This window comes from Bubalus bubalis, chromosome 17, assembly GCF_019923935.1.
Source record: "Bubalus bubalis isolate 160015118507 breed Murrah chromosome 17, NDDB_SH_1, whole genome shotgun sequence".
In the NCBI taxonomy this organism is placed as follows: Eukaryota; Metazoa; Chordata; class Mammalia; order Artiodactyla; family Bovidae; genus Bubalus; species Bubalus bubalis.
Window position 1 is genome coordinate 58,829,585 of NC_059173.1, and position 144,179 is coordinate 58,973,763.

General features: G+C 39.8%; 1 protein-coding gene across 1 annotated transcript; it reads left to right on the top strand.

Annotated features, from left to right (window-relative positions):
- Positions 1 to 4,170: 4,170 nt before the first annotated feature.
- LOC102407049 (hedgehog interacting protein) lies at positions 4,171 to 117,963 on the top strand. Its single transcript, XM_006063792.3, has 13 exons — positions 4,171 to 4,453; positions 10,410 to 10,602; positions 17,354 to 17,510; positions 18,178 to 18,379; positions 69,992 to 70,143; positions 70,522 to 70,695; positions 71,264 to 71,407; positions 79,683 to 79,804; positions 82,814 to 82,937; positions 84,118 to 84,248; positions 87,516 to 87,597; positions 107,206 to 107,354; positions 111,210 to 117,963. Exons 1-13 carry the CDS (start codon positions 4,172 to 4,174, stop codon positions 111,401 to 111,403), a joined length of 2,106 nt encoding a protein of 701 aa, XP_006063854.2. The 5' UTR covers position 4,171; the 3' UTR covers positions 111,404 to 117,963.
- Positions 117,964 to 144,179: the final 26,216 nt, after the last annotated feature.

The following is a 144,179-nucleotide window of genomic DNA, read 5'->3' on the forward strand; positions in this document are numbered from 1 at the left end:
AGTATGATAATCTCTAGATCCATTCAAGCTGCTGCAGATGGCAATGTTTCATTCTTTTTCCTGTACTTTAAATGGCATGGAGGACTCACTTCACACACTCCTTCCAATTCATCCTCGGGTCCCAGCTAAAATGTCGTTTTCACAGAAAGGCTCCTTCCAGCCACTTAATCTGAAATAAATGTGCCTTGTTATTCTCCATTTTAGCATTTCTTTCATAGCCTTTACTGTAATTATTTAATCACAAGTTTATTTGTGACCTTATCATTTCTCTTCCTTACTAGATTATTGGGGCTTCCGAGGTGGCGCGAGTAGAAAGGAACCCATCTGCCAATGCAGGAGACACAAGACATAGGTTCAATCTCTGGATCTAGATTATTAACTACTAGAAGCAGAATGTTTGTATTATTTTTCATTACTGGATACATATTGTTTAGTATAGTGCCTGGCACTTTATATTTGTTAAAATAGAATTAAATAGCACATATTTCTGTGAAGTCCAGAAATCCGTATATAAAACCGATTCAAATACCCCAAATAGTTTTATTTTAAACATTTACCCATTTAAACTGTGCTAACTTCTGATACATAGACAATGGTATCTACTTAACTGTATATACATACATGTATAAATATATACATAATTCCTATATATGGTAATATTTTGAGCTTCACCTATCAAATTAATTTCAATAAGGGTCAAACATTTCATCTTTCGCAAGACACCTAATTTGTTCATGAAAATCTTGAATCCATCTGAGGTAAGGAACAGAATCTCAGATAGGACTGGGGTATGGGATTGGGATGGTCAGACATGTCACTAGACCGTACAGGGTGCACTGGTGCAAATTAGAAAAAGAAGCCACATCATTTGGCCAGGCACCAATAAACTTGGCTTGGTGAATGGAGCAGGATTTCAGCTCCCAATCCCTGCCTCGGCGGGATGCCCTGCACTGGGTACAACCTACACGTAGGTGGCAGTCCTAGAGAGACAGCTCAGTGGTGGTGCAAGCAGATGGTGATCTGGCCACACTGTATAGCTCCATTCCTTGACAAACTGATTGAATTTGTCTGAAGCAGTTTGGTTGGGTAGGGGTCTTTTCTTCTCACCACTTCTGATGATTCAGCTGAAGAAGGAGATCACTCTGATGAAAAACAAGTCCATTTCTCAGGTTCAACTTCGCAGACGGTTGGGCAGCCTCCAGGAGGGCTTTAATGGTTTACTTTCAGAAAATAGCTCAATGTTGATGCTTGATTCTTAAAAAAAAAATATGCTGAAGATCTGGTTATAGATGAGTTTGCTATTTCCCTCTGCAAAAAATGAGTCAGAAGTTAGTTCACTTGTATAACACTGTTTGGTGACTATTTGGAAATTCTATCAGCGGCACTGAAAATAAATGCAACTAACTCATCAGTGACCCAAATTATGGATTGTCGTGACTAACAGCAGATGGGATCAATTCTAGCTCCCATGGATCAAGAAGGAACAACTGTGTCTCGTTTCAGTAATCATTTATAAACTATCTTTAACTTAGGGTCTCAGTTTATAATATCCGCACTATTTTCTTAAAACCTAAATTAATTTAACTTTAAATGTCCTTAGTCTTTAAACACAAACCGTAAGGCCTGTTCCAAAAATTCATCACTTGAGGTGGGAGCTCAAACCACTGAAACAGAATTTTTAAAGGATTTTTTATTTTGGAAAACCAACATAACACTGGTATTTGGGAATAAAACCTTAGATAGTGGAAAGCAACCTAGACTGGGTCTCTGGTTTTTAAACACCTAATTAGACGAGATTGTGCAAATGACTTAATCTCGACAGGATTCCTTTCCAGATTTATTAAATCAGAGTTTAAAGCCTTAAAGTCTTTATGGCTCTGTGATTTATTTTATATTAAAAAGTCTTCAACGGGGCAGGGAGAGTGTCAGATAAAGTAGTCTGTGGGATCACAAGGAGCATTTGGGATCACACGTATACAGAAGTCTTGTGTATACAACAGCCCCTGGGAGAAATGTTAAGTACGTCATAGGGGCACTTACAGTGAGCTCAGGACTGGATTCCACAACCCCACAGATTCTTCTCAGTTATTCTGTCACCTCTTTCGGGAAAAACCTAGTTCCACTAGCAAATCCAGGCCCTGGAAGAGAAAGGGGCAGAAGCCTTATCTAGCCTCTGCGACCACTTTAACAATATTTAATCAGTTATCCACACCCATTGTCACGGAACTTTCACATTAGCTCGACCAAGTCTGTGTTGGAAAAGGGAAGCAAACCCAAATATGGCGAACGTTCCTCCATTGCCAAAATGAGAAAACTGCCTCATCTCCTCCTCAGAACCCCTGTACCAGAAAATGAGCTCCCCTTGTTAAACACTCAAGTGGACAGAAAGCACATTTTGTGATGCAACTTCGTAGAGATTCCTTCCGATGCCGACTTGGGGGGGATCCAGTTAATGTCACATCACCGCGCTCGGATAAGGCACAGATCACTTTAGACTTTGTCTAGCTGGGGGGAGGGAAGAGGCTCCTCTATTTAGGTACACTGGAAAAGTAGCGCATCCAGCCCCTTGATGCGCGCAAACCTACTACTAATTCTTTCTCCAGGGCCTCTGTGTTTACACCCTTGCGGGAATCTCCCCCAGGATTTTGCGTTTTCTTTTCCATTTAAAACGAACGCTGATTCCAATGCCCGCTTCTCCTCCGCTCCTCCACCTGGGGTATTCCTCTGTTCTCCAGAAAGCGCCAGCGGGGCCCAGCTACGCTCCAGGGCACAGGTGGGGCCAGGGAAAGGGGCGTCCGGGCCCAGCCCGCCCAGGACCCAGGTGGGAGCAGTTCTCCCAAGAGGCGTCGACACCCCACCCCACGCACAGGCGCTTGTGCCACTTCAGGCGCGCGCAGGACTTAGGCATGGAGAGGTAAATCTTCTCGGCACAGTCTTCATCTGCACATTCTCAGCGACTTGCAGCATCTGGGCTGTATCCCCGCCTCTCAATGTGACCCCAGGAAGATTTGTACCGGCGTGAGCTTCACACTGGAAATCGCCAGGGGATGGAGGAGTCGCGCGGGCCAGGGTGGTGGGGACAGGGGCCGAAACGCTCCCCCACCACAACTCCAGCCCACTCGGCTCACCCTCCCTCCGGGGCAAGGGGCGGGTCGGAGCCGGGGTAGGGGAGGCCCTGGAAGGGTCCCCTCCCTTCTCACTTTCCGCAGCCTGCTCTTCCTCACTTTCTCTCGGCGCCTCCGCGCGGGGTCGTGCGGAGGGACTGCGTGAGGAGCGAGGAACGGACGCAGAGCCACCGGGCCGCGCGCCCCGGTCCGAAGGGGGACGGGCTGGAGGGACCAGAGCCGTGCACGGCCCCCACCCCGCTCGAGCCGGGCGGCGCGGCCAGGCGGCGGCCGGACACCCGCGCCCTCGAGGCTGGCTCCGAGGGCTCCGCCGGGCCCTCCCCCTCCGCCCGCCGCCGCGGCCCCTCCCTGCCGCACCCTAGAGGCCGCCGGGGCCGGGGGACGCGCTCGCGCCGGGGCCGCCCCCTCCCCTCCCCCAGCCCGGGCGGGGGCGCGCGAGCAGCGGTGACGTCAAGGGGCGCGCGGTGGCAGCACCTCCCCGCGCGCTAGTTAAAAAGAAGAAGAAAAGAGGGAACGAAACATGAGAGGCTGTGTGAGAAGCTGCAGCCGCCGGCAGAGGAGACCTCAGCATCCTCTAGAGCCCAGCGCTGGCCCTGCCTCCGCCTGCCCCGCCGCCGCCGCCGCCGCCGTGTCTGTTCCTGGTACTGTCTCACCTACACAACTCCCGTTACACGGACCAGTGAACATCTGTGGCCGTCTTCTCCTCCTCTTCTTCCTCCTCTTCCACCTCCTTCTCCTCCTCCCACTTCTCAGCCGCATCAGGAAGCCCCCCACCCGACTGACATTGGCACCACTGCAAACGGTGTCAACCTCACAACTTTATCTCGCTCCTCCGGCTCCCCTGAGGCATCGGGCCCATCGCCTTGTCTTTTATTTTTTGCAAAGTTGCATCGCTCTACACCCTCTCTCCCCCGCCACCTCTCTCTGCCTCCCGAGTGTCCTGCTGCCCCGCAGCCCCTTCCCGGAGCTGCGCCCGAGTGCCCTTGCTGGGCAGTGACCTTCCCCCCACTCCACCTCCCGCGCCCAGCCCCTGCCGCGCGGGGCAGATGATGCTGAAGATGCTGTCCTTTAAGCTGCTGCTGTTGGCCGTGGCTCTGGGCTTCTTTGAAGGAGATGCTAAGTTTGGGGAAAGAAGCGAAGGGAGCGGAGTGAGGAGGAGAAGGTGCCTGAATGGGAACCCCCCGAAGCGCCTGAAAAAGAAAGATAGGCGGATGATGTCCCAGCCGGAACTGCTGAGTGGGGGAGAGATGCTGTGTGGTGGCTTCTACCCTCGACTGTCCTGCTGCTTGCGGAGTGACAGCCCCGGGCTGGGGCGCCTGGACAGCAAGGTAGGCATGCACCCGCCTCGCAGCTGCGAGATTGGCATAGTGACTGGGTGGGGTTTCCTGAGGCTCCGGCGATGCTGGTGGCTGAAGAGGGGCCAGACTTGTCTGGGGGAGTCCTTCTTGATAACTTTCTAAAGCGCTAGCGTGATTCGTTTGTGTGTTCCTCTGGGGTGCGCAGGCACCTCTCCCGCCCCCAAGAGTCCGCGGGCGGGATGCTGTGCAAAACTGCTTGTCTCTGAAAAGAGAAGCCTCTGTGGTACCCGCATTCTGGGCTGGGTAAATATTTTAAAAGAATCGCGATGAACAGTGTGTTTTGGATCGAATCGGGCATTGGCTGCGGTGAAACTGTAAATGAAGGTGGCTGTGGTTTCCGGTTTTTCTAGGGTAAAAAGATTTGTGCAGTTTTCTCCACGTGCTCGGTTAGAGAGAGGATTGAATCGTAAAGGATGTTGAAGCATGGTTGGTGTAAGATCCCCAGCCCGGTCAGAAGGCGGGGGAGGTGTCCTGCGTTACAACAGTTAAACAGCTAAAAGGAACTCCTGGTAGTCCAGTTTAGAACCCCAGAATTGGAAAAAGATTTGGCTGGAGCGTGTTTATCGCAGAAAACCGTGGCGATTCTCCTCCTGTCATGTTTTGTAACGTTATAAAATCGGGCTTTCAGTGGTACTTGTGTAGGAACGTCTTCTCTAGGAACTTGTTTTGGGGGCAGTGGCATTTACAGTTTCCCAATGTTTATAAGTTTAAACAAATATGAATATAGTGTTGGCTGGGTGTTAAGACATGCTTATCTGAGTTTTGCCACTTCTTTCTTGCCCTGGGTTGCAGTAATGTGTGTTCTCTACTGTACTCCAAGGAAAGACTGAGGGGTTGGGTCATTAACAATCTCTGCCCGTGAAATAAACAATCAGGTGTCTTTGCTCCCCCTCCCTTTCCCCATTTTAGGTTTAATTAAGAATTCCTCAGTTAGAACACTGCAGTTGTCAAGGTCTGAGAGACTCTTGGAAAACTTGGGCTTCAGTCTTGCTGGCCCAGGCATTAAAAAAAAAAAAGTACCCAGGCTGAATCTAATTTTTATGCTCAGTTCACGGTAGATTTCACTCTATTCTCATGTAAACAGCTCCTACGAATCAACATATGTGTCTGGGTGGTATCTCTCACTTTGTTTTGTAACAAAAAGCCATATTGCATCATTTAATTTGCTCAAGTCATGCAAATGGGAAAAAATCAATAGGACAAAAAGGGGTCGACTTATCCTCCTCCCCACTAAAGTGCTGCCCACACACAGAGTCCTGTCGCTTATGGGGAAAGAATAACAACAACACCATTGTGTTTGTTAGTTGGTTCACTAATGGGTGAAACCAGAGAACATCATTCGCTTTCAGTCCCCAGCTCTGTCCAAATGTTCATGCCTTTTGAGGGAGCATTTGTCCAACTCCCTCTATTCCCAGCTGAGTGAGAACTGTCTTGCTGCAGGTTTTCAGCTCCAACTCTCTCTTTATTCTTACCATATGCAGCAGTAGTCTGAGATGCAGGGAACAGATATTGCAGCATTTTATTCAAAACAATGTCATTAAGCTCCTGGGTTTTAATTGAATTAAAGTACAAAAATCACTCCATTCACAGCCGCTCCAGGGTTTTTACCAGGAGCTGGACAGAACCAGGAGATTCAGATAAAGATTTAGAAATATTTGCCATGAAGCCTCCCCATGTGCGATATATGTATGAGTATACCAATGATCCGCAGACCCCTGCAATACTGAACTCAGCCAGGTACAGGAGGAATGACAACTTTTTCTTGGCTAAGTGTAATGGGGAGCTGGGGGAGGGATGGGGGGCTGGGCGTAGAGTTATAACCCTTAAGAGAAGTTATATAATTTTTTTTTTAAAGAAATCATTCTTTAGGAAGCAATCTGCCACGTTAGCGATCCACATTCCTTCTGTTTTACGTGCTTCCAATCTCCAACAAACCCCTACTCATGTGGAAAACGTGTCTGAATTAAAGTTGGTACACGAGACTTTGGCTGGTTCCATTACAAGTGGCTTATAAATCAACAATACTTAAATTGTTCAAATCAGAGATGTAACATGGTTCTGCATATGCATTCTCAAACCATGTTCGTTCTCAAGTTTTAATAGTTTTTAAAACATGTTATTTTATAATAAACTTCTGTGTTTCCCTTTTTTCCCCTAAGCCTTCCTGGCTTATAATGTATGTTAGGGTCTTATTTCATAATGTGTGTACAGGAGAGATGATGGCTATTTTAAAGGGTCCTTTTTTGTTTATAAAAAAAAAAAAAAATTCCCCAGAAAGATTTCTGCAAATTTTCATGAAACTACAGGAGTAGCATTTTTCTAAAGGAAGAAACTTCATAGACAGATAGTAGCAAATTAGGTAGAGAATATTGATCATGCTTAGCTGGGCAATTAAGTCCAGTTTCCAGGCTAACCCATTTTCTTTAATATGTAAGGAACTATTAAATGTAATTGAATTCAAGTCTTAGCCACAGTATTATTCTCATCAGTTATTTTGTATTTTCCTTTCTTTGTATATTTTAGTAGTTTTGTGAACTGTAACGAGATGGTTAACTACTGTTACAAATAAGTACTGCCAAAATCTAGAAAGTTATGTTGTCTTAGCAATATTTTTGCAGCTTCTAAATACAAGATGCTAAAAAGATCTAATTCCCATTAGCCAAATTGAATCTGCAACCAACTGAAATACCCCCATTTCTAAAACTTAACTTGTAGCCACAGAGGCATAGAAGCTCTCTCTACCTTGGGTGGTTTCACAGCCAAAGCTGTCAAGGAATGGGTGAAAAGTAATTGTTTTCAAGTGTGCCCTTTTACAATCATTTGTTTGCTCTGGCTCTTTCAGGGACAAAGGCTATTGTTGAACACATCCAACTAAACAAATAACTCATCCTGGGGTCCCTTTAACAGCTGCCTTAGTACAATGATCTATTTACATATTAGCCTAAAATTGAAACTGAACTCTTTAATGACATAATCCAGCACTACAGTCCAGAGACGCATGTGTTCTATCCAACAGCTGAACAACCTTGTAGGCATATGATTTTTAGAAATAACTTTTTGTGTTCCAAGTGATCTTCAGGCATCATCTTAATATACTGTCCTGTATTTTCCCCTTTTGTCCCCTCATCGAACCCATGTGCGTGCCTTTTTATCCTCTTTGTTCAGTTACTTGATAAATAAAGAGAAATACAGAAGGTCTCTGTCACCCGCTTTACTATTTGTTGATAAGCTGTAGTTGTAGGCCAGGCTTCACTGCGTATTCCAGGATTTATCTTACCTTCCTTCTATGGATTTTTACTTTCATGTGGCTAAAGATTCAAGGATGACCTGCCAGATGTTATAAATTAGTCAGCAACAGCCACAGTCGTTACTAGGCACACTGTAATAATGTTTCGAAGTTTTACGTGATTTCCAAAGTATATTTAGTTTAAACCACTATAATTTGATGGTTTCATATATGGCTTTTAAAAATTGAAACAGGAAATTAGCTTAAATTTCTTCTTAAGATTGATGACACTGTCAGACATAAAGTTAAGGCCCTGTATAGACACAGACACATAGGCAAAAAAAAAGAAGAAGAAAAAGAAAAAAAGTACCCTACACACACCAGCACTCATCTGTCTAAAACAGCATTGCAGCTTGGGCTGAGTCAGTTTAATTGACTTCAGTAGGACTATTGGTTCATTGAAACCAAAGCCAGAATGATGGCTCTATCTATCTTCAAATAGGTATTTACACTGCAGACCCCACACAGAGCAAAATGTTCCCATCCTGCTGGGCCGGGACAGCGTGAAACTTTACAAAGAATAATATTATACTTGATTTCAGATAATTTATTGAATCCTATTTCTGAAACTTTTGATGAGAGACCTTGTGGCCAGGACACATTCCAAAAATTGTAAAAGACAAAATTCTTTAGGCACTAAAATCAAGCTCTTCCTGGATAGCAGCTGGGAGTGTGTATGGGGATCATTTTGTTTCAACTATGAAAAGTCTAAGCTTGCATATTCTCCATAAAACCAAAGGTAATTACATTCCAGTTTGTCAGCCAGCAAAAGAGGTGGCCTCAGCATCCTGCAGTTGTTTTGTTCTTACTGGACGGCCATGTGATAAACAAACAGAACAAAGTTGAACAGTATTAATATTGAATAGATCTGGTGAGGTCTGACAGAGTATGGACAATAAAAGACATTTAAAACATTCTTGGAATGCAAATTCTAAGTGTCTGTTCTATGTTTCCTTTTAGAAACCTTTAACCATTTAAGCAATTGTCATTTAAATAAAATGATACAAATGTAAGCATAATTGTAATTATTAATAAAGGTTCTGAATATTGTAGATAGTTACAACTCATCATATACATATATGTACACACATGTTTTTTTTTTTTCTGAAACAGGGTAGCCTCTATTGGACTTTTAATTACTACATGCTAAAATTTCAGCATGCCTTGTGTGCAGCTTTTTTTTTCCTTCTAGTTGCTTTGCTCTTTCAGATCCAAATTTTGTGATCACCTAGAATATCTTTATCCTAAAAAAACAGAAGCCATATGAGTCACTCAGTTTACCCAAATTAGAACCTCAACTTGAGATGAAATACTTGCTTTAAGCAGTGATCTAGAGTTTAAAATGTTGATTTCAGTTCATAGTTCTAAAGAAATAAGTGTAAACGTAGTTATATAAACTGGGAAAACTTGGGAAGTTTTTGTATGAAATTCTACCTCATTATGGTGTTTTTAATATGAAAAATCAATGCTTAATTTGACAGTACTATATTTCATGAATCAAATATTGTGCTAATATTCTGCTTTTTAGAGGAGGTCCTGAAATCAGTTTTGGAGTTAGTTCTAAACACTGAGATCTATTTTACCTACAAATTGCTAACCTCAGTGAATCAGTAGCTGTCAAATTAGTCTTATTGATATAAAAGACATAATAATATGCCCCTTTTTCATTAAAACTCATTAAATACTATACAAAAGCACTTTTACTGAAGTCTTGTGTTTATTCGTACATATACCTGAGGAGCTAGTTAGAAAATTTTTCCTGGCTAAGATATAAAAAATAATAAAAGTTGGTCTTAAACCTGTTTTACTCAGCTTCAGGTATTATTTTTGTAGAACATGAAAAGAAGATATTTCCCACGCTTTAGAAAACTTTCCCTAGGCAATCTGTAGATTGTAAATTAATTCAAATGAGAACAATATTGTTTAAATAACATCTTTGAGAATCTCATTAGGCATTCCAGGAATGAAAGAGATTTTTACCCAAGATACAAAAAAGCCACGTGTTAAAAAGTTGCTTTACATAGAGTTGGATAAAGATATTTGGAGTCTTCAAATTAAATGTCAGTCAGTATATACTTTAAGGCAGGGTGAGAAAAAGAGTTAAGGAGTCTTAAATATAATTGACATTTAACTTTTCACACCTGAAGGACAAACAGACTGATTTACAAGAGTAAGAAGCCCATCTGTGCTTCCTTACCCTTCGCCCTCCCATCCCAACCCAAGAGACTGCCTAAGTCACTTCAGTCGTGTCCAACTCTTTGCAACCCTTTGGACTGTAGCCCGCCGGGCTCCTCTGTCCAGGGGATTTTCCAGACAAGAATACTGGAGTGGGTTGCCATGCCCTCCTTCAGAGAATCTTCCTGACCCAGGAATCAAACCCGTTTCTCTTACCCGCATCTCTTACCTGCATTGGCAAGCAGGTTCTTTGCCACCAGAGCCACCTGGGAAGCCAAGAGACTGTGCTTGCGTCCTTATAAAGGTGTTCTGTATTGTGACTTGGTGATTCTTTGCAGAGCACAGCATTGGCTTAAATGAACTTTTCTCTTTCTATGATGACCCCCCCCCCAAAAAAAAAAAAACATAACTAAACCTAACTTCGTAGAACTAAACAGAAGTCTTTTTCTAATTTCTGGCTTTCAGATATTTTCTGTTACCAACAACACAGAATGCGGGAAGTTACTGGAGGAAATCAAGTGTGCCGTTTGCTCTCCACATTCTCAGAGCCTGTTCTACTCACCTGAGAGAGAAGCCTTGGAAAGAGATCTGGTACTTCCCTTGCTCTGCAAAGACTATTGCAAAGAATTCTTTTATACTTGCCGAGGCCATATTCCAGGTAAAAAAAAAAAAATGATGAAGTGAAATCAACTACTGCAGAATAGCTTTCCAAGATAGTTGTTCCTAAACACTTGCTTTGTTGGCGTTGTTTAGTTGCTTAGTCGCATCCGACTCTTTGCGACCCCTGTACTATAGCCCGCCAGGTTTCTCTGTCCATGGGGTTTCCTAGGCAAGAATATTGAAGTGGGTTGCCATTTCCTTCTCCAGGGGATCTTCCTGACCCGGGAATCGAACCCAGCTCTCAAGATATTGGCAGGCAGGTTCTTTACCACTGAGCCACCAGGGAAGCCCAAACGCTTGCTTTACAAGGGTGTAAAATTTATCTTGCCTTTCCTTTCAAAATATCTATTTTTACCTCGTAATTAACTGTTAAAAACTTGTAACCTTGTATTGCTGCTAAAAGGATAACTGTCCTTTCACCCTACAAACAGTACATTGTTTTGTTGAAGTGTTTTACATTTCTTGTTAAACTGATAATACAGTTAGTAATCTTGACACATGCTGGATTATTGATACAGATTTCTCATTGGTGTCTTTACTCATCAGTGTCACTATCAAGACAACCTCTCCTTCCACACAGTTGATATGTAAGTGCAGTTTGTCCACTGACTTTAAAGGTATTTCCTTAAATAAAGTATAATTTGAAAGCCCCCCTTAACGTAACACCTTAGAAAGTACTTTTACATATAATGACTGATTGCCTCTCATAAAGCCTGTGAGGGAGATAGGAAAGTTCTAGTTGTGTCCCTTTGACAGATGAGGAAAATTGAGCCTCGTGTGTGTGTGTGTGTGTGTGTGTGTGTGTGTGTGCTCAGTCATGTCCGATTCTTTGCAACCCCGTGGACTGTGGCCCGCCAGGCTCTTCTGTCCATGGGATTTCTCAGGCAAGAATACTGGAGTGGATTGCCATTTCCTTCTCCAGGGGATCCTCCCGACCCAAAGGTCAAACTCAAGTCTCCTACATTAATAGGTGGCTTCTTTACCACTGAGCTACCTGGTAGCCTCAGAAGTTAAACGCCTTAATCCGGTTGTATACAATGAGAAACTTATAGACGAGATAAAGTTCAAGTTCTTAAGCTTATCATGTCCCAGATATACATGGTCATATTTTGGACCCTAATAAACGTATAAGTTCTTGGGCACTGATTAATTTTACCATGTGAGGCTTGTAAACCCTGGTGGTTGTTGCTTTAGTTGGAAGAATCAACACAGAGGTAGAAAAGAATTTAATAAGACAGATTCTGTTTAGTTAGTGTAACAAACAAATCTACTGATGCTAACAGTTTCTAAAACTCAATGGCATTGAAGTAAAAGACAAGCTTTTAAGAACTGTAGGATGCACTTGAACAATTTTTTTTAAACTGCTATGCACATTTTACTTTTTTCTCTGACCCAGAAACGTGTAGTTTTTGTATTTTTTTTTTTTATAGAGTGCTCTTAATAGCCTAAGAAAACATTTTGACTAGGGTTGCTTGCTTCCTTTGGTGTACCATAACATGTATCTAAACCCATTCAATGTGAAAATATTATTATTGACTTTATAAACTACAGACATGTTTCTAAGGTTTGCCTTAAACCAGCTGTTTCTTCCTCTTTATCACATTCCCCAAAGCAAAGTAGAATAGGTCACGGTTGCCTAGATGGCCTGCCGAGAAGTGATAACAGATTAGGTCCCATCAAGGTTTGCTGCAAACTTCCAGTCTGGAAGGCTTGCCTTTACCACTCTAAACTGAAAATGATACTGACACTCAGTGTTTTTATCTCCTCGAGATAAATACCACTAGGCTGAATTGAGAGACTCATCTGTGGGCTGCTTCCTTTATTTGAAGTTATTTTAGCTTCCAAAACAAACAACAAAAAGCAATATCCCCTGAAAGAGAGAGCCCAGCAAACAGCTCAGGAGCCAAACTGTAAGCACCTTGCTCCCCAGATCAACATATGTGGTGACGAACGACAAATTTATTTTTCTCCAAAGTTTGTATATATGTAAAACTGCTGAAGTGCATCAAGATGTCAAGTGCTTTTGGTGGCCACCCAGGCTGCCTTGAAAGATAACCAGATGAAAGCTGCACTCCAGTGGTGGGTGGAGCGGCCAGGGTGATTTTCAGGGCTGGGCCAGCAGGCATTAGCAGCGAAACAGAGGGGATTCCTCTGCATCCATCAAATGCTAATAATCGCTCTAAATACGTGTCCCCAAAGTAAGCTGTAACAACACACTGTTTGTGTCGATCAATTTGTTAGCCAGGCTGATCCTTGGCACACAGGTTACCATTTCCTAAAGTATGATAAATCAGATGACAACCTTCCCCTTGGCCCTGGCCCCCAACACAGAAGGCTCTTTAGAATTCTAGAGCACTCCTTTTTCAGAAATTGCTCAAAAAGCGACTTTGTAATATTTTCACCTTCTTAAGTCTATTTAATGTCATGGTTTGCTCTTCTCTGAAATTCAACATTGTGAAAAACAGCTGCTTTGTGATTCTGTTTGTTTTTTTTTAACCTGTCCTCATCAGCCTCATCTTTTTGCACATCAAAAACATGTAGAGGAAGGGACCTTAAGGACTGCTGAGAAGGGTTGAAAGAGAGAAAATAATTCCAGAGACATCTTCATTTCTTCTCCCATGGCACAATACATGAAGAATTAAACACATAAATGATCTATCCCTTTGCTTTACCCCCACAGCTTTAAGAAAGTGCCTTTCACTCTGCAATACACTTCTGCCCAAAAGACAGCAACTTTCTAGAAACTTTAATTCAGAAAAATTCATGGTCTGCTTATTTCCACAAAAAATAAAGAAGTTAAAAATCACTGCAGTAAAGATATACTGGAGCTTTATTGATCATATTCTCCAGCTGTGAATTTAGTGAGGGAGATAAATTCTTAAAGCTTCTAAAAAATCCCCAAATTTCATTAAAAAAAAAAAAACAACCCATAGGAACTCCTTTCTCAATACCATAGGTCTCTTCTTCTGCCTGAATTACGATGAACAGAAGAGATGCTCTGCTGTTCACTAAATGATGACCTAATAAGTACACTATGTGGAGAGGACATGAAAGGGTACCTCTGGGGTTTTGCTTCTTCCTTTACATTTATACTCATTACCATAATGATTTTTATCACTCTCGGACTATCATCTCTCAGCTGTAGATGAGGGTTGTGTGAACTGTTTGTACACAATTAGTTCAACTGGTTTAATCCCATTGCTAAAGAGGCCAAGGTCATGGATTTGATTCCACTGAGTTTCTCAAGTCCACAGCCACTCCTGACCCCTAGTCAGATATCTTACACTTGTGTCTCATTAGTGCCCCAGAGAGCAAGCCAGAATGGATGGATTAATACACCCAGATCTACCTCCTCTGCTCGAAAATGCTTTCCAGTCCAAGCCTTACAGATGGTGGGGTTTTTCCATTTTTTCCTCATCAATATAAACAGCAGAGAGAATGAGGAAAAGTAGCTTTTCTCTGGTGTACTTGCTTAGGGAAAAGCTAGAGCTTAGAAAACTGCATAGAGAATATTTATTTACACGTCCAGTATTTTACAGGGTGCTTTGTGGTATAGTAAGACAGGAGAAGAGTTATAGTTCCCAACATTTGATAAATTATCAGGAGTTATAAAACCATTACAGCTGCTGGAATCATCAGTGTACTCACATCACTGGTGGACCTGATACATGATGATAATCAGGGTGAGCTGCACGCCTTCAGTAAAATGCTCTTCAGGGTCTCCTTTTAAACAGAAGGGTACCATTTGCTAAGTTGTATCTTCCCAGGAAATAAATGTTAGCCCAGTGTCCCAAAACCAGATCCCCTTTTAGCTCTTCACAGAAAATATATCTTATTCATCACTGTCTATAAAATCAGATCATTTAAGATAAAGTACTAATAAAAGTATTAGATGTTTCCATTCATATTATCATAATGGTCAGAAAATGCCCATATTTTTATGTAAAAGTCCTCTAAGTTGGCTCCCTTCTTCCCACTTAGATTGTTCAGTTTGCCTTTAATACTGTAAAAATCTCAGAATAATTCATTGGTAGCATTCTGGTTTTGTTTAATTTGCTAAGAGAGCATAATATCTCTGGAGTGTCAGAGTTTATGAATCTGCACTCATTGATCTTCAGATGTTTCATTTGAAAACCATTTCTCATTTCCTCATATTTGTCCCCAGCTAATAATTCCTTACAAAATGCAATCAGCCACTGGGATTATTCTCTTATTTCCCCTTAAAATGGTATGGGTTTGCAGACTATAATGTTGAAAAACAGATTATTTTTAAAAAATGAACTCAAAATGTTCTCTGAGTCGTACTTTGAAATTTATGTGTGACCCCTACAGGTAAAACAAAATTTTTAAAATTTGTTTTAAATTGTAAATTTCTCCTTCACATATTCAGTTATAAATATATCCATAGTATAGCAGTCTTCCTGCATGCATCATATTGGCATAGAGAACTTCCTGCCTAAAGGTAAATATATATCTCTATCTACAGATCTATATCTGTATTTATATATAAAACATCTAGCTCCCCAAAACATCTGGGCCAAAACTGGAAAAAGTTTGATTTAGCAACTCAGTTTTCCTTCTCTTCTTTTTACCTCAGACAGAATTATTTAACACCACTGTGCAGTTTTCCTCGGATGCTTAGCCATTAAAGAATGGAAGAGAAAACTTAATTTCTTACAAACAGTAAATTGCTGAAGATAAGTAAATGCTGTTGCAGCCTTCATTGCTCTCCTCAATTTCTAATCCCTGGATTTTTCAAAGAAAGATAACCTCCTTCCAGCTGCCTTACCCCTCCCAGGGAGCACCCTTCCCAGCTGCCATGGCTCCTTATTCTGCCCATCCCCCACCACACACACACACACACACACACACACACACACACACACACTTCCAGGGAGCACCCTTCCCAGCTACCATGGCTCCTTATTCTGCCCATCCCCACAATATACACACACACACACACACACACCCCCAATGACATCTCTTACTCACCTGCTTCCCAAAGATAAGATGTCTCCCAATTCTGTGCTTCGTTGCTCAGTCATGTCCGACTCTTTGCGACCCCATGGACTACAACCTGCCAGGCTCCTCTGTCCATGGGATTCTCCAGGCAAGAATACTGGAGTGGGTGGCCATGCCCTCCTCCAGGGGATTTTCCCAACCTAGTGATCAAACCCAGGTCTCCCGCATTGCAGGCAGATTCCACTTCATCCACAAGTTAGATCAAAATATATATTATGTTTTAATCCTGTGGGACCCTCAGATTCCAAGGTTAGTTAGTTTTAGGTTGGAGGGGACTTGGGTTAAGCTTACAGAAAATCAACTTTTTAGTGTCTTTCATATTCCATTGATGGGCCTCACTTGGCTGTTCCCAAATTCCAAGTTCTTTTTCTTACAAATACTTGCAAACTTGCATCCATTATACAACTTCTAAACCTCAGCTACATTACCTGATTACCTGGGAGTAAAATAGTTTGATTTGTTAGATAAAAATCAAGGGACTGAGCATAATTGAAGGTATGAAATCAGAAGCAGGAATTTGGGACAGCAGTAGAGTTGACTCATTGGAAAAGACTCTGATGCTGGGAGGGATTGGGAGCAGGAAAAGGGGATGACAGAGGATGAGATGGCTGGATGGCATCACCAACTCAATGGATATGAGTTTGCGTGAACCCCGGGAGTTGGTGATGGACAGGGAGGCCTGGCATGCTGCAGTTCATGGGGTCGCAAAGAGTCGGACACGACTGAGCGACTGAACTGAACTGAGAGTCAATTCTGATAGCAATATCATATTTTAATAACAAAATTGTCAGATATGGAAGTGAATCTTAGCCATTACACCCTCCCTGCAAAACAAAAAACAAAACACAAAAAACCTACCTTATTAACTCAAATTGTAAAAGTAATGTCAAAATTCTTTTTTGTGATAAGATCTTCTTTCTTATTCAACTTTTTATTTGGTAAAAATTCTTACTATGTAAGAAATGAAAAAATGAGTCCTTTCATTCAGATCCCTTTAAGTCTGCATTTTTGTTTTGGCTCATATTAATTAATTTTTTTTCAGTGAGTAGTATGTCAGCTCTTCTGTTTGAGAAGATTGAAAGAATATTTTAAAGATTATTTTTGTGTTAAAAAATAATCTTCTGTGAGTGAGCAAGAAAAAGGCACCGACACATTTCAATACAGAGGCTCTGTTTCTGGCATCAATTCCTGCCTTGATCATTGCAGGGAGTCAGTCATTTACTGTGGCATATAATGTATGACCTTGGGATAGTAACTAGATTTATCATTTAATCATGTATGAGTGACAATAGAGACCCAAACTGGCTCTTGATGGTCTGTCTCTTTCTTGACTGCCATTTGTTCTTCTTAGGAACTTATTAATATGGTAGGGGAAAAAGTGCTGAATAGTCATCAGATGAATGTGAAAGTGTGACACTTGGAAACTGGGAAGGTTTGAAAATAGAGTCAGTGTAATTAATGCTGGGTTCATATTAGCTCTATTTCATATGAGCCTTTTAAGACATCTAATACAATATTGTTTCACTTGTACTGCAACTTTAAATGTTTGATTTAAAAAGAAATGGAAATCCCAAACCAAAATACAATGTTCTTTCCTTTTCTTTTTTTTGTCTATATATTTTCCTAGAATATTCCTTAAAATTCTTGACCTATATTTTGTCTTTCAAATGTGGTGTTTTTACCATAACATTAAATATTTCTAAGGCATCTTTTTACATTTTTTAAAGGTTTACTTCAAACTACTGCTGATGAGTTTTGCTTTTACTATGCAAGAAAAGATGGTGGCCTGTGCTTTCCTGATTTTCCAAGAAAACAAATCAGAGGACCAGCCTCTAACTACTTGGACCAGATGGAAGAATATGACAAAGTGGAAGAGATCAGCAGGTTCATAAAGATAAATGTTATTTAATCTTAAAAAACAAAAACCTGACAAGCCTTGTGGTTTTAACAATGAGTCATCTGTCTATGCTCATGTCTAGCAGTTATATCCTCCAGATGTTTTTTTTTTCTTTTTGGTAGTTTGCTTCTCTAAAATCATATTCGCTTAAATATCTTTAATGCTGAGACTACTAATCTTCTATTATGAGCTTGGCTTCTCTATGATTCATGGGAATTTTATGAGTATAGTTTTAAACTTGAATTGTATGAATGTTGTTAGCTTATGGCACTGTAGAAACATTCAGCACAATTATTATTAGCTAAACAGACTTTTATAAATAGATCTTAGAACTTTCAGTATCTTTCTGTAAGGTTTAATTACTGTGAGTAACACTGATTTTAATTGGAGTCACTGAAAGATGAGATAGTGAGCTTGTGAAAAATTTAAAATACGTATGTGTTTGGATTCTCTTCTTTGCTTTCTGATAGAAAGCTTTTTGAGTTTTGTTTTTTTTTTTCCCATTGAAAAGAATTTAAGAGAATCAGATTGGGACCTTGGGTCAGCAGCCCTTCATTGATTCCTAGAGGAAATATATCTTGAAAAGGATGCTACATACATTTCTCACCTCCTTCATCTCAGGAAAAGCTTACTGGTTTTCTTTAATTTGTTTAGAAAGCACAAACACAACTGCTTCTGTATCCAGGAGGTTGTGAGTGGGCTGCGCCAGCCTGTCAGCGCCCTTCAGAGTGGGGATGGCTCCCACCGCCTCTTCATTCTGGAAAAAGAAGGTTACGTGAAGATCCTTACCCCCGAAGGAGAAATTTTCAAGGAGCCTTATTTGGACATTCACAAACTTGTTCAGAGTGGAATAAAGGTTGGCTTTTTAAATTTTATTTATCTTTGCTCTGGCTATGTTAATTTTATTTTAGTGTTATCCTCACTAAAGGTGTTTCTTCGCAATAAAGGAAAGAATATAGGAGAAAATAAGGAGGCAACACAGGGAAACAATAATTATGACCACTAAATCAGGACAATGACATTACATTTTTCATGTTATTTGGTGATGATTAAGCAGTGCAATCAGATTGGTGTTTTGACTTGGTTTCCCTATGTAATTGACATACTTAAAAATGATTCTTGGTTTTATAAAATATTTGCTTAAATACTGTTTAACAGGCATTAGAATTGTATATCAGCATCTGCCAGCAGAAACAAAGAGGCCTTTGGGTTATTTTGGCAATTGCAAATCATTCTTTCACTACATCTTTGTTTGACTCTGTGTCATAAGATATGCTATTTATACTGTGATTTCCTTGTACAATATTTTTACAGGTAAGTCAAATATTTTTTATATAACTAGCCACCTTTATAACATGTAAGTGCATCTATTGCCTCCTTCCTTGCTTCTTCAATTTGAATTCTCATGTTCAATAATCTAATAGGTGTGTAAACAAATACCGTTACGTTTTCTTCACAAGAGAGTTCAGTTTAGTTCAGTCGCTCAGTCGTGTCTGACTCTTTGTGACCCCATGGACTGCAGCACGCCAGGCTTCCCTGTCCATCACCAACTCCTGGAACTTATTCAAACTCACATCCATTGAGTCAGTGACACCATCCAACCATCTCATCCTCTCTTCTCCTTCTCCTCCTACCCTCAATCTTTCCCAGCATCAGGGTCTTTTCCAGTGAGTCAATTCTACGCAACAGGTGGCCAAAGTATTGGAATCTCAGCTTCAGTATCAGTCCTTCCAATGAATATTCAGGACTGATTTCCTTTAGGATGGACTGGTTGGAACTCCTTGCAGTCCAAAGGACTCTCAAGAGTCTTCTCCAACACCACAGTCCAAAAGCATCAATTCTTTGGTGCTCAGCTTTCTTTATAGTCCAACTCTCTCATCCATACATGAGTACAGGAAAAACCATAGCTTTGACTAGATGGACCTTGGTTGGCAAGACCTTTGTTCACAAGAAAGTAAAATGATACAATATTAGTAGTACTAAGCTATAAGCAAATTATGGCATTCTAAAATTAAGACATCTAACAGTTCATGAATGTCTTAGAATGAAACAAATTAAGTATGATTTGAGGAGACCCGATTATCTTTCTCATTTTAAACTGGAAAAAAATCGAAGGAGGATATATACTCTTCTACTCATATGATATAAATAAGCTCCTTCTTATTTTCTTGAGCTCTATTCAAAGGTAAGAACATCAAAACCAGAAGAAGCCAATAAGAAAAAATATAAATATATTCCTGATACCTATCTATTCAGTATCTACCATGTGAAATAATTAGGATGACTCAGAGTACAGAGAATGCCTATTGTTGGGACCACTCAGCCTCAAGGTCACACTGTGGCAGCATCAGTTCAGTCGCTCAGTCGTGTCCGACTCTTTCTGACTCTTTGCGACCCCATGGACTGCAGCACGCCAGGCCTCCCTGTCCATCACCAACTCCCGAGTTTACCCAAACTCATGTCCATTGAGTCAGTGATGCCATCCAACCATCTCATCCTCTGTCATCCCCTTCTCCTCCCATCTTCAATCTTTCCCAGCATCAGGGTCTTTTCCAATGAGTCAGTTCTTCTCATCAGGTGGCCAAAGTATTGGAGTTTCAGCTTCAACATCAGTCCTTCCAATGAACACTCAGGACTGACCAGGACATAACTGCGCAAAAGAAGTACTTAATGGTACTTCTGGTCCTTTAAGGAAAAGAGCTTTGGCACCAAGACACAGATCATTTGGAAAAGTTGTTTACATCAGTAGTTTCAACTTTCTCCCAGTAAAATTTTTCATCATTTCATAGCACATAATCCAAAGTCTCTTAAAATGAACCATTACTGTTTTGCACATCAGAGTTCAATAAATACATTCTGAAATGTACTCTGATAACTCACTGCCAGTGATACCTCATGAGGAAGGAATAAAGATACTTCAGCAAATGCATTACTCACTACAAGTGAGTTTTTTTTTTCCTGACCTTGAAAGCTTTTTTCTGACTTTGAAAAGTTAAACATTCTCTCTATAAAATAAAGCATTGGGGAAAGTGTTCTAAAAACCATCACCTATAATCCTATCAATTAAAGAATATCACCATTTATATTTTGATATACTTCCAGTTTTTATATTAAATTAATTTTTCCTGATTGCAAAAGTAACACAAGTCCGTTTTAATAAGTGGAAACACAGAAGAATATGTTGTCTAATAGTTTTTTCCTAGGAAACTTTAAAATAAAAATAAGCTTTTATAAAAGCTTTTTAGCCTTCATTTTTTACCTAATTCTATGTCATGAGAATGTTACCAGATTTGGAAACTTTTCTCAAAAACTTAGTTTTTTTAATGTCTTTTGAGTATGGAATTTCCTTATTAAGAGATATTTAAGATTACCCCAGTATTTTCTTTTTATCATTGTAAATAATGTTTATCATTTCTGTATATATTATTTAACCTGATTATGGATAATTTCTTTAAAATTCACTGATAGAACACTACTGAGTTGAGGGACATACACCATGATACACATTGCCAATTAACTCTTAAATATATCTTCAGCTATTTGAGAGAATAGTTTTCAAATACCGTTTTACTTAAAATGTCGGTATTAAAAGTTTATGTATGATAAAATGTAGGTGAAAGAAATGGGCTCAGAATACTGGAAAATTTTGTTGCAGAAAGGAAAACACTGATGTTCTTGTTTCTACTTCAATTTAACTTGAATGCCCTTCTTCTGATTAGAGTCACTTAAGACTCTCTTTTCATTCACACCTATTCATTGGGATATGAATGAAAGTTTATCTTCTGTGATATTGAGACATCTCATCATGCAATAAAATAATACAAGCCAGATTGTGCCAGCGCCGTGATTCTGCAGTACGTATGTTCTGTAGGCCTCTGGGAGTTCTGCAGAACCCTGTTGGGCATTCTTTCCTAGGAGAGCTGCAGGGTTTCTCAGGCTTAAAATAAACTTCAAAATCCATTCTTCTACCCATTATGTAGAAATATGTAGAATACATGTGTAGAGTTACATAAAATGACATATTTCAAAGTGCATATTTTGGATTCCTTTAGTATTTGGCGCTACTGATATCAGTACGATAGGAACCTATCACAGGGATATTTGAATGTATGCTGTATAGTCAGTACTGAGACCACATCCTTGTCCTCAAGTAGACCCTCGAGTAGATCAGGCAACAGCATGCCTTTATCTCAGTCTCACAAGTCACAGATTGGAAGTCTTAGAAGTGACTACTGTTGGTTTAATGGAATAGATGCCAACACATTTATGAGTTGACTAGACTACTGATTTTTGTGGTATGCCCCTCAGAGACTTTTGAAATGAAAACGGTATCACAATCATTTCACTGTAATTTTCAGGCTTCTTGATGTGTGAAAATTAGTGTGTTCATAGCAGTCTTCTGAGTTTGTCAATGATTATTTTGTGTTAATAATCCAAATAGGAATCTTCATAAATTATTATGCATATCACTTCCCTATTCTTTCCGTTTTAAACGTCCTAAGAGAGGGAATAAAGCTGTTTTAACAGACCAAAGTATTGACTGAAATATTCTAATCACAGCATTACTAATAATTCTATATACTAAACCCAATCTTGGTAGGTTTGAAATAAATGCAGGACAAGCCACAGTGGTGATTCCCCCAATGGTATTAATTAATGACCAATATGAGTATATTAAATCAGACGTAAAGAGGAATTCTTGATTATAAGAGTTTCTAAAAGCTAGTGCTGGGTATAAGGGAATTTGGAATTCCTTTTCTGCTAATGGTCAATTCAGAATTGACAGGGATTTTTGTCACCTGGTTAAGGACTGGCCTTTTTGTGGCAAAGAGCTGGACTTGGTTGATGTCCTTAAATATCTACCAGCCCTGATTCTTATACCACCAACAAAGAACCCGTCATTTGGGGAACTTAGAGAACACCTCCCTAAATGGGTCTTGACTAAAGCTAAAAATATGGCGTCTGGTTTTTACTGGTTTGGCCAAAACATTCGTATAAATTTTTTGATAAGCCATTGTGGAAAAACACAAACGAACTTTTTGCCAACCTAGTATCTAACACCCAGATTGTGCTGCCCATATTATAGGAGATTGCAATTTCCTGAGAGCATAACCAAGTTTCACTGAGCAAAATTTATGTGCAAAACTGCAAAGCACCAACTAAAGCATTGACTTCTTTTTGCTCTAGGATATTGTGGAGTTGGATTAATAGAGTAAATTCTATGCCATTTGAATTTAAACTGCTATTTCATTTAGGAAGAGGTGATTCCATTCACAACATCTCAAATCCTAGAAGACTGAGCTTTGTAAAATTACCAAGAATAGGTAAAAAATAGTTTTAAAACTAAATAGCGGTTTGCTAGATTTTTTAGCATTAGTGCATTGTGCAAGCTGACCATTCATGTGGATGCCATGAGAAATGGCTCAAATGACCAATTGATGAGCAGACTTTAAAATCTTCATTTTGTATGTTGAGTGTGGGAGTGGGAAGGAGCATATACCTTGTTGCTGATGTTGTTTTATCCCAAAGAGGGAAATTCCAAGATCACAGTGATTTGAAATCTTTAATCTTATATCTGAATCCGTAGTCATAACTTCTGGGTGTACTAGACCCAACCTCATCTATTTGAAGTTCTTGGGGGTGATAGACCACTGGTTCTTAAGAATGGCTGCACAGTAGAGATGACTGGGAATGTTAGAACATTCTACTGCCCAAATTACATCAGAATATCTGGAGTGGGGACTCTGTTGGTACCCTTTTAAAGATTTTCCAGGTGATTTCAACATGGGGCCAATTTGAAAAGCACTGGTCTAGACTGAGCCAAATCCCTGGATCAGTTGAGTAAGGAATGAGACACTTTTTCTCTGCCCACCTATGGCCAAGTCATATTTCTGAAGTAACCACTGGGAGCAAATGGTTGTACACTAGTTGTCACTGTTGTGTGTGTGCGTGTACACGCCCAGTCACTTCATTCATGTCCGACTCTTTGTGACCCTGTGGACTGTAGCCTGCCAGGCTGCTCTGTCCATGGGATTCTTCATGCAGAAATACCAGAGTGGGTTGCCAGGCGCTCCTCCAGGGGATCTTCCCTAGCTAGGGATCGAATCCGTGTCTCCTGCTCCTCAGGCGACTCTTTACCGCTGAGCCCCTAGGGAAGCCCCCATTGTCCTGTACCTTCTGTCACTTATTTGAGCTTCACATAGTATTTGTCCACTTTGAGTGAGAAGATTAGTTAACTCTGGCAGCATGTGAGATTCTTGATAGAAAGTCTTAGAAAAGGACATTAATGTTTTTCAACAATTCATTTGAGTTGGACAGTCGCTTCACCTATTACATTTTCCTGTTTTTGTTCCACGGGGAATTTGGTATTCAGCTAGTTGGCAAAAATGTTCTCATTCCTTTTCATAAAATGTAATTTGCTATTTGTATCTGAAAACCCTTGTTAAAATAATGACAAGGACACCAGAAGTTACTCTGCTGCTGCTAAGTCGCTTCAGACGTGTCCAACTCTGCGACCCCATAGAAGGCAGCCCGCTAGGCTCCTCTGTCCCTGGGATTCTCCAGGCAAGAACACTGGAGTGGGTTTCCATTTCCTTCTCCAATGCATGAAAGTGAAAAGTCAAAGTGAAGTCGCTCAGTCGTGTCCAACTCCTAGCGACCTCATGGACTGCAGCCTACCAGGCTCCTCTGTGAATGGGATTTTCAAGGCAAGAGTACTGGAGGGAGGTTACTCTAGTCTAATCTAAACAAACTTGCCCTGACCACCAAGGATCAGCCTTAGCTCTGTGTGTATACGACAGTGAAGGCAAGCCTGCACCTGTTACCTATAGGGTGCCCCCCAACCCAGGGAGACTAACACACACCATTCTCTGCACCGAACCACCCCCCGCAGTTCTCAGGTGTGGTCAGAGTACCAAGAGGACTCACCCAAACATCATGCAACAGACAGAGCTAAAGACTTGTTGATCATTGGAACAAGTATGCCTGGGCTCCTGTCCCTCCCTATCTACTGGGATCCTCATTTCAAAAGATGCTTTTCGAAGCAGTCCTTTTACCAGGAGAGGAGAGGACATGCAGTTGAAAGCTGCTGATTGTCTGGGTGACCGAACCCATTGACATTGGGTCTCTTGAGAGACAGTGGCCCAGGTGCCTGGGAGCATTGTGGAAGAAGAGGTAGGGTGCGCCAGGGCAAGGCCCGGCCAGGCAGCCTCTGATCTCACATGCTTGTAAGTCCCATGCATGATCGTGAGCAGCGAAGGTCTAGTGAAATCCATTGCACATCAGCCCATTGGGATGGATGTCCTACTTCTCCGAAGTTGGTCAGAGACCCTTCCTTTCACATTTTCCTCTGTCTTTAACTGGCAGTCTTATAGGAGCGCATGCAATGCTAGTGTTTTTTTCCTGAGTGAAATGAGTCAGAGCATCAGTGAGAAGCAGTTTCCTGTTCAAAACTGGTTTCAGAAACAAGGCATGAACACCCATGCACGCTCATGCGACGCACACGTATACGGCGCTGGCTGGGTCCCCTATCGAGCACTTCCTCAGTAAAATTGTTAGAGCTCTGCTTTTAAGCATGTTTTAGGTTGAAAGAAAGTGTGTGTTTAGTTGAAATAAAGCAGGAAAATATATTTAATATATTTGATAAATATTGCAATAGAAGAGTTGCTATTCTGGAATTTTTTGTATATGTGATATTTTTTAAGTTTTTGACCTATCAAACTACTGGATTAGGCATTACTGAATTCCATCTAAAAGAGAATTAATGTAGTGGTAGAAATAAATTTATTCTAAAAGTGGTAGAAAGTTCATTGACAAGTCTTCCCTCAGATATAAATTTATAAATACTTTCTTTTGGGGGGTAATTTAAAATTCTGGTTCCAAACCATTAAAATGTAGATCTGCAAGTAAAAATTTTTACTACTATAAATTTTTTATATCAAGATAGTAATGATATGGTATTAAACCCAACTATCTTTATTTTACTGAGTGTTACTGATCCTGCATCAAAATGCCCTGCACTCTGTGATAAATGTTTTCAACTTTTAAATGTCTAATCTCATTTTAAGTCTATTATAAATGTCCAACAGAGAAATCATCTTTTTTTAATTCGCTGGTCATGTGAAATAATCTCAATGTAATTTTCTGTTTGGTTAAGTACATTTCATTTCTGGTATTCTTACTTTTTTATCTTGGCATTCGCAATTCTATTTAAAACATTTGAATAAATATAAATGGATATAGATATGGTGTGTGCCAGTGTTAACGGGTTTAATCTATAAAGTTCTCTCCAGCATGCATCATATTTTTTTACTGAAGTCGAAACTTTAGAGTACAGGATCCCTCCAGCTAAACAGAGACAGACCTGCCTTCTCCTACATTTTAGATCCCATGATTCACAGCTGAAGTGAGGAAAGCTTTTACATGAATGTCTTTATATTTATCTAAGACTTGAAGGGCAAAGGAAATAGAGCCCATCAATCTCAAAGGTCCTGTGGTAATCATTTAAAACAAGCGAGAAGCCAAGAAATCTGAACCCTTAAGAAGGTCACTGCTATCTTTCAAAAGTATCTATCTGTATGCGGCAGCCACCAGCTCTCTGTATCTGACTAGAAGAAAAAAGAGGACTGTCGGTAGTTATCAGTTGGCATGACTTTACAGTGGCTGTGTCATCTAATGAAAGCGAAATCACAAGCATCCCAAAACCTTCCCAGTATTATAGTCTTCAAGCTGACCATGTTTTTAGCAAGGATGTAGGATGTGTGTGCGTGTGCTAAGTCGCTTCAGTTGTGTCTGACTTTTTGCAACCCTATGAACTGTAGTCTGGCAGGCTCCTCTGTCCATGGGATTCTCCAGGCAAGGATACTAGAGTGGGTTGCCATGCATTCCTCCAGGGAATATTCCTGACCCAGGGATCAAACCCGCATCTCTTACATCTCCTGCATTGGCAAGCGGGCTCTCTACCACTAATGCCACCTGGGAAGCCCACTCTAGTCTTACGTTTTACTAATCATAACCACTCTTCTTTTAAGCACTTGCTCTGCTAAGCCATTATATAGAATACCTCTGTAATCCTGGTAACCCCTTGAGGCAGGGATGATTATTCCATTTCAGAGATGAGGTGATTGAGGCCCAGAAGTTAAACAAACTGCCTGTGAGAACACTGCTAGCCAGTAGCAGAACCGAATTTTCCAGGCAGTTGCTGGCCGCCATGCTCTCAACCATGGTACTCTGTTCCTCTGTGCTTTTGATCAGCAGCCAACTGCATAGAGGGAAAGATTGGGGAGCACATTTATGCAGAGATGGATTACAGTTGGTGTAGACATGCGTGGTGCTGCTTGTCCTGGCTGCATAACAGCAGGGAGGCTGAGGACCTAGATCTCACAGACTTGGGTGCCAGTCACTGCATTCATACCATATGCTGGTGGTTTGACTCTGGGCAGGTTGTTTAACCTCTAGGCTTGGTTTCTTTATCTGTAGAATAGGGATGCTAAAAGGTTGCACCTACCTCTTTACGTGCTCAATCTCACAGGACTCTGAAGTATCAATACCTTGTAAGCATTCACTGTTATTGGCATCCTCTAATATGAAACTATTATATTAACTATTATACTCACATGAAAAGAAGAGTAAGGAAAAGGTGCCTAGCCCTCAGAATGACTCAGAAGCTCCAGTGGCCACAGTTAACTATATTCTGTGGTATTTCACAGTCCCCCTTAGTGTGGGATTGGATGGTACTTCATGGAAATTCTATGATAGTGTTAGTGTTTGCAGTAAAATTATACAGCACTCCTATGGGAAGAGTTATATTGTTATGTGTTTTCTTCCATTCAAAAAGATAAACCCAGAATGTTATTGAAATGTATAACTAGAGAAAGAAAACGTCTTCATTTTTACATCATCACCTTCTGGCATTAGGTATAAGGCCTTGCTACCTACCTCATTATGCAAAAACTCCCAGGTCTGGGGTTCCTCAGAGCACATGCCTAATGATGATTAAGCACAAAGCAGCTGAGCCCTGAGTATGGCAGCAAGCTTTCATCAGCATTTCCCTGCTTTCAGAGTAGTTTTTCTCAACCTGGATATTACAGTAATATAGGTCTTTTTGTGTGTTTATTTTGGAACGTGGTTTGTGTCACTCTGCCATAGAGTTAATAAATTGTAGGATTTGCAAAGGAAATATACTGAGACTGAAAACTAAGAAGGCACATATTTTTGCCCACCAGATTTAGAATCTCAGGATTTGGTAGGGGAGTAGTTGGGCAAAGGTGCTCTGAAATTAACATGTAATGTCATGATACAAAGAGTGTATTACTCAACAAAATATTTTTCTAAGAGAGACAGGTGGGTAAAATATGAGGTCAGTGAAGAGGAAAGTTTAAAGGAAGTTTTCAAAATTGAACAATGCAACAAACATCTGTTAATTTATCACAAAATGTGCCGAAGGTCACGTGCAAGAATATATAAATGGAATGACCACAGCTTCCTCCTTGTCACATCCCAGGCTGAGGGAAGCGCTTGTCTTATCTCATCAACTCAGTATTTTATAGAAAGCTTCCTAAATCTGTAAGCATGTTTGCTCTTTGATTTGTGTCTTCCTACCTAAGACCAATTTGGGGAGTTTGTTTATGTAGCACTTGGCTTTTAACAGACTTCTTTCATCTTTACATTTATATACTAAATATATAGAGAGATCTATTTATATAATATGTAATATTTATGTACAGTAAATATTTTAATCAATGACTATAATTCATTTTAATGTATTTGTTTTTATTAATCACCAATTGAGATTTAGTTTAATGGTTTTTTTTTTTTTAATCTGAAAATCTGCAATTATATTGAATTATCATAATATCAAAGTGGCCAAAACTGAGGACATTTTGAAAACTGGGTCACTGCCTAGAAATTAAAATCATCTTTGGAGATACTATTTATTAAGCCCATTGTATAATGTGTTACAATGAGAAAAACTTGAGAGAATCTTTTTCTAAATCATGTCATTTTCTACCCCAGCTTGACTTTGTGATACTAGATGACAATACATATGGTCACAGTGGCTTGTGAGAATTATCATCCAAAAGGAGGTAAAATTTGACTCCTTTTTTTTGTGTGTGAATTTTCATTTTACTCTTTCTAGGCATGCTGTATACAACTAAGTTTAAACTCTCCCATTCACTCATTTAAAAATGTTGTGTAATTCCACAGGCCTAAACTGCAAATCACAGAAAATCTGTAAAAGATTGTTATTTGTTTAAGACAAAAAAATATGTGCTAGCTACCCTATCATACATATATGTGGTAGCACAAGAAGAGAAAAGGAGAACATAAATGAATTTGATCTAATTCCATGATTGCTTGTAGTTGAAATTATATTTAGCCTGCTTATAAAACAATCCAATAAATTTGAGGCTAATATAAAAAAAAACATGATGACAAAGGATCTTGAAGGTTTACATATGGCCACAGAATTCGTGAGGAAAAATGTTCCTTACAAATAATTCAAATATTGAATATTCTATCTCTTTAAGAGTAACTAAATTCTCTTCTTTTTAAAAAATTCTAATAAGCTGGTCCTAAACCAGTCTCTTATCCTAAAGTACCTTTGATCCAAATGGATCACATACTTGAATAAAATGACATCTGTCCTCAGGCTATTTCCCTTAGCCAACACTTTGAAACTGTTCTGAAGAATTCCTTAAAGATAAGACTGTGTACTGGGGTGAAGGGAAGTTGCTTAAGGTTTTAAAAAATGAGAAAAGTGCTAACCCTTAAGAGGATAAAAAGATAGCTGGATTTAATTCCCATTAAATTCTTAGCCTTTCTGTGAAAGATTTGGGAATGAGATTTTCACAGTGCAAACAGCTTTGTGGGTAGATATGAACACACCTGTTCAGGAAAAGGGAAACAAAACTTGAACCGACTCCTTCCACACACAGGTCACCAAACATCTGTCATAAGTTATCAATTACTAGCCAAGACTGGGCTCAAGCCTGTGACCTGAGGTTGCAAAAGCTCATTCTGTCTCTTACCCAGTCTGTGGTTTTACCCTGTACCACTCTTAAAGCTTCTGTTTAAATCTCCAGGGGTTTGGAAGATCAGGTTGACCCCATGACATTAATAATGTATTTACGCCCAGGGTTTCCACACACACCACCCTGGGGCTGATCTTCGTTAGGATTTTGTGACTTGCAGCAACGTATTAATAGCCAGCTCCAGAAAAGATTTACCCAATAGTTGGCATAGTTCCTTAATTGCTTAAGTTCCTTAATTGCAACCTAAAGACAGTGTCTCCTTGTCCAAGGAAGGTTGTGTGTGTGTGTATGTATTTTACGATTTTGACTTTGATTAAATGTCAGTACATATAAAACTTCTGCATAAAAGGAAAGAAACAGAAGAAAGAGAGAAAAACAACCAAAAAACGTATTATGGGCATAACTAACTAGGTACACTTCTTCTAAGTAATTATTAAAACTTTGGGTGACAGCATCAAATTGTCAGTGTCTTTGTTTCCTGCTTTGTCCCTTCCTGTAATATCCCGCCTCAGCTGGGTACGCGTGAGAACTGATCTCTGAGTGGCTACGGTGCTCTTGTCCACAGAGTTTGCCAGTGGTTGTGTGTGTCTGTGTGCTTAGTCACTGAGTCGTGCCTCACTCTTTTTGACTCCATGGACTGTAGCCTGCCAGGCTCCTCTGTCCATGGGGATTCTCCAGGCAAGAATACTGGAGTGGATTGCCCGTTCCTTCTCCATGGGATCTTCCCAACCCAGGGATCGAACCTGCATCTCTTCCATCTTCTTCATTGGCAGGCGGATTCTTTACCACTGAGTCACCTAGGAAGCCCCAGTGGGTGTATGACTGAGAGCAATCTGCTTAACCTTCTGGCATCTTTACATCCTCATCTTTGAGATAAGAGGACTAGGCTAAATAATACCATAGGTCTTTTCTAGCTCTAAAAGTCAGTGAAATAGAAAGCAGTGCAAGTCTCTAACACTTTCTAAGAAAATGACTGTAAAGAAGTGTTCAGCGTGACTCAGGAATTGGGAACTCCATCCTTGCCCAGGCTCAGAGAGCATGGGGTTTACTCTACTTTAGTCTGATTTTTCCCTTTGTACTGATACAGAAACACAAGTAGTGTCTCCCAAATTGCAGAGCCCGTTGGATACCCTACCATGCTGACAAATAGGTGCACTCACCTTCATACGGTCACCAGCACTCCAGTTAAATTTCAAAAAGCTGCATAACTCAGCATGAAGTGAGACTTTGGGTTTCAGTTAATGAAAGTATAATGTCTTTAATGTGTAGGGATAACAGGGGCTAAGTTTGCAAACCTGGGTTCGATGGTAAAGATAAACCATGACCTTGAAGTGGGCAGTTGGTGTGCTGGGGAGGACAGAGTGTGGAACTGAGTGATGAGAGTAATCAGATAACATCGCAGAGCATCTTATCTGATTACTGTGGTGTTGGTGGGGTAGAAGGTGTGCCTCAGATAACAGAGAGTCTTACATGTTCTCCTAAGGTCTTTGACTTTTACTGTGAATGAAAGGGGGGAATCACTGGAGGATTTTGAACAGGAGAATGACAAAGTCTGACCCAAGCTTTTGTAAACAAGAGTGATAGCAGCCATGTAGAGATAGCCGGCGAGGTGGGGCAGGAGTAGAAGGAGGTCACTCTTCACACAAAGGAAGAAGATTGACTCCTGGTACCAGGGCTGCTCTGAGCACTTTGTGCCCACGGCCAGGTCATTGACCACCTGAGCCTCAGATTTTCCTTTGTAACATAGAGGATCAATAATCACTGAGGTTCCTTTCATTTCCAACTTTCACTGCATCAATACTGGGAAGAATATTTAGAAATTTACCCTATTAAATGTAAGTATTTTTACACATGGTGTTTACTGAGTGTATACATTCTTTCTCATAGTTTTGAAGTGTAGATTTTTAAAACCTCAGTACATTAACAACATGGGGCATTTAATTGGTTCCAGTGAAAAGTTGTAAAGTACAGGAAACTATCAATTGTAGCAATATGAAGAGGGCTCATTCTATACCAGTTGTAAATGATAATTCACAAAAATGGTAACCACAGCTTGCTGCTGCTGCTGCTAAGTCACTTCAGTCATGTCCGACTCTTTGCAACCCCAGAGACGGCAGCCCACCAGGCTCCTCTGTCCCTGGGATTCTCCAGGCAAGAACACTGGAGTGGGTTGCCATTTCCTTCTCCAATGCATGTAAGTGAAAATGAAGTCGCTCAGTCATGTCTGACTCTTAGCGACCCCATGGACTGCAGCCCCCCAGGCTCTCCATCCATGGGATTTTCTAGGCAATAGTACTGGAGTGGGGTGCCATTGCCTTCTCCAAACCACAGCTTAGAGACTGTGTATTCACACACATGTTCCTCCTTGGGTAAGATGCATATTTAAATAGACTAAGGGAGTCAGGCGATTATTTTTTAAAAGGATAATTATAATTGGATTTTAGAATGTAACAGGCCAAATCAAGGTGTTCTTAAGTCAGAAAGTAAAAGTCGCTCAATCGTGTCTGACTCTTTGAGACCCCATGGACTATACAGTCCATGGAATTCTCTAGGCCAGAATACTGGAGTAGGAAGCCTTTCCCTTCTCCAGGGGATCTTCCCAACCCAGGCATCAAACCCAGGTCTTCTGCATTGCAGATTCTTTACAAGCTGAGCCACAAGGGAAGCCCAAGAATACTGGAGTGGATAGCCTGTCCCTTCTCCAGCAGATCTTCCCTACCCAGGAATCAAACTGGGGTCTCCTGCATTGCAGGTGGATTCTTTACCAACTGAGCTATCAGGGAAACCCATTCTTAAGTCAGAGAAGATTAAAATAATGATGGAATAACTATGTCCTTCTAATAGGGAAGATATGCCAATGTTGTAGGGAATTTCTAACTATTTAAATTGTAAAATAATGACTGAAAGCATAAAATAATGATCACCTTAGTTCTAAATTACCTGCAATTCACCCTCCAAAGTAGAATATTCACAGATATCTTCAGTGAGTTTCTTCTTTCTTTTTGCCAGTGGAACCTCATTTAACTAATCAGTCTTTGTTGCTGTAAATTAAAGTTGCAAAAACAAACAAATGAAACAAAAAACTGTCTCCTTTTCTACCTGCCTGTGAATCAACAAAAGTGAATTTGACAGTGCATAGAGGGCTTTCTCTGGTGGCTCAGAGTCTAAAGAATCTGCCTGCAAGGCAGGAAACCTGAGTTTGATCCCTGGGTTGGGAAGATCCCCTTGAGAAGGGAATGGCTACCCACTCCAGTATTCTTGCCTGGAGAATCCGGACAGAGGAGCCTGGCAGGCTATAGTCCACGGGGTCACAAAGAGTCTGAGCAGCTAGCACTTACTTAGTTCCTTAGAGTAGACTAGATGTGAAAAATTGAAAAGGGGAAGAGAGTAGGCTTGATCATTTTACTTGCTCATGTCAGGATTTCAGTGCTCTGTGTTTCTTTGAGAGAAATCCCACTGCGCCAATTAACCTAACATATTCCAAAACAATTCTCTGTTTGGAAAGAATAATTTTCATTGTGGGTGTTCCTTGAAATTGTATGCCTCATCCCCTGTTATTACTGAGATGTGTGCTGGGTGATTCAAAGTACCAGCTTCAATTCCACGCACTGTATAGATTAGAACTGTATCCCACACACAGAGTCAGATAATCTGTTTTAATTTTGTGCAAAGCACACATATTTTACCCTTTCGTAATTTTTTTTTTAATGTGGAAAAGCCTTCTCTACCTAATATTAAACCAAATATTTCATGTCAAAATTATCAAAAGCACTCAAAGCAGGAGATTTGTTTTAATCAGGAAATAGCTCTTTCTTGCAAAAATTTTCAAATAAGTCAACTTTCCTGGCTTGGTTTCCACAGCATCTTCATTTTTCTTTGAAACGATGTGAATTCATTTTTCCTCCAGTGTGAGACAAAACTGGACTAGAGGACATTGAAAAAGAGTTTAACTAAACCTGGTAAATGCATTCTCCATTTTATTAGGCTGTGTTGTCTATTTGGATTTCTGGAGTATTTGTTTTAAACCTCATAAATCAATTAACCATATTCATTCTAAGATTTAATTTGGTGAATAGAATATATGTGCTTTTCGTCAGGGCACACATCTTTTTTAAGTCTGAAACCACCACACACAAAGGATTTAATTCTGACAGACATTTGTTCTCAGCATAAATACTTTAGGGCCAGTAGTTGTCCCCACTTAATCATGCTTCTTAAAAGTGAATTCCAGAAGACTCGAGGCCCCAGATGACCCCTGGTAAGGTGAGTTGTCAGTAAATTACTTTTATGATGTGCCCTAGGGAAGCAAGTCTGCTAGGAACTTGGTAGGGAGCTGGCCCCCTCTTGACTGTAGGGGGATGACCTTTAACTTTATCTAACCTTTGCATTTCTAATTCAAAATTTCTGGGAGGCATTTAGTCATGTTGTTGAGTATCATAGTAAAAGAGAGACCTCTCCTGTACCCATAAGATAGTGTTAACCACACATTTGTTGCTTAACTCCCCAATGAAGCATGCCAGTAAGCTTTTTTATGTCTGTAATTTACTTTTAAATACCAAACATTTAATGAGTTGAGATATATATGCGTTCAAAATGGATTCATAGTTAAATTATGACTGTCCTGGGTGACATTGGGGGAACTCTAGAAAAGTTAATCCCTATAATTTTGCTAATTTGAATGTATTACGGCACTTGAAAATTTATACAAGCCATTAAAGATGAATGAACATATTGCATCAGAATACATTTTTTTTTCACAAAATATTTAGTTATTGCAAACAAGTCTTGTCAGTTTCTGTGTTGTTTTCATTATGAAAACGCTTTTATTGAGCTTTGAGGGGATAATTATATCAAAAATTATTGAATGAAGAAATTTAGACTCAGTTTTGGATTTTATATATATATATATCCTTATTTGGCTTTGTTAAACTGAAAACGTTGGAAAATAGTGCTGTTTTATAGGATATAAAATATAAAGTGATCATTAATTTCTTTTAATGATCAGGGCATAAGTTAGGTAGATGCAGATGTCTAGGTTATAGTTCTATGAATGTCTAATTTTTCTTTTCCCATTAGTTTTAGATGACCTTGAAGGGGCCAGTATTTTTAACTCTTTCCTAAAGAAAAATAATTTTATTGCTCAATTTTATTGTTTATAAGTGTATTATATATACATATAAGTGTGTATGTCTATATTAATATATACACCCATATATAATAGAATCCTGTGTGGCTGAATGAAATATTGCTAAAGATAAGCTTTCCCTCCAAAATTACACACCTAATTTTTAATCAGACAATGTTTAGGTATGTAAATTCATAGACTAAATGTAGAATATTTCTATAATCTCTCTGATTTATATGTCCGATTGTAACATAAGCAAAGCCAAGTGGTCTAAGCTTTGCCTGTGGTATCAGCCCTTTGAGGAGTCCAGCAGTATGCAGTTGTAGAAGCAATTAGAGTAACTTCAGTAGTTTTTTAGTGGGGAAGGAAGAGATCAGCAAATTCTTTCCTGTAAACCAAAGGTTCTGGCTCAAGAGCATATATAAACAAGATGTAAGTTTTAAATATAGTTTAATGCCACCCAGGAGAAAAACTCAGTGGTAAAGAAGTTGTCAACAGACAGAGAGCAGTCTTTAAATGCTGAAGGAAATACTAAATTGCTGACAATACGTTAGAAACACAGAGGCAATAGCTTCCAAAAACTTCAGTAGCGAAAGTCATCTTCCTCCCACCCCACCCGAGTGGTTTCTCTTTACAGGTGGGAGGCGTAGCCACAGCAAAGTAGCAATCAAGCAGGATGTGGATGTAACTTGTTGATAACCCTAAGAAGAGTTTATCAGAGAAAATGGCCATCAAACTTACGAATTTGGAAGCAATAGTTAGAATACAGTAAATGACACATTACCACACTGACTCGCACGATCTGAGACTGTTTTAATCCTACCAAAAGCATTTGTTTGTCATGATGTATGCTCCTACTGAGCTATGTCTAGGTGTTTTTTTCTTTGTGTGTGTGTGTTTGTTTTTTCCTTCTGTCAAAAATTCTGCATGCAAGTATCTGGATGGTTTCAACCATAACAGCCTGCTCTGCTTTATTATTGCTATTCAGTTACCATTGAACATAGACCAGGAGACACATTCATATGTGTTAGGTACTCAGCAGAGATGCCCATCTTGGGAGTCGTTTCTGGATCCCAACCCAAAACACAGGACCGAGAGCGTGGCAGGTAGTTCCCCAAAGGAAAATCAGAGTGTTCTGATCAACCCATCAGCGTGTTCTGATGGTGGGCAGGAAAAACAACAGAGATCTGAGAAACTCAAGGAGGGAAAGGAAACAGAATAAATAAGATAGTACATGCTACAACCTGAAATAGGAAGTGACAACCCACTCCCGTATTCTTGCCTGGAAAATTCCATGGACCAAGGAGGCACACACGTGTATAACCAAAGTCTGGGCCAAGTCTGGGAGATCCCAGGGGAAGGAACAGGGAACTCCATCCCTCTGAGGATGATGGCACCTCACATGGGGAATGACTCTTAGAGGGAATGGGAAGAAAAGAGGGATGCTCCTTTCATATAGGAAACATCATGAAAGGATTGAGATGGGGCTGGACATGTAAACTGAAGCCAGAGACAATCTCCGGACGCAGTTAGCGATTCTGAGTTTCTTCCTAGAGTAGACAGCAAAGACAGTTCCGGCCACTCCCCGGTGATAAAGCAGCCTCCCGTGTAGCCAGCTGCCTTCTCCCTGCTGTGACTGCCATCTTTCCCCTTGTAGGGCATCTTGGAGCTTCTCCTTAGCTAGGGGGCAAGGCAGCTTAAGATCTGAATCGAGGAAGAATTGAAAAATGAATCCAAAGGGAGAAAGAAGACCCTAGGGGAAACAAACTCAGTTCAAAGGGGCTGCATCAAATGGGCTTAATCAAAGCATAGCCACACCCTGACCCCTCACCTCACCCCACCCCATCCGCCCCTGGCTTTACTTTCCTCCATGCTGGGTTCATTCTTCGCCAGGTTTCTGCAGCAGTTACAGGCTCCCATCCTACCAGTTTAGCAAATCCAGGGGAACAAGAGCTGCTTGCCCATGAGTTCCAACAGAAGTGCCCTAAATGATGCTCCTGTCTCAGGCCCCCCATCCACCAGGGCCAGTCATGTGCTACCATGATTGGCCTGCCTTGGGTCATGTCCCTTTCCCTGGACCAGGGGCAGAGGTCAGCAAAGGCCAAAGCACTACCCTCTAAGCGTGGAAGAGGTGATACTCCAAAGGGAAATCAGAGTGTTGTTAGTAGAGGAAGCAGGAGTGGATTCCGGGCAGCCAGAACAACAGACCTATACTTCTCTTTGGGTGAAAAAGGCTACTCTTTTTTTTTTTTAACTTTATTTTATTTTTAAACTTTACATAATTGTAAAAGGCTACTCTTAAATCAGAGAGTCCAGGCTCTGAATATTCAATCCTGACTGCCTTCCTTCCCATGCTTCTGATTACTGGGTTTTCCTCTGGGTCATGTGGCAGGGTCGTTCAAAGGTTGTAAAGCAGCCCAACTGGAGCTTTCCATGGGTACAATGTGCCTAATTGGGGGGTATTTTCTTATTGCACACATAGTTCTAGTTTCTTACATATGCCTATATTTATTTTTAAGACATGGAAATCAAGATACCTTGATTTGATGTTTGATATACCAATAAATGATGCATCAGGAATCATTACTAAATCACTAGAAATAAAGGGGTCAAAAAGACTGACTTATTAGCTTAAATTGCAGATAATGTCCTGTCTCCAAAACAAGGTAGCTGAGGCCCCATAAGAAATACATCTACACAAGCCACAGTCCTGTCCTTATTTTGAAAGGCTTTCAAGAAATTTCTATTTCAGTCTCATCTGTTAATCATATTTATTAGTGAGTCACTATAGAGTTTGCCTCCAAGAATTCCAGAAATGTGTAGAAAACTGTCTTCAAAATGCTTGAATACCGAATATGAAACATGAGATGATAACATTTTGTATTTTTGCACTGTGTAATTTTGGAATATTTTTGCACCACGTGTCTCTAAAGTTCACATTTTCCCTCTAATGATGTTCAGCTCATTTTGTGCAATTGAATTAATTTTGGTAAACAAAGATGACATGTTTTAATTCGTTTTTTTAGTCATAATGATATGACTAATGTGCCAAATTCACTGCAGATGGTGATTGCAGCCATGAAATTAAAAGACGCTTACTCCTTGAAAGGAAAGTTATGACCAACCTAGATAGCATATTGAAAAGCAGAGACATTACTTTGCCAACAAAGGTCCATCTAGTCAAGCCTATGGTTTTTCCAGTGGTCATGTATGGATGTGAGAGTTGGACTGTGAAGAAAGCTGAGCGCCGAAGAACTGATGCTTTTGAACTGTGGTGTTGGAGAAGACTCTTGAGAGTCCCTTGGACTGCAGGGAGATCCAACCAGTCCATTCTAAAGGAGATCAGTCCTGGGATTTCTTTGGAAGGAATGATGCTAAAGCTGAAAGTCCAGTACTTTGGCCACCTCATGCAAAGAGTTGACTCATTGGAAAAGGCTCTGATGCTGGGAGGGATTGGGGGCAGGAGGAGAAGGGGCCGCCAGAGGATGAGATGGCTGGATGGCATCACTGACTCGATGGACGTGAGTCTGGGTGAACTCCTGGAGTTGGTGATGGACAGGGAGGCCTGGCGTGCTGCGATTCATGGGGTCGCAAAGAGTTGGACACGAATGAGCGACTGAACTGAACTGAATGTGCTGTAGACTACTAAATGAATAATATTGCCATTTTTTCATACTTTTTTGAATATTCTCATGACTCTGTTAGTATGCCTTTGCTAGGTATTTAATAAGCATATTAAAATCTGTTCTTGTTTACTCACTTAAATGAAAGCAAGAGAAAGTTTGAAAAGCACAAATTCTGACTACCTAAGAATGTGTGTACTTTTATCTCTAACATTAGGAAAACCTTTAGTTATTTGTGTTTTTATTGAAAGCCTTTATCACGTTTACACACGTTCTTCAAATTGATGCAAACTACATGCAATAAGCATTCAAAAATTAAAAGTTCATTTGTTTTTAATGAAAAAAAATAGTTCATGTCATGTATCTGAGTTTTAAATAGGAATAGTACAATATTACATATGTATATGACAGACTTTCTTTTTCATTCTTTCTGTCTAAAACCATGCCTGTGTGCTATCTCTCACCAAAATAGTTAACTTGTTTTCCTTAGTGTCTATTATACCATTGCCCGCAGTATCCATTTTTTCCAAAAGCAGGGTTTCACTTGCTCCTGGAGAAAGTTGCAATGACTCGACCCTCTGCTTTATTTCATCACCCTGACCCCCTGTCAGACTTTTTGTTCCGCCACTTGATAATGTCAAATGATGAGAAGGTGTTTTTCTTTGAAACTGACTTTTCATCCATGGAAGCTTCAAGTAGGATCCAGCTAGAGGACTCTTAACCAAAGGTGATAATAAAGCTACTTACTGTTTGATCCAGAAGGTGACCAGGTTGTGGAACTCCTCTGACCAGCTCAGAGGAATAATCTGTTTTCTGAAGTTCTCTGTGTGGGGACTTCCTGAATGTCTTCCCTGTGCTTTATGGAACTGCAAAAATAACAGGTCTCTGCTCCGCACAGGGGAGATGGCTGTGTGCCGTCCGCCCGTTCATTGGCCGACTCATTCATCAAGCTAATGGGTGCTGGGCTTTTTCTATTTGAGCCAGAGGACCCGGGGAAAGTTCAGAAGTTTCATCTCTGTATGTTGATAGCATATAATGAATTGACTGTAAACATGCAGATAGAGATTTATAATGTTAGAAGTAAGATGGAGTAAATGACGGTCTTTGGATTTGCATTTCAGGATGACTTTGAAGCAGGTTCAAATATCTCCCCATTTATTTGTTCACTTATTTCATATGAGAATGTCTCATTATTCCCAATATTGACCTGAAAAATACCAAAATGCATAAAATTTTTATCTGTAACACGAAATGAGGACTTATTATTTTATTGACGTATAGTTAATTTACAGTGTTATGTTAGTTTCTTAACTGAATATTTTGATTAATAATTTAAAGATACATGTTGAAAATTACCATGTTCAAAGAATGTACATAAACATAGCACAAAAAACATGTAAATACTGCCAAGCACCATTTATTCTTAGATGCAAAATTTGAAATATTACAGATTTCAGGTCATCATTAGAAATATATCAGGCTCATCATCCCTCATCACCCTCTACATAAAACCCTTGAAACTAGATAAGTTTCATAATTCAGAAATTTCCAGATTTATACTGTCAGTATTAGTCACATACTCAGTTCAGTCATTCAGTCGTGTCCGACTCTTTGCGACCCCATGGACTGCAGCATGCCAGGCCTCCCTGTCCATCACCAACTCCCGGAGTCCACGCAAACCCATGTCCATTGTGTCAGTGATGCCATCCAACCCTCGCATACTCTCTCGTCCCCTTCTCCTCCTGCCCTCGATCTTTCCCAGCATCTGGGTCTTTTCCAATGAGTCAGCTCTTCACATTAGGTGGCCAAAGTATTGGAGTTTCAGCTTCAACATCAGTCCTTCCAATGAATACCCAGGACTGATTTCCTTTAGGCTGGACTGGTTGGATCTCCTTGCAGTCCAAGGCACTCTCAAGAGTTTTCTCCAGCACCGCAGTTCAAAAGCATCCATTCTTCAGCGCTCAGCTTTCTTCACAGTCCAACTCTCACATCCATACATGACCACTGGAAAAACCATAGCCTTGACTAGATGGACGTTCGTTGACAAAGTGATGTCTCTGCTTTTCAATATGCCATCTAGGTTGGTTATAACTTTTCTTCCAAGGAGTTAGCGTCTTTTAATTTCCTGGCTGTAATCACCATCTGCACTGATTTTGGAGCCCCAAAAAATAAAATCTGACACTGTTTCCCCATCTATTTGCCATGAAGTGATGGGAGCAGATGCCATGATCTTAGTTTTCCTAATGTTGAGCTTTAAGCCAACTTTTTCACTCTCCTCTTGCACTTTCATCAAGAAACTTTTTAGTTCCTCTTCACTTTCTGCCATAAGGGTGGTGTCATCTGCATATCTGAGGTTATTGATATTTCTCCCGGCAATCTTGATTCCAGCTTGTGCTTCCTCCAGCCCAGCATTTCTCTTGATATACTCTGCATATAAGTTAAATAAGCAGGGTGACAATATACAGTGTTGACGTACTCCTTTTCCTATTTGGAACCAGTTTGTTGTAGCATGTCCAGTTCTATGTTGCTTCCTTACCTTCATACAGGTTTCTCAAGATGCAGGTTTTTTCCAGTTTATTGTGATCCATACAGTAAAAGGCATTGGCATAGTCAATAAAGCAGATATAGATGTTTTTCTGGAACTCGCTTGCTTTTTCAATGATCCAGTGGGTATTGGCAATTTGATATCTGGTTCCTCTGCCTTTTCTAAAACCTATCTAACATCCCTGGTGGGATGTGAGATAGCGCTGGTAAAAAATGCATTAACGTATATGCAGAAAAAATCTGAATATTCAAATGAGTGGAATAAAGAGAGAGTATAAATTTCTTCCCAGTAGTTCAGATCTAGTTTTGCTGGCAAATAAATTTTACACTAAACTTATAAATAAGCTCTTGCTTATCAAAGCTTTTTGGATTTCAGAATTGCCTAGGAGAGAAGAAATCCTGGACCCCTTAGATCACACCACTGTGTTTAGCATCTCGTTTGTCTGGTAGTGAGTTCAACAGAGCTGGGAAAGCAAAAATAAGCAGAACTGTCTTCTAAGGTTCCGAGAAAATAGCTGTCACTGAGTGCCATGTGCTGCAGTCATAAAATTATAAAACTTTTAGCAGTCGAAGAAGCTTTGGATTAATTCAATCCAGTTCTTCCGTTCCATGGTTGAGTAAACAAGAGACTGGAGAAACCAAATCATTTGTTTGAAATTGGTTAGCTACCCTGACATTGAATTATATATAAAGTTAATTTTCATTAGTTAATAGGGCTGATGTGTTGCTGTTAGTTCCCAGAATGTTCAAGTTTCTGAGTGACAGTGAACAGTGGATTAGAAATACAGAGGGCACACAGGGCATCCTAGAGGCTGCTTTACCAAGAAGTGGAGACTGAGAGCAGGCTAGGAGAGCAGCACATTTGCAGGGCAGAAAAGACTTTTGTTGCTGTTTAGCTGCTAAGTCACGTCAGACTCTTGCAACCCCATGGACTAGCCCACCAGGCTTCTCTGTGCATGGGATTTTCCAGGCAAGAATGCTGGAGTGGGTTGCCATTTCCTTTCCCAGAAATGACTTCATACACTCCATGAAGGCTGGACTTCTTGTCAGGGTGACGATACCTGTGTCTTGTTCCGGGGTTCTCTTACTGGAAACACCGTGTTCCTCTGTGAACACAAAGTGACATTCTACGTGGCACTCCTTGTTGTCAACCTATTCACCTGGGATTAGGTTTATCACTTTTGAGACATCCCTCAATATCAAAGTATAAAAAGAGAATTGTATTCTCTTCTCAGTGATATTGGCTTCATTGGTAGTCCTGTGGTTAAAACTCCATGCTTCCACTGCATGAGGTGCAGGTTCGATCCCTGGTCAGGGAAGTTCTGCATGCAGTGGAATTGTGGGGTGAAAAAAGAAAAAAGTCAATGATATTTGAGTTAAATGGAATTTCGTAAGGGAAGAGAGACATGGAAAGGCAACATTAGTGTTGTTGATAATTAGAGTTATCTTGAGGAAAACAATCTCAATATGCAAAACAAAATATAGAGATCCTTTTTTTAAAAGATAATACTAAGATAATATTACAATTTTATTTCTGAAAGTAAGCATGTGTGAAATATTTTTTAAAGGTTATCAGTCAAATTTTTACCAGCTTGATTTTTGTTAAAATTCTGATATCTCTGAGAAAGCTGACTCTTATCCTTACCATTCTTTTAGATTTAGTGGGAACAAATTTAAGCTCTTTAACTGCACATTTTGGTAGTGAGAAAACTTGAGAATATTTGGGTTCAGAGAAGAAGGGATAGATAGTTTTAGAGAGAGAAAACGAAAGGCAGAACCTGAGCGAGTTTAGACACTGAAAACAAATCTCTGGTCTTATAATATGGCCCACATTAGAGAAGTAACTTCCAGAATCCAGTGCCATTGTCAGATTGTAGGATTTTATGTTCCTGTCCAAGAATTTTGAAATTACTTGGACTATTGATATGCAATCCAATATTTCTCACTAACTTTTTAAAATAAAGAACCTCAGATCAGATGGGACAGAAATAAAGTATTTTCTCAATCTTGATCCTCACTGTAAGTGAGGAGAGCAAGTGCTATTTACCTTATTCTTCATTTTTGTAGAAGAAATAAATAAGGAATAAGAAGAAGAAGAAATAAATAAGGATAATAATGAGAAGAAATAAATAAGAGAATAAATAAGGATGATATAGTTACAAGACATTTGAGTACAAAAGTTGATCCATGATTCAAAAACAGGAGCTAATTACATCATTTTTTGGGCTCCAAAATCACTGCAGATGGTGACTGCAGCCATGAAATTAAAAGATGCTTACTCCTTGGAAGGAAAGTTATGTCCAACCTAGATGGCATATTCAAAAGCAGAGACATTACTTTGCCGACAAAGGTCCGTCTAGTCAAGGCTATGGTTTTTCCAGTGGTCATGTATGGATGTGAGAGTTGGACTGTGAAGAAAGCTGAGCGCCGAAGAATTGATGCTTTTGAACTGTGGTATTGGAGAAAACTCTCGACAGTCCCTTGAACTGCAAGAAGATGCAACCAGTCCATCCTAAAGGAGATCAGTCCTGGGTGTTCATTGGAAGGACTAATGCTGAAGCTGAAACTCTAATACTTTGGCCACCTCATGTGAGGAGTTGACTCATTGGAAAAGACCCTGATGCTGGGAGGGATTTGGGGGCAGGAGGAGAAGGGGAAGACAGAGGATGAGATGGCTGGATGGCATCACCGACTCGATGGACATGAGTTTGAGTGAACTCCGGGAGTTGGTGATGGACAGGGAGGCCTGGCGTGCTGTGATTCATGGGGTCGCAAAGAGTCGGGCACAACTGAGTGACTGAACTGAACTGAATTACATCATTTTCTTTTTGTTTTATTAATGTAAAAGAACTAACAAAAGACCACTGTGGTTATAATGATTTGTTCTTAGAAATTGAATTTTAAGCTTTAAGGGGATTTCTCTGGCAGCCCAGATGTTAAGACTCCACCTTCCAGTACAGGGGGCATAGGTTCAGTCCCTGATGGGGAAGGTCGCACATGCCTCTGGATGCAGCCAAAAATTAAAAAAAAAAAAAAAAAAAAAGGATTATACTTAAATAATTGAATTTAAAGTATGTAAAAAAATTATACCAACTACTTCTGCATATTTGGATGTTATATAGGTGGTGAGCCAGAGTAAAGTATTCGTAAGACACACTGTGTGGTAATAACTTAAATTAGAGGTTGGCAAACTACAGACCAAATCTGGCCCTCTGCCTGTTTTTATAAATAAAGTTTTATGGGACCATAGCCAAACCATTTCTTTACATATTATCCATGGCTACCTTTGTGCTACAACAACAGATGAATAATTGCCATAAAGAGACTATATAGCCCCCAGAGGTTTAAATATTTACTATCTGACCATTAAGAAAATGTTGGCTGACCCCAGATTTAGGTGGTCCATTAATTATTTTCAATATACTCCTCTGTTAGAACTCTAGTTGCTTTTAATCTTTGAAGGCACTAAACTCATTTACACAATGATGTTTTAACAAAACAAGGGATATCTTGAAAAAGTTAGCATGTTTCTCTAAATGCACTGTTTTTTTTTTTTTAATTTCACCATGCCTGTGGGAATTCCCCAACCAGGGATCAAACTTGTGGCCCCTGTATTGGAAGCATAGAGTCGTGACCACTGGGCCACCAAGGAAGTCCCTCTAAATGCACATTTTAGTCTTATCTCAAATTTTAATTTTTGAGACTTTTTTCTGATTTTAATTTAAAATTAATTTATAGTCAAATTTTATATACTATATGTGCAAATTTACGTAACTGGCACCAGAGTCATGATACAGAACAGTTCCATCAACCCCCAAAAAACCCTCCTCATTCTATCTCCCTGAATGCACAGCCTGCCCCCCTGCCCACCACCGCCCCTAGATCCTGTCACTCCCTGATCTGTTCCCAACAGTGTGACTTTGCTTTTTTGAAATGTTATAACATCCAATACATAACTTTTTGAGATTTCTTTCTTGAATCATCCAAGTTGTTGCAAAATTCAATACTCATAGAATCCTAATTTTTTTTTTTGTAGTTTATATTTCCAGGGTTTTCACTTTTTTTTTTTTAAGACATCATTACAACAAGCTACTTTTGACAGTTCTGTAGTTTAGAACTACTGGGAAAAAAAAGTAGCATAGGTGCTTTTGACTGCATTCTGTAACTTTTCTACTCTAAATGACTTAGGTAGGATTTGCATTAGTCTTTGGCACACCTCGGTCTGGTGTATATACCTCAAATCCCAACCCATGGTCTTGACTCCCTGGATATACTGCTTTCTACCGTTAACACTGTAACCTTGCCTATGCAGGCACACCTCATTTTATGCACTTCACTTTATTGTTTCACAGACACTGTGTGTTTTACATACTGAAGGTTTGTGGCACCCCTGCTTGGAACAGGTCTCTCAGCCCTATTTTCCCGACAGATTTGCTCACTTCCTCTTCTGTCACATTTGGTAATTCTCAAAATGTTTCCCACTTTTTCATTGTGATTATATCTGTTATAGTGATCTGTGATCGGTGATCTTTGATGTGACTACTACTGCTCGCTGAAGGTTCAGATGATGGTTAGAATTCTTTAGCAATAAAATATTTTAACATTAAGGTATGTACCTTTTTTTTTTAGACAGAATGCTATTTCATATTTATTAGACTCCAGTGGTTTAGATGGTAAAGAATCTGCCTGCAGTGTGGGAGACCCGGGTTCAGTCCCTGGGTCAGGAAGATCTCCTGGAGAAGGGAATGGCTACCCATTCCAGTATCCATGCCTGGAGAATTTCATGGATAGAGGAGCCTGGTGGGTTACAGTCCACAGGGTCACAAAGAGTCAGACACAACTGAGTGACTAACACTTTCACTTTTTTCATAGTGTAAACATACGTTTTATATGCACCGGGAAACCAAAAAATTTGTGTAACTGGCTTTCTTGCAATTTTTGCTTTATTGTGGTGGTCTGGAATCAAACCCGCAATTGCTCCAAGGTGTGCCTGGATATAACTGTGGCCTTCTGCGCTGTGCAGAATAGACCCAGAACACTTTTCATGAGTTACACCCTTTACTGCAGCGGTAACCATGTTACACTGACATGGTCTCTCCTGAGGGACAGGGACTATACTAACATCATTTTCCCACATGCCAGACGTTAGCACCATTTGTGGTAAAAAGCTGGTATTTCCTCTAAAAGTATACTTTGAAAATTTTCCTCCTTTGCACATGCTCCGTATTTGAAGTATGTATTAAATTAAGCATGACTATTTAATGTATCATTCAAGCTGAGATACCTTTGTGAGTGAAAGGAGAATTTTATTAGAACATAGACCAGAACTATGTCCAGGCTATATGGTTGCCCTACGTTTTATACATTTTAAAATTACCAAATCTCCTTAATTATACTGTGTCTGATCATTAGCCGACTCATTATCATAAAATAGACATTAAAATGACCTTGATGATAACAAAATAACTAAAAAAAATTTTTTTTAATTGAGGGAATTTCAGTTAACTTGAACTTGATACTTTGTACCTGATATAAGCAACACAACAACCAAGCCTTCTTCCTTTTCACTCCTGCTTTCATAGTAGCTTCTCTTCCTTTCAATCTTCAAGAAAAGCAGATAACTGTCTCTCATGGCACCCCACTCCAGTACTGTTGCCTGGAAAATCCCATGGACGGAGGAGCCTGGTAGGCTGCAGTCCATGGGGTCGCAAGAGTCGGACACGACTGAGCGACTTCACTTTCCCTTTTCACTTTCATGCATTGGAGGAGGAAATGGCGGCCCACTCCAGTGTTCTTGCCTGGAGAATCCCAGGGACGGCAGGGCCTGGTGGGCTGCCGTCTATGGGGTCGCACAGAGTCGGACACGACTGAAGCGACCTAGCAGCAGCAGCAGTCACTCTAGACAATGGCCAACAAAAGAAGGGGAAAAAAGAAGTAATCCATGGAGAAACAGACATAGAGAATAAACTTATGGACATGGGGAGAGGGGAGGAGAGGGTGAGCTGTATGGAGAGAGTAACATGGAAACTTACATTACCATATGTAAAATCGATAGCCAATGGGAATTTGCCGTATGTCTCAGGAAACTCAAACAGGGGCTCTGTATCAACCTAGAGGGGTGGGATGGGGATGGAGATGGGAGGGAGGTTCAAAAGGGAGGGGATGTATTTATACCTATGAATGATTCATGTTGAGGTTTGACAGAAAACAAAAAAATTCTGTAAAGCAATTATCCTTTAATTAAAACATAAAAATATTAAAAACAAATCCAGGAGTAAGAAGGGGGCTGATGAAGGATTGTGTCCAGGATTTGGAAGCAATATCTTGCACAAGCCATTCTGATTCATTTTTATTCCTTTTTAATCACTTTTTTTTAAAAGTGTAACGGAGCATGCATTGATCTTACAATAAGCTTTACTTATACAGTAACATTTGAGCACATGGTAAATTATGCAGTTCACTATATTAAGCCAGGACTTTCCAGTCCACCCAAGTTTCCAGTAAAGTTCTGTCTGACCTCTGTATAAAAGACCACCTTTACTAGGTAACTTATTTTTGCTGCCCTCTTGGGTGGTCGAATGAGGCAGATTTCCCTGTCGAACAACATACAACCTTCTTTTTTGCCAACTGAACATTACACTGGGATGTGGCTTGGAGGAGCAGTTTCTCAATACCATAAACAACGGTTTTCTTGGAACAGCTTGTTGCTGAAGCATAAAGAGAGGTTGCTCTTGGTTTCGCCTTCGGTAGCATATGAATTGGTTAAGGAATAAGTGTGGCTAAGCCACCAAATTACAGCGGCCATAATATAATTAAGTTCGGTATCCTCCCTGGAGGCTCTGAGAAGTACTATTATGACACTGAGCTTAAAGAAAAGGAATGTTTCCAGAGCCAGGAAATGAGTCTTTGGGGAAATGCTGTGAAGTCAAAAAGAAAAGAATCAGTAGAAACACCATAAAACTTATTCCAGGAAAAGGGCTGATTAAGATACAATATTTTCTTATCTTGTGAATCTGAGTATATTAGGTCATTATCTTTCAAAAGAGAGGTGTTTGGGGGGATTAAAGAGGCTATCGGAATTAGGAGGGGGGAAGAAATGGAGGGTTAAAGGTGTGTTGGAAATGTTGAAAACAGAAAATAGAAAATGTTCCTAAAAGTAATTATCGGGAAGACTTTTGCTCTCTGCTTATCCATCTTAAATTGTATTTGGAAATAAATTTTTTAATAATAACTTGAACTGTTAAGGTAATGACTTTGTATAGACTATTAAAAGGTTATTAAAGACATGAATGACTTTCTGAGTGGAAAGAAGGGGACAAAGAAATGAGAGTTGAAGCTATTTGGCTATTTACTGGCTCACCCTAAGGCCATGGCACTCAGCAAAGCGGCATGCATTAGTTGTCAGAACTTCCCAGGAAGACCTTAGTCCGGCCTCAACGCAAGGCACAAGGACAAAAAGTTTCTCAGAAAATGTATGAAAGCATAAACACTGAAGAGAAAGATACTTAGCCTGGATTTCTTTCCAAATCATTCCTGTTCATAGCATCACTCTGTATCTCTTAGACTGCATGACCGATTGACTTAAGAGAAGCGACCACATCTTCAGGACAAGGGTGACTTATTCTTTGGTGATATACCACAGCTTTGTCACTCTAGGGATTGTTATATCCAGCCAGTCCTCTTCATTCATTGGTTTTGACTGAATAATGTAGCAGGCAGTCCTGCTTGGGCCTGTCTTGTCTAGCATCAGCCATTCATTCAGTAAGTCCTTGGATATCCTAATAATACTCTCTTCATGTATCCTGCCCAGGAAAGCTATGTTGCAATAAAGATAGCTTTTATCCAAGTAGAGAGCTTTGGGATGGAGGAGAAGGGCTGCCACTCACCTTAAAGTATGACCCGCCAAGTCCCCACTTCAGTCATGTCTGACTCTGTGAAACCCTGTGGATGGACTATAGTGTGCCAGACTCCTGTCCATGGAATTCTCCAAGGGATCTTTCCAACCCAGGGATTGAACCCACGTCTCTTATATCTCCTGTATCGGCAGGCGGGTTCTTTACCACTAGCGCCACCTGGAAAGCACTGGTCAAACAAACCAAGGGACTGAGTATGTTATCTGGCAAATCTATTTCTTATGCAACCCGTTTTCTACCTTGCTTTGGTTTAGAGTGAATTTCCTTTGTGGCTCAGCTGGTAAAGAATCTGCCTGCAATGCAGAAGACCTGGGTTCAATCCCTGGGTTGGGAAGATCCCCTGAAGAAGGGAAAGGCTACCCACTCCAGTATTCTGGCCATGGGATTGCAAAGAGTCAGACACAACTGAACAACTTTCACTTTCACTTGGTTTAGACATTAATGCATTGACTATAAACTTAATGCTTAATTTCTACCAACCTCAAGGAGGATATTTCAGTCTCCTACATGTAGGAAATGTATTAAATATGCTTAAGAATCAGTGAGCTATACATGGGTAAGGGGAAGCCACCATCCTCCAATTCTTTGGTTCCAGATGTGCAACAGCCCTAGATTAAACTGATGCTTTGAAGTCTTCCCTCTTCACACAATGCATTACTGCCCCTCCATAGTACTATAAAAATCATTTGATCTAGTGAGTGCTTTTGGTGTTCCAAAAGTGCCTAATAACTTTTTGGAGTCTTTTTGCTAATGGCCTATAGTCCACTTCAGCATTATAAGTTAAATTTGATACCTTACACTCTATTGACATACACCTTTTAATTAACAGAGAAAGGGATGTACCATTTTGAAGTTTCATTCTATTTCAGAGACTTTTTAAGATATACCCACTTTAATTCTGGCATTATTAATAGTCCTACAATTTGGATATTTTTATTCCTATTTTATTGATAAGATTATTTTATGGATAAAAAACTCATGTTCAGAAAAGTTAAGTAATATTAAGTAATGATATACAGTTATTTATATTAACTGGAAGAACTGAGATTTAAATTCCTATCTGTCTGACTCTAGTAGTTGTACATTGAAAGTGAAAGTGAAGTCGTTTAGTCGTGTCCAACTCTTTGCGACCCCATGGACAGTAGCCTGCCAGGCTCCTCCATCCATGGGATTTTCCAGGCAAGTGTACTGGAGTGGACTGCCATTTCCTTCTCCAGGGGGTCTTCCCAACCCAGGGAACTGAACAATAACCATCCAAAAACCAACCAGTGAATATTTGAAGACATTTTGCTCCAGAATCAGCACTGATTTCCAACTCTGCTCTCTCTAATGAGCATTCCATAATAAACTAACCCAAAGCTAAACTCAGATCATATTCCTGCTTCCCCCAGCCTCTGTTCCCAAGTATGGGTCGACCCTGGAACAGCTTGTTGAAGCAGAAAAAGAAGCTAAGCTTGATTATGAAGGAAGTTAAATGTGGCTTGCTAAAAGAGCCCCAGTTTGATATTGGTTGACAGAATGTCCTTCTGTAGAATTCATTGGAGGTTTTCTTTTTTTTTTTGAAGTCCCATGCAGCCAGCAGATGAAAATGCATTATTCATGCAAATCTTGGGGAAAAGGCACACCTGTGGTGAGATAAGGCTTTCCTTATCTTAGATGAATAGGAAGTTTGATTTTTCTGCCAAAACAAATTGGGGAGTCTAAATACTCGAACTTGTGGAACAGGCTTATTCCCCTCTGACATATTTCAAGAAACCTCAGGATCCTTTGTTCTTTTGTTTCTCCCAAGTCCATTTCACACTCTGAAGGATGCGTGTCATGGAGAGTATGTTCAATGTCAGAGAGACTGTGTCAGGCCCAGAGATATGAATTGACTCTGCCAAATGAAACAGTTTGCAGAGTGGGAGAAATGAGGAAATGCATCATCTAAGAAGTTATATGCACAAGTGGAAGAATTGAGAATTCTTTCTTGTATACCCAAAACTTCTCAATTCTCCAGTGTCTCCTATTCTGTGTAAGTCATCCTGACTTGAAAATTGGATGTGGTTAAAGGCCATAAACATTTATGGGTTTAAAGTAAAGAAACTACAAATGTCACTGGTGTACTTATTTCTCCAAGTTTGGTGGGTTACACATGTCATCTAGGGCCCATGCCATACCAGTAGGCAGATATCATTTGGGAGCTGCTTTTAGATATTTAAACCATTTCCATGACAGATAAATATCTTCCAAAGAGTTAGGGTCACAAACATTTCTTTTTAAAAATGTTTATATAACTTGGGCTAGATCATACAGTTGGCTCAGTCCCTAACATTTAAGCTATTCCTGCACACGTGCAATTCACAAAGATAGTTTGACTTCAAAGGGCTTTTATTAATGTATTTTATTTCATCTAGAAGGTGTTCTTTATAACAAACAGGAAACCTCACTAAATATAACTCAAAGTTTAAGCAATGGAAAGGCACATAGATGATGTCGTACATTATAAATATTTTTTGTACTTTCTGGTTTATTTCTAAGGAAATTATGAGAATGACATCATAATGATGACTGACTTTTATTAGTGTTTTTGCTCTTAAGTTCTACAGCTCTAGACCAGTAGTTATAAAGAAAAACAAATTGTCTAGTGTTATCCCTTAATACTTTACCTGATGTTTTCTAGTGACATTAATCCTAGGAAGTAATTCTAGGACCACTATATTATCATCAGTTCTCTTTTACACATTCATCATTAAAAACAACATGATAATAAAGCACAATTTCTTAAACTCTTAATGGGAAAGAATTACCTTGTATTTTTGTCTGAACTAGTGCTTTGATGAGTCTACAAGTCAAAGAACAATTTTAGAGTAATATTTTATAGACCATTACTTGTTGCGATCAGAAAAAGGTTTTTCATAACCATCCAATGTAAATTTTAGCAATATGCTCCTTTCTTTTACTAATACCAAGTGGAAGTTGTTAACTTTCTATTTTTCCTGAGGCTTTAGTACTTTTTCTACATAAATCCTTTTAAATGACTTATTTGATAAATTGAGCCTTAGAAGAACATGGGGCAAAGATACATATAATATGTGAGATCGAGCTAAAAGTCTGTTACTCATGCAACCAACTATGTGAGTGCCTGTTAGGTGAGAGCCCATTGGACTTTTTGGAGAAGGCAATGGCACCCCACTCCAGTACTGTTGCCTGGAAAATCCCATGGACGGAGGAGCCTGGTAGGCTGCAGTCCATGGGGTCGCTAAGAGTCAGACACGACTGAGCAACTTCACTTTCACTTTTCACTTTCATGCACTGGAGAAGGAAACAGCAACCCACTCCAGTGTTCTTGCCTGGAGAATCCCAGGGACGGGGGAACCCGGTGGGCTGCTGTCTATGGGGTCGCACAGGGTCGGACATGACTGAAGCGATGCAGCAGCATTGGACTTTGTGCTGGGATACAGTCAAAAATAATCAGACTTGATTTCTATTCAAGATTCTTCTTGATGGGTAGGGAAAGTGGTGAAAAGAGAAAGTGTTAGTCACTCGGTTGTGTCTGACTCTTTGTGACTCCATGGACTGTAGCCCACCAGGCTCCTCTGTCCATGGGATTCTCCAGGCAAGAATACTGGAGTGGGTTGCCATTCCCTTCTCCAGGGATCTTCCCAACCCAGGGATCAAACTTGGGTTTCACACACTGCAGGAAGATTCTTAAACATCTGAGCCAGGTAGAGCTGTAGGTACAATCAATACAACATAATAGCATAGTGATATGGTGTCCTAGCAATTTGTAGAAAGTGCTAGGAAAAAAAGAGACAGGCATTCTTTGGAATCAGAGAAGACCGCAGAAGAGCTGGAGCTGGGTCTTAAAAGATCAGTAAGTTCTTTCCCAGCAACTAGATGGGGATGGTCTTACAAGGAGAGGAAATAGCCAAGTGCAGAGTCATGAGGATGTGAAAACATAGGGAGCATCCAGATACATGGCAGAAGCTGAAGCTGGAAAAAAGAGGCTAGGGCTATCTGTTGAAGGGTCTTGTATTCGCTGTCAAATCCCTTGAACTTACTTTTTAGGTAATGACAGAAAGTTTTGTTTTGTTATTGTCGTAAGGAAGCAAAGTTAAATGATCAGATGAACTTTTGACAAGATTGTGTGTAGGAAGCAGAGTTGCTGTTTAGTCAACACCACTTAAGTGGTGGTATCTAACTCTCTTGCAACCCCATGGACTGTAGCCTGCCAGGCTTCTCTGTCCATGGAATTTCCCGGGAAAGATTGGGTTGCCATTTCCTTCTCCAGGGTATCATCCTGACCCAGGAATCGAACCCAAGTCTCCTGCATTGGCAGGCAGGCTCTTTACCACTGTGCTACCCGGGAAGCCCAGGAAGTGGAGGAAGACTCTTCTTATGAATTAGACACAGTCAACAGAGAGGGAAAACAAGGTGTCCTTTATGCTGTCCATGGTTTTCTTACGCTTGTTTAGATTTATATGGGGAAATTAATTGATTCAAAGGAAATTTAGCTTGATCTGTGTTTTCACCAGCTCAACAGCAAGGGGTGGATGCCAAAGTCACTCTAGCATCAGTAAGGGCAGTTCTGTCTTAGGCTGGTCCCATCTTCTACACTTCTAGGATCATGTGTGCATTATACAAAATAATGGTCCTTGTATATTTGAGAGTTCTCCAGACAGTCTCACGTGTATCTGCGATAGTTTTCTGTTTATCACACAACGAAAAAATTACCAGCTTGAAAAAGAGAAATGACTTCCCTTATCATTTTTACAGTGTTAAGATGTGGGTTTTGGATACCTGGATTTCTGATATTCACATCAGCATGGCCTTACATCTTGGCTATACGTGTCAGGGGAAAACAACCTTAGAAGTTTTTACATTATGCATATTAATTTTGATTGTTATTTTCACATTTCCTGATTCCCACCACCTAGACTTACAGGTGTAACATAAAAGGCAGTATGTTTTGTGTCTGGAAGTATTTAAGAAAGAGTAGAACAAGGCAGTTTGTGGATGTTGCTGATATTTATGTCCATAATTCGTCTGATAAACTGCTGCTTCTAGAAATTTGTTTTTTTTAACATATGATTCTTGCAGTGTCTGTGTAGTTTTTGCTAATGTGTTTGTGTTTATATTTTTATACTCACACTTTATATATAAATACAAAAATAAGTATGTATATTTAGATTTCCCATTTAAGATGATCTTTTAAAATTGATTCCTTTATTTGATTTCACATAATTACAAGCATACAGTAAAACAAGCAGAGTTACTGCAAATGCCACACACAAGAAAAACAAATGCCATCAGCATTGCCCTTTCTGGGTCCTCACCCTGAAAGTCACTTTGTCACGCATGCCATCAAAGGAGAAATGAACATTTTATCCAACTACAGTTTTTCACTTGAAAACATCAAGACAGAAAAGGTATATCAAAATGAAAAAAAATTATAAGTGCTTAGGAAGAGTAATTGAATTATCATTTAAGATAATCTGAACCATTTCAGAGTGGCATTTTGGTTTGAGGTTATAGTTCTGTCAGAATAATTGATGAATGAATAAATGATGATTCATCCCAGGATATAATCCTGAATGCTCAATCCTTTCTTACCCTTAAGTAGACATCCTCGTTGTCTACAGTCAGGTGCATGAACTACTACAGCCCATCCCTCTGCCTTCCACCATGAGGAAGAAAAGAAAGCTGATTAGTGAGCAGCTAATATGGATCAGTTGTGTGTTAGTAACTTAAAATTTTTTACTGTGTGTATTTTTCATTAAAAAAGAAACCTAATGAAGTAAAGGTTATAAGTCATTTTTTAAAAAACCTTGATGTTTAAGTGTGTTAAATTACTTCTTCAAAGTCAAATAGCCTGTAAGTCACTAAGCCAGGATTCAAACCCAGCTCTCATATTAAAGACCCACATTTATTTCTCTCTATTCATCTATGTCCTCAAATCCCTCAAACTCTCTGTAATCAGAGAGCAAGAATGGGAGAGTGTGTGTACTTTTGTGCTTTTCCCTTACATTTCTCTTTTCCCAAAGAATTCCCAATATTAATAAAGTGTCTCTCTGGAAGATGCAATTCTTTCTTTGGAATTTTCTTCCCCTTCATTGTTTGGCTCCTGGAGTCTCAGCTTGAATGTTTGTCTTCTGGGAGGCCTTCCCTGATCCCCTAGTCTAAATTGGATTCCCCATGATATGCATTCCCATAACACCCTATTCTTTTCTTTTTAGTCCCCTCTAGTATTTAATTATGTATTTGTTTGTATGCTTGCTTGTCTAAGCCTCTTTCCCCAACTAGAATACAATAGCCCAGCCATGGTGCAGAGTAACAGTGACTGACTTCTGTTGAGCATCAGCCCTGGGTCAGGGTCCACTCTTTGCTCTTTTCATTATCTACCTCCCAACAACCTTTGAGATAGGAAAGGTTCCTGTTTGAAAGGTGATTCAACAAAGACACAAGAAGCTAAGTCACTTTCTCCTGTCAAAAAGCCAACAAGTTGCAAATCTAGACGGTCTAAAGCTCTGAGCCCATCCTCTTGACCCGAATGACCAGGAATCTGATGCCTAATGACCTGAGAGCAACTGGCTCACCATACTTGCCCCCACAATAACTGAATGGAGTGCTGGAATCAGAGCAGAGCTGTGCAGTAAGTAAGGATAAATGGGGACCGCGTTATAAATGATGAGGAGGTGGGGGCTGGTCGGGAAATGCGGCCTTTATAAACGCTTCCTTTGCCCTATGATTGGGAATCGGGAACTTGTCTCTGCATGGTGAGTCTGTGAATGAAAATGGGTTGGTGAATGTGCCATCGGTTCTGCCCCCCTTGCTACAAATGTTGAATTATAAACATATTAGAAAACCCTGTTCCTGACCTTCCCTCAGTTCACTAAAAAACACAATCTCGGGCAGTATGAATGTCAGAAGTTTCCTCAAATTCTGCCTTTTGGTCCAAAAGGAATAGTTTCTTTTACACTGAAAACTGTCCTACTGGTGAAACTTAATGGAAAAGGTGAGGAGCCAAACGCCGTCCTCCTTGAAATAAATTTTCATGTATTTGAAGCAAGTTATGTGCACTCAGATTGTTTTCTTTTTTGAACTTAAGAAATCCAAGCCCTTCTTTTAGTCTTTCTTCATAAATCCTATTCTGATTTTATAATTACTTACATATCTTTAATCTGGACTTCATATTTTCAGATACCTGTAATACACAGTCCCCACATTTATTCTGTCTTAATGCCATAGTATCATACTTTCCTAATTATAGAAAAGATGGAGTGGCAAATTTTGCATTTTAAATTGTTATATAATTTAATATTCAAGATGCATTTTTCCAGAAATAATGTATGTTAATTACTATCATTCATAATTAGTATAGGCATGTAATATATTAAATTTCAAAAATTGTTGCTTAATTTGCATATCTGAGGCATAGATAATGTTTGTTTACTAAATGCTGATTTGTAACTGACGGTATTTTGGAGTAAGAATGATTTTTTTGATGTAAAAATGAAGATTTTGATTGATCGCTTTTTAGTGTTGCTGTATTGTTAGAATTCTACATTTGATCATTTTGTAAAATTGTGATTAATGAAAATAGAATTTAATTTTGCTATCTTGGTAAATTTCAAGTTTAATTGACATCTAACTCTTGTAAAGACAAACTCTTCTCAGAAAATAATTTCAAAAGTACCATAACTTTTATATGACCTTGAAGTTGAAGCAATCTGTTGCACAACTTTTCAAGAGAAGTCACATAGAGAAAACGTCATATTTTCTTAAATTTATTAGTGTTCCTTGGTGGTCTAAACTTTGGGGTTTTTTTCAAGATTTCTTTTCAAAGCAGTAATCTTACTTAATTGTTTAATGTTTGTTCTCATATAAGTCAACTTGAGTTCTTCTTTAGAGTACCAATAGGAAATATATAATGGCAAAGAGCAGTGGAACATGCCTAGGAAACTCAAGTATCCTGGTGTTGTATTTCTGTATAATGATGTGAAGATAATGCTTTTAGCTGCATGACCACCATATTAGCCACACATCATAAAAAACAAACTTTATAAAAGCAAGAGGTCAAATTCACTTAATATTTTGTACCTGTAGCTGGAGTGAAGCATTAATACTTAATATTGTGATTTTTCCTTTTCTATTTTCATTGAAAAGACCCTGAATATTCCATTTTTTGACAGGAAGAAAAAGATTTTTCAGATAAAAAGGTATAAAGCAGAGGAAAATATTATATCCTTGGATTTAATGTCTAAAATAAAATGGTCAGATTTTATGCCACAAAAATATTAGCTTTAAAGATGGTAAATGAAATCATATGAGTCTATTTTATTTCTTTAGCTTTCAATATAAAAATTTAATATTTCTAATAATTTCATCAAAATTTTTACTTTTATTATAAAAGTTAATAATCCTTAATTCTGTTAGACCTTTATTAATAAATTGTGAAAAATTACTTTTCTTTATGACAGACTAAGACATTCTAAGAAAGAGATTTCCAAGCTAGCAAACAATAGAACAACACTTCTTGCCCATTAAATAAAATACAGTCTTGTGGTTTGAAAACATTAAGGTATTTTCTAAATCATCTTTCAAAGGAATTATTTGCTCTTCTAACAAGGTTTGCCGAATATTTATCAATTTAATAATTTTTTAAAAATATTTACATTTTAAGAATGATCCTAAAAAAAAAAAAGAATGACCCTGAAAAGGAAATATTTGAGAGAGTAAGGAAAGTAAAAGTTGAAACTCCCCATCATAAACAAATATTTCCTTTATTCCATAGCATCATCTAATCTTTGGGGAGATGTATATTTTAATGTACATACTTTCACACACTGAATAATTTAAAATTTTTTCTTAGTTCATAACCAGATATTCAAATTTGAATCTAAATTTAAGTGTCTTTTAAAAATTTATTTAAATATCTGTTATGTCAGTCAATACTGCTCTGAGGTAATTTTCCCAGCTGTTTGCCAATACCAAGAATGCAGATTTTTCTGTCATAAATCTTGGAAGTGCATTTTTACATAGAGTTTGTTTTTAGAGGGGAGAAAATATTGTGACTTGCCATGTGTATTATTAGTAAACACAAATGTTGGGGTTAATTTGTTTCTTCCATTCTTCTTCGTTTACTACAGAAATCTCTTTAACTTTAGAGAATACTATAAAGAATATATATATAGTGTTTATATATATATATATTTAACTGAGTATATGTGTGGGTATATATATATATATTTAACTGAAAAAAAATATAAAATTCCTGCAGTAGCAGTAGCTAGGTATATATGTTTCAATGCTAGGATAAAAATTCAGATTACCTCGAGTTTTGCAAATCATTCATTAATAAGCCACTGTTAACACATGCCGTCTACATCTTCTGAAGAAATATAGACAGATCTTTATCAAAAGTGTGTGGTAAGCCTGGTGCTAAATATAAATATCAACGTGCCTTTCCATGCCTGCAATTTTCTGAAGTCCAAAAGTTCTTCAGATGGTAGCCGGCAAGATAATACTTCCGCTACACAATTTAAATGCATTCCTCATCTGACTCAAATATAGGGCTACACATTCTCTGCTTCAAAATCATATTCCCTTCCAAAATCTTAGTATTTAGTGGATTGATTGAGTTTGAGGATGGCTTTTACCTCACTGTCCATTGTAATAGCTATATCTTCCTTTCAAATTGCACTTTGGAATTTATAAAAATGATTTTTCATTCATTGTCTTCTTTGATTATCTGAGCAACTTTATGAGAAGGAGGAGAGATCTTTGCCAAGGAATTTTAATTTGCCTTTCTTGCCCATTAAATAACCAAATAAACTCCTTGAAAGGATTGTTGAGCTCTCTACTCTATTTTTTCACTGTAGACCAGTTTTTTGGTTTTACTTTGTTTTTGGCTGCACCAAGCCACGTGTTGAATCTTAGTTCCTCAAGCAAGGATTAAACCCTCGGTCCTTGCATTGGAAGCAAGGAGTCCTAGCCACTGGACCAGACTAGTTGTTATGTATTGTTTCATCTAAAAATATCATCTTTAATTAATGTTTCACTTAGTATTTTGAACCCCTGTTCAATTTACAAAATGATTTGGGTACTTCTCTTTGAAAGGAACAAGTTTGATAAAACTGTAAAGCAGGGGATGAAAGATAAGAGCACAATACTAGTGGAGAGAAAGAGTGTTATTAACTGAGTCTTGAAGAATAGAAAGACTCTACAGTGGTGGTCCTGGGTTTGCCAGAGCTAACTGTGCTCAGCTCTTCATACACCACAGTCAGAGACATCAAGTTACCAGTTTAAAATGGGCCATGGTGAGGGTATTTACACCACAGAAATATACACAAATTCGGGATTTTTTTTTTCCCCAGATAGTCCGTTTATCAGTGCATTGCCCTAAAGCCTAAGTTAACCTTTGTTTTCAAATAACTGATGTATAAGCTTCATTTCATTCTCCTGCCAAGCTTTGTAAACTTAATTAAGACTATTTCAATACTGCCTCAGTCCGTAAACAGTAGATGCTGATGAGAGAATACAATCTATTTTGTGTTTGTTCCTGTCTTCATTTAGGGAATATTTGGTGAGGTGGTGGAACATAACAGTTTACATTCGTTCTCCTCCAGCCAGGTAATCTCTCTTTTGCCTCTTGTAGTTGTACATTTGGGCCAAGTTATTCAAATCCTTTACGTCTCTGTGTCTCTATCCATAAAGTAAAGATAATAATAAAATAGTATTAAACTTTAGAGTTTTTATAAAGTTTTAACAAGATAATGCTTACAAATTACTTAGCATGGTCTCTGGCGCACAGTAAGTGCTCAGTGCATGCTACCATTTATGACAAGGCTTCTGCTTGTAAGACACTAGAAATACCAAGATCAGGCCCCTCCCTTTAATAACATTACAGTCTAATGGAGAATTGGTCTAGGTCCTAATTTACATATCTGATATGCTATGTCCCAAAATGTAGCTGCCCAATATTTTACTCGTTTTCAATTCAATCTAGAAATGTGTCTTTTTAATTTTTATTTATTTATTTGAAGTATAGTTGATTCACAGTATTATGTTAGTTTCATGTATACAGCAAAGTGATTCAGTTATATATTAATGTATGTATTATATATTTGAATATCCTATGTTATACAGGAAATGTGTACTTTTAAAAATCTGAGGCCCAACAAGTATTAAACCTGTAGGTTATAATAGAAGAGTTTAATGTAGCTACAGTCTTTTCTGATTATCATTTTTATTCATTTTGTTTGTTTTTGGTTTTGTTCTGGCCACACCTCTCTGCTTGTAGGATCTTAGTTCTCTACCAGTTATGAACTTGAGGCCCCGGCAGTGAAGGTGCAGAGTTCTAACCACTGGACAATTAGGGAATTCCCTATTCATTTTTAATTCCGTGAATGTCCTTGTAGTTTTTATCAAAGCTTTTGTTAATTTATTTTCCGGTACCCTAAACATAACATAAGAGCTTTCTTTAAAAGTGTTGCCAACATCGCTATACATTTTCTTCTTCAGAAAAGTGTTTAATGCTAGGATTCTGTTTTTAAAAAGGGTTTATACATTTTGTAGCTTTAGTATTTTGTCATTATTTCAAATAGATGTTCCACACAATTTAGTTTTATTGAAGCATTCTTTTTTTCTTTTAGAGAAGATATTTTGGAGAACTGAACTCTGGAGTATGACAGATATTATTATTAATAATACTTGACCCATATTGAGCCAAATAGTCCTTAGTATCCAAGCCATTCCCTGATACTATATTGGATTCCCTGGGCAGCATATATTAAAGGTTCTACAGCAACTAACTGCTGCCTGGATAGTATAAAAGGAATAAGTCAATCCACTCTCTAATGTGCCATCCTGTATCAGATATCACAGTTCAGATGGAAAGTTGGTTCCATTCACAATTTAAAGTTTAAAATAAACTTATAAAGTTTAAAATAAAGTATAAAATAAATCATGTACACCCAGATGTAAGTTATTGTGATCATAACAGTTTTTACCTATATAACTGAATATGTGTATACTTTCTTCCCCATCAGCATAAGATGTCAAGAGAATATTAGTACATGGAATAAGAAGCAGCTGGAAAGCTTTAAATTCTAGAAAATAACCACTTCTGGTATCTTGCCTCCATGCAGGTCATTACTTAAACCCAGTGTGACTGATTTATTTTGTTTATGCTTGAAAAGAGTGGGGAAGAGAATCGTTGAAGAGGGTACTGTGACTTTGAGGTAGCTAGTCTCCATCTCGAATATCTTTTATCCCCTCATTTGTGCTTTTCTCGTCTGTTTTTGCATTTGCTACCATCAGAAGATAAAATGTACAGCCCTAAATGTACATTTGACGTGGCCCAATTGCTACATACCAGAAATTATATACCCCATAAAACACTTCCTAAAAGCTCTGACTTACTGGGGTATCTCCTAGCAGTTCTCCAACTTCATGTGAAGCAGGACGGACCTCTTTGTCAGAGTGTGGTCCAGGCGAGCATGGGTCCCGCCAGCATTTGAAAACTGTAAATACTTTTTTAAAGCACTGGAACAGAGGGTAAATACAATTAAGCATAACAGAGGCCTTAAGGAGACAAGACAGTGCCGCGAAGTGCATTCATTATCAGGAAACTCAGAGGGAGTAAGTTACAGACAGACTTATTTAAAAGAAAAGCCGAATCTGGAAAAATAGAGGCAGTTTTAAAGGAAAGGGGAGAGTTAGTACTGTAAGTGATAGAGCCTCAGTATATTGTGGTTTCATGCTCAGAGAACAGTGAAAGTAAGAAAAGCCAGCAGAGTGAGTAATAAAATGGCACAAGATATTTTATAAAAAGGTCCACTTCCAAAATAAAATTTGTACAACAGGAAGACTACCAAATCATTCCAAGTATAACTTAGACTTCTTCGATAGAGTTGACCATGAACTCCTTCCTAGAAAGAGGATGAGTGGTATAGAGCCACGGTCCCCAGCCTTCTGGGCGCCAGGGACTGGTGTCCTGGAAGAGAGTTTTTCCATGGGCAGGGTGGGTGGATGCTTTCTGGATAATTCAAGTTCATTACATTTATTGTGCACTTTATTTCTATTTTTATTACATCAGCTCCACCTCAGATCATCAGGCATTAGATCCCAGAGCTAAAGAAACTCTCAGGTTTTTTCTGGAATGTTTTCTGACACCAAATGACAGAGGTTTTTTTGTTGTTTTTTTTTTGTTTGTTTTTTGGTTTGGGGGGTGGTTTTTCTCACATGAAGCAATTCTCCAGCACTCACTGGGTGTTCAACAGTTCAGTTCATTTCTGACACTAACTATCCAGAGTGCACCCAGACCCCACAGATTAAGGGTTCAATCCTACAAGACTGCCTCCCCTACAGACACCAGCTATAAATGGGTCCCCACACTACCCACATTTCTGCCCAGCTGACTACATATTTGGGGGTTCTCTCCCCAGGCTCAGTAACTCATAGAGCAACTGACAGAGCTCAGGAAATTGCTTTACTTACTATTACAGGTTTGTTGGACTTCCCCTGTGGCTCAGATGGTAAAGAATCTGCCTGCAGTGTGGGAGGCCTGAGTTTGATCCCTGCGTTGGGAAGATCCCCTGGAGAAGGAAATGGCTACCCACTCTAGTATTCTAGCCTGGAGAATTCCATGAACAGAAGAGCCTGGCAGGCTATAAGACCCCCGGAGTTGAAAATAGTCAGACACGACTGAGTGACTAATACTTTCACTTTTCACCACAGGTTTGTTATAAAAGCTATAACTCAGGAGCAGTTAGTTACAAGGGAGCGTAGGACAAGGTATAGAAGTTAGGGGGACATAGAGCTCCCATGCCTTCTCCAGGGGCGCCACCCTCCAGTACTTCAATATGTTGACCCACCTGGGAGCTCTCCAGACTCCACCACTTAAGGGTTTATGGAGGCTTCATTGATTGATGAAATCATGACCATTGGTGATTGAACTCAACCTCCAGTCCCTCTCTCCCGGGAGGTTGGCAGGTGGGACTGAAAGTTCTAATCCCCCAGTTACACCTTTTGGCTCCTCTGGCTACCAATCTCCATCCTGAAGCTATCTATTGTGATTGTTGTTCAGTTGTTCAGTTGTGTCTGACTCTTTGCAACCCTGTGGACTGTAGCCTGCCCGGCTCCTCTGTCCATGAGATTTCCCAGGCAAGAATACTGGAGTGGGTTGCCATTTCCTTCTCCAGGGGATTTTCCTGACCCAGGGATCGAACCCACATCTCCTGCGTTACAAGTGAATTCTTTACTCCTGAGCCACCAGGGAAGCCCTGAACCTATGGGGACTAGGGGAAATACCAAGTCACTTTGTTAGCACAAACTCAGGTAGGGCTAATGAAGAACAAAAGATGCTCCTATCACTCAGGAAATTCCAGTGGTTTTAAGAGTTCTGTGCCAAGAAACAGGGCCAAAAAATCAAGTATATTTTTCATTGTATTATACAACAGCCCACATCATGCTGTGCTGTAACATCAAGCAGCCCCTGCCATAAACCCTCTGGGTTCTTCAGGAGATTGACTCCTCTTCGGAGACCAAATTAGACTTTGGAAACTATTGAAAAGCAGTGCTTCTCATCTTTTCCAGGAGTTGTGGAGAAATGAATACAGTGCTTTTCAAAACTTACCAACAAGCCAAAATAAAGTTTTAGTGAGATTGAGGTCGTCTAGTGCTTGGAAATGGTTTGCCTCCATTGATTTTACCTTCTTTGCATCCTGTGGTTAATACAGGAGTTCTGCTCTTGACTGAGTTCATCTGTGCCCACATAGAGATGGTCTCCACTTTCTCCTCCTCCGTTCTGAAAAGTGCTTCCACCTCACTTTGAAGGGTGTTGGTTGTTCTTGTGATACTGACAGCTGAGAGACAGCGCTTGCTGTGAAAGGGCGTTGCTGCTGTTCTTGTTCAGTCCCTAAGTCAGGTCTTAACTTTTGCGAACCTGTGAACTGCAGCATGCCAGGCTTCCCTGTCTCTTGCTATCTACCGGAGATGGCCCAAGTTCACGTCCATTGAATCGGTATGCTATCTAGCCATCTCATCCTCTGTCATCCCTTTGTCCTCCTGCCTTCAATATTTTTCTGCATCAGGGTCTTTCCCAATGAGCTGGGTCTTCACATCAGGTGGCTAAAGTATTGGAGTTTCAGTTTCAGCATCAGTCCTTCCAATGAGTATTCAGGGTTGATTTCCTTGATGATCCACTGGTTTGATCTCCTCGTTGTCCAAGGGACTCTCAAGAGTCTTCTCCAGCACCAGGAATCTCCTTAGATATCTCCTTATGAATGTATTGGTGAGCTTCATTAGTCCTATCTTTCAGGACACGGCCAAGATGGCTCAAGTCATCAGTGCTTAGGATCCTTTTTAAAAAACAGATTAAAATAGCCACGTAGTAGGCAGAAAATGCCCCTCCCCAACAGATGTTAGTGAGTGAAAGTCGCTCAGTTATGTCTGACTCTTTGCGACCCCATGGACTATAGCCCGCCAGGTTCCTCTGTCCATGGAATCCTCCAGGCAAGAATACTGGAGTGGGTATTCCCTTCTCCAGGAGATCTTCCCAAACCATGGATCAAACCTGGGGCTCCTGCGTTGCAGGCCATTTCTTTATCATCTGAGCCACCAGGAAAGCTCCCCCCAAAGATTTCCTCATCCTAATTGGCAAAGGGGAATGGAGGTTGCAATGGGTTTGAGATTATACTGAATTATCTGGGTGGGTTCAATGTCATTACAATTCCTAAAAGTAGAGAGGACAGCAGAGGAGGTCAGAGTGTGAGATACGAGAATTCAACCCTGCTATTATTGACTTTGAAGATGGAAGGAAGGCAGCAGCATCCAAGGAATGCCAGGGGGCTTGAAGTTGAAACAGGAAATGACTTCTCCTCTAAGAGCTTCTAGAAAGGACCATGGTTCTGAAAACACAATTCTTTAGCCTGGTGAGACCTGTGTTGGATTCTAACTTACTAATTTTAAGATAATACATTTGTATTGTTTTGAGCCACTAAGTTTATGATGACTTTTTACAGCAGTAATAGAAACCTGGTATTGTATTTGAATGAACAGTTCTCAAATAAACCTGTTTGTCATTTCTGAATAGCAAAAGGTTCCAATCTAAGAAGCACAGGCTTGCACGGGGAGGGGCTCACATTGGTCTCCAAGTTCTCTTGTTCCTTTCCTGATAATGTGCCATTAAAACATAGACATTAATGACAATTAATAAAGGAAATGTGTGACTTGTCTTTTAATAAAAGTATATATTTTATAGAGAATTCTAAGTGCCACCAGTCTGTTCTTATGTTAATTCCTAGAAACTCCTTCATTACTAAGAGAACAAAAGTTCTATCAGAGGTCTTCATTCATATGTGTTTTTCTGGGTAACAGATGTAAGATAAATTTAGAAGATGGTTTTACTATTTGCAGACACTCTGCCTAATCTTCATGTAATTTATCTGTCATAAAATCAAGGTTTTTTCTTTTTTTTTTTTACCATGTTTTAGAGTGGAGAAACCTCAGTGAAAATATGCTAATTAAACTTCGTGTCAGAAGTTACCCAGAATAGCTATTTACTCTCTTTAATGCTTGGTTTGGGGCCATGCATATTTCTAATAGTGTAGCATTAACTGCCCTGCATCTCAAATTAGCATCATAAAGAATTTATAGGGGAAATAACAACTGAAAACTTTGTTACCTGCTTCCTTGGATAAGCACCTGGAAGACAGAAATTGGTTCTTGTTGATTATCTTACCCCTGGTGCCAAGTATAATGCCTAACACGCAGTAGATATTCACTAAATATTTGCTGGGTGAGTGTTAAATCCTAACATGCAGTAGATATTCAATAAATATTTGCTGGGTGAGTGTTCAATGCGCTTTTGTCTGACAAGACAGTAACAGGGAGTGCCTTATTTACTTTACATTTCCTTGCTTTGTCTATACCATAGGGCTGTTCTATGGATCACTGACCTTGAAGCCAGTCACTTGCCAAAGGCTCACTAAGCAAACTATGGAAAAATGAGAAGTGATGCTTCCAACTCAGTGCAGCCCAACCCTGTTTCCTAAAATACACAAGTCAATTGCCAAATAGAAAATATTAAGGCCAGTTTTAAAGTAGGCAGAAATCAGAAAAAAATTAACTTTAGCCACATTGAAATATGAAAACATTGGAATGTTTTCTTTAAAATATCATAATGAAAGGCCATACCCAACAATTTCTATTAAAAACGTAAAACATACTTCCTGTTAGAATCATCTCATCATTCCCTGTCTTTTTCAACAGCTGCTTCATTTTCTTCAAAGAGGAATATTTGTGGTCATTTGGTTAGAACTTTGATGTGTTCACCAGGGAAGAGTTTATCTCAAAACTGTAGGACTAGATCTCATCTTGTACTTACATGAAAGTCATCAATACCCTTTGCTTATGGGCTTTGTCTCTTTTCTGCTGACCTGTGAAATTGTTCCTGAGAGCTGGACGATGATTATAATGGTAGTTAACTACTTAACAAAAGTTCCTAAGGAGGGTTTTATGATGCACCCTGAAACATGGGTTGATCTCAGGGTTTCAAAGTGTATAGGGACATTATTTTCAAATCATGCAAGTACCTGATTTTGAGGGGCCCTTGGTGCTTGGTGAGAGGCTGTCCAGAAGTTGATGTGGTATTGAGAGGCCTGGGCACAGGGAAGAAAGGGGCTCATGGGAGCCTATAATGATATTCTGTTGAAGCTTCAGTCAGTGAACTTGGAGAAAAAAAAAAAAAACAGCATTATCCAAATAGAGGAAACTCTTAAGTGTTGTTGTAAACTAGTTTTTGCCCGTTTGGTCCAGGCAGTGATGGTCACTCCCAGCAGCAGACACACACACAGAGCATTTGGTATTAGTAATAAAGTACAAAGTATAATGTGAATATTTGGACACATTACTCTTTCTCACATCACTCAGGGTAAACATTTGGGACATCAGGTTAACAGTTTTCACAAGTACGATGTTAGAAGTCAGCGTCGTTTGGAAAGATGTGGCTCCCTGCACCGCGGAGCTTCCATGTGCCATCTAGGACTGTTTGTCTCCCTTTTAAGGCAACTTTGTTGAACTAATTAATCACTAGAGGTTCATTCCCCCCAGATGCTCAGCAGAAACAGTGCAATAATTTGATATTTCTGGGAGGAGTGCTTGGTTTTCATTCCATAAAACTACACATAATGAAGGCAAAGAATGGGAAAGAGTAAAAAGACGGGAACATTAACATAAGGGCTTTTTGATGAGCCTGCGAGAGCTGGGCCATTTTTTCAATCCTGGCGCCAGGGGCCAACACTTAGGCTCTCAGGCGGCAATGCGCTGATGAAGACTGGTGGAAGCAACCACAGAAGGTCTGGGAGCCTCAAAAATCTGATGGTGGTTCTGGCATTATAGCCTCTGACCCTGGCCCAAAGTTAAAACTTCAGTGTCCAATCGACATACTTCTCCATTCTTATGATTTGTAACATGCTTTAAATGGACAGCATACCTCTGCAGGCTAATTCAAGCTAAATGTGAGCCTACCAATACTTTAAAATCCCAACAGGAGTCAAATATCCTTCCTTCCCAATCTCTGAATTGTGTTGTTATATGATAAAATTTAAAAAGCTAGTTTGGAGAGACACCCTAGGATGTTTACATAGTATATTAAATTTTTTCATCACTATAATTATGAAAGTGAGTATTTCCCTGAAATGATTGAGTCATTAGTCCTGTTTCTAAACCACCCAGAACACTACTTTGCACCTGGAAATTGACTTTAGAAAAGTGAAATCATGTGTAATTATTGTGTGTGTGCTAAGTCGCTTCAGTCTTGTCCGACTCTGTGCGACCCTATGGACTGTAGCCCACCAGGCTCTTCTGCCCATGGCATTCTCCAGGCAAGAATACTGGAATGGGTTGCCATGCCCTCGTCCAGGGATCTTCCTGACCCAGGGATCAAACCTGCGTCTCTTGTGTTTCCTGCATTGGCGGGAGAGTTCTTTACCACTAGTACCACCTAAACAAATGTAAATCCTATAACCTGAAAAATTCAGGACATTTTCGAAATGACTTTCTTGATTTATTTACTTGTCATTCAGATGTCTCATTCTGTCTCCATATTTGGCCCTTTAGTAAAAGTCAGCGATGCCCCCCCAACTCCAAATTCATTCGTGATTTACATCCATCTCTAAGGTAAACAACTGTCTTCTATCACTTGTGGATTTATTTAAATCTCTTTTTCTGTCTGTCTCTCTACAGTGCATGAATTCTACACCTAATTCCCAAAAAGCAACCAGCACCGTTTTAAACCATGTTGCTAGCCAGTTCAAATTGTCTTTCAGATGATTTGATTAAAGACTACAAAAGAACTACTTTCAACAAAACCTTCTTCTAGTGGAACACAAACATTTGTGAAGTGGGCAGCAGTACTTAACCTGCATTCACAGCTTTAGAGGGGGATGTATCGGAAGAGGAATTAATTACAAACAAAACTATGTATGACCACCCCTAAACCTCCTTCTTCAGCCATCAGGGTGGTTTAGATGTGCAGTGGTTTTTCTATAATCAAATACTAGTTACACATCCCTGTTTTCAATGTCTCACAAGAAAGGCAAGAGCTATCTATTTAATTAAGATGTAGGAAGAAAGATGAGTCAATATTAAAATCATCATAATGAGATAATCCAAAAAAACAGGCTCATTCATAAAGTCATAAAGACTTACCCTTCAGTGAGATAGTTCTCATTGTTAAAATTAAAATTAATCATATTGTGATATGCAGATGAAGAGGCTGGCTTTTTGGACATTTGAATAATAACTTGGTAGTTCTGGGATAGTTGCACCCACTTTATTACTTACACACACTTAAAGTTTGGACGTTTCGGCTTTGGATGGCATACATATGAAAGCAGTTTTTCTCTAATCCAGGAAATAAACAATGTTTATTAAAAGTAATCTTTTATGCCTAGAACTTGAAATTCACAAATCCATGTAGCATACAAACAGTATCATACATTTCTAGTAACACAAGCTATTCTGGGGAACAAAGGCAGGAGAATGATGGAGTATAACCCAGTGAAAAAATTGCAGTATTAGAGGCTGGTTTTGATTCTCTGACACATCTAAGGAGTAACTTACAGCTTTTCACCCTAAGAGATGTGCTGTTTAATGAAATAGCATGGATAAGGTGATGTCCTAAGGGCAGGTTCGGTCACATTTTTCACCATTGTACATAACTTGGCAGACTACAGATGAATTGCTCACTGGCTTACCAGGATGTGAACTTGAAGTATCTGATCTCGATAATTTTAGATGCTTTGATTTCATTATAGAAATTCCTAGACTACTTGTGGGATAAAACAAATGCTAAGACCATATTGAGTTTCATCAAGCTGAATTAGCAGAAAATAAAGATAAAATGCCTTTCTATTTAAGCACACGATGATGTTTTAATTGTTACAGCATTTGGCATGCCTAATGTATACAATTCTTGACATACATATAATAACAAAAGAAAGTTGTTTGGGATTTTTCTTTTATTTCCTAGTGTCCCCTTTCCTCTCTAGGATTTTTCCCACCCCCACCCCAGCTCTGGCTTTTAGCTCTCCTCTCATTTCTCCATCTTTCTATAAAGAAAAAACTCAAGGCAGCGAAAGGATCTATGTAAAAATAGCTCATTTCTAGGCCAAGGCTGCTTATTACCTAGCTATGACGAACAGACCACCATGGTTGTGACAACTGATGTAGATGCCTCCAGGGTAAAACAAAGGTTTACATATTACACAAGCAATTTAACTGTTTTCTAAATAGATTGCCAAGACAGTGGGAGTTGGCAGCCCGCACTGTGTTTTAGGTTTGGGAGACTTGGATTAGAAGTGACTGCTGATTATGAACCTTTTTATTTGTCTTCTGTGAACTACAAGCAACCTAGTAACCCAGCAAAGAATTCTTCACAGCGCTTAAACTTGTCTTCCTAGCTTCCCCAGATTACATACACAAATCACTTGACAAAAGTGGTGTGAGGGTCTTATGCGTAGAGAACCACACAAGACAACTGTCTTCTTTCTAGCCCTTAAAGAGTTCTGCAAAGTGAAATGTTTTATCATCTTTTTGTGTGTGCAGTAGGCAAGGAAGGAAAGAAAAGAGTTTGGACAAAGATTATCCAGGAAGAAGAAAGGGACTCTTTTGGGGGTTCCAGTTTAAACACAATAAAGAACATAATTAACTTCACAATTCTTTGTGTTTTTCATTTGACTGCAGGGAGGAGATGAAAGAGGACTGCTAAGCCTTGCATTCCATCCCAATTACAAGAAAAATGGAAAGCTATACGTCTCTTATACCACCAACCAAGAACGGTGGGCTATGGGGCCTCATGATCATATTCTTAGAGTTGTGGAATACACAGTATCCAGGTATCATTAAAAGATGGTTGATATTATTTTTCTCACTGTGTCTTTGTAATTTTTTGTTTAGGAGTTACAAATAATTTACCATCAGGTGGCAATAGTTAAACCTCAGTCTCCATCTGGCTGACCATCCCGATTGTGTCTTTAAGGAAAATTGCGGAAAATGGTAGTTTTGGCATTTTCTACAATTCTCTTTCCTCTTAAATGCCACTTGGGAAACCTAGAAACTAACGTAATTTTTCTGTAATTTTTATTAGCTTCACCTTCAGTATGTTTGCTTATTTACATGCCATGTGTGTGCTTCCCTATTTGTATCCTATTTACTTTCTGTGGGTTCACCTGACAAATTTCACAGTCATGATTTGTTTCGTCCCCACCACATAGGAAAAACCCCCATCAAGTTGATCTACGAACAGCCAGAGTATTTCTTGAAGTCGCTGAACTCCACAGAAAGCACCTGGGGGGACAGCTGCTCTTCGGTCCTGACGGCTTTCTGTACATCATCCTCGGTGACGGGATGATCACACTGGATGATATGGAAGAAATGGATGGATTAAGGTAAAAAACAAAACAGAGAAACAGGTGCCCCTTGATGCTAAACTGCTTTAAGTGAATTAAAACCTGAATTAGATCACCTTGGTTAAATTCTTTAACTGTTATTATCAGTATCTGCATTTGTAGCATGAAGAGGAATTCAATAAATCTGCTGATGCAGTATTTCTGAAAGTCGCTCTCCTGAGCTGTCCTCACACCAGTTCCTCCCATGGGGGTGGTGCTGCAGCCACCTTCCACACTGCCTAATGGACTGATGTCACTCAGTGGAACTTCTCAGGGGATGTTAAACACGTGGATTGGAAAAAAACATTTTAGAGGATGTACCCCACCGATGCCACAGCCTTCCGTCACTGTCAGGCTGTGTGTGTCTCAGTGCTGGTCCGAAACAAAACAGTCTCTGGTTTCATTTCCCTCAACGTGGAATTTGGAATGTTAATAGTTTTTTCTCAAATGAGGGGAGGTGGTTTTTATTTTTTTATTTTTTTAGCCATAGAGCAACCTCACTGCCTTTAGTGTACTTGAAATATGTAACAAGAACAGAAAGCCCTTACGCGGTCCTCTGATCCCTCAGCGACTTCACAGGTTCCGTGCTCCGGCTGGACGTGGATACTGACATGTGCCACGTGCCGTACTCCATACCTAGGAGCAACCCGCACTTCAACAGCACCAACCAGCCCCCAGAAGTGTTTGCCCACGGCCTCCATGATCCAGGCAGGTGAGAATACAAGCCTCTTCTCTCTCCTGCCTTACCGCAGAGCAGGGATTCACAAAGTGGGGAAAAGAGAGTTTCCAGGCACGGAGCAGAGTCTCAGCCAACACTATGCCACTAAAATCACACTGGTTCGTTGTCACCCAGGATTTTGTTCTCTTTCTTCTATTCATGTGTGAAGCACATTGAGAAGGCAGATTAGATAAGACAAAGGACAAATTCACAGAGAAAAATCACCTTAACATTTTGGAGGGTTCTTATTAGATAAAGACTGGTGGGCTAGGATCATGATTAAGACTTCAAACTGAACACTTCAGACAAATAATAAACCTTTGTCTCTGCTGTTGTTCAGTCACTTAGTTGTATCTGACTCTTTGCAACCCCATAGACGGTAGCATGCCAGGCTCCCCTGTCCTTCAGTATCTCCCAGAGTTTGCTCACATTCGAGTCAGTAATGCTATCTGACCATCTCACCCTCTGCTGTCCTTGTGTGCATGCTGAGTTGTTCATTCGTGTTCGACTCTTTGCAACCCCATGGACTGCAGCCCGCCAGGCTCCTCTGTCCATGGGATTCTCCCTGCAAGAGTACTGGAGTGGGCTGCCATGCCCTCCTCCAGGGGATCTTCGCAACCCAGGGATTGAACCCAGGTCTTACACACTTCTAAATGTTAATTTCCTCATACAGTAAATAAGGATGGTACTATCCACCTTGTAAGAATGCTGTACTTATTAAATATAAATCTTGTAAGTGAAGCACTAGAGTGTCTGACACACCTGATAGATTTTAAATAAATTATGGTTCTTATTATCGTAGCTTCACTTAGTATAAGATGACTCGGTGGCATTTGGAAGGAATTGAGCTAAATGTTAACTTTTTACTTGAAAAAGATTATAAATGTTAAAGGAATTCAGATTGATTGTTTGTTACACACACACACACACACACACACACAGGTCGCTCAGTCGTGTCCGACTCTTTGCAACCCCATGGATTGTAGCCCACCAGGCTCCTCGGTCCATGGGATTTTCCAGGCATGAATACTACAGTGAATCATAAAGAAATGACCACTAACTAGAGGGACTTCCCTGTCACTCCAGTGGTTAGGACTCCATACTTCCACTGCGGGGGATGTGGGTTCAATCCCTACTTGGGGAACTAAGATCCCATATGCCACTCGGTGCCAGCCAAAAAAAATAAGTATGTAGAATGAGAAATTTGGGATACACTTGAAAAATGCAAGGAAGTATGATACTGTATAGCATTTCTTTGATGAAGGCTTCATTCAGTCTGTGGTCTGTGACTCATACTAAGGGATATCTGGCCACATTTATTCATTTACTCGTTAAGTTATTATTGCTATTTAATGTTTATTGAGTGTTCATTATGTGCAAGGTGAGTATTTCTCAAACTTTCTCTTTTCATAATCCCTCCTGCCCTTCATCTCCCCTCCATCAAAGTGCAAGTCTACAGTTCATTTCCTTTTTGGCATCTCAGCAGATCTTAAAATCTGGGCGACAGGGAATACTTAAGGTGGGTTCAGGATGTGGAGGAAACTGTCACATTCCATTCCTGGAGCTCAGAATGCACAGATACCACCACAAAGCAGCACTTTGAAGTCAGAGCAGCCTGAGTCACCACAATCCCACCGGACCCTTCACGCACCCCTCCCGGGGAGTCCCGACCCTCAGTGTAAAAACACAGGGCGGAGTGCCTTACAGACCTTACATGTGGCAGAGTGCCTGTGCTGTGGAGGCTTACATCCTCCGGCAGTAGAGGGCTGAACAATATGCCTCCCTCCAAAAGTATTTCAAGCAGAGGAGGATTTAATAAAGCAGAAAGGAAACTAAAATCCAAAATTATTGCCTACAGAGCAAAGCTGACTCTTATTAAGCACCTTGGTGCAGAGCAGCAGGCCAAGAATCTTGTGCTTATCCTCTTACTGATAACGGTCAGCCAGCACTTTCAGGTAGCTGGCATCAGGTGCCTCCTCTCCTCTTTTTAAAAGACATTTTAATTTTTAGGTTAGTTTGAAGTTCACAGAAAAATTCAACAAAAAGCACAGAGATTTTCCCATACAACCCCTGCACAAGCATTGCCTCCCTCACTATCAACATGCCCCACCCAAATGCTCATTTTTTACAATTGAGAAACCTACACTGGCACATCATTACCACCCAAGACCCTGGTTTACATTAGGGTAAAGAATCAGAATTAAATCAAAGAAAGTAGGGAAAACCACTAGACCGTTCAGGTATGACCTAAATCAAATCCCTTATGACTATACAGTGGAAGTGAGAAATAAATTTAAGGGACTAGATCTGATAGACAGAGTGCCTGATGAACTATGGATGGAGGTTCGTGACATTGTACAGGAGACAGGGATCAAGACCATCCCCATGGAAAAGAAATACAAAAAAACAAAATGGCTGTCTGGGAGGCCTTACAAATAGCTGTGAAAAGAAGAGAAGCAAAAAGCAAAGGAGAAAAGGAAAGATATAAGCATCTGAATGCAGAGTTCCGAAGAATAGCAAGGAGAGATAAAGCCTTCTTCAGCAATCAATGCAAAGAAATAGAGGAAAACAACAGAATGGGAAAGACTAGAGATCTCTTCAAGAAAATTAGAGATACCAAGGGAACATTTCATGCAAAGATGGGTTCGATAAAGGACAGAAATGGTATGGACCTAACAGAAGCAGAAGATATTAAGAAGAGATGGCAAGAATCCACAGAAGAACTGTACAAAAAAGATCGTCGTGACCCAGATGTGTGACCCAGATCACAACCACAATGGTGTGATCACTGACCTAGAGCCAGACATCGTGGAATGTGAAGTCAAGTGGGCCTTAGAAAGCATCACTACGAACAAAGCTAGTGGAGGTGATGGAATTCCAGTTGAGCTATTTCAAATCCTGAAAGATGATGCTGTGAAAGCGCTGCACTCAATATGCCAGCAAATTTGGAAAAGTCAGCAGTGGCCACAGGACTGGAAAAGGTCAGTTTTCATTCCAATCCCAAAGAAAAGCAATGCCAAAGAATGCTCAAACTACCCCACAATTGCACTCATCTCACACGCTAGTAAAATAATGCTCAAAATTCTCCAAGCCAGGCTTCAGCAATACATGAACCATGAACTTCCAGATGTCCAAGCTGGTTTTAGAAAAGGCAGAGGAACTGGAGATCAAATTGCCAACATCCACTGGATCATCGAAAAAGCAAGAGAATTTCAGAAAAACATCTAGTTCTGCTTTATTGACTATGCCAAAGCCTTTGACTGTGTGGATCACAATAAACTGTGGAAAATTCTTCAAGAGATGGGAATACCAGACTACCTGACCTGCCTCTTGAGAAACCTATATGCAGATCAGGAAGCAACAGTTAGAACTGGACATGGAACAACAGACTGGTTCCAAATAGGAAAAGAAGTTCGTCAAGGCTGTATATTGTCACCCTGTTTATTTAACTTCTATGCAGAGTACATCATGAGAAACGCTGGGCTGGAAGAAACACAAGCTGGAATCAAGATTGCCTGGAGAAATATCAATAACCTCAGATATGCAGATGATACCACCCTTATGGCAGAAAGTGAAGAGGAACTCAAAAGCCTCTTGATGAAAGTGAAAGTGGAGAGTGAAAAAGTTGGCTTAAAGCTCAACATTCAGAAAACGAAGATCATGGCATCCGGTCCCATCACTTCATGGCAAATAGATGGGGAAACAGTGAAAACAGTGTCAGGCTTTATTTTTTGGGGCTCCAAAATCACTGCAAATGGTGATTGCAGCCATGAAATTAAAAGACACTTACTCCTTGGAAGGAAAGTTATGACCAACCTGGATAGCATATTCAAAAACAGAGATATTACTTTGCCAACAAAGGTCCATCTAATCAAGGCAATGGTTTTTCCTGTGGTCATGTATGGATGTGAGAGTTGGATGGTTAGTGCTGAGTGCCAAAGAAGTGATGCTTTTGAACTGTGGTGTTGGAGAAGACTCTTGAAAGTCCCTTGGGCTGCAAGGAGATCCAACCAGTCCATTCTGAAGGAGATCAGCCCTGGGTATTCTTTGGAAGGACTGATGCTAAATGTGAAACTCCAGTACTTTGGCCACCTGATGCAAAGAGTTGACTCATTGGAAAAGACCCTGATGCTGGGAGGGATTGGGGGCAGGAGGAGAAGGGGACAACAGAGGATGAGATGGCTGGATGGCATCACCAACTCAATGGACATGAGTTTGAGTGAACTCCGGGAGTTGGTGATGGACAGGGATGCCTGGCGTGCTGTGATTCATGGGGTCGCAAAGAGTCAGACACGACTGAGCAACTTAACTGAACTGAAAGAATCTGTCTACAGTGCAGGAGACCCAGATTCAATCAGGAAGATCCCCTGGAGATGGGAATGGCAACCCACTCCATTATTCTTGCCTCAAGAATTCCATGGACAGAGGAGCCTGGTGGGCTAGAGTCCATGGGGTTGCAAAGAGTCAGACACGACTAAGTGAGTAGCACTTTGACTTCACTTAGTGTTGTGTGCATCCTATGGGTTGGATACATGTTTAATGACACGAGTATAGTATTATATGGGCTTCTCAGGTGGCTCAGTGGTAAAGATCCACCTACAATGCAGGAAAGGTGGGTTCAGTCCCTGGGTCGGAAAGATCCCCTGGAGAAGGAAATGGCAACCCACTCCAGTATTCTTGCCTGGAGAATTCCATGGACACAGGAGCCTGGCAGGGTACAGTCCATGGAATCACAAAGAATTGGACATGACTTAGCAACTAAACAACAACAACAGTATCATATAGAGAAGTTTCACTGTCTGGGCTCTTTTTATATAAGAAACTAAAAAAGGCTGGAGAAGATTCTTGAGAGTCCCTTGGACTGCAAGGAGATCCAACCAGTCCATCCTAAAGGTAATCAGTCCTGAATATTTATTGAAAGGACTGATGTTGAAGCTGAAACTCCAATACTTTGGCCACCTGATGTGAAGAACTGACCCATTTGAAAAGACTCTGATGCTGGGAAAGATTGAGGGCAAGAGGAGAAGGGGACAACAGAGAATGAGATGGTTGAATGGCATCACTGACATGATGGAGTTTGAGTAGGCTCCCGGAGTTGGTGATGGACAGGGAGGCCTGGCATGCTGCAGTCCATGGGGTCGAAAAGAGTGGGATACGACTGAGAGACTGAACTGAAAAAAGGTTAAAAGGGCCAAGTGGACCTTAGTGAATTTGGTACTCAGCCAGATCTAGATCTCATGGCCTCCAGAGACTCCACCTTTGGGAGACCTCACCTTTTCCTCCCGATTTCCTCTTTCTTGTTAGAAACAGGTCAAACTATTTTCTTGGTCAGAGTTTCTCCATCTTCAAGAAAAACCAATACAGGAAAAATTTGTCACCCTATATGGACTTAGTTCCACCTTAAGTCACAGCAGGTCTGCGTCATGATCCCTGCCAAACACTGTATTCTGGGAATCACTGAATTAATGAGGACAATAAAGGGACTATGGCTACAGAACAGCTACCCTCCTTTGGCAGATCAAGCTTCAGTTCAATTCAGTCGCTCAGTCTTGTCCGACTCTTTGTGACCCCACGAACCGCAGCACACCAGGCCTCCCTATCCATCACCAACTTCCAGAGTCCACCCAAACCCATGTCCATTGAATCGGTGATGTCATCCAACCATCTCATCCTTTGTTGTCCCCTTCTACTCCCGCCTTCAATCTTTCCCAGCATCGGGGTCTTTTCTAATGAGTCGGCTCTTTGCATCAGGTGGCCAAAATATTGGAGTTTCAGCTTCAACATCAGTCCTTCAATGAACACCCAGAGCTGATCTCCTTTAGGATGGACTGGTTGGATCTCCTTGCAGTCCAACCTAGACAGCATATTACAAAGTAGAGACATTACTTTGCCAACAAAGGTCCATCTAGTCAAGGCTATGGTTTTTCCAGTGGTCATGTATGGATATGAGAGTTGGATTGTGAAGAAAGCTGAGCGCTGAAGAAATGATGCTTTTGAACTGTGGTGTTGGAGAAGACTCTTGAGAGGCCCTTGGTCATAACTTTCCTTCCAATGAGTAAGCATCTTTTAATTTCATGGCTGCAATCACCATCTGCAGTGATTTTGGAGCCCAAAAAATAAAGTCAGCCACTGTTTTCACTGTCAGGCTTATAGTTTCTCTAATGTGAATGAGATCATCTGGCACCACCAGGTTTTATCTCATTGTTGTTTAAATAATTGCTGCGTATGAATCTTATGTCACTCATGTCCCAGACCCTACTCTTGGATTTTTTTAAAAAAATTTTAATTTACTTTAAAATTCCCAGTGATTTTGTTTCTGTCACGAATGTATTTTGTTGGCCTAAAGCAGTGATCCCCAATGGGATGGTTTTGCCATCAGTGGGCATTTGGCAGTGTCTAGAAGCATTTTTTGTTTCCACAAATTAGAAGGAGTAGTTCATGCTACTAACACCTAGTGGGTGGAGGCCAGAGATGCTGCTAAATATCCTAAAATGCTCAGAACAGCCCCCTTTTCCTCTCAGAAAAAGAGACATATCTGGCACCAAATGTCAGTAATGCCAAGCTTAAGAAATCTGAAAACAATGCAGGACTGTTTTCCAAATTTTTGAAAATTTCAAAAATATTATTCAATTTCATTCTTCCCTCAACCCACACTCCCCATACCTGGTCACTCGTTTGCTGAAACATTCAACAAATATTGAGCCCTCCTTATATTCCTGGATTTGAACTAAGGAACAGAAATAACAGTGATGAAGAGGGTAAAAATAGTTCCTTTCCTTATAGAGTTTACAGTCAGTGGCTTAAGTCACAGAAATATTCTGGCCACAGATTGGGGGTGAACATGAAGTCAGAGTCCACGTGAAGGACTTTAGTGGTTGTGGAGGCCAACTTTATTTTATTCCTTAAACTGGAGTGCATGCTCCCCTTTGTTAGGGCAGCCCACACTTTAGAATGTACTGATTCTATCTAAGAAACACAAGGGATTTCTCTTGTGGTCCAGTGGTTAAGACTGCCTTTCAATGCAATGGGTGCAAGTTCAGTCCCTGGTCAGGGAACTAAGATTCCCAAATGCCTCATAGCTTAAAAACAAGAAAATAAAACAGAAGCAGTATTACAACAAATTCAATAAAGACATTTTAAAAATGGTCCACATTTTTTTTAAAAATCTTTAAAAAAAGAAACACAAAATTAATACTATAACTAATACATACCTTCCTTGTCTTACAGTGGGGTTAAGTCCCAGTGAAAACATTGTAAGTTGAAAATACCATAAGTGGAAAAGGCACTTAATGGTCGTCACCTACCGAACATCATAGCTTAGCCTAGTCCACTTTAAACATGCTCACAATACTTACATTAGTGTACAATTAGGCAAAATCTATTAACACAGAGCCTATTTGATTGAATGTGTGTCTGTAGTAGTATCTGACTCTTTGCGACCCTACGGACTGTAGCCTGCCAGGCTCCTCTGTCCATGGGATTTCTCAGGCAAGAATACTGGAGTGGGTAGCCATTCCCTTCTCCAGGGGATCTTCCTGACCCAGGGATCGAACCTGGGTCTCCTTCATTGGAGGCCAATCCTTTACCATCTGAGCCACCAGGGACGCCATTTAATTGAATGTCTCATGTTTTCATGAGATATTTATTAAATATTTCAATATTTATCAAATGTTGTGCCGAAAGTGGAAAGCAGAATGGTTGTAGGGATACAGAGTGGTTGTCTATGCATCGTCGATTCCCCTAGTGATGGTGAGTTGCTGGGAACTGTAGTTGCCTCTGCCCAGCATCACAAGAGAGTATTGTACCACATGTCATTAGTTTGGGAGAAGGTCAAAACTCAAAGTATAGTTTCTACTGACCGTGAAATACTTCCACAGCATCATAATGCTGGGTCATCACAACTCAGGGACCACATATCCTGTAGCATGTGTTGCAGGTGTGAGTTGATGGTACCACTGTCCTTACTCTTGTATGTTACCCAGGTATCATATCCTTGCTTTCCCTTAACAACAGACTAACACATGTTTTAAGTCAGCATGCACGTTCATAATGGAGGGGGGTACCACAAGAAATTAAGAAATACACTCCAGAGCTCATTAAACTTCAACAGAGTAAACAAACAGGATGTTTCCTTCGGCGGTTTCTGGAGATTCCAAATTAAATCCTCCCTAGGATCCTTGCCAGCCCACAGAGGGTTCCTGTGTCAGGAATCTCTGAGTTTGGAACATACCCTGGTAGGAATTCATGAGTGTCCCCACTTTTCTCACAGATGCGCTGTGGATCGACACCCCACTGATATAAACATCAATTTAACAATACTTTGTTCAGACTCCAATGGAAAGAACAGCTCATCGGCCAGAATCCTACAGATCATAAAGGGGAAAGATTATGGTAAGTAGAGCATAATTTGTTGATTTGGGCTTTCATTCGGGCTTTGTTTTATTTTAGTGTATTAATTGAAGAGAAAAGGATTTCTGCAAAATGAGCATTTAGGAAAGCATCAGAACACTGGCCTAACAGTGGTAATAGAATCAGTTGCTGGCTTCTTAAAGGTCCAATGATTCTTACAAGCCCTAGGGGCTCCATTTGGGTAATTACCCTCCCCGTGGATTGAATGCTGCTCTGTAGGTCCAAAAAATTTAATGGGCCTTCAAAAGTTAGCAGTTTATATTTTGCTCATCTGAGAATCAAGATGAATACCTTCTATTTATTTAATATATAAGAGAGAACTTGTCTTAACATCTTATATACAGAGGAAAAAAATAAGTGTTAAGGGTAAGAAATTTCTCAATACCCAACATACTAGCCTCAGCAATTAGGAAAATTATGTGTTTCAAATAAGAATGTATTTTTTAAAGGTGTTTATTTTAGAGAAAACAAAGTAATAGACTTATAAAAACCTGTTATTTACCCAAGTCATGAAGATGGAATGTTTAGATCTTATTTTTAATGACATGATTATTAGAGTGTTTGAGATACATATTAAAATATAAAGTTAATATTTTCCCACATTTTTGTATTTACTCATTTTGGAGGAAATGGTATATCAAATATGATTATGATTCAGGGAACATAATAGATGAAGATTATTGAATTGATTGCTTTTTCTATTCATTCAATACAGATATTTATTTAGTACCAGGAATGAAGCAGCTGTGCTGGTTCATGTAGTAGTCAGTTATTTTACTTTATTTTTTTTTTCAGGTATTCATGTATGTGTGTGCATCTTATAAAAGCCAAACCAAAGAATAATGTGGTTAGAAAAAAAAAAAATCTAATGAGTCACTAGTTTGTGGGAATTTTAGCTATATTTGTAGATTAAACTAAATTCTACAATCACATTAATTTGGGTTCAGCTGAAACTGATTACAATATGGATGGCCCTACATTTATATATTAAAAACACAGCTGCAGAATTCTTTTACTATTTATATATATCAAATTTTATTTGTCAATTATACCTCAATAAATCAGAAAAAAAAAAAACCAGAAAACAAATAACCACATCCACAGCCTTTACTACATGCCAGGGCCTGTAATAAGTACTTTAAAAACTTCACTCATTTCATTTACAGAGAAATCCTAGAAGTACTCTTACTGTTCACATTGTACAGATGAGAAAACTGAGACATACAAAGGTTACTTGTCACACCACATGAAGTAACAGGATCTGGATTTGAACCCAGGTAGCTTGGAGAAGGCAATGGCACCCCACTCCAGTACTCTTGCCTGGAAAATCCCATGGACGGGGGAGCCTGGTGCTACAGTCCCTGGGGTCACTGCAAGTTGGACACAACTGAGCAGCTTCGCTTTCACTTTTCACTTTCATCATTGGAGAAGGAAATGGCAACCCACTCCAGGGTTCTTGCCTGGAGAATCCCAGGGACTGGGGAGCCTGGTGGGCTGCTGTCTATGGGGTCGCACAAAGTCGGACACGACTGAAGTGACTTAGCAGCAGTAGCAGCAGCAGCCTGATTCCAGAGTTCATGACCTTAGACATTCACTTATGCTGCCTCTCAGTATGCTGGGAGAGGATTAAATTAAATTCATTTAAATCTTGATTGTTCTATTTTTTATAATATCATATTCGCCATCATCAGGCACCCTCGGTGGCTCAGCGGTCAAGAATCAGCCTGCAGTGCAGGAGATGCAAGAGACTTGGGATCAATCCCTGGGTCAGGAAGATCCCCTAAGAAGGAAATGGCAACCCACTCCAGTATTCTTGCCAGGAAAATCCCATGGACAGAAGAGCCTGGAGGGCTACAGTCTATGGAGTTGCAAAGAGTTGGACATGACTTGAGTGCGCACACATTCACCTATTCACCATAATCACGTGGGAAGCGGGAAGAACTTTAGAATTTTTGTCTTTCCACAAAAGCTTTTGCCTAAAAGACTTCCTGTTGTTAGTGACTTATTTAAGTATGTAATAAGTAATTTTCAGATTAATTTCCAGCTGGCTTTGTATCTTTTTCATCATAATTGACATCTTTATATTTGAGAACATAATGACATGCATGAAAAGATTGAGATACATGACTATTCACATGTAATTCTCAAGGAATGACTGACATAGACTTTGTTAACTACATGATCCTATAAACAATACTCTTAAAACATTTTAAATGAAGATATTACTTGACTAGTGACAGTGTTTTAAAATATGCAACAAATGTGGTTTTGATGTACCATGCCTTTATTTTCATTAAAGTGTAAACTTTTAAACATTTTATAGAATTTGACAGAGGTTTGACTCAGTTTAGGAGGTATATGCAGAAGTATTTCTACAAAAAATTCAATATTAAAAAATTAAGTATTATTTGTTTAAGTATTTTAGTTCTAAAGTCCATGATTTCCAAAATGTTCAGAGATATTGTCATTGAAAATTTGGTATGTCTTGGAAGTTATAATAACAATAAGTGTTTGCAGAGCATTTTTGTTTTATTCTGCTGTGCATGGAAGCCCTGTACATTTTATAATATTTAAGCAAAAGGGTTAATTATTTTCACTAAAGATCTATAGCAAGAATCCATCTTATGCATCACGGAACACATTTCAGAGTTCGAGTGAATTACCGTAGTAATTGTGGCATGGCCTACATTGTGTGTGCATGCGTGCAAAGTGGCTTCATTTGTGTCTGACTCTTTGTGACCCCATGAACTGTATGTAGCCTGCCAGGCTCCTCTGTCCATGGGATTCTCCAGGCAGGAATACTGGAGTGGGTTGCCATGCTCTCCACCAAGGGATCTTCCTGACGCAGGGATTGAACCCGCATCTCTTACATCCCCTGCATTGGCAGGGTTGTTACCACTAGCGCCACCTGGGAAGCCCCCTGGCCTTTATAAAGGGGGCTTTATAAAAATATGTTTCATTTGATCTAATGTTATGTCCATTTATTTCCAGAAAGTGAGCCATCACTTTTAGAATTCAAGCCATTCAGTAATGGTCCTTTGGTTGGTGGATTTGTTTACCGAGGCTGCCAGTCAGAAAGACTCTACGGAAGCTACGTGTTTGCAGATCGTAATGGGTAGGCTTCCTGACACCACAGTTTGATAGATTGAATGACATATCCATTGATTATTGGGCAGATCATCAGAAAATATTCAAATGCATGTCACCCTTTGGAGGTCAGGTGTGGGACACATAAAAACTATTGTTTATTAATTTTTTTTTTCAATTCTACCAGTTAGTCTTCCTTTTCTTTTTTCGTTTTGGCTGTGTTAGGTCTTCCTTGCTGCACAAGGGCTTTCTCTAGTTTGCAGCTCACAGACTTTGTTGCTCTGCAGCGTGTGGAATCTCCCTGGACCAGGGATTGAACCCATGTCCTCTGCATTGGCAGGCGGATTCTTAACCACTGGACCACGAAGGAAGTCCTATTATTTACTTTTAGTTCTACCATGTATGGTGGGGAATTAAAGAATTTCCTAAAAGATGCTTTTGAAACAGACTTGATCAAATTCATAAAATAATTTTTAAGAGCAGAAAAATCTTCAGATGGACATTTCATATTATTTAGGCTCTTCCCTTCATCCTTAACATAAATTTACCATGATCATGAGTAAATTGAAGAAATGTAGTTTTACATGAGTTACATAAATATTTTAAAAATTATTGGAAGGCTAAGAATTTTTTTTTTTTTTGCCAGACTTTGAGGACTTTTGGCAACAGACCTTAATTTCTCTCTATTGATAGAAATACTGCAAAATTACATATTAGCTTAAAGCTTAGAGGTCACATTGTCAGTAATTATAAGAAACTCTGTAATGAAGCCCAAAATAAGGATCTTGTTTCCCAAGTGACTGTCATTCAGGCATATGGCAGAGCTGATATGCTTGGTCACTAAAAGGAAATAGAAAAGTGAACTGACCCTGCACTCTTCCCCTGTCCCTCTCTTTGATTAATAGCACAGCATGATCTCTAGTCCTGGATAGGAAGTATCATTCTCCAGATGAAGGGGAGGATATTTCTCATACTCAGGTACTTTTAGTACCCACCCGCTCCAAACAAAATGTCATCTTTAAGTACTTTTTCCTCACATGGGACTTTCAGAGTATTCACACACATTTTGGGCTGTATTATTTTTCCCTTTAGAAGCCAGGTCCATGGCACAGGAATTATTTATTACAAGCTTTATTTTAAGCATGTCATTGTGTCTTTTAGGCAAAAGCACATTTTCATCATAGGTTCCTGGTATGTTTTTCTTGTAGGAATTTCTTAACCCTCCAGCAAAGTCCTGTGAGCAAGCAATGGCAAGAAAAACCACTCTGTCTTGGCAACGGTGGTTCCTGTAGAGGTTACTTTTCAGGTCACATTTTGGGATTTGGAGAAGACGAATTAGGTACTGTACAAACTATTTCTGTTAAGTTCCATTCTCGATCTTTGCCCAAGAGGCTCTGTTCTACTCTGAAAAACAAGTAAAATAATCTCAACCTCCATTTGTTGGAAATATAACCTCCCGCAAAGATGACCAGTTCAGTATTCACTTCCAATAATCTTTCTCTGGGGGTCTTTAAATCTTATTTCTACTCCAGAAACATGAAAGAAACAAAGCAGGAAGATGGGAGTTGGAAACAAAAGAGAATTTTTGAATCTTAAAGAGAGAGAAAATTTCAAATGGCTACTGATATCTTTGAAGCACTTAAGTCATTTGTCTATATTCTCTATCTGAAAACCTTTACACTTATCCATGTCTCTTGAAATAAATTTAAAATATGTTGCAATCTGAATCTCACTTCATTTCCTAATTTTTTATTTTGCCCATCAGGGCATGAAATTTGTTGGAAATAATCTGAGTTTATAGAGCTGCTTTCCAACAGAATGAAAATTATCTTCTCCTTGATAATCTCCAGTATAACATGCAATTTATTTGTTGATATATTATCAAAATGTATGCAGTTTAAAAAGCAAAAAGAGGTTGATAATTGGAATGCTACCAAAGAGTGAAATGCTACCAGTTTTAAACTTCAGAGATAAATGTAGCTATCATAATGATTCCCTTTAAAAAGCGATATCCAAATAAACAATGGCTACCATGCTCCTTTAGCCTTGGACATGAATTTCTAGGTATTAAAAAAGAAAAGTTGTGTTTTCATCTAAATCATAATTATTTACTCTAAATGTTCAGATTTGGTTTAACTCCACCAAATAGAGAATTCATCAGAAATAGCTCCATGCCATTCACTTAGGTTGCCAAGGAACTCAAACTAGATTCCTGCAACACAAAACACAGATTTTAGAGCTGCTGGAATATAGGGATTCAAAGAAGAGTAGTCCAATCTGTCTTTTTCTTGTTTTAGCATTGCAAGCATCTTGCATTTAAGTTTGCTTTGAAATTCTACTACCCCATTCAAATGAACCAGAAATATAGCCTTTCTCACTTCAATCTTCTGTAATGTAATTTAAACATCATTGGCAAACTCTGATTTTAAAGTATAAATTAGGATAAAATTGTTTGTGACAGAGTTAGAGATAAGTATTTAGAATCATTTTGATGAATCATTTTGGTTGCCCCAGACCTTACTGCCAATAACTCACCATCATTTATCCTTCTACCATCACCCCACTGTGTTTAAAATGTTCAAATATCTGTCCATACTTAATACAGTGTTGGGAGGAGAACCAGAAATTAAGCACACACAGTTCTTACTGTCCAAAACCAAAAATATGTATATTTCATAATTTAGAGTAAATATACTTTCACTCTTGAATGTAAATTCTTTGGTTTTTAATTAAGAGCCATATAATAAATTGAGTTAGATTTTTTTAATGAGTTTTTTCTGGATGTGTGTGTGTGTGTGTGTGTATGTTTTTAACCATAAAATCGGAATGGGTTTGTTTTAAGGATTAAATGTGGTAAACTACATAAAGTAGTTGATGAAACAAATATGATTTTTTTTTTACTTACATTCCTTAGTTTTATAATGCCATTTTTTCTGTTGTGTTTGTTTTTATTATAAGTCCCATAATATCCTTTCCAGAAGTGAGAAAGCAGTAGGGTGTGCTTAATACATAATAACAGAGTAAAATAGAGAAATATAAACTAAATCAAAGACTATTTCATGAATGAGAACCAAACATAAATTTTAAAGCCTCATAAACATATAATCATAAAAACAACTTCTAATTCCCTATTCATATGATCAGTTCTATGTATTGAATTATATGGAAGGAATAGTCATAAATGAGAGTGGCTCTCTCCTAAGAGGAGAGAGTTGGCACAAAGTGTACTAGGAGCTGGGACAAGTGTACTTTTAAATAACACAGTAAGGGGACTTCCCGAGTGGTCCAGTGGTTGAGACTTCTCCTTCCAGCACAGGGGGTCCCATCCCCGGTCAGGGAGCCAAGATCCCACGTGCCTCAAAGCCAAAAAAGCCAAAACATAAAACAGAAGCAATATTGTAACAAATTTAATAAAGACTTAAACAATGGTCCAAATCAAAACGATTTGTTAAAATAAATAAACAGTACAGTCAAGAACGATGACATAAGCACAGACGAAAGGGGGGAATGCACCTAGTGGTGATTACTGACAGATAGGACCTGGGACAGATGCTAAGACAGGAGCAGCCTAGGACAGTGGGGGCCCGAAACAGGATGCTGGGCCAGGAACTTGCCTCCTGTTTCCAAAGTCAGGAGGCCAGTGAGGCTAGAAACATTGCAGATGGCATCAGAGCAATAAGGGGGCGCATTGTCATAGAGGTCTGTCAGGACTCAGCCTTGGCTTGGAGAGCAGAAGCTATTGGAGGGAAATTAGAAGTCATTGGAGGGTGTTGATACAGAGGAGTGTAGTCCAATTTATATAGTCTCGCCTGCCTTGTAAGGAATCTCTGTAGCTGATATACTGAGAGTAAGCCTAGAAGAGTAAGAGCAAGAGCAGGGAGATCAGCTAGGAGGCTATGGCCATCACCAAGGTGAGAGATTATGCTCTGCTAATACAGAGCAATGGGGAGACGTGGGAAGAAGTGATCAGAGTCCCTGAGGGTAGACTTAGAAAGCTCCCATAATCTTCAGGCCAGTGATCTTCTGAGGATGTATGACTATATAATATATGTATGTACTGTGTGTGCTTACGTACTTTAGTCGTGTCTGACTCTTTTGCCACCCCATGGACTGTAGCCTTCCAGGCTCCTCTGTCTGTGGGATTCTCCAGGCAAGAATGCTGGAGTGGGTTGCCATGCCGTCCTCCAGGGGATCTTTTCAACCCGGGGACTGAACCCACATCTCCTGTGTCTCCTGCATTGGCAGGTGTATTCTTTACCACTGGCACTACCTGGGAAGCCCAGTATACATATAGACATACACATGGGGCTTCCCAGGTGGTAAAGAATCAGTGATTTAAAAAAAAAAAATCCACCTGCCAATGCAGAAGACATAGGAGACTTGAGTTTGATCCCTGGGTCAGGAAGATCCCCTGGAGGAGGAAATCGCAACCTGCTCTTGTATTCTTGCTGAGATAATCCCATTGTCAGAGGAGTCTAGTGGGCTACAGTCCATGGGGTCGCAAAGAGTCAGACACGATTTTAGCAACTGAGCACACACATGCAGTCAATAGAAGGTAAAGCCTTACAATGCTGTGAACTAACTTACTGTATTTCTCTCTCCATAGGTGAAGTTTACATTCTATCAAGTAGTAAAAGTATGACCCAGACTCACAATGGAAAACTCTACAAAATTATCGATCCCAAAAGGTGAGTTTTTTTTAATATTCTATTAAGTCAAGTAATATTCTCTAAGTTATTCCAGTGTATTCAAATTAGTGAGGGAATTGCAATTAGCACTCAAAAATGAACATTTCTGCCCTGTCCATCTGCTGAGTGCTCTCCTGAGAGACCCTCAGCTCCAGTCTCTTAAAACTTAGACTTCAGTACCCTGACCTTCAAAAGTGTTATTTTGGTCATGTACATAGCCATAGCATCCTAGTAGTCAGCAGAGAGCTGCTGACTACAGGGTCGGCTGGCTACAGTCCATGGGGTCGCAAAGAGTTGGACACAACTGAGCAACTGAGCATGCTCACACACAAGGAAAGTTTTTTTGGCAGTTCAGCATTGAAGCCTTGTTTCACACTATCTGGAAGCTCACAGCTTCTGTGACCAAACAAATGAAAACTACGGAAGTATTTTGTTATTGCTTCAGCAAAAGGAACATGTGAATGTTTTCATCCTTTAGAAAATATAATTATCCCTCCCCTGCTACCCTCTATCCACCTAACCCAACTTCAGCACACACTCAACTTTCAAGTTATCTTGGGTCATCACGAATCAGTTGTTAATTTCATGGATAAAATCAGAACTCTCAGAAGCCACTAAAATTACATACTGTCAAATAGATTTTAGGTGTAAGTTTAGAAATAATTATTGCAGGACTTCAGTATACTCATGTATATGACCACTGTGGAACCAGTTGTGGTCAGACTCTAGCGTCACAGTGCTATGAATTTTTAATCCTTTTTTTTTTCGAACTTTTTACTGAAGCATGTATTCAGAAAAGACCCCAAATCATAAGCATACAGTATGACAGCTTTTCATAAGTGACACGCACTGTAACCAGCACCCAGAAGAAGGGATGGAAGGACACAGGTGGCCTGAAGACCCCTCATTTCTATTTCCAGTTACCTCCCCTGCCAAGAGCAATCATCCTGTGACCTCTAACAGCATAGATTAGCCTTTCCCGTTTTTGAACTTCCCAGGTGGCACAATGGTAAGGAATCCACCTGCCAACACAGGTGACTCAGGTTCGCTCTCACGTGGGTGGGCATGATCCCCAGGAGGAGGAAATGGCCACCCACTCCAGTAATCTTGCCTAGGAAATCCTACGGACCCAGGAGCCCGGTAGGCTGTAACCCATGGCGGCTCACAGAGTTGGTATACGACTAACTGACCTAGCACATTTTTGAACTTTGTATAAGTGGAATCGTATAAGATGTACTCAATTGTTTCTGGTTTCTTTTGCCCAACATTATCTGTATTTATATGAGATTTATGTGTATTATTCTCAAGGATGCTTAAAATGCCACTATGTGAGTGAATTTCTAATTCTTTCTATGCTAAGTTAACCTCATGAGCCCATGTGCAAATTGAAATCCCCAAATTTCAAGTCTCTTTTAGGAGAAAAACATTCCAATAATCCAAAAAGTTTACTAAAAGCATTCATTTAATTCCCCTTAAAAATATTTGTAGGTTATAAATTGGGTATGTTTTACTGAAAAAAATCAATGACTAACAAATGGAGGTTCTTGTCCTTTTTCCATCCCAGAAAGCATTCATTGCCTTTCCTGAGAAAAATACAGGTTGACGTTGGTGTTGCAGAACAAAAAGGAATAATCAATGCTAAATGGTCTGTGATAAAGGACATCATACATACCCATCTGTCACACAGCGATGATGATAGCTTTCCTTCTCCATTTAACAGTATGCATTTTCTTTCACGATAAGAGAAGTACCCATCTACACGCTGTAAGGGTTCTCTTCCTCCTTGAGTGTCCTTCATGCGAAGCAAACTAACGAATGAAAAAAAAAAATCAGAAATCAGACACCTTGGTGATTATTGCAGTTGGCGATATTAAGAACAAACATCAAACCAATGTTAATTCATGAACTGGCAGCCTTCTAATGATTCAGAATGCAGTCTAGGGCTTCACTCAGATTAATGCCATTCGTTTTGAAATAGCCATTGTTATTCCATTATGATTGTCAAAGTTGATACGCCTTTGCAAGCTTTCTGCTGTATTACTCATTCTTGATCCTCACAGAAAGGTTTCTCTCCTCCTATGGATTGTTTAGTCTGCTGGTGGTGAGTTGAGGTGAATGTTACACCTTCGGTCCATTATTAGTGTCTAATTACCAGGGTTGCCGTGAGGGGCCTTGGCTCTGCGATCTCGGGGCCTCCTCTCGTAGGGTGGTCTCGGAGTGACATACCTCAAAAGCCTGACTTTTCACCGTGGTGCCTGTTTCTGGTGAGTCCTGTCACGTGTGGGGCCAGGGTTAAGAGGTGTGTTTGGTTTTGAGGAGGTGGGGGGGATTAACAGAGTCCCAGAGACACCGTCCTTGTACACGGGCCTAGGCATACATTTCAAAATTAAACGGACTGTAAGAAAACAAATGTTTTCATAAACATTTGTTGGGAGCCGCATGCTGTTTCGATTTGGATGCCAGCGTTTATTATGATAGTAGTTCTCCCGACACGAGTGGAAGTTCTGTATAAGCAGACACTTTAGTATATGTGAATGGGGCTATTTTGGAAACACGAGCAAATTACTACCCTCACAGCGTTAATAGGATGTCTGCTTCAGGGCACAACTGCTTTTCTAAAACACTTAAGGGAGAATTTGAAGAAAGAGCCTCATCAACCAAAAAAAAGAATAATAATAATAATCCACAGACATTTCTTGTTACAACAAATAACTCATTCCAATTAAAATCTTAGATTAACTGTATTCTTGTGGAGGAACCCCAGACTTGTTCGAATAATGTTTTCAGAATAAATTTCAAATATCAGTTGACTCATGGCCTTAAAAGAGGAGAACAATAAATCATAGAAATCTTATATTCTGTATCGTGTCATAGAAGTTCCATTCTCATACACCATAAGATTTATGTTTTCTCTCTTTTTTCGTGCACACACACACACCAAAATGAAGCTTGTAGACACAGCAGTGGAAGGAGAGGAGAAGGTGGGATGAATTGAGACAGTAGCATCGACATATATACAGTACCGTGTCTGAAACAGAGAGCTCGTAGAAAGCTGCTGTACAGCACAGGGAGCTCAGCTCAGTGCTCTGACATGATCTAGAAGGGTGGGAGGGGAAGGAGGCTCACCAGGGAGGGGATATGTGAACACATATAGCTATTCACGTTTGTTGTACTGCAGAAGTCAATACAACATTGTAAAGCAATTTTCCTCCAATTAAAAATAATTTTTAAAAAAGAAGATGCTGGAATTTATAAATCATATGCCATATTCTTGGGTCATTTTGACAAGATCAGATGAGGTCTCCGCATTACCACTTCCATCTGTAAGGACAGTCTGGTCTCAGGCTATCTGTTGTTTGAGCACTCAGTCGCTCAGCAGTGTCCGACTCTCTGTGACCCCATGTACTGTAGGCCACCAGGCTCCTCTGTCCGTGGAATTCTCCAGGCAAGAATACTGGAGTGGGTTGCCATTTTCTCCTCCAGGGGATCTTCTCAACCCAGGGATCAAACCCACGTCTTCCACGTCTCCTGAATTGCAGGCAGATTCTTTACACACTGAGCGACCTGGGAAGCCCTCAGCCTATATGTTACTTAACTACTGACATAAATGTAAAATCCTTTACAGTGGGCATCCTTCTCAGAAAGGATGGTTTGATACCTTATTATAAAAAAACACAAATGCCATTGTAATCAAAGGAAACTTCCATGAGAATACAACCAGCTTTCTCTACAGCTTAACTAGGACATAAGAGATTTTAAGGGAAAAGCAGAAAAGAGATGAACGTTGCCTCCATCTTAGCATGGGAATACCTTCAGAGATAGAAAAATTAAGTCCCGTGGCGGAGTGGAGTTAGGATTGAATCAATGCCAATCTCCCAGTTTACTGGCCCACCTCACTAGGTCCCCTGAAGCCTCGAGTATTGGGTTCTGCGTGCCCTGGTCTGGGACTCCTTCAGCCAGCATGTCAATGCATAGAGTACAGGAACTGGGACATCATTTTAGTTTCATTTAGTAGCGCCCCCCGAGGCTGGTTAAGATGAGGAAGTTGATCCTGGCAGGCCCAATAGTCAGATGGTCTTGTCTCTGAATCTTGGAATGTGGATGCGACCGCACCATGCTTCTCTGCCTGGCTATCAAGGTGAGCATTCTGCTTCTGCCTCGCAGAGCACTGTGAAGATAATGTAATGGATTTAAAGCCTATGCTGTTCTTTAGTACCATTGGTGTTCATTCCATGCACTCAAGAATTATTTCAGGTGATTGATCTCACAGCTTTTTGAGGTTGTTTTAGTGCCAAAATTGGGGTCAAAATGTCCATGGAGTTTTAAAGAACTCTTTGCAACCCCATGGACCTTAGCCCACCAGGATCCTCTGTCCATGGAATTCTCCAGGCAAGCATACTGGAGTGGGTTGCCATTCCCTTCTCCAGGGGATTTTCCTGACACAGGTATCGAACCCAGGTCTCCTGCATTTTAGGCGTGTTCTTTACTGTCTGAGTCAGCAGGGAAAGAACTCTGAGTCTAGTTTTCAATTGTTCAAGTAATGTCTTAGAGGCTTGTTCTTTGTTAGATCTTTTCAGAATCACACAAGTGCTCCTGAGGAGTGGAAATGGAAGAATTCTAACAGAGTTATGAATTTACCAAGCTTCATTTTTATAGAATGCAAATCTTTTCACACTATTGAAAAAGATTCTATAATTTTTGTTTCAGATGAACTGAAACTAAAGGCCCTTTTTTGACCTGGAAATATTTCCAGGGTTATTTCTCCAGGAATTTGTAAAACAAAATCATTCTTAAACATACTGAGTTAATTACCATGTACCCAGTCTTTCTCTATTTTAACACCTTGCTTATCTATTATACCCACTCAAATCACACAGCCCATTCCCTTAAGAGGTCTATAAATTAACTGTAACTTCCCAGTTTCAGAGGTTATTTTACAGAAACATCCTATCTCCAGACTCCTGTATGACCAATATAAAAAACTGCCCTCATGCCTAAACCAGGGTATGTATTTATGGTTTTACTGTTCATATACCAGCTGCTAAAAGAAAAACTATGACTTTTATCTTGAAATCACTCCGAATTCACCTAAACCCTTTCTGTTTAAGGACTGTTGCCGCTAGTAACAACAGTCTGCAATGTTCTTCTGTTTAGGTATGGGTTATTTGGAAGTCTGGAAACTAATAAATATGATGGTATTAATATTAAAAAAAAAACACAAAACCTGCTCTTCTGTCTCCTCCCCACTATGCCCCCACTCACTGTTCTTTGTTTACTTTTTTCTTAATATCTTCATCCTACTCCTTAGTATGCTGGATGCTGAAGAGTGCTTTTTTTCTCCCCACACACAAAAAATCACTTCATGAGAGGAAATTGGTTCTGTTTATCCTTCGCATATGTCTCAGGGAGCTGGCAGGCAGCTCTGCCATCCTAAAGAAAGCCGTGCATAATGGAGAGGGTTTAGCCCAATAAGCCAGTCTAGTCCCAATTCATCAGTCAGAGTTTTATGCAAGTGGCCTCCCTAGGTTGATAAATCCCCACAGTGCCTGTTGACCCAGCTGCCAAGTCCTCTTGCTGCGGGCGGTGTTTTCATGGCCACCCTGACAGTAATACAAACTGTTTAGCGGCTCCATTGACCTCTCAGCTATTAACAGGGACACAGGCTCGATGAGGGACTCGTTTTCAAACATGACAGAATTTCTTAACACTAGAGGTCATGAACAAGTATATGCCTTATAAAAATCCATTCAGCTTGGTGGATTTGAAGTCAAAAAGACAAGGGAAGCATGGTCCACCTTTTTGCTATGGTTTTTCTACATTCCCAATCACCCAAAATGGCATACACTTATGTGTCTGCTTACATTTTATGCTTAATATGCTATAGCTTAGGTTGTGGTGCACAATATTTTTAGCTACAAATCCTTCCTAAATTGCCAGAAGCATCTGAAAATTTAAAGATATATTACAAAAGAATGGGATGAGATAAACATTTAATGAATGGATGAGAATGCATACATAATATATTGTCTAAGGATAACTGGAATTTTATTCATTCTTTACCAAGACTTGTTGTATGTGTATATGAAAGACACTCAAATAGTCCATACAAGTCTATGTAGCACCATCATCTATTTCAAGATACATACAAAATATTATATCATAATTTATTAAATTTTTTTATTGAAATAATCCTGTTATTTTAAAAGCCTATACTATAAGACTTCTTATATTTAGATCCTATTTCCTGAAGATGTCACATGTGACCACAGTATTCAAGGGAATTTTCTGCTTTATATTAATTATATAGTCTTCCTTAAACTATCAATTTTGAATGTTGGTATATCAGTTCCTAGAGTAATTGTACAGATTGCTTTGAAAATGTGATTGAATTGCCACTTACAAGTGGCATTTGTTAAAAAGGCAGAAAATGGAGAATATGAGTAGCTAAAAATATAGTCTTCAAAAAGAGACTCATTTGTTGAGTCAAAAACTTTTAAAAGCATTTCTTTTTTTGTTTATTTTGTTAACAATTTATTTTTTATTGAAGGATAATTAAAAGCATTTCTTTTCAATATCCATGTTTCTTCCCTGCCTGGGACAATGGTGGAAATCTGTTATTACCAGACCTTCTGAATATCATACTTTTATTGTAAGACAGTATATCATCAGATATTGCAGTTCTTGAGATAAAGACAGATTTAATCTTGCATGGAACAGCCACATAAATTTGTAAAAAATGCTTTCTAGAGGAAGATGCACTTTCTAAAGACACATATTGTACCCTAGCATCATTTTTTTTAACTAATTCACTTTACTTGATTAAAAAAACTTGCTCAAATGCCTCATTTTTATCAACATTGACAAGTGAATTGAAAGGTGTAACATCAAAATTTGAAAATTTGTCATCCTGATAGTCTTCAAGGAGAATTTAAGCTGACATTTTTGTGCTATTTTAAAGGATAGAAACTTGTTCCAAATCTTACTTCCCACTTAAAACATTGGTCACCAGTGTTTCTTATTTAGTGTCTAATATTTTTATCACTTATGGCTTATAAGTTACGTTTTTAAGTTAAAAAATTTTATTTTGGACATAAAATTCTGAACAGAATTTGATTCCTTCTTTATATTAGGATGCAATTGCATTGACATTTTATTGAACCCTAATTTTTCAGTTTTTATTTTCTATCCTATCAGAGTAAGTCTAGTTATACAAGATTAAATCATGAGATTTAATGAGTCTGCAGGTATCTTTGGCTTGTCTCCTGTGTGCAAGGTATTGTATTATGTATTATGAAAGTGAAGTGAAAGTAAAAGTTTCTCAGTTGTTCGACTTTTTGTGACCCCATGATCTATACAGTCCATGGAATTCTCCAGGCCAGATTACTGGAGTGGGTAGCCTTTCCCTTCTCCAGGGGATCTTCCCAACCCAGGAATCAAACCCAGGTCTCCTGCATTGCAGGCAGATTCTTTACCAGCTGAGCCACCAGGGAAGCCCAAGAATATACTGGAGTGGGTAGCCTCCATTATGCGTTATGAAGGGAGAATATACATGAGAATTTAGTCCTTTTCTCTATGGAGCTTATTTTTGTCTTAAATCAAGAGATTGCACACATTGTCTAAAACATTAGCAATGTTCTCAGAGATAAATATTGCCACTCTGAAACAATAAAATTATGTCAAAACATGGTAAATTATAAATTGCCAAATTAATGGTCCAGAAGGCAATAGGTACCAAGGTGGGTAAAACTCACCATAATTTGGCTTTCTGGTCCAGTCTGTTCTGCTATGCTGTGATTTACTTTCAGACTAATTAACTCACCTGTAAAAGAAAAGGATGGTTGCATAACATGGAAATTATGTAGCTTTCCAAGCAACTAAAGCCAGAATGACAAGAGGAACAAGGACTCAGCCTGACTTGTCCAGGCAGAAGGAGCCTCCCCAGTTGAGTTAAAACAAGAAAGAAGCATGGCGCTGAGTTCCCCCACCCAAACCCAGGGCCATTGCATGGCTCTTTGCAGGTTTCACTTCCTCCTGAGATCAAAGCCTCACTTCTGTGGTTTTTGGTTTTGTGTGTATGTGTGTGTTTTAATTAATTTTTATTGGAGTATACTGCTGCTTCAGTCATGTCCGATTGTGTGACCCTAAGGACTGCAGCCTGCCAAGCTCCTCTGTCCATGGGATTCTCTAGGCAAGAGTACTAGAGTGGATTGCCATGCCCTCCTCCAGATCTTCCCAACCCAGGGATCAAACCCGGGTCTCCTGCATTGCAGACAGATTCTTCACCACTGAGCCACCAGGGAAGCAGTTGCTTTATAATGTTGTGTTAGCTTCTGCCGTGCATCAAAGTGAGTCAGCCGGACATATGTATGTATGCCTCCCCTTTGGACTTCCTTCCCACACAGGTCACCTCAGTGCATTAAGTAGAGTTCCCTGTGGTGTTCACCAGGTTCTCATTAGTTACCTATTTTATACTTGCATGCTTAGTCACTCAGTCGTATCTGACTCTGCGTGACCCCATGGACAGTGGCCCAGGCTCCTCTGTCCGTGGGATTTTTCAGGCAAGAATAATGAACAGTGTGGGTTGCCATTTCCTCCTCCGGGGGATCTTCCCAACCCAGCAATTGAACCCATGTCGCCTGACTCCTGCCTTGGCAGGTGGATTCTTTACCACTGAGCCACCTGGGAAACCTACTATTTTATACATAGTATCAATAGCGTATGTGTATGTCAGTCCCAGTCTCCCAATTCCTCCCACCCGTCTCCTTTCCCTTTTGGTATCCATATATTTGTTCTCTACATCTGTGTCTCTATTTATGCTTTGCATATAATATCATGTACACCATTTTCTAGATTCCACATTTATGCATTAATATACGATATTTTCTGTGCTTCTCATCTCCCCTGAGTGACCCTCTCTTCCACCTGCAGGTAATCTCTGGTATCGCTGGGATACCCTCTCCATGGCACCACATTTTACTTTTGTTAGTGCTTTAGGTACAGAGTTGCATAGATCTTGAGGAGTCTGCCCCAGCTCTATTTTTCCTATAAACCTTATTTTTATTATACAAGATTTTTCAGGAACAAGTCCACTGAGTTAAAGTGAAATGCCTGTTTTTCTAATAATTATAGTAGACCAGTTTCTGAATTAAAGACATAACAAAAATAGTACAAGAAACACCTAAGGCAATTTAATAAAATTGGACTTTGTTTCTCCCTAAAAGCAAACAACCTTATCTAGTTTCATTAGTCATTTCTCCTAGGTTTTCCTTTCAAGGAAATATATACCTTTTCATTTCCTAATTTTCCCCTGGAAATACATGCAGTTGAGTTAAGCTGATAAAGTTGAATGAAGGCAATTCACATACCCTTTTAGATACTTGTGTATCTTGGTGGTGGTGTTTGGATAGGAGGTTAATAAAGGGCCTGAAATACAGTGCCTAGCTCCCTTTGTTCCTGAAGAGGACCAGTTGAGTAAAAATCTACGCTAGAAAAGAATTCCAGATTATCTTCAGTTAGGCTGTATGAGAGTTATTTCATGTTTTCATCCATGTTCTAATCTTTTAAACTTGGGAGTAACAAGGTCAGCTCTATCTCATGAGGATAAAGTTGAATATGAAATTACTGGAAGGTGTAAGTGGCTTCAGTATCTGCTTTTATTCGGGTTGTATCTTTAACCATTGAACAAAACTGAGGAGGTATTTGTGAACTTTCTAATAATTTCATTAACACTACCGCACAACCGCAGTCTTTTCACATGCTAGCAAAGTAATGCTCAAAATCCTTCAAGCTAGGCTTCCACAGTGTGTGAACTTGAGAACTTTCAGATGTACAAGCTGGATTTAGAAGAGGCAGAGGAACTAGAGATTAAATTGCCAACATCTGTTGGATCATAGAAAAAGCTAGAGAATTCCAGAAAAACATCTGCTTCAGTGACTATGCTAAAGCCTTTGACAGTGTAAATCACAACAAACTGTGGAAAATTCTTAAAGAGATGGGAATATCAGACCACCTCACCTGCCTCCTGCAAAACCTGCATGCAGGTCAAGAAGCCACAGTTAGAACTGGACATGGAACAACAGACTGGTTCAGAATTGGGAAAGGAGTACATCAAGGCTGTATATTGTCACTCTGCTTATTTAACTCATGTGCAGAGTACATCATGTGAAATGCCAGGCTGGATGAAGCACAAGCCGGAATCAAGTTTGCTGGGAGAAATATCAATAACCTCAGATATGCAAATGACACCACACTTATGGCAGAAAGTGAAGAAGAACTAAAGAGCCTCTTGATGAAAGTGAAAGAGAAGAGTGAAAAAGTTGGCTTAAAACTCAACATTCAGAAAACTAAGACCATGGCCTCTGGTCCCATCACTTCATGGCAAATAGATGGAGAAACAATGGAAACAGTGAGAGATTTTATTTTGGGAGGCTCCAAAATCACTGCGGCCATGAAATTAAAAGATGCCTGCTCCTTGGAAGAAAAGCTATGACCAACCTAGACAGCATATTAAAAAGCAGAGACATTACTTCACCATCTAGTCAAACATATGATTTTTCCAGTAGTCATGTATGGATGTGAGAGTTGGACTATAAAGAAAACTGAAGAATTGCTGCTTTTGAACTGTGATCCAACCAGTCCATCCTAGAGGAAATCAGTCCTGAATATTCATTGGAAGGACTGATGCTAAAGCTAAAACTCCAATACTTGAGCCACCTGATGCGAAGAACTGACTCATTGGGAAAGCCCTTGATGCTGGGGAAGATTGAAGGCAAGAAGAGAAAGGGACGACAGAAGATGAGATGGTTGTATGGCATCACCAACTCTATGGACATGAGTTTGAGTAAGCTCTGGGAGTTGGTGATGGACAGGATAGCCATAGGGCCGCAAAGAGTCAGAGACATTGAGCAACTGTACTGATGTATGAATGTGAGAGCTGGACAATAAAAAAGGCTGAGCACTGAAGAATTGATGCCTTTGAACTGTGGTGCTGGAGAAGACTATTGAGAGTCCCTTGGACAGCAAGGAAATCAAACCAATCAATCCTAAAGGGAATCAACCCTGAATATTCATCAGAAGGACTGAAGCTGAAGCTCCAATACTTTGGCCATCTGATGCGAAGATCCAACTCATTAGAAAAGACCCTGATGCTGGGAAAGACTGAAGGCAGGAGGAGAAGGGGATGACAGAAGATGAGATGGTTGAATGGCATCACTGATTCAATAGACATGAGTTTGAGCAAAGGTGAAGACAGGGAGATGATGAAGGACAGGGAAGACTGGGGTGCTGCAGTCCATGGGGTTGCAAAGAGTCAGACACAACTGAGTAACTGAACAACAATAGCACTAGGCAGTCCAACAAATATTGTTATATTAATGCATATATGTAGAATCTAGAAAAATGGTATAGATGATCTTATCTGCCAAGCAGAAATAGCGACACAGACATAGATAACAAAGGAGTGGGCACTATGGGGGAACAAATGTATGGACAGACTATGGACATTTCTATGTCTAAGTGATCATGTGCTCAGCAGTTAAGTCACAGACCTTAGAATAAAGTGAACCTTCCCTGGTGGCTCAGAGGGTAAAGTGTCTGCCCGCAATGCGGGAGACCTGGGTTCAATCCCTGGGTTGGGAAGATCCCCTGGAGAAGGAAAAGGCAACCCACTCTGGTACTGGAAAATCCCGTGGACAGAGAAGCCTGGTAGGCTACAGTCCATGGGGTCTCAAAGAATTGGACACGACTGAGCGACTTCACTTTCGCTTGGCCCCAGAGCAAAGAGCCCAAGCCTAGCCCTGCTCTTCAGTGCCTTTCAGAACAGAAAAATGCAGTGGTTTGAGAAATAAGGTAGAGCACTGGTTTTCCCATTCTAAATTTGAATTATAGAAATATATAGTACAAATTAATAATGTTTAATATGATCAACAATGTACATAACTTCTAGGGTATTCTTAAATTTGTTTTCTTTTCCTTCATTCCAATATCAGGGTTTACGGAGAACATACATAAAAAGATTTTTCTAAGTGGCCTACATGTGATATAATATCAAAGAAGGCATTCCTTAAGAAGGAAATGAAAGCAAGTAGCTCTTAAAACATTCAATTTTTTGATAGATCTCAAATGGTACTTGAAAAATATTGTTAGGAAATGTGTATTGCCCTCTATATAGCCATGAAGTCCTGTGAAACCAGTTTTGCATGATTACACAGAAACAGATTCCATAGTCTCTGTTCTTTGACCTGGAATAGGATTGTATTATGAATATATAAGATTCCTCACAGCCAAATTGAATTTGTATGGTGTATTATCATTTTAACAGGTGCTACAAAATGGTTATATGTAGTCGGAATCCAAACTTCTACTCCTCATGGGTAAACTGACACCTTGAAAAGAGAAATGTCAACATGAATAAGAAGAATTTAGTGACCACCCAAACCAAAAAAAATTATCCAGACTGAAAATAAACAAAAATTCCTTTGTATGTTAACCTTGGAGAAAGATCCTAAAATGAGTATTTAAAAGATGACACAGTACTAATATACGAGTGCTCATTCCTATGCCTCAAGCTATACAAATGGGAAAATAGTAAAAATCTCACCAATCATGAGAAGTTTTCCATTTTCTTAATTTTTTTTTTTGGAGGCAAAAGTGCTGAGTCATGATTTTAGAACCAATGCATGTTTATGGATTATCACCTACGTAGTGAGGAGATCCATGAAGCCATCAAATCTGGTGGTGCAGGAGGCTGCCTCCTTGGGCAGAGGTCATATTCCATCTAGTAAAGATTCCAGAATGTTTGGTCCTGGAAGCTCCTGACCACATTAATTTATGGCCCCCCATTAATCACCATTGGCTGGGAATGGCCCTAAATTAGAAAAGTCCCTCTGTAACTTGACTATACATGTGAATCTCTTGATAAATTGAGTGAAGTGCAGGCTCTGATTCTATATGTCTGGGAGGGGCCTGAGATTCTCCATTTCTGACAAACTCCTAGGTGGTGCTAAGGCTGCTGTTCTGTGTCACACTGAGTAATGAGGATTTTGACTTAACAGTTTTTCCTACCTCATGAGAATTGGAAGAAAACATGAAAATAGTTTTACAAAAAAAAAAAAAAAAAAAATGGGGAGCTGCCATTAACTGAAATAGAGAAGCTCCTCCCTCCTTGTAGGAGGATCAGGATTGTGTGCATGCCAAGTCACTTCAGTCATGTCCGACTCTTTGCAAACCTATCATCTGTAGCCTTCTAGGCTCCTCTGTCCATGGGATTCTCCAGGCAAGAATACTGGAGTGGATTGCCATGCCCTCTTCCAGGGGATCTTTCTGACCTAGGAATTGAACCTGAATCTCTTATGTCACCTGCATTAGCAGGTGGGTTCTTTACCACCAGCACCACCTGGGAAGTCTGAGAGTCAAGATTGAGGTGTGGATATCAGAAGCTCAGTTTGAACTATGTAAATAATGCTGAAGTCACACATACTACAATTCTCCAATTGCAAATACTAGACTAGAAATATTTTCTCTATTCCTCCTTAGAATTTCCATTAGGATCCTTTTATTATTCCCCATTTTATAATTTTTGGGGTTCAGTGGTAAAGAACCCTCCTCCCAATTCAGAAGATACAGGTTTGATCCCTAGATCAGGAAAAGCCCTGGAGAAGGAATGGCAGCCTACTCCTATATTCTTGCCTGGGAAATCCCGTGGACAGAGGAGCCTGGCAGGCTACAGTCCATGGAGTCACAAAGAGTCAGACACAACTGAGTGACTAAACAACAACAATTGTATAATTTTAATTTTCTACTTTCTATTATAAAGATGACTAGTTGTCCAAAAAAAAAAAAAAAGGAAAATAGTTTTGCAAAGGTTTTAGTTGTAAGGGATCGCTTTTCCATGTGTCCCAACATGACTGTGGATAAAGGAATAAGGGAATTCCCTGGTGGTCTAGTGGTTAGGACTCTGCTCTCTCACTGTTGAGGCCTGAGTTTGATCCCCTGTCAGGGAAATAAGATTCCACAAGGAAAAAAAAAACAGTAAGACGGTTCTTACATCACCTCCTAAATCACCTCAAGCAGAACATTGTCTAAGAGAAGCTGAAGAGTGAGCACATCTTCTGAAACTTTCAACGATTCAGAATCTTATAAAAGAGTATTACTCGTGATCAGTGTACCTTGTCTTACAATAACATGAATTTAAAATCTGAACCCCTTAAAAAAAATTTCAGAATGAACACTTTACTTTTTGTAAAAGACCCAATAGATCGGTCTCTGCAGCACTCACTCTGAAGATCAGGCCTGCTAAGACAGATCTTATCCCTGTGCGTCCATACAGATGGATAGAGACTTCCCATTGATTGAGCCAGTCACTTCTTAAATTAAAGATCCTAAAATTAAAATCATTCTTTAGCCCACTACACAGAAACAGTCACCATTGGCCTTAGCTATTCACAAAAAATCAGCATGGTATGATGTGTGTTATAAATTACTCGGGTTTCTCAATTTTCTCCTTTATTTCAAGAAAGTTTCTAAAGCTTTGTACTACTACACAAAATGAATAAAAGTAGATTTCTAAGAAAATGTCTTACATTTCTGAAAACAATGCTTTTATAGATTAGGAAATGTTGGGTAGTTTTCTGTTCTAACCCTTTAGTGTTTCATTATTTGTCATGTGTAAAGGGATTAGGAAATGTGTTTTTCTAATTAGGAAATTTAAATTAAATTTCTAAGAATTATGGAGAATAACTGTCAACAAATGGACACCATATATTCTTTATTAAAAACCTAAATATCTTCTTAGGTAAGTTTCTGTTTTGAAAGCTATCTCAGACTTCATTCAGTAGATGTAAGGGTCTAAAAGTTTAAAAAATAATTGTTTAAAAGGAGAATACTATTTAATCAATTCGTATTAAGCCTATATTAAAATGCCCAAATTCCCGGTTCAATAAAAATTAAGAATGAAAAATGAGTTTATCTATCACAGGTATATACTCTAGATTTGTGTTTAGATCCCATGTAGGTGTGTATATGTAATAATTTTGAAATATGAGATGGTCTATTTAAAGGTGACAATAAAGTACACATTTACTTATTCTATTCCCTTTTTTTAATTCTTATTTATTCCATGTAAAGGAAACTTCCTTCTTTCAATGGAAGGAAGAAATGTCCCTAGAACAAAGAGTATGTGTGGAGAAAAGAAATGGTTGAGCTCTCCAACAATCTTTGTCAGGCTTTGTCAAATATATTACTAGAAAAATGAATTTTGATGTGTTGACTTAATTCCCAATTGTAGGAGAAAATAATCTTATCTCTTTATGTCTTGCTTACTTCTTAGCCTGTTGTTTATTTGTTATAATTATAATTAGTGTAAAAATGCTTTATTTAAAGTGAATTTAATTGTGTCTTAGAAGAATTTTTTAAGACTTGAGTTAATTTAGGCAACAGAAAGAAATACAATGAATTTAGTTTTATGCTTATGATATAAAAGTGTAGTGATACAGTTTTAATCATATGCCTCCCCTAAATTGTCTGTTCCTAATATCATCACTCAACAGAATTTTAAAGAACCAAACACCCTTTTAAAATTACACTCATTTCATTCATTCAGCAGATTTTTAATAAGCATCCTGCATGTGCTATGCACTCTTATGGGTCCTGAAAGGACACAAGAGAAGAGAGGGAATTATTGGTCTTCATGGAATTTATATTCTAGATTTGAAAAAGTTTTTACTGTATGCATTTAGTTCAATAAACATATTGAAATTCCATGGTATTTTCCTACCTCCTAGGACTGTAAGTAGTTGGGGAGATAAAATACTTTGGTAGCTTAAATATCATCTTTCTATCGTATCCCTCAACCCTAAATTAATTGCGCCCTCGTCTGTATTCCTGATGACTTCCTATGCCCTCTTGCATAGCAAAGATCCTACTGCCTCACACTTTTGTGTTTGCCTGTCTGCCCCACAGTGGTCTCCATGAGGACCAGGATTCTGTTTTGTTTTTGTCTTCTCCCCATGAAGAGTATAGTGCCTGGCAAGTCAATGGCTAGACTTGAAGAGGACTGCATATACAGATTTTGCCCTCAGAAAGCTTTTATTTCAATGGGGAAGGGAAAGAAGAACTAGGACTCCTCATTTCTTAAGGAAAGTGAGGTCCAATACATGATGGGCTATGTTTGATGTACATTTTCATGTTCAAGGGTTCCCAATAGAATAATAGTTTAAAGGGAAGGGAGAGGTGGATTTTAACATGCTAAGTGAGGAATGTTAGTTGTCAACTTCATAAAAGAATAAAGTTATTTTTGTAGGTAATTAAATAAAAATTTAAGGGAATCATGTTTATATATGACAGCCACACAGTCTTATATAAACTAAACAAGCCCAAGCATGAAGCAATCGCATCTGCAGATAGATAAGCATTTGCTCTATCTTAAGCAAAATTAAAAAAAAAAATCAGAATTCCCTCCATAATCTGAGTTTACACACATTTGAATGTTTGGTGAAAATCAATCAAACTGTCTAATTGGAGGATCAGCCGGGAAACAAGGATCAGATATCCTGCCCTGAAAAACCATGCTTGTGAATCCCTGTGCTTCAGGCTGCCGTATCTGTTCCCAGTGCACGTGGCTCAATGACCCTATACTTTGCTTCAAACAGGCAACATCTTCTGGTTGTAGCTGTTTGATCGAAGTCATTCTTGATCACATGGTGTCTTGTCTTTAGATTCATCTGCTCAGGTGTAAACCATATAATCAAGTAGCATGTGAGCTATGTTGACTGCACATTTTCCATCGCATGTAACATATTCCTGACACACTCTACTTCTGGGTCTCTTTTCTTGAATAAATTGGAAAGGGCATGAACAAATGAAGTGAAATGAAAATCATTAGTTCACACGTAACATTTGTTCATTAGTAACGAAGTGAAAACGAAAATCACTCATTTGTGTTTGACTCTTTGCAACCCTATGGACTATACAATCCATGGAATTCTCTAGGCCAGAATAGTGGAGTGGGTAGCCTTTCCCTTCTCCAGGGCATCTTTCCAACCCAGGGATCAAACCCGTCTCCCACATTACAGGTGGGTTCTTTACCAGCTGAGCCACAAGGGAAACCCAAGAATACTGGAGTGGGTAGCCTAAATAGAACTGGATAAATAGAATCTCAGTTACCAGGAAAATGTGAACAATACCTGTTTACCAAATATCACTCAGTAAATGTGGTGATCTGTAATTCAGAAGAACATCATGACTTCTGAGAAACTGCTCTTCTGATGGTCAAAATGCCACCATAGTATCTCAAACAAAATAAGAATTTTATGTGAGGGAAAAATTGAGCAGACTTGGGCTATTCAAAATAGGAAGGCAAAGATTTTTCCCTCCCTTTCCTTGGCCATTTAATGTTTTCTCCACCATATCACCCTCTGCCCTTACTCCCAGAAAGACTTCTTTGGGGCAGGGGGTGGTGGGGAGAGACAAGGAAAATATTAGTGTGTTCAGAGTGAAAATGTAGAATGTCTTAAGTACCTTCACATAAACTGGACCATTTCTAGATTTAAATAAAAGGGTGAGTCAATTTAAGGGAGTTTTCTGAATTGTCACAATAGTTGCAAAAATCAGTAATTTATTTAAAAAAATTTTTATTTTATATTGGAGTATGGTTGATCATGCGAAGAGTTGACTCATTGGAAAAGACTGATGCTGGGAGGGATTGGGGGCAGGAGAAGGGGACGACAGAGGATGACATGGCTGGATGGCATCACTGACTCGATGAACGTGAGTCTGAGTGAACTCTGGGAGTTGGTGATGGACAGGGAGGCCTGGCGTGCTGCGATTCATGGGGTCGCAAAGAGTCGGATACGACTGAGCGACTGAACTGAACTGATGGTTGATCAGCAATGTTGTGTTCATTTCAGGTGTACAGCAAAGGGATTCAGTTCTACATATATATGTATCTATTCTCTTTCAAATTCTTTTCTCATTTAGAATATTGCAGAATATTGAGCAGAATTCCCTGTGCTATCCATTAGGTTCGTATTAGATATCTGTTTTATATATAGCAGTGCATACATGTTCATCCCAAACAACACTTTCAACAGAGAGTGGGTTTTAATTGGAGAGAAGAGCTAAAGAAGTCACTGGATATTTTAAATATGGTTTTGAGTCATTGTAGAAACAGTCTCAGATCAGACCTCAAATTATTATCACAGTTCACATTGCCATGGGGCATGACAAGATAACCTGTCTCAAAAAAACTAAGGCTGCGGGGCCTAATTATTTGCTTCTCTCTGAAAGCTCTGTCATTTAGCTCTGTGGTGGTCCTGACCCATAATTATCACCTTCTTTGTTATGGTACTTAAGGACTCCAACTGACTTGGCCTTCTTCATGGTGCTGATTTGACTGGTGATGAAGCGTTTGTTTACATTCCTTCCCTGAAAAGAGCTTTCCCACCACACTGAGGCGCAGGTAGAGGAGACTGATAGCAAAGGGCCATTGCAAATGTTTTCTCAAAGATGAGGTCATGAGCAGTTGGATCATGCTTCCAGCCTGAACCACCTTGAAAGATAACCTCTCACTCAAAAACATGAAGACTTATGACAGTTTTCTGGAGGCAGCTTGGTCCTTCTTTAAATGATGGCAGTTGTCGAGCAGTTAAAACAAAGTCTGTGACTTTTTAAGTGACAGATAAGATACTTTTGTTTGCTACTATTAGCATTCTTTTTCTTTATAGCAGGATAAAGTAAAATTATAAAAATATGTATGTACACATATACACATATGTATATAAAAATCTCTCTATTTAGATCATTTATTGCATAGAGAGTTTAAACTTTGAGTCCAGAAACACACATGTATTATTTATGTCCTTTCAAGACCAGTCATTCTGGGAAAAAGTATCTCAAAAGAAACATGAAAATAAAAAGCAATTTCAAAGCTTTTTAGGCTACAAGCACTCATTTTAATGACTGCCTTCAGCCCCCTAATATTGGCAAATGTGCCTATTTTTTCTATTCCTAAAAACTTTTGGAGTCCTGGAGGAAAAAAAAAGCTTTCAAATATCCATACATCTTCATTTTTTAAATTATAATTGCTAGGAATTCTTAGATGCCAAAAAATTGTGTGTGTGCTCAGTCGCTCAGTCATGTCCCGCTCTTTGTGACCCATGCACTGCAGCCCACCAGGCTCCTCTGTCCATAGAATTCTCCAGGCAAGAATACTGGCGTGGGTTGTTATTTCCTTCTCCAGGGGATCTTCCCCACCCAGGGATCAATTCCGCGTCTCTCACTGCATTCCTCCACTGCAGGCGGATTCTCTACTGCTGAGCCACCAGGGAAGCCCCACCAAAATATTGGTGTAATGTCATTACATTTTTAATCAATGAATCTTGATCGTGATAGTTTCTTAACCATTTTAATGTGTTCCCTTTGGTTCAAAACTGGTTATTTTGTTTTCTCAGGGGTGTATGTTTTCTTAGAAAGTCGACGACCTTTCTGAATGACTTAAAAGAAGAATTTCCATAGAAAGGAAGAGACATGCTTTGTCAGCTACAAAATCACTTGATTTTATCCCAGTGCTGATTTTCAACCACAATGCGCTTTTGATTTTGTCTTCTGATGCAGACCTCTGCTGCCTGAGGAATGCAGGGCCGTGGTCCGGCCCGCCCAGGCCCTGACGTCCGAGTGCTCCCGGCTCTGTCGGAACGGCTACTGCACCCCTACGGGAGCGTGCTGCTGCAGTCCCGGCTGGGAAGGGGACTTCTGCAGAGTCGGTGAGTATTTCTGTTGTCCCTGGGAAAGAGAGGGCATGCGACAGCCTCTAGGAACTCAAGACCTTAACGTTAGTTATTTTTTCTAGAATGATCTAATGTTCAGAGCTGTAGCCATTTACTGAAAAATAGAGCGACCATGTGATCCAACATGCCACTTCTAAGTATTTATCCAAAGTAACTGAAAAAAGGACTTCAAAGAGATATTTCTACTTGCACAGCCATGTTTATAGCAACATTATTCACAGTAGCCAAAATATGGAAACAATGTAAGTGACTGTCAGTGGATAAAGAAGATGTTATACACACACACACACACACACACACAAGTGACTATTATTCAGCCGTGTAGGAAATCTTGCCATTCTTGACAACATGGAGATAGACTTTGAGTACAGTATCTTAAGTGAAAAAGCCAGACAGTAGATAAATTCTACATGATATCACGTATATGTGGAATTTGTTTTTTTAAAACGTCAAACTCATAAAAACAGACAAGTGGTTGCCAGGGGCTAGGGGCGGGGGAAATAGGGAGAGACTGATAAAAGGGCATGAACTTTTCAGCTATAACATGAAAAGGGGAAATGCCCCAGAGGTCCAGTGCTTAGGACTCCAAGCTTCCTGGGTGCTCAGGTTCGATCCCTGCTCCAGGAACTAAGATCCCACAAACCGAGAGGTACAGTTCCCCCACAGAACAAGGCGAATAAGATAAAACTAGCCATTTACAGTAACAGTAATGCTCAGCTTGTTTCTGAATTTATACATGAAGACTTTGCCATTTTCCTGATGTAAATAATTCATTTATATAAGTTAGTTATAAAGATAATTGACTTCTTTCACAAAATCAAAAGTGAAAACAGCCCAACTAGATCATCCTTGTGGGCTTTCAGTCCCGGATTTGAGATTTCAAACCTGTGGACTCACTGGAAAAGACCCTGATGCTGGGAAAGATTGAAGACAGGAGGATAAGAGAGTGACAGAGGATGAGATGGCTGGATGGCAACATCAACTCCATGGACGTGAGTCTGAGCAAACTCCTGGAGATTAGTGAAGGACCAGGAAGCCTTGTGTGCTGCAGTCCATGGGGTCGCAAAGAGTCAGACACAACTGAGCGACCAAACAACAGCAGCAATGCCCTGTGTGTCCAGAGTCCCTTTCTGAGTGCCAGAATTTTCCAGACACTCCATATAGGCCCTCCCTCTACTTGTTGCTTGCTTTCTTGCTGCAGTGCATGAAAATAGGGGTTTTCAGTTGGTGCTTTTATAGGAAAGGGGAAAACGCAGTTATCTAGAGTCATTTTATGAGATTTTCTTCATTCTTTTTGCCACTCCCTTGTCGGCCATCAGCTAGGTGTGCAGCCGCACAGAGAGCAAAGGAGTTTCATTCCAGGGTTATTCTATCCTTTAACTTGTGACTTCCACAAATACACGCAGTTGTGTTTAAATTCTACCTGTTGTAAAGACAGTTAGCTTAATTTAGAGACCTAGAGCTTAAGGTGGGTATATTGAAAGAACATTTTCAATAACCAGCATATACGTGTTATTTACAAAAGATTTCAAACAGTATAGTCTCTCTTGTTGATAAAATTCTAAGTCCCATGTTAATATTTAAAAGTATCAATCATTCATAAAGGCCATCTCTCTTTATTCTAACATGTATTTGTTTCAAAATACTATAGCTATACATTGCTTACTTTATATATTGTCAAAATAAAGTAGACAGTATTTAAAGTCACATAGACAATATCCATTTTAAGCTTAAATTACTTCAGCACTAATAATATTATGTGACTGATTGATACCATGGTTACATATCTAGGAAAAAGGTATCATAATTGAAACAACAGAAATAAAATAATTATATTATTTAAAACAAATATTCATATTCTATATTTTTTCATTAGTTGGCAAAAAAATGAGGATCAGTGTTTAAATGCAATAATATTCTAATTCCTGATGATATCTCTTCCCCCTGCTTCCTCTGATGCTTGATAATATCTTTTCTCTCAACTTCTTTTACCTGGTGTCCATTCTGTCTTATCCCTTACTTATATTTTGCTTATATTTGACTCTTAGGTCACCTCAAGTCATTGGATAAGAAAAATTTTTTGAGTGCCTGCTAGTAGCAATATGTTAGGCTGAGGGTAAACATAATTTTGAATATAGGTGGCTTCATATATACCATATATGATAATAATATATGTTATAAATGAAATAGTAATATATGATATATGATAAAATATGATATAAATGAACATTTATATTTTCATAAAGTATTTTTCATCTTTTCATTAAATCAATTTAAATACTTGGAATATATAAGATTAAACCAGAATCATTTTATTAAAGTAATATATTTTCTTTGGTTTTGACCCAACCAAGAACTTTATTCATATACTCACATAATTTGCTCACCTCCCACAAATTTAAAAGACTATTGTAGTCTATTTTCTCCATGTCATTTCTTTCCCATATACCAGCCACAGACCCCTGGATTTTTATTAATGCATTGGAAAAGGTTAAAAGAACTATCCCAGAGAAGTATAAGAATATGTATTTAAGGAATTTGATTCTGTCTACAGTGGAGAAGGCAACAGCACCCCACTCCAGTACTTTTGCCTGGAAAATCCCATGGACAGAGGAGCCTGGTAGGCTACAGTCCATGGGGTCGCTAAGAGTCGGGCATGACTGAGCGATTTCACTTTCACTTTTTACTTTCATGCATTGGAGAAGGAAATGGCAACCCACTCCAGTGTTCTTGCCTGGAGAATCCCAGGGACAGAGGAGCCTGGTGGGCTGCCGTCTATGGGGTCGCACAGAGTCAGACACGACTGAAGCGACTTAGCAGCAGCAGCAGCACAGTGGCTGCACACCCCAGATTCATCCTATCAGTAAGAGACTAAGTTATAGGCTCAATTTTATGTCTCTGCCTCATTTTAACAGTAAATCTTTACCTTCCCTACCTATATTGTAGTGGTAAACATTCTTTTCTGAGGCAGGCTTGTGCTGTAGAGTACCCTGAAAAGGATTGCTCAAAACTTCTTTCACTGGGCAACCTTACTACCCCCAAGAAAGGGCTTCAAGGTGTAATCAGAAATGAGACATATACCGTGCACCCCCTGGGAACAAGGAAAGGGAAGAATCCAAGGGAATCCACATAATAGATCCTCCCTCCAACCAAAATAAAAAGCTAACCATTTCTTGCTGTTACACTGTTGATGTTCCAGCCTCTGGGTCTTTCTCTCTGGCCATGCCCTTCCCACCGTGAGGTCCTAGCCAGGAAGAATGGAAACCAGAGGTACTTGGAAGACATTCTGTTGGAGATGGCCTAGGGAAACAGAAGTTGTAAAGAACTGAAATTCTTGTTTCGATGTTGTTGTTCAGTCACTAAGTTATGTCCAACTCTTTGTGACCTGCATGGACTGCTTCGCGCCAGGCTTCCCTGTCCTTCGCTATCTCCCAGAGCTTGCTCAAATTCATATCCACTGAGTCGGGTGATGCCATCCAACCATCTCGTCCTCTGTTGTTCCCTTCTCCTCCTGCCTTCAATCTTTCCCAGCATCAGGGTCCTTGGTTTACATAAAGTCAATTCTATAATGGATTGAAATTGTTTCCCATGGTCTGGGTGATCTGCTTCTCTAGAAATATCTCCCACTGTCTGCTGCATTCTGGCCCCCAAATAATTGGAAGTCTAAAATCTTCTTTCTTTGTATTTATTAGCTTTGGGGTCATTTTGGGACTGCTCTTCTCCTCTTTCCCTCCCTTCCCTTACTCATCAAATATTTATTGGCCTCATATTCAGCGCCGTTTCTGACCTACAGAATGGAACGTGATTGTATTGCTCTATTTTTTCTTCCAGCGAAATGTGAGCCAGCGTGTTGCCACGGTGGTGTCTGTGTTAGACCCAACAAGTGCCTCTGTAAAAAAGGATATCTTGGTGCTCAGTGTGAACAAGTGGACAGAAACCTCCGCAGAGTGACCAGGGCAGGTATTCTTGATCAGATCATTGACATGACGTCTTATTTGCTGGATCTAACCAGTTACATTGTATAGTTTCTGGGACTGTTTGACTGTTCCTTTCCAGTGGGCATTTATTTTTTTATCCTGTCATTAAAAAGAACAACTGTTATCTTGCTACACACTCCTGTGATTTCATTTTCTTTGATTAATTTAAAAGTCATTTCCAGAAATGTGCAGGTCTTGTGTGTGTATATTGGCATGTTTGTTCACATATGCACGTATACACACACACTCAAAACCCCTATGCGTGTGGTTGCATAACAGATGGGTTTTAAAAATATGTATTTCCTTGCGTGGAGTAATTTCCCCGGAAATTCCATTGTAAATTGGTAACGGCATTTTTATGTCACCAGAAGAGATTATTTGATTTCCCAGGAATTTTCTGTCTGTAATCACTGAAGTCTACTTCAATGGAGTTTTAAAACATTACTGTGCAATCTGATGGATTGAATTTTAAAAGGCCATATTTTTATATTAATATTAAAGGATTATAATATGAGAGAATGTTTCAGCCCTGATTAATTTCTAAGTGGGCAATGGTATAAAATTGCAATCTGCATTTTTATCAATGTATCCAATTATAGAATGTTAACGCACTTACCTTTTTATTGGCAGAGAAATCTGGTTACTCTAGCTTAATTTCAAGATAGTTTTCAAGTGTTTTCAATTAAATCATAACAGCATATTCTAAAACCAATCTTCCTAAAAGGTCTGCTTTTATTGTATAGTTTATTTAACAATAGGCACTGGGTTTGTGTTACATATTTATATTTTTTATTTTATTTTTATAATATAGACATCACCTAGATGAAACACCTTTACCCTGTCCTGTAAAATACTAAAGTTACATTTTTCACCAACTTAATTGGAAAGAAGGGGAGTGAGAAAGCAAACAGCCTTTAATGTGCTGTGGATCTAATCTAGCAATGTATCTTTGTGCCAACATGTAACCATTAACGACGGATGAAAAAGCAAGAAAACAGCCACTCATTATAAAATTCCAGCACTAAACATTCGTAAAATGCTTTTCACCATAGCAAGCCTGTCAGAGAGAATATGTGATTAGAATGTTGTGGGTTTCACACTGAATCGAACCTCACTGGAAAAAGAGTTCACTCGTTTTGAACAAATCTTGCCTATGTAAGCTGTCACTTGTACGAATTTTTAATATGTTCATTCTTGCCAAATATGACTTTTAATGTGTACATTCCTTCAGAACTCAATGAAAATCCTCTCTGGTTCATGTATGAATAAATATCCTGTAAATGTTCTTTTGGGTTTTTCAAGAAATATCATGTTCTAACTTAAACTGCAGAAACTCAGGTAGACGCTTCTCTTCGTGGTTTTTGAAGTCAGCGTGCCATGTTTGGATTATAAAGAATTATCAGGACATTTTGCACCTCTGAAGAAACATCGACTCATGACATGTGGGCCCCCACTTTCGGTTGCCCTTCTTTAACATCTCTCCCTCCAGAGTCTAAACTGTAGAGCAGGGCAGATTATACAACACAGATTGACTTCCCAAACCTACTCCTTACCTTTAAGAACAGAAGCGTCAATTTAAAAAATAAACAAAACCTTGCAACTCGTATTTGTTTATTGTTGGAAAGCAAGAGATTTGCAATGAAAGCACAGGGAGAAACCACCAAGTAGAAAGTTTGGTTAAGTACCCTGTTCTTGTCTGCCATATATGATTGCTTAAGTTTCAAGTGACCTCATGCCCAATGGAAATGGGTTGACAAGTCTTGGTTCAGTGCTTAGTGAACAATAGCCTGCATTAAAAAGTGCATGCATAATTTTGCACAATTTAGATTTCAATGGACAGTCTATTCAAAGAAATCTCAGGATTAAATGAGCATGGAGACCAAATTGCCCTCTTACCCCAGAAAAGGGGTGGTCCCTTCTAGTCACACGAACACTTCATTGGCCCAACAGTGTGGCAAATCTTGCAGTGAACCCTGCCGTAGCCCGCATCTGTAGGTTAATAGCAGTCTTTTGTCCCTGTGGCTTTCTCTTCATGGCCCTTTTACTGAATTCCATCACAGAAAGTTTTACAATTAAAAAAAAAAAATGTCCTGACAACCATTTTTGTAAATGGACCCTACCATCTCCTCATCTCTTATTCAACGTGGGTGACATTCACAAAATGTGAGCTTCTTGTGAGGGAGCCAGCTGTCTAAATCTGTCAAATCGTGCAGTTTTATTACACATTCGCCTGTTCATAGTTTCACTGAAAACAATAAGGATACTGCCATATATTCAGCCAAATTCAAAAAAAAAACAAAAAGAGCATTTTTTCTGACATCTTGAATCTTTCCATCTTTTCCAAAAGAATCTTTATAAAAGAAAAGATGTTCTATTGCCATTAGTTCTCTTATTTAAAAATATCTAGATTAAATTGACCAGACCCAGCTTTTTTTTAGATAGTCCTTTCCCAAGCGAAGACTTTCAAATGACTTAGAAAAACATATGTACTCCAGGTATCATTGCCTTTTCTATGGGGAGTCATTAGAATAAAAGATCAAAATTTTCTAAAAAGAAAACAGATCCACTGACATTAAACCCCAGCAAATACAGTCATTGGAATCATTTCTTTCTGTTCCTAGGAAAGAAGTAAATAGCAAAGGCGGATTAATACCTACATATTTTAAACTAAGTGATCATTTCAAAAAAAACTTTTGACCTTTCCCTTCAAGTAGATTTTAAATATATATGTGACTGAGAATGATCTTAAATAATTCATGATGAGAGGCAAGTAGGAATTGGTTAAAAAGTATGAGCTAGGGAAAAATAATTGTTTCATCACATGAATGGCAATATCTACTCAGTAAAAAAGCACATAATCAAAATGAAAGAAAATGTCCTCTGTATGAATATAGATGTGGGAGATAAAGATACAATAAACATAAAAATGTAAATTATTATTCCTTTTTTCCATTCTAGAGCTTAAGCTTTGGGGATCAATTTAATGTAAAATGCTATGATGGTAGTTATAAAGAGTTGAGGCAAAATATTTTCTGCCACTGCTTCTAACAAACTCTTGTTCTGGTTGATAGAACTTCATTTTCTTGCTAGTTATTTGAAGTAATAAGAAGACAAATGAGTTGACACATCATTAAAGTGCAAAGAAGGGAAGATTTAAGAAACTTGAATAATGATAAAAAGGGCTTCCATCTCTAGCTTTCTTTTTGGAATTTCCCTTCAATATGGCTATTGTAAACTATACCTTTTATTTTATCACAAAGAATACTCAGAAGTTTTCTCAGATTAATGGACTATCTCATAAAGAAGAGCAAAGAAACCTACACATACAACTTAAATAGAAAGCCATTCTCCTTTTCATTTATATATTTAAGAGTAAGCACTTCTCCATTTATTTATTTGAAAATAATTACATAATAATGTACTAATAATTTTTAACAATTTTGTAATATTGTTTTTATCTCCAAATCATAAACTAAAAAGAAATCTACTAGGTTTAGGATCTTAGGTTAGATGCTGCATCTGGGGTCTTTCAAAGTGCACATTAATTTAAACTGTATTAGTTTCTTTTAGTTTTGAAACATAAAAACTAAGACTAAATTTTTAAGAGGGAAAATAAGGTATATTATAGGCATTTATATTTGGCTGCTCGATAAAGTTTCTGAGCATCTCTAAAGAATGTTACCTATGATATCTTTCTCTCTCTTTTTTCTTCCCCACCCCCATACATCCCTTTTCTTGTTAACCTCTCTCATCTCTGTTTCTATTGGTTTTGACTAAACAAACATGTCCTCAGGACACTAATGAAGATATCCTAGAGCAGCTTGCTACTGATTTTGCCTGAAAAATTCCTCTCCTAGTACCACATTTGTTCAAACTCTAAATCATAAAGAACAGCAGACAGTGATGAACAGACTAGACTGACCTATTGCAGTCATTGAAAGAAGTGACAAAAAGAGTGCATGACTCCCAGCCTAGATGTCCCAGCTCGGCTGGGGTTCCATCTTGGATGCTAGAAAGAACGTCCCCAGTCCAACAGTGTGAGTTAACAATAGGGAAAGGTAGCGGCTATTTCCTTTTCAAACAACAACCATCTCTATGGATGGTTGAATAATCTTAAGACTATCCCAAATCAATGAGGAAAAAATTACATAGTCCCTCAGTGGAGACTTCAGAATCTCTTTACCCCACCCTTGGAATGAACCATGAACTTGCAAAGAACTCAGACCAAAGTTCCATGCCTTGAAAATGTACCCATTTCTTTATTACGGCCAAGAAGTCAGTGGGCCTGTTACTGTGACTATAGACAATACCTCTAGAAAGTTTCTCGTTAGAATATCCTAAAGAAATATATTCTATCTTACCTTCTTTCTCTTTATCACACAAACACAAATTAGTCATACCTCTTATAATCAATATGATGCAGAGAAGGTGAGCAACTGAATAAAAGAAGCATTTTGATATTAAAAATATAAAAAACATGACCATAAAACCTGCCGGACGTTAATCTTAACCAGTTGCAACACTTCTTGCTCTTAATAGCCACTCATAGGTTTTGAAAATTGTCTTAAAATAACTATTTTGGGGAGTACAGTGTACTCAGGAGAGCGGGAGAAAGTGTTGTGCTATTTTCTTCTCAATCATAGTGATTATTTCCCTAGTGACTATGAAGAGATTTACTTATTTATCAGATAAGCTCTTTTGATTCTTCATTAAATGTAAGCCCAAGATGCACCCAAAAGAAAGATACATTCTCTTTCTTTTGTATAAATCATCTACAAGTTGATTGAAAGCAATAAAAAATAATGATCCCTTCTATTAACCTAAAGCTTAAGCTTAAAACTTGTCACTGCTTTTAACAACAACAAAAAAAATGATGCCAATTCAATATGAGTTCTCAGGTACATCTCATGTACATCACAAAGTCAGACATCACATTTTGGTCAGGGTATTTTTTTGCATATGTAGATTTTATATTACTTATACACAAGCAAATTAATATAAATGGTCAGTTATTTCAATTGACTGTAATCTTTCAAGTTAAAAAATTTTTAACTTAAAAAAAGTTTTAACACAAGATAAAAAAAAATAATATTAACAGGGATGGAAAATTCATAATGGCTAAAAAGAAAATAAGCTTTGTCTTCACAGTTAGAAACTAACTCTTGTACGTTTCCCTTTGCACTAAAAAATAACTAGCCAAGAGTTTCCATTCACACGAACAATGTGTGATCAGATTTGGTGTAGTCTGTGCCCAAAAGTGTGTTGGGTATTTCTTCACCTTATGTTCTTAAAATCAGAGACATGATTTCCATAGAATAAATTAGGAGTTTATGTATAGTAGAACCTAATACTATTAACACATTAATACATTCCATTCATAATACTATTATTGAGAAATCAAACTGACAACCTTATATCAGGTATTTCCCACATCTCATTCAATTCATAGGACATTTTTGGACTTGCATTTCACCAAGAACTATGGAGTAACAAGATAAATGATACAGAGGTTCTATGAGATTTTTGGAGTTCATTCCCTAGGACATGCTAAAGAAGTCTATTTAAAAGAAACCCAGCTAATTAAAATAAAAAAAAATTATCAAATCATTATAATTAATAAGCATAAAAGAAATTGGTAAAGAAACCATGTCTTTCCTGGCTTTATCTGTGATTAATTCTGTCCAGCTTTAAAGAATGGTTAACTTTATCTTTTAACTTTAGAATGGCTAAAGTGTTCTAAGTTTTGGTTTTCCTAGCTGTTGATTTTCCTTTAGATTTTTGACAATTAGGGCAATTTGTCTGTAACCTTACTCACAGAAGATACTTTGCTTGGATTTCTGTTAATAAGAGGCAGAAGACTGTGGGAACAAGTAACAAAAGCAGGTTAATATATGTACTAGTTGTTTTCTATAAATGTTCTTTGGAAAAGTAACACGCAAAGTCATTGGCTTAGATAATCCTTCTATATTTGCATTAATTTGACTTACTTTACCAAGTTATTATTAGTTCTTTTTAATTGATCTTCTATTATTCAGCCATCCATCCATTCATTAATTTAACAAAGATTTATTGAAGTGCCCAGCACGATTTATGTACTATAGAAAAGGCAAGGATGTTTATAATGGGAGATTGTGAGCCCAGTGGGTGCATTTGAAGCAGAAGACAGTAATCGCACCCAACTGCTCTAATTCAGTTCAACATCAAAATCCAGCAGTAATAGTACAGATGGCCTAAAATACATCTGTGTGTATCTGTATGTGTGCACACACCCATGTATATATATTTATCTATCTGTACAAACACTACATATGTATACACACTATCTATGTAATATATAATATATGTATAATGCATATAAATTCTAACAAGTGTATTTGTGTTATCTTTAAAATAGAACAATTGTATCTTGAAGTGATAAATGCAGAGAATTGGTTTTTATTGTTGATCTGTGGATTTAATGATTTTTAGGTGAAAAGGATGTTTAAGTGTATAATTTCTTTTCTTAATTTAATATATTTATGTAAATGCATGCCTGAAATTTGGTTAGATTGGCTGTGTTTGTGTCCTTTAACATGATCAAATGTATTAAACTTTATCTTATGATCTAATGTACATGTGCGATTTTAAAATTATTTTTTATTGTAGAATTTTTAAAGCTTTTCTTAAGTATCCATATTGACTATATAAACACTGATTTTTTAAATATTCTATACTCAAACTTCTTGTTCAAACTATTCTTGCCTTTTTTCACTTTTCATGTTCTATTTTCAAAATTTTACTCCCCAAAATATATGGCAATGTTAAGGGTCAGTTTCATTGGGTACAAATATTGACTTAAATTTATAAGTTGTAAATGACTTAGATCTGATCCTTTAAAAAAAAGTAAAATATTAATCAGTGAAGGATGCAAAAGAGCAGTCAAGAGTCCTGAGAGAAAGAAGCACGTAGAAGAGGGGAGACACGGAAAAAAGGCGATTGCAGATACCGTAAAACCTCGTTGACCTGGCCGTTTGGTTTCCAGTCAATTGTATCAAGAGTATTTGTACAAGGTCAGCTATGCTGTTTTGAACATGAATTAAATATCTGCCAATATTCTTTAGAAGACCAAAATGCTTTCATCTCAATCTCCTTTCTTCCTGAACAAATACGTCCCTAACCGGCAGGTAAAGCTGTTTCCCTAGAAGAGAAGATTGTTCTGAGAAGAATATGTGGTACAGGTGCTTGATTCACAGATAGAGTTCTCGAACTCAGGTTACTCTCCAGAAGTGTTAGGTTAGGCAAAGAAACTCCATGAAAAGCATCCCTTAGCTCATTCCTCAGTGGCCCATGCGTGCTAAGTCACTTTGATTGTGTCCAACTCTTTGTGACCCCACGGACTGTAGCCTACCAGGCTCCTCTGTCCATAGGCTTTCCCAGGCAAGAATATTGGAATGGATTGCTATGCCCTCCTCTGGGGGATCCTCCCAACCCAGGGTTCGAACCTCCAACTCTATGTCTCCTGCATTGGCAGGAGGTTCTTTACCACTAACTCCACCCAGGAAGCCCCCTCAATGGCCTAGGAAGCACAGAAGATCTCTTTCCCTCAGCCACTGCCCTTCCAGTTTTGAGACTCTGTCCCTGAGTCTCTTAATCACAATCTGTTTTCTGCATGTGCCTGGTCTCTCCAACCAGATTATAAATCTCCCAAGGATATATCTTCTACTTAGAATCCCTGACAGACCTAGAGCAGCTCCTGCCTACTTACCTAGAGGAAGATGATAATAATAGGTATCAGTTCAGTTCAGTCACTCAGTCGTGTCCGACTCTTTGCGACCCCATGAATTGCAGCACGTCAGGCCTCCCTGTCCATCACCAACTCCCAGAGTTCACTCAACTTAAGTCCATCAAGTCAGTGATGCCATCCAGCCATCTCATCCTCTGTCGTCCCCTTCTCCTCCTGCCCCCAATCCCTCCCAGCATCAGAGTCTTTTCCAATGAGTCAACTCTTTGCATGAGGTGGCCAAACTACTGGAGTTTCAGCTTTAGCATCATTCCTTCCAAAGAAATCCCAGGGCTGATCTCCTTCAGAATGGACTGGTTGGATCTCCTTGCAGTCCAAGGGACTCTCAAGAGTCTTCTCCAACACCACAGTTTAAAAGCATCAATTCTTCAGCGCTCAGCTTTCTTCACAGTCCAACTCTCACATCCATATATGACTACTGGAAAAACCATCGCCTTGACTAGATGGACCTTTGTTGGCAAAGTAATGTCTCTGCTTTTGAATATGCTATCTAGGTTGCTCATAACTTTCCTTCCAAGAAGTAAGCATCTTTTAATTTCATGGCTACAATCACCATCTGCTGTGATTTTGGAGCCCCAAAAAATAAAGTCTGACGCTGTTTCCACTGTTTCCCCATCTATTTCCCATGAAGTGATGGGACCGGATGCCATGATCTTCGTTTTCTGAATGTTGAGCTTTAAGTGAACTTTTTCACTCTGCTCTTTTACTTTCATTAAGAGGCTTTAGTTCCTCTTCACTTTCTACCATAAGAGTGGTGTCATCTGCATATCTGAGGTTATTGATATTTCTCCTGGCAGTCTTGATTCCAGCTTGTGCTTCTTCCAGCCCAGGGTCTCTCATGATGTACTCTGTGTATAAGTTAAATAAGCAGGGTGACAATAGACAGCCTTGATGTACTCCTTTTCCTATTTGGAACCAGTCTATTGTTCCATGTCCAGTTCTAACTGTTGCTTCCTGACCTGCATATAGGTTTCTCAAGAGGCAGGTTAGGTGGTCTGGTATTCCCATTTCTTGCAGAATTTTTGCACAGTTTATTGTGATCCACACAGTCAAAGGCTTTAGCATAGTCAATAAAGCAGAACTAGATGTTTTTCTGGAACTCTCTTGCTTTTTCCACGATCCAGGGGATGTTGGCAATTTGATCTCCAGTTCCTCTGCCTTTTCTAAAACCAGCTTGAACATCTGGAAATTCACGGTTCACATATTGCTGAAGCCTGGCTTGGAGAATTTTAAGCATTACTTTACTAGCATGTGAGATGAGTGCAATTGTGCGGTAGTTTGAGCATTCTTTGGCATTGCCCTTCTTTGGGATTGGAATGAAAACTGACCTTTTCCAGTCCTGTGGCCACTGCTGAGTTTTCCAAATGTGCTGGCATATTGAGTGCAGCACTTTCACAGTATCATCTTTTAGGATTTGAAATAGCTCAACTGGAATTCCATCACCTCCACTAGCTTTGTTCATAGTGATGCTTTCTAAGGCCCACTTGACTTCACACTCCAGGATGTCTGGCTCTAGGTGAGTGATCACACCATTGTGATTATCTTGGTCATGAAGATCTTTTTTGTACAGTTCTTCTGTGGATTCTTGCCACCTTTTCTTAATATCTTCTGCTTCTGTTAGGTCCATACCATTTCTGTCCTTTATTGAGCCCATCTTTGCATGAAATATTCCCTTGGTATCTCTAATTTTCTTGAAGAGATCTCTAGTCTTTCCCATTCTGTTGTTTTCCTCTATTTCTTTGCACTGATCACTGAGGAAAGCTTTCTTATCTCTTCTTGCTATTCTTCAGAACTCTGCATTCAGATGCTTATATCTTTCCTTTTCTCCTTTGCTTTTCACTTCTTTTCTTTTCACAGCTATTTGTAAGGCCTCCCCAGACAACCATTTTGCCTTTTTGCATTTCTTTTCCATGGGGATGGTCTTGATCCCTGTCTCCTGTACAATGTCATGAACCTCTGTCCATAGTTCATCAGGCATTCTATCTATCAGATCTAGTCCCTTAAATCTATTTCTCACTCCACTGTATAATCACAAGGGATTTGATTTAAGTCATACCTGAATGGTCTAGTGCTTTTCCTTATTTTCTTCAATTTAAGTCTGAATTTGGCAATAAGGAGTTCATGATCTGAGCCACAGTCAGCTCCCGGTCTTGTTTTTGCTGACTGAATAGAGCTTCTCCATCTTTGGCTGCAAAGAATATAATCAATCTGATATCAGTGTTGACCATCTGGTGATGTCCATGTGTAGAGTCTTCTCTTGTGTTGTTGGAAGAGGGTGTTTGCTATGACCAGTGTGTTCTCTTGGCAAAACTCTATTAGCCTTTGCCCTGCTTCATTTCATAGTCCAAGGCCAAATTTACCTGTTACCCCAAGTGTTTCTTGACTTCCTACTTTTGCATTCCAGTCCCCTATAATGAAAAGGACATCTTTTTTGGGTGCTAGTTCTAAATAACAGGCTAAAGATGGAAGTGGTTCTTTTCCTGATGCTAACTATTTCTCTGGGTTTCTTCGTGTCCCTTGATTGCCTTCTCCTCTGCCGTCAACAGTGTCATCAATTCCCTGCATTAAATTCCCTTTGTCATAAATACAAGGAGCAGTTTCTGTTCTCCTTTTTTAGACCCTGATCCAGTGGTGAAGACTTCGTGCTACCAATGCAGGGGACCCGGGTTTGATCCCTGGTTAGGGAACTAAGGTCCCACATGTTGTACAACATGGCCAAAAGATGGAAGATAAATACTTAAATGATACATATGTTAGTAAGAGTGACTTAGACACAGATGAGAAAAGAGATTACAGGTGGCATTACAAAGGAACACGATGAGATCTCCTTTAGGAGAATATCTTAAGAAACCATTGCCTATAGTCCCAACATGGTCACAGCAACATATAGTCAGGGGGATCCTACCTTCAAAGTAAGGGATCCTTACTTACTGCCCAAGTAATTGCAGGGTTATATATGGAAATGGAAAAGGCCATTGTTCCCCCAGTTATCACTAAGAGATCTCATAGCTCACCTTTGTACTATTAAACCTATCAGCTTCCATTTGTCCAGGAGTTGGATAGCTGATAGGAGAGAGAGTTCTCTGAACTTGTTCCTTACTTTCATGTTTTTTTTTCTTTTTTTGAATTTCATTTTAGACTAATGTATTCATTCCAATGGAAGTACAGCTTAAAAAAGCAACTACACGGTATCATCAGGAGAAAATATATTTTCCCCCCTATTTGAAGGTCTGAAAGGGTCTCTCTGGAGATTAAATTCTACCAGCATTTACAGAAATGGAAGGATCAAAGGAAGAAAAATAATTTAGATACAATATTTCTTCGATATTTTCATAATTTGATTTATGCTTGATTTCTCGATGATCGTTTCTATGATTAATACAATTTAAAAGGGGGAAAATAGGGGCTGGGAGAGGGGGAGAGAAGCCTGAGTAGCACTTGACTATAAAACTCATTCTTCTTGGGATTATGCCCACATCAGAAACTGCTTGAGCTCACTTTTGTAATTTAATAAGATGTCATCAGATATTTGATGATGCCTTTGACATATTTATAGCCTTATAATTAAAACTACTTGATGCAAAACCCATGTGCTTCATGTAAAGCAATTTAGATTATCATAGACACTGTTCTGTGATCTACAGCTTCCAAAAGTTGTGTATGCCGGGTGTGCTGGCAGGAATTCTCAGCTTCGGCTGCAAGATGGGGTTCCCAGGTTTGTATTTCCAGCTAATCAGCCGAGTGATGCTGGGTAAGCCACTCACTGCACTAGGACTCAGTTTCCTTATGTGTAAAATGAGAGACAAGTTCCTACCAGCTCTAACAGGTATTATTTTTATTAGACATGCCTAACCCCAGGATCCATGTGAATTGCAGATTGGAAATTGCATATCTTAGATAGTTTATTAACTACTCCGCTGCATTTTGTGGGAGGTAAATGACTAGAAAAGACATTCTGTTTTTTCCCAGTCTTCCAGCCACTTCTACCCTCTATAGTTCTTTGTTGCTTTCGCTGGGTTCTCTGGATCACTTTTTCCTGTTCCTCCCATCCTGGTATGATTTATTTTTGAATACTCCTTTCATGTCTCCTGCAGCTCTCTCTCTTCTGATTTCTAAAGCACTCTCTGATCTGCTTTCCAGGTGGCGCTAGTGATAAAGAGCCCTCCTGCCAATGCAGGAGATGCAGGAGACCCAGGTTCGATCCCTCGGTTGGGAAGATCCTCTGGAGAAGGGAATGGCAACCCACTCCAGTATTCTTGCCTGAAGAATCCCATGGACAGAGGAGTCTGGTGGGCTACAGTCCATGGTGTCACAAAGAGTCAGACACGACTGAGTGACTAACACACACACGGATCTGTGGCCACCATTTTCTTCTTGCTGAAGAAGCCCACTGTCACAAGGGGGCTGCCACTCCTTCCAGGGCCCTCAGTAACTAGTTTTCTTCCTTCCTGTTAGAAACATAATGGTCTCTTCCATGAACTGTGTTCCCAAGAGGACTGCTGTAGGCACCCTACCTGATTGATAGATACCATGTTCTGAGCAGGTACAACAGTATAAATGCCTGAAACATCATCTAAAAAGGTGGACAAGTCATGGTACAGAAGAAAGAGTAACCATTTAGTGTCCTCTAGGGAGAAGGCAATGGCACCCCACTCCAGTACTCTTGCCTGGAAAATCCCATGGACGGAGGAGCCTGGTAGGCTGCAGTCCATGGGGTCGCTAAGAGTCGGACACTACTGAAGCGACTTAGCAGCAGCAGCAGCAGCAGGGTTGCCCTTACAAATTTGTGGCTTAATCACCAAAAGTTTTTATTGTCTCATAATTCTAGAGACTAGAAGTCTGAAATCAAGGTACTGGCAGAGTTGGTTCCTCAGAGAGGGCTGGGAGGGAAGGTTCTGTTCCTGCTCCTTGGCTTGTAGACACCGTGGGTCTTATACAAATTTCCCCCCTTTTATTTTTATAAGCACACAAGTCCTATTGGATTAGGACTCACTCTAATGACCTCATTTTAACTCCATTACCTCTGTAAAGGCCCTAACTTCAAATAAGAACGCACTCTGAAGTATAGGAGCTTAGGACTCCAGCACAGGCATTTTGAAAGGAGACATGATTCAGTCTGTAACACCTTGCCTCAGAAATGGCATCAGAAGTACCGATGTCTCATCTTCGGTGTCTAAAGCAGTGTTTCGCAAACTTTAGTATGCCTCTAGTTTTCTGGGGACACAGAGTCTGGGGGTGCCTGAGATTCTGTGCCTCTAACAAACTCCCAAGTGATGCTAATGCTGGTTCCTGGACTGCATTTTGAAGCACAAGGATCTAGAGGATGGTTTCAAGGGCAGGATGTGCTCAGTCATCTCTGACTTTTAATGACCCCATGAGCTGTAGCCTGCCAGGCTCCTCTGTCCATGGGATTCACCAGGCAAGAATACTAGAGTGGGTTACCATTTCCTTCTCCAAGGATAGAATACTAATAATGCAAAAACTTGGTGGGAAAATGGCTTTCTGTCACCAAAATGGAAGCAGTCATATGTCCTATATCTGTCTTCATTTCAGGCTTGAGCTGAGTTGAGTAGAATATACACACAGCACAGGGTAAGCATTTGTACCTGGCAGTCAGGTGTCCCCGTCATGCTAAAGCTGCTGTTGCTGTTGTTACTATAGCCAATGTGATTTTCAGCAATAGTATCATAATGACACAAACGCGCACAATATTTTTAAGTACTTTGCAATTCATCAATCTGTTAAAATAAATTGGGTTGTAAAAGCAATGTGCACCATAAATAAAGTATACGCTAGTTTTAAGCTCTGTAAATTGTGCCAAGATGGTACTCAGTCATAACAAAACTGTGGGAGATTTCTGTCAAGAGAAAACATTCAAAAAGGAAAATATCACTGTGAGCAGATAGATTTAAATGAAGATATAACCACTGACAAAATAGAAAATGAATTCTATGTTGTGTTGAATTTTCATAGCTGAAGTTTCGTACCTTTATCTTATAGCCAAGATATAATCATATTGCTTAGAGTTGCAAACATGTCTAGAATTCTGTCCCAAATACCTTGGACGTAACTTTTAATGCTGTTTGCTAATGAATAATACTTACCGCCTGATTCAGACATTTATGTAATTTGACAGCAAGGCTCCTCAATGGAAATTCCCGTGATAGAAATGTACTATATCTGCACTGTCCAATATGGTAGTCATGAGCTACATGTGGCCCTCAAGTACTTGAAATGGGGCTGGTATGAATGTTTAATTTTATTTGTTGCCGTTCAGTCGCTACGATGTGTCCAACTCTTGGCAACCCCATGTACTGCAGCATGCCACGCTCCCCTGTCCTTCACTATCTCCCAGAGTTTGCTCAAACTCATGTCCATTGAGTTGATGATGCTATCTAACCATCTCATCCTCTGCCACCCCCTTCTTTTACCTTCAATCTTGCCCAGCATCGGACTCTTAATTTTAATTAAATTTAAATTTCAGTTGCCAGTATAAAAGTTAAGGTGTTCTTTTATATTGGCTACTTTAAAAACCAGAGTTAAAGACAATTCAGAGAGTTCAGTTAAAACATTTCAGTGATGTTTGTGTGATTATCCTTTATACATAATTCACACTGAAATGTTTCACATTCCCTTTAGCTTTGTTCTGTTTTGACCCCGTACCTTATTCCAAATAGTACACTGTGTATACTCTTTGCTCTGAAATTTTTTACATTGTCCTTTGACCAAAACCAATAAAGCTCTTAACTCTAGGTATAGTTTTATAGTACAGTCAAAATCAATCTCATGCAAATGTGGAAACTACCCTCTGTGGTTGTGTGTATGCACATCTTTTGAGTGTAAACAAGTGAAGCAGTGAGGTTTCCCTGGTAGTCGAGTAGTTAAAACTTTGTGCTTCCACTGCAGGGGCCACAGGTTCGAACCCTAGTCTGGGAACTCAGATCCTGCATGCTGTGTGGTACAGCCCCAAATTTTTTTTAATGAAAAAAAGTGAAGAAATAGCACTAGACACACAGAATTTTTGGTGGAGAGAAGTGCTCGTTGACACTTCTCATGTGCCAAACTGTCCTCTGTATGAAAGGAGGTACAATCAGAGGAACTGGGGGGGCATAGAGTACCACCATGAGCCTTAATATCTAGTTCTAGAAAATTCTCCTGGAAGAGAATAAGCTATAAGAAACAATATTTGGAGAAAGAAAATCAAATCCATCAAGCTGATCTGTATGATTCAGCTCTGACAATTTGACCCCATGCAACAAGACACCACCAGGAGGGGTAAGTGACAAGGTACAACCAATACGAATGCCAGAGGTCCAAAGAGAGCATGAGGACATGCTCTCTCCCTAAGCAGAAGAGGACACAAAAGGCAGAAATTAGCAGTGATTCGGCTGCACTAAGTGGAAGTAGGGGGAGGGGTAGGTAACGGTAATAATATCTAACACTTAACACAGTGCTGTGTTCCAGGTGCCTATTTCTAAGTATTGTCCCAAACTGTGAAGAGTCCAAGATTTCTTTTTTTTTTTTAATTTCGGTTTCATATTGGAGTGCAGTTGATTAACAATGTGTGTTAGTTTCAGGTGTTAGTTTCACTCTATTTAGTGAAGAAGACAAGTCAGCCTGCCACCCTGTCTCAGACACAAGCAGAAGACTCCTGAGTCAGAGACAAAGGACAGTTTATTATTCATAGAAATAGCCATGATCTTAACTAGTCCTTCAAGCCCCAGTGCTCACACAGGGTTACACAAAATGAGTCTTGCACACGTAGAAAAGGTTGAGTTTCAGAAGAGGAACTTTGCACTTAGGGCAACCAAATCTTTCAAAGTAGCAGACAGACACAGCTGATCTCTGTATGAGAGGGAGAAGCTACATCCATTTCCCAGCGGCTGTTTACTATACAAACTTCTTTGATAAGATAGTTTAGAACATTCTGCTAGGATTGCAGAGATCAAACCAGTCAATTTTAAAGGAAATCAACCTCGAATATTCATTGGAAGGACTGATGCTAAAGCTCCAATACTTTGGCCATTTGATGCGAAGAGGTGACTCATTGGAAAAGACCCTGATGCTGGGAAGGATTGACGGCAGGAGGAGAAGGGAGTGACAGAGGATGAGATGATTGGATGGCCTCATCGACTCAATGGACATGAGTTTGAGCAAACTCTGGGAGATAGTGAAGGACAGGGAAGCTTGGCATACTGCAGCCCATGGGATCGCAAAGAGTCTGACACAACTTAGTGACTGAACTACAACAAAACAACAAGATTCTGCTTATCAGAGGTGCAGAAATATACAAGGCCCATGGGGATTTGTCGCCCAGTGAGCACTTCACATATATTGACTCATTAACCTTCTCAACCATGTGAGGTAGGTACTGTTACACCATTTTACAAACGAAATGGAAACCTACAGAGTTCTCACAGCTTTGAGTGGTAGAGTAAGGATTTGAACCCAACAAACGGCTCTGGAGGAGCAGGGTCCAACAGAAAGGTTATGTGAGCCACATGCATCATTGAAAATGTTCTAGTGGCCACATTATAAAAGTAAAAAGAAACAAGTGAAAATAATTTTAGTAATATATTTTATGTAATTCCACATACCCAGAATATGATCATTTCAACGTGTAACTGATATATGAATTATTGTTGTTATTAATGAAACTTTAATAAATACATTCTTTTTTTATAGAGTCCTTGAAAACCATAAGTGTATGCTACACTTACGCCACATCTTTATTCAGACACAGAATTTTTTAATCTTTTTTCTGTTTTTACTGGAAGAATAGTTAATTTACAACACTGTGTTAGCTTCATGTGTACAGCAAAATCATTCAGTTTGTGGCTCAGACAGTAAAGAATCTGCCTGACATGTGGGAGAACCAAATTCAATCCCTGGGTTGGGAAGATCCCCTGGAGAAGGAAATGGCAACCCACTCCAGTATTCTTGCCTGGGAAATCCCATAGACAGAGGAGCCTGGCAGACTACAGCCCATGGGGTCGCAAAGAGTCAGGCTAAGTGACTAATACTTACATGTACATTTTATATATATAGACCCAAAAATTTTAATGAAAAAACCTGACAATTGAAAAAGTAGAGTCACACCCCCAAGCTGTTCCAAACATACTTTAAAGCTTTCCAATAATCAACTACCAGAGTTTAAAAGTCAACTAGTTAGAATTAAACATATTAAATATCCATTTTTTCCATCACAACAGCCACATTTCAAGGGCTCTTCACCATCTCTAGCCAGTGGCTTCTGTTTTGGGCAGAATAACGTTAAAGCCTGTGCAATAACCTTTGGGCTCTCCTGCCTCACAAAAAAAGTGCATTGAAAATGTAGAGAATTTTTCGTAATTCCTTGCTCTTCTATTTTAATTGTTTAAAGGGATCACCACTGGTGACTGTGATGCCCGACCTGAAGGGCTGCTGAGAAGAGTGAAGAGGAGCCAGTGCAGAGTCGGAGCTCAGGCTCGTGGTCAGAAGGACCTTGCCTGATCCCTGCTCTATCACGTCCTGTCACTTCTCAGTGGTGTGAGCATAAGTGTATTTCCCTACCTCCCGAACCCCAGTTTCTTCATCTTTAATTTTTTTCCTTTGGCTGCATGGCATGTGGGATCTTAATTCCCTCATCAGGGATTGAACCCACGCTGCTTGTATTGCAACACAGAATCTTAGCCACTGGACCACACCAGGGAAGTCCTCTGATGTCTCTTCATCTTTACATCAATAAATAGTACTTCTAAGGATTCAAAGAAGCCCTTCGTGTAAATGCCCTGGCACGATGCTGGGCACATAGCTCATGCTAAGTGTCAGTTACTATTTGGTAACTGGACTAAATTTCATACAAGAGATTGAAAAAGAAAAGGTTTAATTGTGCATCATGTCAAGATGCCCATTTGCTTCCTGGAGAGAGGCCCTGCTCACTTAGCCACGCGGCCCAATGTCCCCCTCTAGTGCCCAAAACCTTGAACATCAGGCATCACCAACGTGAACCACCAGAACATCAAACCTCCAAAAGGAGGCGCTCATTTCTCCAACCTCAGATGCTGTGTCTAAGGAGTACCCCGTCTTTCAGGCCAGTGCTTCTCACACCTTAATGTCCTTTCTTACCAGGTGTCTGGGGAATCTTGGGCAAATCAATTGATGATTCATTAAGTATGAAGTGGAGCCCGACAGTCTGCACTGCTAATCAGCTCCCAGGTCATTCCAGTGTTGCCACAGACAGCTCTCTAGCAAACTATTAGGAAATTTTATTTATCTTTCCAACTCCTTCCAGAAGGGACCTCGAATTGTTAGACTAAGGAACTACAGGATTAAGCTAAACGTTGCCTTCTTTTCCTAGTGGACATGAGTAAGAGGAAAAGCCCTAAGTGGATACTGAAGTTGAAATACACGTAAATTTGAAGGATGCCCTCAAAGAGAGCACCAGCATTCTCTCAGGAAGAACCTCGGCCATAGAATATGGGGCAGATGGGCCAGGACAGTCATTCTTGTATCCCTTTGACCTCAGAATGTAGCTCAAGGTCATGAGCTAGTCTAACTGGACATCTGTGAATCAACGATTACTGTGTAAGTTAATCAGGCTTTCCGGTAGCACAGTGCTAAAGAAATCACCAGCCAGTACAGGGGATGCAAGAGACACAGGCTCAATCCCTGAGTTGGGAAGATCCCCTGGAGGAGGGCATGAAAACCCACTCCAGTACTCAGGCCTGGAGAACCCCATGGACAGAGGAGCCTGGTGGGCTACCGTCCCAGGGTTGCAAAGAATTGGACACGATTTAGCGACTCAGCATGTAAATTAATCTGCACTCATAGTTCAAGGGCCAAGATAATTTGGACTGGATAATGACAATGGTGGGCTTTCAGGGCCAGCAGTGAAAACTGAGTCTGAATCTCAGAAGTCACTGACCAGTGTTCTTTCACTCAACAGACACGAGAAGGCTAACATTTGCAAGGAATCATCGTCTCTATGTAGATCATCGGAGAAGGCAATGGCACCCCACTCCAGTACTCTTCCTGGAAACTCCCATGGACGGAGGAGCCTGGTGGGCTGCAGTCCATGGGGTCGCTAAGGGTCGGACACGACTGAGCGACTTCACTTTCACTTTTTACTTTCATGCACTGGAGAAGGAAATGGTAACCCACTCCAGTGTTTTTGCCTGGAGAATCCCAGGGACCGGGGAGCCTGGTGGGCTGCCGTCTATGGGGCCGCACAGAGTCGGACACGACTGAAGCGACTTAGCAGCAGCAGCAGCATGTAGATCATATTTGATAAAATGGACATAAGGATAACGATAACTACCATAGTTTTGCAAACGTCAAATGAGATGACATAGTGAACGTGCTATGTGTGAAAATGGTGTTTCAAGGATGCAAAATCCATTTACTGGCAGTCTGATAGAGCAAGCTGACCAGTTATCTCTTTGGCCTAACAGACCATGTCATTGTTTCAGTAGTAAACAGAAAGGGGGAAAGAGGACTTGGAGTTTATTGCAGTTTGCCTATCCGCATTTTTTTTTAAGATTTTTTTTTTTTATGTGAACCATTTTTAAATTCAACTGAATTTGTTACAATATTGCTTCTGGTTTAGGTTTTGGTTTTTGGCTGCGAGGCATGTGGGATCTTAGCTCCCTGACCGGGGATCAAACCTCATCCCCTACATTGGAAGGCGAAGTCTCAACCACTGTAGTGCCAGGAAAGTCTTGTCTATCCTTTAAAAAAAAAAAAAAAAAAAACTGATTAAGATTACAATGACCTAATCACTCCAGATTTCTAGGTATTTGGGTTGCCTCCCACAACGTGACTCCCAAGTTAACAATAATATTTATTTTCATCTTATTTTCAAACATTTATTTCTGATGATGAGTTTCATACACTACAATGAAAGCATGCTTTGTTGGTAAGTTTGCTCATTATCTAGCTGGACTCACTACGTTACCAACTTTGGTAAAAAGAAGGTTCACAGGGTTTTTCAACGGCATGCTGAACACCCAACACAGCCATTGTGGAGTGCCTATGCATTTCCCTCATGCTGCAAATGGAACATCACTCTGGACATGAACTTGTACATGTTACCTACTTTCCACCCCTTCCTCATCATGAAATCATGTGAAGACTGGCCTCTATACTCCCTTGTTTCTTTTTCTTTTTTCAATTAATTTTTATTGGAGAATAGTTGCTTTACAATGTCGCGTTAGTTTCTGTACAGCAAAGTGAATCGGTTACACATATAACCCCTCCTTTTGGGATTTCCTTCTCATTTAGGTCACCACAGAGCATGGAGTAGAGTTCCCTGAGCTATGCCGTAGATTCTCTGTTATCTATTTTATACATTCTAGTATGCACATGTCAATCCCAATCTCCCAATCCATGCGTTCGTTCTCTATGTCTACGTCTCTAGTTCTGCTTTGCAAATAAGATCATCTATACCATCTTTTGGGATTCAACATGTATGCCTCCATATATGATATTTGGTTTTCCCTTTATGACTGACTGCATATATTCCCTTGTTCTATTGTGAGAAATGATTATCTCTTAGAATTTTGTTATAGTGTTTCACCTCTTCTTGTTTTCACTTAGGAACTCATAGTGATTTATTCTCCCTAATGAGTTATCTCTACAAAATTAGATTTCAAAAAAAGATTCATATCAATGTGTCATACTGACCACAAGTATAAAGGGAGAAAGGGAAGTTTGGTTACCAGAGTTTGAGAAAAAACAAAGCAAACCCACCTCTACATTTCTATAATGAGAGAAAAATCAAAGAATGAAAATGGAGGGAAGGAGGAGGGACAAACTGAGACGCTTCCTTCTTACATACTTTCTCTTTTCGTTTGCACAATAAAAGCTAACGTTAGGACCAGAAAACACTATATATCCAGGCTAGTGCTGGAAGGGATCGAGGATAACTTGTAAGAATCCACCAATCCACTGATGAATAGTTACTGAAGGCTAGCCCAGAACCTGTTGGGAACACAGGAAACGTTCAGAATGTCCATGTCTTTCCATTGAGAACCAAACGGCACTGGAGAAATGTCAGTTTAAAGGGAGAAAGGGGTAAGGGGATGTCTTACTGCCACTGTGTGGCTATTACTACATCCTTTAGAAAATGGGTGAGTCAAAGGGGAAAGACCATTTCACAAAGGATATGTTTTAGTTTTGTGAAAGAATTGAGTTGACCTATCCATTTATCCTGACATTTGGGCATTCATTCAACATTCAGCTAAACAATGAATGCACACCCGCTTTGGGCCAGTGGTCCAAGAATAACCAAACCCCATAGAGAAGAGGGTGCCAATCTCTGAGATAAAGGGGACATGGACCATCGCAGGAAGAGTGGAAACAGGTGATTGGGGTTGTGGATGTACTATCTCTTGATAACACTAGGTTTTGGGTTCCACTGGATGTGGAAGCCTATGATTTTGATATCATACACAAAGAGAGTGGGGTGGCCTCTGGAGGGGAGAGCCTTGGAACCAAGGCAGCTGGAGTAACAGGCATGAACTGGGGTTAGCTAGTGGCTTTAAGTCACCCCAGGGTTCTCCAATGAAAACCCAATTCTTTAGGAGTCCCTCCAGGACCTTGCATAACTGTCTCTTGCCTGCATCTCCAACTTTATTCTTCATTTGGCCTCCATAACAAGGATCAGTCCTTTCCCCCTTAATATTTTGGTATTTTCTTCTGCCTGAGATGCCCTTTTCCAAACTCTTCACCTCTCTTTCCTGAGATGGGATTTCTATGCCTCTCCCCGCCCCCCATTTCAAGTAGCTCTCACTCCCAGTTACTCTGTATGCCATCTACCTGTTCATTTCCTTCTTAACTGTTCTGTGTATCAATGCATGTGTGCATGCTAAGTCACTTTAGTCATATTTGACTATTTGCAACCCTATAGACTGTAGCCCCCCAGCTTCCTCTATCCATGGGATTCTCTAGGCAAGAATACTGGAGTAGGTTGTCATGCCCTCCTCCGGGGGGGTCTTCCTGACCCAGGGATGGAACCCCCGTCTCTTACGTCTCCTGCGTTGGCAGGCAGGTTCTTTACCACTAGTGCCCCCTGGGAAGCCCGTGTATCAAGGACTACGCAACAGATCACTCCAAACTTAGTGGTTTAAAGCAAAGGCAATCATTCTCTTATATCTTGAAGTTTCTTTAGGACAGGAATTGAGGAGAGGCTTGGTTGGGTATCTTCTGCTTGGAAGTTCTCCTGACCTTGCCCTCAGGAGGTGAGTGGAGCTGCCCCAACAGGCTTGGCTAGATAGCACTCTCCTTCCTGTCCTCTTGTGGTCTCTCTATGGAGGTTAGTCTTAGCTTTTTCATAGCATATTGGCCCAGGGTAGTCAAACTGCTTACACGGGGGCTGGAAATGTGGTTTCCATTGGAAATCAAAGCGGAGTGACCTCAAGAGATAAGTACATCCAAACTCCAGTCACCAGTTTCTGCTCATACTGCTGTGGCCCCCATCTCCTTCATCTCAGAGACTGGTACCCTAAGATTCTCTCCCATCCACCCGGAGATTCTCTGCAGGGATTCCTGAATGCTCTCAACCTTGCATTCTACTTTTTTTAATCTTCACACTTATTCCCCCTACAAGGTGTTTCGTTTCATATTTCCTGTAGACCCTACCACTGGGTATGTGTACTTGTTGAATGAATGACTTGCTAGAACAAACCCATGAAAGAGGCACCAGTTATTTGAGAGGACAGATCTGCCCCAAGTAGTAAACTTCAGGCTGCTCACTGTCTCCTTCACTGGATAGCCTGGTGGGTTCTTGTGGGCAAAATCCTCTGTGGCCAGGACCGTCAATTCATCTGCCCTGATTTCTGACGTTTGTAGGATCTGTGTTTTTCCAAACAGTATTTGAAATTCTAAAGACAACTCCTGGCCTTTCAGCTCTGTGAGCAAAGAAGAGAGGTGGGTGGGATGAGTTGGGGGCAGGGTGGACCGGGTGCTCGACTGGTTCTTATCATAACTGTTTAGTTTCATTTACATTTTTCTCTGGGTTGCTCAGGTCCAGGGCAGTGTTATTTGATGTTGAACACCTGCCTTCACACAGGGAGAGCTGTGGCTGGCCCTGCTGAGAGAGGCGTTGACATTGCTGCTCTATAGAATTGTACGACGGAGCTAAAAGGTGAACACCCAAGAGCTCCCGCCTGGTTCAGGGGACTCTTGCTCACAAGGAGTCACCCCACAGGTGATTTCAGAAGTATAGATTCTCTCCTGGGGTTTTGGTTCCTGTGACACAAGCAAGCTTGTCTGTGTACTGAAGTCATTTGAATTTCTTTATTGGCCATTTTTATAGGTCCCAATTCATTCTTTGATGAGATATGAGTGAGAGATGAGTTTTCTTATTGTGCTACGCTGATTCTCCTGGAGTCCTTGGTTATAGTCAATCAGAGCTGTATTCGAACGGAAAGTTATGTCACTCAGAGAGCTTTCTGCCTGAGAATTAAGAACAATTTATAGGCTACTGGATAGTCAAGTACAGGGAGCTTGAGAGTGGTGCTTCTCAAACTTTCACATCCATATTAATTACCTGAAAGTGAAAGTGTTAGTCGCTCAGTCGTGTCCAACTCTGTGACTCTGCGGACCATAGCCCACCAGGCTCCTCTGTCCATGGGATTCTCCAGGCAAGAACACTGGAATGGGTTGCCATTCTCTTCTCCAGGGGATCTTCTCGACAGAGATTGAACCCTTGTCTCCTGCATTGCGAAGGAAATGGCAACTCACTCCAGTGTTCTTGCCTGGAGAATCCCAGGGACGGGGGAGCCTGGTGGGCTGCCGTCTATGGGGCTGCACAGAGTCGGACACGACTGAAGCGACTTAGCAGCAGCAGCAGCTCCTGCATTGCAGGCAGATTCCTTACTGTCTGAGCCATCAGGGAAATCCCATTAATTACCTGGGCATCTTATGAAATGCAGATTTAAATACAAAAGGTCTGGAGTGGGGCCTGAGACTCTGCATTTCTAACAAGCTTCCAAGTGATATCAACGTCCTGGTTCAGGACCACACATGGTATAGTCTAGTTTAGACTCCAGATTCTATGAGCCTGTACCCTTAGTTTAATGGTTCCCAAAGCATGACCCCAGACCAGCAGCATCCAGAATCACCTGGGAACTTGTGAAAAAGGCAAATTCTCAGCTCCCACCTCAGACCTACCAGATCAGACATTTCCCTGGTGGTGCTCAGCACTAAATGTCTTCATTTCCTCCAGGAAATTCATCCTGAAGTCTGATAAGGAAGACAGTCTCAAGATTCACTCAAGTGAACTAAATAATTTTACTGTCTCCAAATCTAGATCTCAGAATCAACAAGTCTCGAGTCCATACGTCTGATGTATTTAACACAAATTAGAGTTTAGAGTTTAAGTTCATTTCCAAATTGAAACAATGAGTTGAATTGAAATGATGATGATGGGTTTCCCTCTCATCATCAAACTGTAACTACCATATAAAAATCATCAGCTTTTTTTTACATTTAAAAAGATGAATCCCCTCAACCTTCATTTAAAGATCTTCTGGTTCAATAATATGATCTTCGGACAAGTTCAAAATCCTCAAAGTTAAGCTCTTAATACCCTGGTGTGGACACCAGGCCAAGGAGCACTGGAGTTCCTGAAGTCTAGGCACATCTTTGGGCTTCCCTGGTGGCTCAGATGATAAAGAATTGCCTGCAATGCAGGAGACCTGGGTTCAGTCGCTAGTTGGGAAGATCCCCTGGAGGAGGGCATGGCAACCAGCTCCAGTATTCTTGCCTGGAGAATCCCCATGGACTGAGGAGCCTGGCGGGCTACAGTCCATGGGGTTTCAGAGAGTCGGACATGTCTGAGCGACTAAGAATAGCATAGCACAGGCTCGTCTTTGAACATTTCTAGTGGCCTTGGGGTTATCCCCGAAGGCAGATGGATGCATAACTCAGTGATACCTCAGGCTGAAAAAGGGTTGACTCAAGAGTCGTTTCTTCTGTTCGAATGGAGTCAGTCAAGTGGAGAACCTCCTTCCTAAAATGATTGGCAACATCAATAGGCTGGTAGGAATTAGACTACCTTTCCAGCATAGGCTGGAAAAACATCTCTGACCTCAGACCTCGAGGCAATATTTCCAGAGCTGCCAGGACTCTGTTAACTGTCTATCACCTCTGAAAGGGCACAAGGGCAAGTTGCCCCCCAGGTCACCAGAGAAGGTAGAACCTGGAGCCTGTCCAGGCCACAAAGCCCCGTCCAGGATGCCTGGGAATCAGGCCTACAGCCTTCATTACCTACCCTGGTTTCAACTTTCACAACTGGGACCACTTTGCAATTTCAGTTTTAAGAGTAATCTTGGGGAGAAATACATAAACCCCTGACTAATACCTTCTCGACTATAACTACACTGATATAAGAATGTACAGCAATTGAATAAAGCTGACTAATGATATGTTGGCCTCCTCTGGCCCTTTTCATCTGAAGACCTCAAAGCACTACCCACGTGACCTCACTAATCCTTATAATAACTTCTGAAAAATATATGGGAAATATTATTATCTCCGTGTCTCAGGAGGGAAAAAGAGATCGTCAGTGAATTACCCAGGTCTAGACCTCGTAACTAGCCTCAAGACTGAGAGCTGGTAGGGAGATTTGGAGCAAGGAAGGGCCCAGGAAGAAAGGGGGTGGAATATGGCCCTCCAGAGAGAAAACGACTTTGGTTGTATTGGAAGCAACGTGAGTCACGGAACCAATAGAATTCCTAGGAGATAGAAAGGGGAGTTGACTTGGGGAATTTTCGTTGTCATTGGTTTGTTTCAGAATACATATTTTTCTATCTCCATGCTTTGCTTGAGTCTTTCCTCGGGTCAGCGTAGGTTTGGTGGGGAGCGGGTGGAACGGAGGTCGTTGTTTTCTCTCTGTCCGCATGACTTAAGCTCATCTTCTGAAGTTCTGCCCAAAGGTCAGTGGCTAAGCTTCCACTTCAGACACTGATCCTTGGTTTCCTGATGGTTCCCTTGACTTCAAATTCTTTTTCCCAATACTGTTTTTGTAATCCACATTCTATTTATGCAACAATTGCAAAAATTTCCCAAAGGGGTCATTGAGAATATTATGAAAAGTACCTTCGATTTCCTGAACTGATAAGTGAATGTTTAAACCTTTTTAGAATGGTGCAACTACCTTTCTTTTTCTTTCCTTCTTCCTCTCTCTCTCCATCCCCCCCACCCCCAACCTCTCTCTTTCTTTTTTCCTATTTTAAAATGTCAAAGGCTTCCTGACATGTTTTGGCCATGGAAATGGAACATATTTTCTCATTAGGTTAATTAATGGCTCTGCTTGGGTGGCATAATTTGGTGTAAGTTTCCTTTTAGAATTCTGTCATAACTAAAAAGGATCTTATTTTTGTTATGTTTTGTGGTGTCTTTAAATTTTTATGACTTCTACTTTGTTTAGTCTGTGTGTAATCCTTCTTTTGAAACCTAATGTCCTAGAAAATTTACAGTTTTCTCTCAAAACTGGCACTTTTTACATTTTACGCTGATTCCTGTTTCTTTGCGTCTCACCAGGACTTCATTTAAGTCCTTAAGGTGTAATTCGCAGCTCAGGGAATTTATGATTACATCGTCCAAGTAAACTCCCCGAGTGCAATATATTAAACCTGACAAGACGCTGTTCATTAATCTTTGAAATATAGCCAGGTGTGATGTAGTGAGGGGAGCCTTCCAACTCAGAACAGCTGAAGAACTCGGAGCTGCCCCCCACGGGAGAGGAGGATTCCTTCCTTCTCTCTGCCAAGGCCGCCTGGGTGGGGACCGAGAGGGCCAAACGCCCTTCCTTTGCCAGCTGTGGTGTTCCCTGTCTCTGCTGGTGTTCCTTCAGCTCCGCAGCTTCTCACCTTCTCATGCGTTTGTTCATTCAGCAAATATTTATGAAGAGCCTCCTTTGGGTCAGGCACCAGTTGGACCTGGAAAGCCTGTAGTAACCAAAACAGAAACAATCCCTCACTTCATGGGGCTTATAGTTTGAGCGTCTAGCCATAAGCAGAGGTCTCAAGACTCCTTTCCTCAATGCCACCAAAGCCAGCTGAAGCGAACTACATTGCCTGAATGGCCAGCATTCCTTCTCAGCCCCCAGTAATGGCTTTAATGTTAAACAACTCCCAGTATGTGTGAGTGAGATTGCAGTCCAGCCTGATGAGGGTTGTAACAGAGCTTTGCGAATGACACTATCATGGAAGAATAGCCAAAGCCACCTTGGGGAATCAGTGATTGGTCAGGAAAGCAGCCTCTACACAAACACAGAAGACAGACTGTGGTTGCCAAAGGGGAGGGGCACAAGGGAGAAGTGGACTGGGAGTTTGGGGTTGGCCAATGCAAACTATTATATATAGGATAGATAAACAACAAGGTCCTACTGTGTAGCACACGGAATTATATTCAATATCCTGTGATAAGCCATAATGGAAAAAGAGTATACACACACACACACACACACACACATATATATATATATATATATATATACTGCTGCTGCTGCTGCTAAGTCGCTTCAGTCATGTCCGACTCTGTGCCACCCCATAGACGGCAGCCCACCAGGCTCCTCTGTCCCTGGGATTCTCCAGGCAAGAACACTGGAGTGGGGTTGCCATTTCCTTCTCCAATGCATGCATACATGCTAAGTCGCTTCAGTCATGTCCGACTCTGTGCGACCCCATGGACAGCAGCCCACCAGGCTCCTCTGTCCACAGGATTCTCTAGGCAAGAATACTGGAGTGGGTTGCCATTTCCATATATATATATATATATATATATATATATATATAAATAACTGAATCATTTTGCTGTAGAGCAGAAACTAGTACATTACTTCAACAACACAACTATACATCAATAAAATAAATTTTTTTTTAAAAGCAGAGTCTAGCTAATCACTGCACAATACCATCTCTAGAACAAGAGGGAAAATCCAGATAAAAGGCAATACCTCTAAAAGGCACTGTGGGTCTTCCCCAGACCCTTCTGTTCACCTCTGTAAAACATGGTGAGCTGAATGCCATGTGGAACTCTGGATTGGATTCTGAAACAGAAAAAGAACACAAGTGGAAAACAGATGAAATCTGTACAGTCTGAAGTTTAGTTCATGGATTTAGTTCAAATCAATATCTTAATATTGATTTCTTGGTTTTGTCTCATGTAGCATGGCTATGTAGACATTAACACCAGGGAAACGGAGTGAGTGATATTTAAGAAATCTTTGTACTGCCTGAGCAACTTTTCTATAACTCTATTAATAAAACTACTCCAAAATAAGAGGCTAACTTTAAAAATGTTTGCTTATGAAACAGAATCCTTAAAATTAACAATAAAAAGCTACTCTTGAAAAAGAACAAGGTAGACATGGAAAATACAGCTCCCAATGACAAGCTGTGTTTTTCCCTGGAAACTAAGGAGAAACAGATCTGTGTGTTGTGCTTGTCGCTCAGTCATGTCTGACTCTTTACTGCAGCCTGCCACACTCCTCTGTCCATGAGGATTCTGCAGGCAAGAATACTGGAGTGGGTCGCCATGCCCTCTTCCAGGGGATCTTCCCAAACCAGGGATCAAACCCAGGTCTCCCGCATGGCAGGTGGATTCTGAAATAGATCTAGAAACACCAAACCCAGAAACTGGTATTCCAATAAAGACAATATTCTTGTTGTATTTTCCCTTCTCTCTCTCATGCTACAGTGAGTGTGCTCTTAAAGGTTTTAAGATATCCTTTTAAGGTGTATAGACACAACAAGTGTGCAGAAGAATCATATGTCCCAAGTTAAAGACTCTCTGAATTTGCAACACTCAACCTCTCGATCATTGCTGTCTTCCCTGAGTCAGACACACACACTCACACTCCAGATCATTGCTGAAACACAGCTAACTCATCCTTTCCTTTCCTTCTCTGCATACTTGCTCTTCATTATCCTAACTGTACAAAAACTTCTTTTTGAGTAACACAACAAGGCTCCATGTGTACAGATTGAAGATTTCCAGGCTTAGAATTACATTCAAGAAGTGTTAGCTTAAAAAAAAGAGAGTCAGAGACAGAGAAAGAGAGGAGTTGGCTTAAAGGGAAAGGAGTGGGGGAGGGATAAATTAAGAGTTTGGAGTTAAGATATACACACTGCTGCTGCTTGCTAAGTCGCTTCAGTCGTGTCTGACTCTGTGCAACTCCATGGACTGCAGCCCACCAGCCTCCACCATCCATGGGATTTTCCAGGCAAGAGTACTGGAGTGGGTTGCCATTGCCTTCTCTGAACATATACACACTACTATATATAAAATAGATAAACATCAAGGACTATACTGTGTATAGCACAGTAAACTCTACTCAATATTTTGTAATAACCTATAAGGGAAAAGAATAGATATCTGTAAAAGGGTAGATATCTATATAAGTATAACTGAATCACTTTGCTGTACACCTGAAACTAACATACTATTATAACTCAACTATACTTGAATAAAAATTAAACAAAAAATGTATTAAGATTCTTTTTTAAAAAGCGTTGGTTTATGGCATCCAGTAATGGATTCCAGACTTGTGACATTGTCATGTAGTTACACAGTAAGTGCAGGACACACTCCCATTTCAATCTTTTCAGGGAGAATTTTTCACTTCAGAATAGAAGCAAGGGTGATGAAAGCTCTAAAATTTTTAGCTAGCTGCATGCTTGAAAAGATAATGGCTTAGTAAATCAAGTGTAAACCTTCAGAAAGACTGTTGGCTGCAAGAAGGGACTTCTTCAAAGAGCAGAGTGAGTCTTACAATATTCAAAGGGTACCTTGTTTAAGATGAAAACTTTCTCCCCATCCAGAGAAATTGATCACAGAATGAGATATTAGTGCTGGGAAGATTTCTAGAGATCTTTAATATAATTTTATCACATTAAAAATGAGGAAAACAGGCCTAGGGGCTTGTGCCTTATCCAAGGCTTTAATGAGGGAGCTGAGCCCAAACCATTCACCAGAGGCCAGGTCCACTGTCTCCTCGTCTATTCCATACTAGAGCATCATCCTGGGCCCAAGCTCTGGGGGTTTTACCGTGAATCCTAAGTTTGCTTTGTGTTCCTTTGTTTAAATGAAATAATGTGTGCCAAAAGCTGCTGATAAGCTGGGATGTGCCACACACGTCATTTGTAACTGATGCTTTTGCTAGTATCATTATTAGCTACAATAGGCTTCTGAGAGAGACCTCTTGTTCAATCACTAAGTCATGTCCAACTCTGCAACTCCATGGACTGCAGCGTGCCAAGTTCCCCTGTCCTTTTCTCTCTCCCGGAGTTTGCTCAAATTCATGTCCATTGAGTCCATGATGCTACCTAACCATCTAATCCTCTGTTGTCCCCTTCTCCTTCTGTCTTCAATGTTTCCCAGCATCGGGTCTTTTCCAATGAGTCAGCTCTTCGCATCAGGTGACCAAAGGATTGGAGCTTCAGCATCAGTCCTTCCAATATTCCAATGAATATTCAGGGTTGATTTCTTTTAGGATTGACTGGTTTGATCTCCTTGCAGTCAAAGGGAGACTGCAACATGCAAATTCTACAAATTCTGTGCTAGAAAGAAAAGCAGTTTTTGGAAGCTGACAATCATCTTCTGCTCCATCCCTTCTGACGCCCCTGCCTTCCCATGGGGTCCTCTGGTTCTCTTTAACAATCTGCTTTTAAAAATTCCATTCCACCTTTTGCATTTTCATTTTCTCTTTCTAAAATATATATAAACTGACAGGGAGGACTCACCAGAGAACAGAGCCCAGGTTTCTAGAAAGGCTCTGCAAATAGGAAGTAAAACCACATCACACCATTCATCTGCCAAAAGTAATAAAGCCAGCCAGCCTCAGCGCCCTCTCGACTTCGTCAGCAATGCTCATTTCTCCCTTTCCTTGCAAAGGAAAAGGAAAAAAAAAAAGCCAGGCAAAGAATGCCAGGCAAATCAAACCATGGGAAAAATAACACCTTCAAACTCAGGGCAAAATTCTCCTTTCCAGTTCTCGCTGCTGATGTGCCATCCGGTATGCTTGGCAGGCCGTGCTGCTCTTGGAACAAGATGCGGAACACAGGTTAAGGAGCAGATTTTGGCCAGAGACTGGTTGTTAATTTTTAATTCATAGTTGTAAAGCCTGAGAAATCTCACTATGATTTCGTTTCATAGAGCAATCAAAACAAGTCCATATAAGAGATTGTTCCTCACACAGCTTTAAGAAATACTCCTTCTGATTTTCCCCAAATTATATGAATTTTTTGCTCCTTAAAATCAGTGAGTGTGCTGATGAGTAGAATAAGTGAGAAACTCAAGGTATGATGGTCCAGTAGTTGCCCCAAACAGAAACTGTTGTAGGGGTTCCAATCTGGGAAGGCCATTCTTTCTCCAACTCGAATCCACCTGACTCTGCTCTTTCAAATCACTTAGAAGACCTCTGAAGGACAGTAAAAAGAGCCCAGCTTCTTAATATCGGCTTCCATCTTTCCAGTTCACCAAGAGCAGCAACTTGGAGAAAAACAAACGTTTATAATGAAACACCCTTTCTGAAATAAAGGGCTTTGGGTTAAAAATCTAATGTTCTGGATTTTAATCCTTTCTCTGCCGTGAACTCACCATGTGACATCTCTATGCTATACTATACTATGGGTTCCCAAATTCCTTCTGGGCCCATAAGTGTCCTATTTTGCTAACAGGGATAATTTCTTCCAGCTCTAATATTCTTCCTTTATTATCCCCAAAATTAGATTTCTATCACACAGGCATCAATATCATCACAAATGTGACACATGGGTGGAGAAAAGTCATGCTTATATCCCTAGAGAGGGGTTTAATGAGGGAAAACCAAAGTTCCAAGAACAGGGGGAAAAAATCTTCCTGATAAGGATACTTCTCATGTTTCTATCCATTTCCCAGTCACCAAACATTGTTTTTAACTGTTGCTTTCTGTACTCAGCTCTCTTCCAGGAGAGTGAAAAACAGCAGAAAACTCTGCATCCAGGGAAATTTTTTCTACAGATTAAAAAGCAACCAAGATAATCTTTTGGAGACACTGCAACATGGATAATCCTTCTTTTTATTTTTTTTCTTTTTTTAAATTAATTTGTATTGGAGTACAATTGCTTTATAACATTGTATTAGTTACTGCTGTCCAGCAAAGTGATTCAGCCACACACATACATGCATCCCCTCTCTTTTGGACTTCCTTCCCATTCAGGTCACCACAGAGCACTGAGTAAATTCCTGGCGTATACAGTAGGTTCTCATTAGTTATCTATTTTCTACGTGGTACCAAGAGTGCATATGTCAATCCCAGTCTCCCAGTTCATCCCGTCTTCTCTTCCCCCTTGGTATAATCCTTGTTTTAAAAGAGGTTCTATCAGGAATTGTTGAAGGGAGGTGCTAACGTGCACGGAGGCACCCTCTGCATCAGAATGAGTGCTCCGCAGGTACAGTCCATGGACTCACTATCACAGCACTAAAGAGAAACAGTAATACCCCATCTCACAGAGGCAGAACACTAAGGCACAGCGTATAACCATTTGTCCAAGGTCGTTCATATGTAATAGAGGCTGGAACAGAAGTTTAAATCCGACGTATCTAACTATAAAACCTTTCCTCTACAACAGAGGAGCTTATTTGCCCAGTGCTTTGCCACCTAAAAAGACTAGCTTACAAGGACCTCCTGTACAGCATGGGGAACTATATTTAATATCTTGTTACAACCTATAATAGAACCTATAATAGAAAAGAATCTGAAAAAATATATTTATACACAAATATATAATTGTTTTGTTGTATACCTGAAACACTGTAAATCAACTATACTTCAATTTTTTTTTTATTAAAATTTAGGGACTTCCCTGGTGGTCCAGTGGTTAAGACTTTAACTTCCAATGCAAAGGATGCAGGTTCGATCCCTGGTCAGGGATGTAAGATTCCACATGCCTCATGGCCAAAAAAAAAAAAAAAAACCAACCCATAAAATAGAAGCAGCATTGTAACAAACTCAATAAAGACTTAAAAAAAAATGGGTCATATAAAAAAATCTTTCAAAAAATTTAAAAATTTTTA

Coding starts and splice junctions, on each gene's coding strand:
- LOC102407049 (XM_006063792.3), top strand. CDS start 4,172: ATGATGCTGAAGATGCTGTCCTTTAAGCTGCTGCTGTTGGCCGTGGCT. Junction 10,603..17,353: donor TTGCCGAGGCCATATTCCAG/GTAAAAAAAAAA, acceptor CATTTTTTAAAG/GTTTACTTCAAACTACTGCT. Junction 107,355..111,209: donor AGGGGACTTCTGCAGAGTCG/GTGAGTATTTCT, acceptor TTTTTCTTCCAG/CGAAATGTGAGCCAGCGTGT.